Consider the following 141,119-nt stretch of genomic DNA (forward strand, 5'->3'; position numbering starts at 1 on the left):
CTTTGACAATAAAGTAATGATGATAGTAAGTGTTGATGAATATACAAATGACCGCTAAAATATAAATTGAATAAATAAATATTCAATGTTTTGCTTTTTTTTTTCTTTCCAAAAGGAGATTTAAACTGCGATATAATCTTAATTAATTCATCAATATAACTTTTGATATGTCTCCTCGAGAATAAAATTCTAAATTTGTTGAAGAGTCAAAAGTTTCACCAATAGAACATATTTCCTTCAACATAAAATACTCTCGTTTGTATAGTTTATAAGTTGGAGACTTAGAATATATTTTGTACAAAGAAGAATATTTTTCTTGAAAAACAAATTGATTTTTTATTTATTTCCTAGTGTTTGGCAAGTAAGATTTTTAAATTTTTTTTAATCAAGAGCGTTTATATGTAATCTAGCAAAAATCATAGGATTGAGAGGGAGTGGGTGTAGGGCCTCGGGGGTAGATGGTAAAGGACAAGGATTGAGGGCGTTAGGTGAGTGGATGAAAGGATACAATAAACATAAAATGTCACTAATAAAACTTGTTTTCCAATTTTCATTAGCGAAATAATTTTCTCATTTTTGAGGAACTTGTTTTTCTAGAAAAAAAAAATTCAACAAATTTTGTCCAATCAATTCACAAATTTCTTTTCCTTTATACCAAACACACCTTTCTAATTTTTTTAGGGTCTCAACTCTTTTTTACACTAAATAATCCTCAAAATATAAACACAATATAATACTTCTCATCCATTTTAACGGAAAATATGTCATAATGATTACACGAGTTATAAAGAATAATGTCATCACTTTCTCCATTTTAAATCACTAATTATTATACACTTTAATGTTTTATTATTAAAATATACATATACATCAAATATAAGTAATATTAAAGAGTTTGTAATCCAGAAACAATAATATATGAATTATTATGCAAGAAATAATAATAATATTATGGAGTGTCTGATTGGTAATGAATGTTTTCATATTATTTCCCTGATATGATTGATGAAAAATACAGTGATATTGTCCATGATCTTTTGTTTCCTAAAAATTAAAACCCCAATAATTGCTGGTTTTTATATATTTTTGTTTCATCTGTGAAGAAAAGAAAATCCCAAATTAATAAAGTGTAAATAATTTGTAGGAGTCTAAATGCACAAGGAGACCAAAGCGAGGGACCATACCTGTATCCAATTGGGTCAATTCCAATAAACAATTTGATAAACATAGAGGGTCTAATTTGCAATTTTAACATACTTGAAGTGAAGCTAATCTTAAAACTCCTCTTTACGCGGTCTGTGACTTTCCCTTCGCTTTGTATTGGGAATTTGCAAATACAACTCGCATATTCTCTCTCCCTCGCTCTCTTTTAAAGCTTCGTCGCCGCCGTCGTGTCTGGTTGCTTCGATTCGCCGGTAAGTATTCCGATCTCAGCTACAACGTTCCGGAAAAGAGCGTAAATTTACCCTAAAGTCTTCAATTTCTAGGGGTTTCGCTTCTTCGCTTCTTCGCTGTCTCTATCTGTCGTGTCTTAGAATTTTTCAAGCTATTCGATAAAAAGGGAAAAAAAATTGGGGAAAAAAATTTCAATTGATTTTTATATATTTTGATTAGTTTTTACCAGATCTGCTATTGAGTTTTCAAATAACTCGATTTTTCATCGAGCTAGGGTTTGTTGGGTTTGCTGATTTTATTTGTGAAATTAGGGTTAGGGTTTATAGGTGAATTTAGGGTTTTCTTTGATACAGACGTTTACATGGCTGCTGGAAGACATGGTGGTTACAGGGATAATGAATTTAGGGGGCGTGAAGCTGAGTTTGAAGTTTCACGGAGGGAGCTTGGTTACTCCAAGGGGGATTACGAAAGAATTAGGTCTGAGGATCGGGATTTTGATAGGGATCGAGTTCATGACAGGAGTGGTCGAGATAGGGGTAGGTTGAGACAGAAGGATGTAAAGGAAAGGGATTTGACAAATGGGAGTTTTAGGTCCATGTCAAGCAGGAGTGATTTTGGTAGTAGTGATGGTGATGGTGGTGGAGTGAGGAGAAGTGGTGGGCTTGGTGTCAGAGCTGTTGACCGAGAGCCTATAAAAGAAAGGGATATGATAAATGGCAGTTATAGGTCCGGGTCAAGCAGGAGTGATTCTGGTAGTAGTGATGGTGATGGTGGTGGAATGAGGAGAAGTGGGCTTAGTGTCAGGGCTGTTGACCGAGAGCCTGGGGAATTGTCTAGCGAGAGTGGGTCTGATGGGGCTATTGAGTCAGACCAGAGGACCAAGAATGCCGCCAATGGGAATCAGTCTTCTGTACAGAGCAAATTAGACCCAATTTTTTTCCCAATTTTTTTCCCTTTTTTATCCAATTATTATTATTATTATTATTATTATTATTATGTTTATTATTATTATTATTATTATGTTTATTATTATTATTATTATTATGTTTATTATTATTATTATTATTATTATTATTATTATTATGTACACACACCTGATAGATACATGAAAACTTGCTACAAATATAGTGAAAAATTATTAACATGTTAAGATACATCAGACATTACCGAGGTTGAAGCTTCAGTCATAATTCCTTTATTAGGAATCAGTTTATAATCTTGAATAGTTTTGGTCATCAAATCTAATAACTCTTGTCCATATATGAACTTTGTTTGAGGTAGATATACCTCAAAATCTTGATTTGTTAAACAAATGGACTATACCAAAGATTAATATAAAAACTATTTATGATTATGGTTGGTTTGATAAGATCTCTAACAAACAGTTGATTAAAACAACTGAACAGTCCTTAGCGATAAATTCTTCTGAGCAAACTATTCATTTGTTAAACAAGCGAGATATTGAATTATACAAACATCATTATAAGTTTTTGCATATTGGCATGGTTCAAATTGCTTTTAAACCATTAACTCTTAAAGGGTTACCAGAAACCTTTCTGGCAGCTTTACGAGATGCAAGAAATTTAAATTTTCGACAATCTTTGATGGGATCAATAGAATCTACGGTAGCCTATGGCCCTGTCTATTTCAATGCTCAGCCTAATTTGCAGTTATCTTTGACTGATACTAATATATTAGATGCTTTAACTTTAAATGTTAAAACTCATGGTTATAACTATGCTCCCGGATCTGAATTGATTTGTTTGTCTTATAAAATCTATTTTAAGCTGCTAGCTACTTTAAATCCGAGATGTAAATTATATGATATATCAAATCAAACTATTTTGGTAGAAACTAATTTCACCAGATCTAAGGTCACTACTAGAAGACCTATAAAATGGGAAGAAATTAATTTTCCTACTACTTGGATTCTAGATTCTGTTATACCACCTGAGCAAATGACGGATGCTGTCACTAATTCAGATTACTCTCATATTAGTCAAAACTCCGATGGAAAAATTTGTATGCAATTTGATGAAAAAAGTGTCCCTTATAATAGACACTCTTTTGCTTCTGATAGAAGATTGGCTATTCAGCATATTTCTCCAATTGAACCTCTCTATGGCCCAGCCAGAAATCGAGCAGCCTCTTTGCATACGCTATCTACAGCAATAACTGCAGAGAAACAAAAAATTAAAATTGATCCTCGGTTAAACGTTGTTCAAACAAATGATAAATCTTTTGATATTTCTGACAAGGATATTCCTACTGCATCCGAAATGGATTATCTCAATGAAATTTGAATGATGAATATACACCAAATTGATTTTAGTCCAGGATCCCTGGCCAGAAAATACATTCAAAAGGATTTCTCAAATGAAAAATGGAACCGATTTAAAACATGGTTTTTTGACACTTATAGTGAAGAAGATCTTAATAATATTTCTCAAGAATTTTATGAAACTTATGCTTTACATAATCATATTATGTTCTTTGTACCTTGGTTTATAACTACTTATATGCCATTATTCATCAACGTTCTTGAACGATCATACAAAGATGAAATAGGTAAAATTGTTAATTCTATTTATCCTCCGCAACCGCCATTTATTTTACCTAATAATACAGGTATTACTTTAACTGCCTTCCAAAAATTCATTGATAATGAAGTTGCAGCAGTCAGTATTCATGAGATTAATCGACTTATTTCCCAAAATAATTATTTGGGTTTATATGTTAAAGTTATTGGCGAACATATCAGTTCTCTTGATAAAAAATTAGATAATCTTACAACTCTGATTACTCAAATAAATGATAAATTGTTATCTGCAAAGCATGTTTCAGATCAAGCTTCTACATCAAAACAGCCTGATGGATCTATTCAAAGGCCTCCTGAGATTCAAGATTTCATCCTTAGACCCCTTCATGATCTTGAAAGTCTTTTAGATAAAAAGTTTTCAGAATTTGGGGCAAAGCCTATTAGTCTTGCTGAAGATTTTGCAGACGAAATGGAATCCACTTTTGATTTCAAGACTCAAGTGGATATGGAGGTTAATAAACTTCATGGGTATCCAAAGAAGAATAGTACATATGCTAGAAAACCTAGTATGCAAACATATTACTATCCTAGGCCTACCCCTCAAGATGTTTTGATAGAAGAAAGAGATTGGAATCAGACCAATACTTCCTATAGTGGAAGTGAAATTTATGAATGGAATCTTGATGGGTTAACTGATAGACAGTTAACTATTATGGTTCATAGGATGCTCATGTATGCTACAATTTGCAAAAGTGTTAATAACACTGACAGGACTATTTGCAAAATGATTATAGCAGGTTTCACTGGTCAATTAAGGGGCTGGTGGGATAATTACATGTCCCTTGATGCTAAAGCAGCAGTCATTAATGCTAAAGTTGCATCTGAAGGAGTTGAAAACTTAGGTTTTGCTCTAGTTAAAAATAGAGAAGACGCAGTTTACACCCTAGTCTTAACCATCCTAGAACATTTTAGTGGGAGATTTACCAATCAATTTGAAACAATTAGATCCCTACTTAATGGACTTAGATGTAGACACTTAGGTGAATTCCGTTGGTATAAGGATACTTATTTAAGTCGGGTAATGGAACTACCTGAAAATGGTCTTGAGCACTGGAAAGCCAAATTTATAGATGGCCTCCCTTCTTTATTTGCTGAAAGAGTAAAAAAGACTCTTAGAGATTCTCAGGGAATTATTCTGTATGCAAGTTATACCTATGGAAAGCTTATAGGAGCTTGTACTCAAGAGGGCATTAATCTATGCAATGAGTTAAAACTCTCTAGACAGCTTAAAATGGATAGGCTTAGAGAGAAATCTCAGATGGGAGATTTTTGTACTCAGTTTGGATTGCCAGAAGCTAAATCCAAAGGAAACAACCATGAGACCTCTAAGCCAGAACCTCATAGATCTCATCGCAAGAAAAGATTTAGGAGAAGGACTAGAGAAGAAACAGAAGAGCGTAGGGCTCATCGTAAATCTAATAGATTTACCAAGAATAGGTCAAAAAGAGATCTCGATAAGATCAAGTGTTATAAATGTGGAAATTTTGGGCATATAGCTCCCAACTGTAAGCTTGAAAAGCTTAAAACTCTAGAACTCGAAGAAGATATTCAGGAAAAGATCTATAGTTTCTTATACACTTCTGGTTCTGAGTCAGATTATGATGAGTCTGAAGCAAGTGATGCAACCGAGAATGATCAACCGGAATCCTCTAGTAAAGATCAACAAGATAATGCATGCAAATGTCAGGGAGATACATGTCATTGTGAACATGATGAGTTCTACAAGCTTCAATCTCAATTTGAAGATATGAATATGTTTACTATCACTGCTGATAATGTGATTGAACTTCTAAAGGAAGTCACTGATAACACTCTTCGTGAAAAAATTATTCATTTAGCCGCTAGCAAGTCTAGTGCTTCACCCAACATTCCTAATGATAAAAGGGTAAAAGACGATTTTAATTATTCCGCCCCATACTCTTTGTCTGAAGTTCATAATAGACTTTCATCCAAACAAACTATGATAGTCCGTGATACCTCTTTTGATGATTTAAAAGGAGAAATTGAACAATTAAAAGAAGAGATTAAAATTTTAAAACAAAATCAGATTATTTGTGATCATCGTCTTACCCAGATTGAGTCTGTTAATAACAAGGGAAAAGGTAAAATAGACGAATCCACTAGTATAGAGGAAAATACGCCTGCTACCCCTTTAAATATTGATCCTAAACAAAATATGTTTTTAGGAATGATGCAGGTTGTTACATCTCATAAATGGTATGTTAAATGTACTATATTAATTGATAATACTTTCTCTATAACTAACATAGCCATGATTGATAGTGGCGCAGATGTAAGCTGCATTCAAGAAGGTCTTGTGCCTACTAAATATTTTGAAAAAACTACTCATATGGTGAAATCCGCCTCAGGTCATGCTTTAGATATAAAGTATAAATTATCTAATACTCGTATTTGCCAGAATAAGGTTTGCATTCCACACTTCTTTTTCTTGGTAAAAAATCAGTTGTATCCCCCTATTATTTTAGGAAATCCTTTTATTAATGCAATCTATCCTTTTACTCATATAAATGCTAAAGGATTTTCGGCTACTTATAAAAATCAAAATATTAGTTATACTTTTATCACTGAGCCAATTTCTCGAGATATTAATGCTTTAATTACAATGAAACAAAAGCATGTTGATTATTTACAACTCGAAATATTTAGTATGAATATATTCGATACTTTAAAGTCTACTAAAGTACAGGAAAAGATTAAACTCATTTCCGAACAAATGGCCATTGATGTTTGTGCTGATCATCCTAGTGCTTTTTGGAATCTAAAAAAGCATATTGTGACTCTTCCATATGAAGATGATTTCTCTGAGGAAAATATTCCTACCAAATCTCGTCCTTGTCAGATGAATACTGAATTGGTTGAATTCTGCAAAAGGGAAATTGACAATTTATTACAAAAGGGTTTGATAAAACCTTCCAAGTCACCTTGGTCTTGTATTGCATTTTACGTTAATAACGCGGCAGAGAAAGAACGAGGTGCTCCCAGGTTAGTTATAAATTATAAACCTTTAAATAAATATTTGAAATGGATTAGATATCCTATTCCAAATAAAAGGGATTTATTAACAAAATTATATGATGCTAATATCTTTTCAAAGTTTGATTTAAAATCTGGATATTGGAAAATTCAAATATTTAAAGAACATTCTTATAGAACTGCATTTAATGTTCCGTTTGGACAATACGAATGGAATGTAATGCCCTTTGGTTTAAAAAATGCTCCCTCAGAATTTCAAAAAATTATGAATGATATTTTTAATCCTTATCGGGCATATCTTCACTTGTTTCACTCCGCATGGACGAATCTGATTTTGCGTAGTGACTTATCTTCAATAGAAGATTTTTCTTAACTTCTTCTAAGTATTTGTTAATCATTTCATCTTTCTCTTCTTCATCCTGGTTAGAGATTCTTCTAGCCATGTGCATTACCGAGGTTGAAGCTTCAGTCATAATTCATTTATTAGGAATCAGTTTATAATCTTGAATAGTTTTGGTCATCAAATCTAATAACTCTTGTCCATTTATGAACTTTGTTTGAGGTAGATATACCTCAAAATCTTGATTTGTTAAACAAATGGACTATACCAAAGATTAATATAAAAACTATTTATGATTATGGTTGGTTTGATAAGATCTCTAACAAACAGTTGATTAAAACAACTGAACAGTCCTTAGCGATAAATTCTTCTGAGCAAACTATTCATTTGTTAAACAAGCGAGATATTGAATTATACAAACATCATTATAAGTTTTTGCATATTGACATGGTTCAAATTGCTTTTAAACCATTAACTCTTAAAGGGTTACCAGAAACCTTTCTGGCAGCTTTACGAGATGCAAGAAATTTAAATTTTCGACAATCTTTGATGGGATCAATAGAATCTACGGTAGCCTATGGCCCTGTCTATTTCAATGCTCAGCCTAATTTGCAGTTATCTTTGACTGATACTAATATATTAGATGCTTTAACTTTAAATGTTAAAACTCATGGTTATAACTATGCTCCCGGATCTGAATTGATCTGTTTGTCTTATAGAATCTATTTTAAGCTGCTAGCTACTTTAAATCCAAGATCATATTGTGACTCTTCCATATGAAGATGACTTCTCTGAGGAAAATATTCCTACCAAATCTCGTCCTTGCCAGATGAATACTTAATTGGTTGAATTCTGCAAAAAGGAAATTGACAATTTATTACAAAAGGGTTTGATAAAACCTTCCAAGTCACTTTGGTCTTGTACTGCATTTTATGTTAATAACGCAGCAGAAAAGGAACGAGGTGTTCCCAGGTTAGTTATAAATTATAAACCCTTAAATAAATATTTGAAATGGATTAGATATCCTATTCCAAATAAAAGGGATTTATTAACAAGATTATATGATGCTAATAACTTTTCAAAGTTTGATTTAAAATCTGGATATTGGCAAATTCAAATATTTAAAGAACATTCTTATAGAACTGCATTTAATGTTCCGTTTGGACAATACGAATGGAATGTGATGCCTTTTGGTTTAAAAAATGCTCCCTCAGAATTTCAAAAAATTATGAATGATATTTTTAATTCTTATTTGGATTTCATCATCGCTTATATTGATGATATTCTTGTTTATTCAAAAACTTTGGAAATGCATATTAAGCATTTAGACATTTTAAAGAAAATAGTTATACAAAATGGTTTGGTGATTTCTAAACCGAAAATGAGCCTTTTCCAAACAGAAGTGAGATTTTTAGGTCATTTGATTTGTCAAGGAAAGATTACTCCTATACAACGATCTATTGAATTCGCGTCAAAATTTCCTGATGTTATTACAGATAGAACGCAATTACAGCGGTTTCTGGGAAGTTTAAATTACATTTCTCCTTTTTACAAAAATTTGGCTCGCGATTTAGCTCCGTTATACGACAGGCTAAAAAAAGATCACAAAAAGCCTTGGACTGATAGTCTCACAAATCTTGTAAAAACTATTAAAGATAGAGTTAAATCATTGCCCTGCTTAACTCTGGCTAATCCTGCTTGGCCAAAAATTGTGGAGACAGATGCGTCCAATATGGGTTATGGAGGAATATTAAAACAGATTAATCCGCATGATAAAAATGAATACCTTATTCGGTTTCATTCAGGAAAATGGAATGATGCGCAAAGAAAGTATGCTACGGTAGCTCATGAAATGTTAACTATCGTTAAATGTGTCTTAAAATTTCAGGATGATCTTTACAATCAGAAATTTGTGATAAAAACAGATGCTCAATCAGTTAAGTTTATGTTTGATAAAGATTTTAAACATGATGCATCAAAATTAATGTTTGCAAGGTGGCAAGCACAACTGGCACCTTTTGATTTTGAAATTCTATATAAGAAAGGAAGTGATAACTCTCTTCCAGACTTCCTATCAAGAGAATACATTCAAAATGAGTAAATATAGTAACTTTTCAGTGAGTGAATACAGTAGCTTTTCAGAAAATGGTGATATCCCCATCTCTTTGTTCTTTACTGAAAAAAGATTGATTACTATCTTAAAGGTTCTTCCTCTTAATAGAGATGTGAAAGAACATATTTGCTAGAAAATTATATATGGAATGTTTATAGATCTATTCCAACAAACGGAAGAAGAAAATAATTATATTGATGTTGACTGGGAATAAATCTCAATGTTTTATTTGCAAGATGGAAAACCCTTGGGTAACTAAGGGAAGAGGAAAGGGAAATAACCCACGAGGAAGGGGAAGATCATCCCCAAGTTTATCTAGATCATCATATGGATCATCATCAAATACTCCAATTATACAACGAGGAGGAATGAGTTTATATAAATTAAACTCCAAAACGGAAGAAAAAATAGCTTTCTCAATACATCTGGAAGATATTCCAGAAAATAACCCGTTATACGCTCAGTTACAGGAGTATCTGACACAAAAGCGAAGTGATACTTTCGCTTCAATAGCTAAAGAAGAAGTCGATGATATCAAGACTTATGAAAAGGTAGAAAAAAGAGAAATAATATTCCTCTTGGAAAACTCAGATATACAGAGACGAGAAGAGCCCTGGAAGATATTTCAGAGGTATTTACTTAATGGGCTCTATTTCCCAGGTGAGTCTTATAAAACTCGGAAATATTATGAAACGTTGCTGATAAGCACAGGTGTTGAATTCCAACATTTCTCAGGATACAATACAAGCGAAAATGTTTATAACTTCTCTAAAATGATTATAAAACAAATCATTCATATTGAAGATTGGGGTATCTCCTCAATGACAGAAAGACAATTTAGTCTTAACAAAGTGATGGTAAACTTTACATATTGGGATTATATTCAGGCCTTCAATAAAGTCCTTTATTATAATAACGAAAGGCATAAGCATACTTGGTTTATTAAAGTATGCGCTAAAATATTCGCTAATCCTATACCAAATTGGTTTTTAGACTGGTGGTCATACCACGGGCCAACAATAAAAATTTTGCCCGAACCATTTCTCAAGTTATACAAAGAATGGGTCAAATATTCTCCAGACCTTAATAAATTATACCATCAAGAACATATCTGTTATTTTCAACAGATTGAGCAGATATGCTTTTTTATAGAATTTTCTATTCCATGGATTCACAAGTGGGTTCCAGAAGTAGATTTTACTGAGGAACAGATCCCCTGTTTATACAGAGCATATTATAATAATTTCTGGGATAAACTGATGAAAAAGGACCCTCAAACAAAGTTCATATATGGACAAGAGTTATTAGATTTGATGACCAAAACTATTCAAGATTATAAACTGATTCCTAATAAAGGAATTATGACTGAAGCTTCAACCTCGGTAATGCACATGGCTAGAAGAATCTCTAACCAGGATGAAGAAGAGAAAGATGAAATGATTAACAAATACTTAGAAGAAGTTAAGAAAAATCTTCTATTGAAGATAAGTCACTACGCAAAATCAGATTCGTCCATGCGGAGTGAAACAAGTGAAGATATGCCCGATGCACAACCATTCGAAGAAGAAAGGTCAGAAGATACACTGAAGAAAGCCGAAGATTTTTTGGCAAAAGTGAAAGCAGATAAGCATCACCAACTGTAAGAGGCACTATCAACAGTAGATATACTGTTATGTACTGTTTTAGACCCCACTAAGGGACCCACTATTACTATTCCTAGATGCCTTGTATAATCTATAAATAAGAGCTTTTTGTTTTGTAAAAGAGGCAGGTGGAGAAACCCCCTCTTGCTCTCTCTCTCTTGTAAAAAATTCTCGAGTCTTGTAAGTTTGCCGGACTTTGGCCGGAAGTTTGAATAAAGGTTGCTGTTCACAAAAGGTACTGTCCTTTGTCTTTTATTTTCTTTAATTTTTATTCTCCGATCTAAAGCCGTGACTATGTCCGGCTAAAGAAATTTATCTATGTCGGAAAACTAACTTCAGATTTATAAACCATGAAAGATCTAGACTTTATCAAAATATGAATAAATTTGTATATAAGTTTTTGGCTTGGTTCCGAGATGGTGGTACAGTCAGATTCAATACAACACGTTAGTGGCTTTGTCTTAGTGACTTCGTCTAGCTAGCCGTGGTCTTAGCCCGATAAAAGAAGAATGAAAAGGGCGTTCCATACCCGGTTAGAATTTCTAGACACATGGGCTTTACTAACAATACGTCTTTGAATCTCGACAGTCCCCTTGCTTGGGTAAAAGGATTGATCCTTCCATACAGTTATTAACTTATATAAAAATCTGTATATATTTCGATTCGAACTTGTTCGGATGACAAACAAGCTAGATCAAAGATGAACGCGCGGACTACCGCCTTTCATCAGAGATCTTGGTTGTATGTATTACCTCTGAAATATCTTCCAGGTTTCTTCTCGTCTCTGTATATCCGAGTTTTCTAAGAGGAATATTATTTCTCTTTTTTCTACCGTTTTCCGACATAGATAAATTTCTTTAGCCGGACATAGTCACGGCTTTAGATCGGAGAATAAAAATTAAAGAAAATAAAAGACAAGGGACAGTACCTTTTGTGAACAGCAACCTTTATTCAAACTTCCGGCCAAAGTCCGGCAAACTTACAAGACTCGAGAATTTTTTACAAGAGAGAGAGAGCAAGAGGGGGTTTCTCAACCTGCCTCTTTTACAAAACAAAAGCCCTTATTTATAGATTATACAAGGCATCTAGGAATAGTAATAGTGGGGTCCCTTAGTGGGGTCAAACAGTATCTTATGCCTTTCGTTATTATAATAAAGGACTTTATTGAAGGCCTGAATATAATCCCAATATGTAAAGTTTACCATCACTTTGTTAAGACTAAATTGTCTTTCTGTCATTGAGGAGATACCCCAATCTTCAATATGAATGATTTGTTTTATAATCATTTTGGAGAAGTTATAAACATTCTCGCTTGTATTGTATCCTGAGAAATGTTGGAATTCAACACCTGTGCTTATCAGCAGCGTTTCATAATATTTTCGAGTTTTATAAGACTCACCTGGGAAATAAAGCCCATTAAGTAGATACCTCTGAAATATCTTTTATTATTATTATTATTATTATTATTATTATTATTATTATTATTATTATTATTATTATTATTATTATTATTATTATTACTATTATTATTATTATAAGTGGGAAGATCTTAACTTCAAAGTTGGATTATGATTTTACCCCTTCACTAAATTTAAATATTATTAAAAAGACTAATTAATAAAATATTAAATAATACTTTTATGGTATTAATCCATTATATTTCTAGGTAGAATTAATTCACGGAATATTTAATTTGTTTTTATTCTAAAATGGAGTTCGGTAGATGAAGTATTCACGGAATATTTAATTTATTTTTATTCTAAAATGGAGTTCGGTAGATGAAGTGTTTCGTAACAACAAAAGACAGTAAATTATATCCTTTAAAAACTGAAATATCCATTAACATTAAAGAACAAAAACGTCCTTTGAATTACCATACATCTTAATATGACATACATATTTAGATTTTATTCAGAAACTTTACATTTCCCAACTTTAACCAATCTAATTCTCATAGATGTTATGTATATCATCAATTTTTAAATGACTTTTATAATTCCAAACTTGTAATTATACATGCCAAAAAATTGTTTTCAAAATCATTTTATATTAATGCATACACTTAGTTATTCCGATGTATAATTGTTGATGAATGATTATTGGTGGATGTAATTACATTGCTCATCACAACCACTTTTTGTTAATGCATACACTTTGTTATTCTAATGTATAATTGTTGATGGGTGATTGTTGATGGATGTAATTGCTCATCACATATGCAATAAAAAAGAATTAGATCTATTTATGCTTTTGTTAGTTATTGAGGAAGTTCTTCTATTCTTTTAAATTGGAACTATTTCTCTCTTTAATTTTTGTTATAATTTAAAAATTTTAGAATTCATTAGCTATTTTATTGTTTTTAGTCTACTCTATTTCATTTTATTTTCGAATATTTGTGGGATGAACATAATGTACATCTGAAGTTGTATAATTTATTGTAATGCTATAATAATGTAATGAATATTGATAAATTTTTATATATTCTCTTCAAACATTATGTGAGATCTTCGCAACTAATAACTCATGTGAAATTTACAATTTCTTAAAACTATTTGATATGATTGTCAGATTGTCCATTTGATGTTAAGCTTTAATTTGGTGTTACACTCCTTCTCTTTTGATTACTTAATTTTATGAATAACTAGCATGCAATACAAGTATATTTTCTATTCTGAAATTTAAATTTTTAAGTATATAGACACCTTGTAGTAATTACAAGGGACAAACGTGCAACACACGTTTCCAAAAACTAGTATTATTATAAGTAGGAAGCTCCAAAGTGAAAAGTTGAATTACCATTTTGCCCTTCTACTAAATTAAAATTTGATCAAATATAAATATTTTAATTACATAATGGTAGAATTTGAAGTTCTTAAGCCCTTCAATAATTAAATTATCATTTTCTTGATAAATGAGTACATTCATATTGCTTTTAATCGTAATCATAAATCTCATAATGGAAGAATCTGAAAAGTTATGATATGGAAAGTCATTCATCACTTTAATGTAGAAATCAATTTTAGAATTAAAAGTTGAATTCAAAGGGTCATTTCTTAATGTTATTTAAGAACCAACTTACAAAAATGAAAGCTCACAATAGGAAATCGAATTATGGAAATTACACAATTCAACATGAGAAGATAAGAGAGTTAGAAGTTGCAAGTGAGGATAACCAAAAAATGTTGAAAATTGGTAATCAAGAAGAAAAAATAGCAGTGGAAAAAAAGAGAGTAAATTTAATATATGTGTAGTATTAAACAGTGAACAATTTTATGTTGATATGTTGTCTCTAACAATAACAAAGTTTTCTTTTGAGAGCATGAGGACTTTCTTTGCAATATCCTCAACTTTTCGTTAATGCTTTCTTTCTCCATTATAGAATTTTTCTTCCATGAAGCATTTAGAATTGTATGGGTGTTGGACTTGAAGTATAGATATCAATTTAAGGTATATGTAGAAATTTTCTAATTGTGCATTTAAATGGGGAAAAGGCATAAGTACCCCCCCAGCCTATACCCAAAATCCCTGAGACACACCTAACCTTTACTAAGGTCCTATTACCCCCAGAACTTATTTTTTATTAATTTTCTACCCCTTTTTGGCCTATGTGGCACTATCCTTGAGAAAAAAGTCAACATGCGTTGGGCCCACAAGATAGTGCCACGTAGGCTGAAAAGGGGTAAAAAATTATATATAAAATAAGTTCGGGGGGGTAATAGGACCTTAGTAAAGGTTAGGTGTGTCTCAGGGATTTCAGGCATAGGTTGGGGGGGGGGTACTTATGCCTTTTCCCCATTTAAATGAGAAACATTAAACATTTTTGTTATTCATTTTTGCACATACTAATATATCATATGTTTGGACCTAATAACTTAAAAATGTAGCTCATTATTTTAGTTACCAAACTAAATTTTGCAGGTTCATCAAATGTCTAATCATTTGACATACAATAAAGACGTTATTTGAATACATTGATTGTTCATCTATTATAAATTATATATTATTTTTTTGAATAGCTTGCGATACTGATTAAAATGTAATTTTGACAGTAATTCATACCTTTCAGAGGACTCATGTGCAAAGCACGTTTAGTCTTACTAAAAGTGGGAAGCTTGAAAGATGAAAAGTTGGATTACCATTTTACCCATAGACTAAATTAAACATCTAATTAATTTTATAATATTATTTTTTTAATTGTAAGTTATTTATTAGAAAGAGAATGTAGAAGAACAAGAGTCAATTAGGATTTCTAGAATTTTAAATAAGTAATATTTTTACTCTATTCTATAAGACAAGAGAGATATTTTAAGGAAGTTAATCATAAGGTAGTGTGCCTCTATGTTTGTTTTTGCTACTTTATTTTGTCTTTTAAAACAAATATAAAATTTATATATCGAAATTATAATAAGGGGATGACTAAATACAAAAGAGTTTCTTCTTATGAGTTGACTATACACTATAAACATTTATCATTTTACTTTTTTTTATGCAACTCAAACACAATTTTAAAAGAAATTATGTGATTTTTAATAATTCATATTCATCGTTATGGAGTACATGTGCAACGCACGTGCCCAAAGTAGGAAGCTTTAAAATGCTACACTAAATCATAATATTATAAATCATTTAACTAATCATTAAATAAGAAAACATGTATCATATGACAAGTGGTGTAACATCGTGTAATTTGAAATAACTATGAAGAAGCTGGAAAATGGAAATAGTCATTTTTGGAAAGAATTCAAAATCTGGAAATTTGGTCAAGTATTGGAAAAAGTGAGTTTTTGGTCAACTTTGAACAGTCATAACTCCTAGCTCAGGATGATTTAGGTGTATTTCCAGTTATTTTTGCAAAGCTCGTGGAATGGTCTTTCCAACGCTGCTGAGTTTGCTTGATTCCGAGTTCGTATGAGTGAGTTATGGCCTTTGGAAGTTGGGCTGTTGGCATAGGAAAGTTCACCCGAATTTGTAAGGGTATTTTGGTCTTTTCCCTAACCATTTCTTTTGGTTATATTAAGGGTCCAAGCTGATTTTAAATCAGTTTTTCCTTTTAAAAAGTGAGAGTAAGGGTTTGTGAGTGAAGATGAGAAGAAGAGGAGAAAGAGAAGAACAAGCAAGGATTCGTCAAAGATCGTCGTGGTTTTCGTCGGGGGTGATCCCTATTAAGGTATGTGAGATCATAGTGTTGGATTGGTTCATTCACCCACACGCCAAACTCGTTTTAATTTCGAGAAAAGATTGGTTGTGGTTGTTGAAGTTGTTGGTTGTGTTGTTGAAGTTCCTTGTTGTCTTGGTACATGTTTCCGGTTGTAATTCCAAGTTGAATCTATTGTATATTAAGGGATTTGATGATTCTAAGTGTTTGGGGCTGGAACCTTTGAAGTTAAGAAGGTTTAGAGTTGGAAAAACTAAGGAGAAAAGTCGGATTTTCGGGGAAAGAGGTTGGGGCGTCGCGCTAGCCAGCGCGCCCCAAAAGGGATTCTGAACTTCCACCCTTAGGGCGGCGCGCCTAGCAGAGCGCCCAGCAGGCCCCTCTGAAGTCTAAAGGCTGGCGCCCCACGCCTCTTAGAGCGCCAAGGACGCCAATCCTTCCCATTCCCACTTTTCATGCATGTTCCTTGGTAATGTACCTATGTTTTATAGTTGTTTCCAACACTCTAAGGTACACCTAAACATTAAGAACCCATCCATAAACATGAGATCATTACCCTTGAATTCATAATCCAATTCGAGGAAAGTTTGGATCAAAGTCAAGTGAAGTTAGAGTCAAGCTTAGAAGTTAAGAAGTAAGTCAAAGCAAGTCTTTAAAGTTGTTCAAGAGTCTTTATTGAACGTTTTAACTTCGTTTTAAGGCTAGAGTTTCAAGTTAAGTAAAGAGTATAGAGTTTCAAGTTAAGTAAATAGTATAAAGTTGAGTTCATTCTCTCAAAAATTATTAGGGAACTAAGTATTCCCCAAAAAGTTTATAAATGTTTTTACATTTGAGTAAGAAAGGAACTATGTTTTCCAAGAGAGCCTTTGGGCTAAGTTTTGAGCAATTATCTCAAACTAAAGAAAGATGTGTTTAAAACACTTATGAGCCAAAGTATTTTTGGGAGTAGTATTGAGCACCGAATTGGGGACGCGAGTTCATATTAACTCAACTCTCCATAAGAACTATGTAGCCAACATGGGATCTAACGGGTCATTCTTTTTAGATGATCACGTAAGTTAAGCTAGTGGATCCACTAAGTTAAAGTAAGGTCCTATATCATGGCAAGTTATAGGATGGTCCTTGGGCAACGTGAGGTAAAACGTTATATCATCACTAGGGCTCATAGTGGTGGTTGTCGGTTAAAGAATCTCCCACTAAAGTTATATTACTTTTATATAAGTAAAATTGAGTTTGTTATTGCTTTATCCTTAACGAACTAAGTTGTTTACACTGTTTTACAAGCTTTATATATTGCATGTGTCTTATTGCTTTATATATTGAGTTCAGTTATTCATGAGTCGAACAAAGCCAAGGTAAGTGTTCCGTTGTACTCCTTTCAAGCTTAAGTTGTGGTTTAGCTTTCCAACTCGCATACTCGTACATTCAATGTATTGATGCCAGTTGGCCTGCATCTTATGATGATGCAGACGCAGGTACCCAGGATCAGCATCCAGCATGCCGTTGATCCAGCTGAGCACTCCAGAGTCAGTGGTGAGCCTCTTTGCATTCCGGAGGACTCGGTTATTTTGTTCTCTTAGTTTGTTTTATTAGGATGTCGCGGGGTCTGTCCCAACATCCATCTCAGTGTTATAGAGGCTTCATAGACAGACAGTCAGTCAGTTAGTTAGTATTGAGTCTCTCATCTAGGTATATGTATAAATATTCTATTTTGAGACTCGAGTTGCCTTTTGGCCAGTTTTTATCAGTTGGGTTGCTTTATGACCTTTCATTATATTAAGTTATTCTGTTGAGTTAGGTTTCCGCTGAGTTAAGAAAGTCAGGCCAAGGGTTCGCTTGGGCCCGAGTGCTGGTCCCGCCCAGGGTGTAGGCTCGGAGCGTGACAAGTGGAAAGACCTTAAATGAAAAGTTACATTATAATCAATCATAATATCATACTTGTACATTTTTTTCACCATTTTTATAAATATATACTGCCTTAATGACTTGATAAAATGCCCACACCATAAATATTGAAGTAAATTCCACTCAATACCACATATAATACTAATTCAATTGGTTTGCATTTAAACACAATTAGGAGTTTTTTTTTCTTTTGCATTATCTTTTTTAGGTAGAAAAACGTGTAAATTATTATAGGTAGACAAATATATCTCAAATCGAATATAAAAATTGTGTGGAATGTTCTATAAAAAAAACATTTTAAAGAAATATTGTATTCTTTTACATCATAGAGAAACATGTATGCATGTTTAATATAAAGTAACTATTTTATAAATAGTGTCAAAACTACCTTAATTTATATTTTAACTTCATAAATATTAAATCCATTTTGAATGTAAGTGTAACGAGATTAAAATATAAGATTAATATTTATGCTTAGAAATTTGTATTTTTCGATATACTTTAATATCTATTTTTATCATCTAACATATCAATTAAAATTGTATATAAGATTTTGACACCAACTAATAGAAATATACGTGCAACACACGTAACCAATACTAGTATATATATATATATATATATATATAATGCATTAAAATGGCCATTATCATTCATATAAAAAATTTAAAGCAAGAACTTACCTTTCTAACATAGAAAAGTCTATCCTTTATTACAATGAACTTGTCCTTGCATGCGTTTGTTGCATTTTCCTCCTCATGATTGAATTCAATTAGCACTTCTCCATAAGTGTTGAAAAAAACCAATACAATATCATCAAACTTGTTGCATATGTCTTCTTTCTTTGTGGAAAGGGTATCACCAATGATCTAAAATCATTCAAGAAAACAAAATTAGGGAACCAAGAATCAAAATGACAGTTTATACTAACCTAATGTATAAATATACAGATTTACAAAAAGAAAGATTCAGTTTCAAGACTCAATTTTTATCGATCATTCATTCATTTTTCATATTTAATGACTGTTTTTATTGACCTTTCATTCATTTTTCATACTAGTTTCTGATAACGTGCGCTGCACGTTTGTCCCTTACTATTATTATAAATTTTTTTATTTATTTAAAAGTGAGTTATAAGACAGAAAATGTTGAAATTAACAATATTGATTTTACTATTTATTTTTTATTCGTTAAAAAAAATCATAAAATAGAATGGTGCATTTGCTATCAAACAAGAAATATGTGAAACTAATTAAGAGAATATAGTCTCTAAGGGTATAACTATGTCGATGAATTTCTGATTGAAAATTAATAATAATAAATGTATATAATGCTTTTAATGAAATAACAAAGGCACGAGACAAATTTATCAGAAATATAAATCTCAATTACATATTCTGCATACTACAACAAAAAGATCCTAAAATATGTACCAAACAAATGACTTATTTTTCTATAAAGCACCTTAACATCGAAGTTTAACAACAATACGATAAGATTGCCTTGAGAATACAATTACTTGTGAATAAGTCCACGGGTCTACATATGAGTATATTTTATTGTATTTATAAAAATATAGCACTATTTGTGTTAGCTTTTGATGATATGATGTTTCAGTAGTCATGAAAAAATCAACACTCTATTCGAATAGTAAAAATATCTTTTAGTTTTCAAATTTTATTTTTAATAAACAGAAAATAAATTAACAAAATAAGAAAAAAAGACGATCTAATAATAACATTATAAACATGTTTGTGATGAGTCATGTATAATTTGAAGGAAAAAAATTACAAATCCAAACTAAAGAGAAAATGATAAAGATTTGGAATAAAATATCTAAAGACATAGGAAGATTAAAATATGTTCTCTAACTAAAATCTTCATCTTCAATAATTAACTGGAAAATAAAGAATCCCCCAAAAATTAAATAGGAGAAGGAAAGACTCTTATAAGAGAAATGATGAGTTATACAATCTAAAAGCCTATATGTGAAAATATGAGAACAAATATGTTGCATAAAAAAAATTATAGCTACGAAAAATACCATGTGTTATTCTCAAAGGTAAAATCTATTTTACTGTTACCTGTAAATTATATACTTTCATCATATTTATTGTTGAAATTTAGCCTTTTCAAAAATGAAAAACAAGCTAAGGAAAAATAAAGAAAAAAAGGGAAAAAGGAAACAAATAAAGATTAATAAAATAGAGAAAGGGAAAAAAATACCAGTGAATATCCTGACTGAAACTGCGTTATAAAAATCCTCGGATCAATCTATATACCTTGAATTCCAAGAACACTTCAAATTGCAACACAAATTAATCTATAAAGAGGCATATTCTACAATTAAAAAAAAAGGGGGTGGGGGGGGAGTGTTAGAAGAAAACAACAAAGAAATAGTGTTAAAAGTTTCAAAAAAGAACAAATTAATCTTCAATGTCTTGTTTTGCTCTCTTGCAGATACCAAGTAAAATCCCAAAACCTCTGGTAAAGAAAATTTAGTTTTATACTACAAACAAATTAATGACATTTTAAACATATAAAGAAATATCAGGATCAACCTATTATAGATCAACCACATTTATAATCTTTTGTCGTTTTCATGTCATTAAGAGACACAACTTACCTGGTGATATTTAACGAATTACTACATAAAATTCAACTATTGATTTCAAAATAATCGAACACAAACAAAAGAAAATTGAAGGGCAGGGGATGCAGGAGGACTATGAGATTTCTAGGAACACAAAATCAATTCCTCACGTTGTCGCTGTCGAGGAATTGTTGCAGGCACCACACTTCATATGTTCTTCATGATTGTCTTAGAGTCTTCAGTTTCTTGACTAAAATGGTGTTCCTATCTTCCATGCCTTTTGAAATTCCTATGAAGATGAAATGATTTACTTAAAGATGAAACATAGTTTCTTTATTTACCGAAAGAATCTGAATAAAGTCATTATTCACTTGGACGTTTAACAATACTATTACTTCAAAAAGATTTATTACTTTCAATTGGCTTTTCGCTTACCCTATTCATGGTGATTTAAATGTAAGTTTCAGACTGTTGTCTTTTCAATTATCCTAATTATTGTAATTGAAATGTGAATTTATTTTTCAGATAATTAAAATATTATGCTTTTTTTGTTCATATAATGTTATATATATTCAAATAATGTTCAAGTGAAGGCAAATTGATAATTCAACTTTAAGCTAAGGGGCTTCCCACTTATAATATAAATATGATTAAAGACTCACTTTTTATTCATCAATCATTCATATTCAAATTAAAGTCTCATTTTTTATTCATCATTCATACATTTACAAATTAAAGACTCACTTTTTATAACTCATAAAACAACAAAGTTAATAAAAAATCGTACTTGTTGCATATGTCATCTTTCTTTATGGAAAGGGTATCCAAGAAAATAAAATTAGGGGAACCAAGAAATCAAAACGACAAGTTTATATACTAACCTAATGTATAAATATACAGATTTACAAAAAGAAAGATTCAGTTTCAAGACTCAATTTTTATCGATCATTCATTCATTTTTCATATTAAAGACTCTGTTGTTATTGATCTTTCATTCATTTTTCATATTAAAAACTCACTTTTTATTCATCAATCATTCATATTCAAATTAAAGACTCACTTTTTATTCATCATTTATACATTTACAAATTAAAGACTCACTTTTAATAACTCATAAAACAACAAAGTTAATAAAAAATCATACCATTACAAAATTGTTATTGTAGATCTTCATTGCTGCTGATTCTTTCACTTCTTTTTTTGAAAAGATTGGGTAAACTTCTTGTTGAATATTCTCGCCTTTTTTTTTTTTGTGATTATTTTGGTGTGTTGGCATTTGAAACGGAGGGGTATATATAGTACCCGCGCCCCACTGAAAGACACGTAATCGGTAATTTTTCTTTCAATTTCTTTTTATATGATTGGAAAACTAGTGAACTTATAACAAAAGATAAGATATGAATTTTTTTATTAAAGAACAAATGGAAGATGTATTTTATAATATCATTGTTACGATCTTAACCATTTAAAATTACGAGTTTTCATCATTAAAAAACATAGTTCTTTTAAATTACAAGTTTCCACCATTCACATATTTCAGATAGCAAAGTTAGTATTCTTACGCATAGGGGTGTACAAGTCAAACCGAACCGACGAACCAAATCAAACCGAAAAAAAAACTACTTTTTGGTTTGATTTGGTTGGTTTGGCGGTTGAAAAAAAAAACCGACCACTCTTGGTTAGGTTTGATATTAAAAAAAAAAAAGTCAAACCGAATTCAAACCAAACCGACATAATATATATATATATATATATATATATATATATATTATTTATAATTTACTTTGTTAATATATTTTTAGTTAGTTTATAGTTTTCAATGCTTATATATTTCCCTAAAATTCCCCTCAAGTATTTGAATTGGTACAAAATTATCCTCCATCCTTCTATTGGCCCTAAAATACCCCCGACATCCACCTTTCAGCTCAATAATACCGTTATGTCTAACGGATCACACTCATTAGGTGGATGGAGGGTTATATTGTACCGAATCTCATAGTTTAAGGGCATTTTAGGCCCTTTTTGAATTTGAATTTTGAATTTAAAATTATAAAAATGTTAGACATCTACTCTCTAAACTACTCCCTCACTGCCCTTCACTTCCTATCTTTGACATTACCTCTACCTTTGAAAAGAGAGAGACTATTTTTGAAAAATCTTTGACTAAACAAATAGTGAAAAAAGAGACCATAGCAACAAACAAAAACAACTACCAAATAATTAGCTATCAAAGTGAAACAATATGCAAAAATATAAATCTAAAAATAAGGGAAAGAAAACCATAATATTGAACCTGGTGAATGGAATATGAGACACCCTATTACTATCTAACCTTCTACCATAATCCTCGATCTTTGCACCCTCCTATCAAGGATCATGTTCTTAGTGAGTTGAAGTTGCATCACCTAATCACGTCACCTCACCTCACCTCAACAAACCTCAAAAGTTCTCTAATCATTTCACTTTTACTTCTTTTTTCCCCACTAGATTTATTCTTTCACTTGTAACTCAAGCAACTATATACAAATGTATATGAAACAACAACATACATGTACTCTCAAGGTTCGGAGAGGATAATATGTATACAAACCTAACCCCTACCTTTGTGGGATACAAAATATAACGAGCGGCCTTATAAAAGGACACTGTTGAACTTTTTAGTCATTCAGACATCTCTATGATTGAGAAAAGAAACATAACAATGATTATGGTAATTACCAAACAGAAGCCACAAGAAATCATAGTTCTTTGAAAATAAACAACCATAGTGTAGGTTCATATCCAGGTTTCATTTCATGGATCATTCAAGAAAAGGAATGAAATGTAAACCCTTAGCACTGTAATGATTACAAACAAGAAAGCCGAATTTCAACTCTCTCTATCGATCAGGCAAAAAACAAGCAGATACTAAGGAGTCGTGTCTCGATAATATTCATACTCATCAGATACAACCACATTAGCTTTACTTGATGCCCGCTGAATTGTTGTTGCTGCTAGTATCTTGTCTCTTCTTGCATCATAGTTATCACCACTCGATGGATCAATTAGCATTCACACCAGCATCGGAGATTTGGTCAATAGAAGCTTGATAAGCTGCAATTCGAGCTTTAGGCCTTCTACTCCTTTAAGCTGAACTGTCCTAAGGTGATTCAATGTCACATCTGAGAAACTTGCGAGAACTTCATCAACTTCATTAGAGGCCTCAAGCAATATACCTAAGAAAGATAGAGAAGATTGAAGATCTAATGAGTGTGAAATTAATGAAGTCATCACTACATGTGAATAACACATACAGAAGATAAAAGAAAATATAAGCATCACTACTAACCTCCATTTCAATATCTTGTATGAATGGAGAGCTTCGTATCAAGCAAAGAGCAATGGAAAAATCAGCTAATCCACACAGAGTTATGTTAAAACGTTTAAGATAGTTAAGAGGAGAGGAAAGTCTTCTTGGGACTTCAGCTGCACCTGTAACCAAGAACTACAAAGAAAGTGAAAAATCAGGATGACTCAAATTCCAAAAGATGGTACTTCTTATGGAAACGCATTACAGTGAAGGTGTGAAGCAATATTTACCTGGTCACTTCCATTTGCCAAGTAGAGATGCTCAAGAGCAGAAAGTAACTGAAAAAATTTGTCAAAATCACATTTTTCTGATTCCTCAATAGATTTTTGACACGGAAGACAAAGTTTAGAAAGAAGAGGAACACTCCTTAAAGAAATATATTTTATGCAGCCTGTGAAGTCGAAGGATCTCAAATTGGGAGCGTTAATTTGAAGGTGGTCTGAAGTATCTGATTTTCAACACCAACTTCTCTAGCAAGGGGATATAAGAGATTAAACTTTCTAGTAATTTGGAAGAAATAGTCACATCAAAAAGGTTCAGGCTATTTAACATATCAAATCCTTTAAAGGCTGGTGGAGGGCATATTACACAATTTTGGAGAGTCAAATGCCTCAACTGAGAACACGTGAAAAATGAAGGCGGCAATCTGTATCGGTTCCACTCCGAAAATTTAAGAACAAGACCCTGAATGTCATTCCTAGAGAGGAAATATATCAAACTGTAAATCTTAAGATACTTTCTCAGTGCAGAAATGGAGAGGGTAAACTTAGTAAGTGGTCCTGAATGAAGGGTCAAAATCTGGTACATAATTTTTGTAAACTTAATTGAAGGAGATAGTAAGGCACGTGTCTCCTGCCAAAGGTCATCATCAAGTGTCAACTGTGGAAGTCTGCACCATTTCTTCGATAATATGTTTGTCATTACAGCATCTTCCAAAGGCAAACGCATCAGGATGGAATTGATAACATTCTTTGGAAGGTTGCTAAGTCGATCAATAGGTAACCTTTGACGACCACTCTTTCTTCTCTCAGGTGGCATCATACAATGCCAATGGGAATCTGCAGAAAATAAACAAGACCACAAAGGTAAGTAATCTCCAAATTATCTGCATGTAGCACACAGAAAATAATCATCCAACTACTCGTAAAATCAATGAATTGTAGTCTTTAAAGCAAGAATACCTTCCATAAATACTTCATGAATCCAGGGGATTATACAGATCTGTTATTGGAAAGGGAAAAATCAAGAGAGCACATATTAGTGTGGCAGCTGTTCTATAGGATTCAGGCACAATCTTTGTACTATATCAATAATACTTACCATTTCAATAAAATAAAAAATAAGGATATAAATAAGTGAAAAGCTCATTATTTTAAGTGGTAAAAATAAAAATAACTATCACCACCTAATACACATGCAGTTTTGTTTCAGGTTCCTGACTGCCATCACTTCTTTATGTTTATCAATCTATATGATTAACAAAAAACGTGAGCTGATGATTTATCGGAAACAACCTCTCCACCTCCCAAACTAAGGGGGTAAAGTCTGCGTACACACTACCCCTCCACAGACCCCACTTGTGGGATTACATAGGGTGTGTTTCTGCTGTATTTGATTACCAAAAGAGTGATTTGGACCCTATATAAAGAATGCTTAAATTGTTCCAAACAGCCAACCTTATTTCAATTCTTAGAGTGCCACTTCCATTGAATATTATCAAAATTTTCATTTGTACTATTGCCTTGGGTCTGTGTTCTATTCTTCCAAGTCTACTGACATGACCTGCCCGCTAATACAGAACTTCCAAGAGAAGATTGGCATATCCCGCTAATACAGAACTTCCAAGAGAAGACTGGCAAGTCCCACTAATAAAGAAGTGCCTAAACATCTACCCTTCGGGTTGGGTCAGATGGTTTGGCTTGGGACTTCCATAATGGAGGTCACAAGTTCGAAATCCTTTGCTTGCGACAGCAAGGGGGTTTTCTTTTGGGTCGAACTCGTTGGGCATGGCTTGGCTAATGTGGTTTACCTCTCTTGTGCAGTTTGCCGGCTATTGCATAGGAGTGGGGTTTACCCTGTGCACATCCAAAGGATAACAGCAGCAATTTCCCTTGTCAACAACAACAAAAATAAAGAACTGCCTAAACATCAATTCCAACAAGCATATCCTCTGTCATATGAAAGATTACCCCCACCCACCACCCACCACCCCCACCAACCATTACTAACAATAACCCAACATTAGTAGAACTATCAAGTCAGACAACACAGTAAGAACAATCTATCACTATGGATTACAAGTTTTTCACATACTTAAAGCTACCCCATCAATACCAAAAGTATTCCAGAGACAGACCCTGAGTAAAAAACACAATGAAAGCTGAACATTTCCCATCATACCTAATTTTATTGACTCAGCTGGAATCTGAACCTTCAAAGAACACTTTTTTATGTAACTTTTATTGATGTAATGAACACATACAGACACCCAAAAAGGAAACCAACAACTAAAAACAGAATCTTGAAACAGAAGAAGATAGATAGATATATACACTTAGTTTCAGAGACTGTAGGTTCATCCAAAAGGGAAAGAAAATGATAAAAACACAGAGAAATAACCAAAAAGTAACTGAATTTTTTTGTAAAAATCACATTTTTCTGATTCCTCAATAGATTTTTGACGCGGAAGAGAAAGTTTAGAAAGAGGAGGAACACTCCTTAAAGAAATATATTTTATGCAGCCTGTGAAGTCGAAGGATATCAAATTAGGAGCGTTAATTTGAAGGTGGTCTGAAGTATCTGGGATTTTCAACAGCAACTTCTCTAGCAAGGGGCTATAAGAGATTAAACTTTCTAGTAATTTGGAAGAAATAGTCACATCACAAAGGTTCAGGACACAATTTTGGAGAGTCAAATGCCCCAACTGAGAACATGTGAAAAATGAAGGCGGCAATCTGTATCGGTTCCACTACGAAAATTTAAGAACAAGATCCTGAATGTCATTCCTCGAGAGGAAATATATCAAACTGTTAATCTTAAGATACTTTCTCAGTGCAGAAATGGAGAGGGTAAACTTAGTAAGTGGTCATGAATGAAGGGTCAAAATCTGGTAAATAATTTTTGTAAACTTAATAGAAGGGGATAGTAAGGCATGCGTCTCCTCCCAAAGGTCATCATCAAGTGTCAACTGTGGAAGTCTGCACAATTTATACCTCCATTTCTTCGATAAGATGCTAGTCATTACAGCATCTTGCAAAGGCAAACGCATCAGGATGGAATTGATAACATTCTCTGGAAGGTTGCTAAGTCGATCAATAAGTAACCTTTGACAACCATTCTTTTTTCTCTCAGGTGGCATCATACAATGCCAATGGGAATCTGCAGAAAATAAACAAGAACAATGGTAAGTAATATCCAAATTATCTGCACGTAGCACACAGACAATAATCATCCAACTCCTCTTAAAATCAATGAATTGCAGTCTTTAAAGCAAGAATACCTTCCATAAATACTTCATGAATCCAGGGGATTATACAGATTCATTATTGGAAAGGGAAAAATCAAAAGAGCACATACGAGAATCACATAGTCGTTTGCCGCTAATAAGATTCTCAGTGGACATCTATAGCTACACGATAAGGAGAAAAAATTGTCCAGTATTTGGTAATTTTTGCTCTTAAAATCTGCTTAGAAGATGTGAATTGGATTTGACATCAAATACACTACTAGATTTCCAATCACCAAACTAAGAAATTCCCACAATTTGAAGAACCTTTAACTTGCCTGGCAAATATAAACACAGTGGAAACTGAACAATCATGTCATTCAACATCACTAAGAGCTGCAGAATACAGCAACCGCAATTACTAAACTTAAGCACATACCAAGGAAACCAACATCTAAAAATGGGTACAAATAGATGATAGAAACTGCCTAATAGACTTTAATTCACCCGGAAAGGAAAGAAACAATTTAAAACAAAAATAATGATACTGAAACACATTTTAAGCTTAAAAAGACTTAAGATCCTTCATGATTGAATATCTAAAAAGGTGATTTGCCTTTTCTCCTGATTGTTGCCAAATGCCATTATGCGTCCGTAACTGTTCTGCCCGTCCTTCTCAGATGGATACTATTTGTAAGTTCCAATTCTTCTACAAGGTTGTGTGTTTTATGTGGTTGGTGTCCAAAGGAGCATGTCTTATTCACAAGATAATTTGCAAAAGGAGAGGCAAACGGTTCTGCAACAAATGTTATATGTGATGGAAGCATAAAGACTATCAATCACCTATTAGTGTGGCAGCTGTTCTATAGGATTCAGGTACAATCTTTGTACTATATCAATAATAGTTACCATTTCAATAAAATAAAAATAAGGATATAAATAAGTGAAAAGCTCGTCATTTTAAGAGGTAAAAATAAAAATAACTATCACCAATTGACACACACTCTGTCTCAAATTAATAAACATGCATTTTTGTTTCAGGTTCCTGTCTGCATCACTTTTTTATGTTTATCAATCTATATGATTACCAAAAGACGTGAGCCAAGGATTTATCGGAAACAACCTCTCCACCTCCCAAGCTAAGGGGTAAAGTCTGCGTACACACTACCCCTCCACAGACCCCACTTGTGGGATTACACAGGGTGTGTTGTTGTTGTATTTGATTACCAAAAGAGTGATTTGGACCCTATATAAAGAATGTTCAAATTGTTCCGAAGAGACAATCTTATTTCAATTTTTAGAGTGCCACTTTCATTGAATATTATCGAATTTTTCATTTCTTCTATTGCCTTAGGTCTGTGTTCTATTCTTCCAAGTCTACTGACATGACCTGCCCGCTAATACAGAACTTCCAAGAAAAGATTGGCAAATCCCACTGTTATAGAATGTATATAGACTTAAATCTAGTAATATACATAGCTATATTTAGGTAGCAGATTTATAGGAATCACTGCAGATTCATAGGAATCAATCTTAATTTCTTTCCTTAGTTAGCACCTAATGTATTGTATTTATTCACTGCTAAACTACTGCAATAAGACAAGAGATTTTCCATTAATTTACATGGTATCAGAGCCTATTGGCTCGTGTCGTTTTGGCTGTGTTACGGAAGAGTTTGGATTTCTAATCCACTGATTTAGAGTGGTCAGTCTGCGTACTGCCACCACAGAAGGAGGTGGAGTATATTTTCCGGCCAAACCAGTCTTCTCTATCATCTGGGTGTGAAGCCAGTGGCAGTCACACACTGCTCATACAGTTCGCCTATTCATCACACACCAGCACGTGAAGGTGCATGTTCTGGTGTTAAAACACGATTCAAAAAGTCTGTTCTTCACTTCCAGGTTTGTTTCTGTTCTGCGACATTGAATCTGGTCTGTGATTTGTGGTTCCGTGGCTGCTAGCTCCTACTTCAGTTCAGATAATTGGTGTTGTGTGGATAAACTGCTGGTTCAAGATTTCTTTTTTCTGAACTACTTATTTGGGTATTTTATTGTTCACTGCTTGCTGAATCTACTGGTCAAGTAGTCAATTTCTTTATTCTGCGTCGACAATTGGTTTCTTGGTTGATAAAATCATTTGACTCTGTTCATCTGTGTTTGTGGGGTCACAAACTGACGTACATGCTTCTAGTTATACTTGCTGTTGATAAGTTCATATGCTACTAAAATATTTGGAGAAAATGACTGAAATTGTGACTCCTACATCTTCGGATAAAGGAATTTTGGTTTCAGCAGAAGAGTTTGCAAAATTCTCGCAATATCAAAACTTACAAAAGAAATCTGTTCCGGTTACTACCCTTGTTGAGTCAGGAAAAGCATGTCTTATATCCTCTTCGAATAAATGGGTGATCGATTCAGGTGCCACAGATCACATGACAGGTAATCCTAATATATACTCTAGCTTTCGATCACATGGAGCACTCTCTCCTGTGACGGTTGCTGATGGTTTGCTCTGTAAGATTATAGGATCTGGGATTGTAAAACCAACATCCTCTATTACCTTGTCATCTGTATTAGGTCTACCAAAGTTAGCCTTTAATTTGATGTCTGTTAGCAAGCTTACTAGGGACCTAAACTGTTATATCTCGTTCTTTCCTGATCATTGTTTGTTTCGTGATCTGAAGACAAATAAAGTTATTGGAAAAGGACATGTATCTGATAATCTCTACATTCTTGATGAATATTGGGAGCCTCGATTTGCTGCCTTCTCTAGTGTCATGTCTCCATTCGAGGCACATTGTAAATTGGGACATCCTTCTTTGCCTACGTTGAAGAAACTTTGTCCTCAATTTCAGAATATTTCTTCAGTGGATTGTGAGTCATGTCTATTTGCCAAACACCATCGTAGCTCAACAAATCCAAGGGTTAATAAGCGGGTGGAGTCGATGTTTGAGTTAGTTCATTCTGATGTTTGGGGACCATGTCCTGTTGTTTCTAAAACTGGATATAAGTATTTTGTCACATTTGTGGATGATTTCTCTCGAATGACTTGGATTTATTTTATGAAGAGTCGTTCTGAAGTGTTTACTCACTTTTGTGCCTTTTGTGCGGAGGTCAAAACTCAATTCAATACTTTGTTGCGTATTCTGAGGAGTGATAATGCTAAAGAATATATGTCAGAATTGTTCCAATCCTACATGAGACAACACGGTATTCTCCATCAAACTTCATGTGTTGATACACCCTCTCAAAATGGAGTTGCCGAGAGAAAGAATAGGCATCTGCTTGAGACAGCTCGAGCACTTTTGTTCCAAATGAAGGTCCCTAAACAATTTGGGCTGATGCAGTCTCCACAGCTTGTTTCTTGATTAATCGCATGCCATCGACTGTTCTTGTTGGTAATGTGCCTTACAGTGTTCTTTTTCCAAACAAGCCACTATTTCCAGTGGAGCCTAAGGTGTTTGGAAGCACATGTTATGTTCGAGATGTTCGGCCATCTGTTACCAAGTTGGACCCTAAAGCATTGAAGTGTGTTTTCTTGGGTTATTCTCGCCTTCAGAAGGGGTATCGATGCTATTCTACCGAGCTTGGTAAATATTTGGTGTCAAATGATGTGGTATTTTCAGAGACGACACCATTCTTCTATGCACCTCCCAGTTCGACAACTCAGGGGGAGGAAGATGAGTGGTTAGTCTATCAAGTTACTCGTGATGTGACAAAACAATTAGATGATGTCCTTCATTCTCTTAGTTCCCCTATTGAACACAATTTGACTACTGGGCCCACATCTTCTACTCCGGTAAGACCACCAATTGTTCAAGTTTATTCGAGAAGACGAGAGATCGATGATACATGTTCTGCACCAGCTCCTTTGTTATCAAATCTTTCTTCACCCGATCCTTCAGATGATCTTGATCTCCCTATTGCTCTTCGCAAAGGTAAAAGGACTTGTCAATCGACGTATTCCATTGCTAATTTTGTTTCTTATGACCGCTTATCCTCTACGTCAAGGTCCTTGGTTGCTTCTTTAGAATCTATCTCTGTACCCAAAACAATGAAGGAAGCTTTGACTCATCCTGGATGGTATGATGCGATGCTTGAGGAAATACATGCCTTAGAGGAAAATCACACATGGGATTTGGTGGATTTACCTAGTGGGAAGAAACCAGTGGGATGTAAGTGGGTGTTCACAGTTAAAGTAAATCCAGATGGTTCTGTGGCAAGACTTAAGGCCAGGCTTGTGGCTAAAGGGTATGCTCAGACCTATGGGGTGGATTATTCAGACACTTTCTCTCCAGTTGCCAAACTTACTTCCGTCCGCTTGTTCATATCTCTAGCTGCTTCTGAGAATTGGCCTTTACATCAGTTGGATATCAAAAATGCATTCCTTCATGGTGATCTTCAAGAGGAAGTATATATGGAGCAACCACCTGGTTTTGTTGCTCAGGGGGAGTATGGGAGAGTGTGTTATTTGAAAAAGTCTTTGTATGGCTTGAAACAGAGTCCGCGAGCTTGGTTTGGGAAGTTCAGCGAGGTAGTCCTGGAGTTTGGGATGAAGATGAGCAAATGTGATCACTCAGTCTTTTACCGACAATCAGCAGTTGGCACTATCTTACTGGTTGTGTATGTCGATGACATTGTCATCACAGGAAGTGATTATGCGGGGATCTCTTCCCTCAAATCTTTCCTGCATACTAGGTTTCATACGAAAGACTTGGGTCAGTTGAAATACTTTTTGGGTATAGAGGTGAATAGAAACAAGAAGGAAAGATTGGGTCAGATGGTTAGGCTTGGGACTTCCATAATGGAGGTCACAAGTTCGAAATCCTTTGCTTGCCTAATGTGGTTTACCTCTCTTGTGCGGTTTGCAGGCTATCGCATAGGAGTGGGGTTTATCCTGTGCACATCCAAAGGATAACAACAGCAATTTCCCTTGTCAACAACAACAACAAAAACAAAGAACTGCCTAAACATCAATTCCAACAAGCATATCCTCTGTCATATGAAAGATTACCCCCCACCCCCACCAACCATTACTAACAATATGCCAACGTTAGTAGAACTATCAAGTCAGACAACACAGTAAAAACAATCTATCACAATGGATTTCAAGATTTTCATATACTTAAAGCAACCCCATCAATACCAAAAGTATTCCAGAGACGGACCCTGAGTGAAAAACACAATGAAAGCTGAACATTTCCCATCATACCTAATTTTATTGACTCAGCTGGAATCTGAACCTTCAAAGAACACTTTTTTATGTAACTTTTATTGATTTAATGAACTCATAGAGACACCCAAAAAGGAAACCAACAACTAAAGACAGAATCTTGAAACAGAAGAAGATATATAGATGTATACACTTGGTCTCAGAGACTGTAAGTTCATCCAAAAGGGAAAGAAAATGATAAAAACACAGAGAAATAACCAAAAAATAACGGAAGAAAGAATTGAAGCTAACCAAGGAAGAAGATTGTTGATGATGGAATCTGCCTTTTTTCTCTTTGGACTTTTGTCAAACACCTTATGCCCCTACTTCTGAGTTCTGTGAAATGCTTCAGTTCTAGCTGGGGTAAACGAAAACCTCAAAATTAGCTCTTCTTTTTTTAACCTAGGCAATTCAGGCTCATAATTCAGTTCTAGCCACATAAGTGTTTTTAATTATTTTAAAGTGTATTCGTGCAATTCGGACTACCAAATATAAAAGTATATAGCAGGATATCTGTCACCTTCCACAAGCAAAAAGTTATTACACCAACACTAGGATAGATGGGAAAAATCACGTAGCAATTTGGATTACATTAAAGAATTAACCGACAGCAACATTTACCATTTGAAGCCTCGATGGAGGACAAAATGCAGAAAATGAGGTTGAGTTCATTCAAAAATACGAAGAGGAAATACACGGATGCTCCCAGTATGGAGATATAGGAGGTTGGTTATAGATGAAACTTAAGGGATTTATGTGTAAGTCACACACAATGGGCTAAATATACCACCGGTGTCAATTTATGTGCAAATCACATTGACAAGAGAGGTTGCTCGGATGATAAACATCCTCCAACCTCCAACCCCTAAGATTGTGAATTCGAGAGCAAAAGGTGGGAGGGGTTACAAAAATACGACAACTCAATCATACAGAAAATGTAAAAAATCCTTAAACATGTAATGCCAATGTTGTTGCAAAACAAACTAATCAAAACATCCATTTAGCAATGCTCATGTTCTGGAACAAGACGTTAGGGACAAGGCAAAACACAGCAGTCATATACTGCTATATTGATGTTTGTTTCTCTCTTTACGATTTTAACTCCAAGCCAAAGAACTTGATCTCATTCAATCCACGTAGACAACTTCTGCTTTAGGTGATGCACACGAACAATTTGATACCTCAACGAATATTTTTAATCTTGTGTATCAATTAACATTCTCTCCAACACCGGGGAATTGTCTAACAAAATCTTGATAAGATGTTCTTCCAGCAAAGGCAACTAGCTTAATTTCCCTGAGGTGATTAAATGTCACACCTGACAGACGTTTGAGTTTATCGGATTCTTCAGTACCACTATCTTCATCTTCATGGAAAACCTTGGAAAGATAGTAAGAAGACATTTCTCAGATTAATATTGAAGATTTAACAAGTACAAATTAAAAACAACCACTTAATAAGAAAGAGGCGAAGTGAAGCGAAGCGAAGGAAGAATCAGCACTACTAACATCAATTTTGAGATATTCCAAGTATGGAAAACTTCTTATCAACCAAAGAGATATAATGAGAGTTCATATGCAGGTAAAATTGTTTGACACTGTTAAGATCAAAGGGAAGCCTTGCTGGTGCTTCGTATTCTCCTTCAGGAAAAAATTAGCAAAATTCCATCTGCTAAAGTGCATAACCATCAAGTCATGAAGCAACATTTTCCCAGACACAAGAGACATTTGTTACAAATTGTACATATACATATCCACTCATAATATTCATAGCGTAAAAATCTTTAGGGATTTTTTTATTTTTTTTTCTTAGATAGATTTACTTGTACACCTACAAATAGTTTTTATTCTTGGAATAATAAAACAAGGAAATTGATTCATTGGCTACGTATTTTACATAGTATTAGAGTCCGGTTCATCCCAATTTTTTGTTCACCGATGTTGGGCCCCCATTTAGAAGTGTTCACACAAGTTTGGGCGTGCGGGGAGTGTTAAGAAGTTCCACATCGGTAGATGAATAGGAATTTGATCTCCTTTTATGGACTTTCCCGTAATTTTACTATCTTTAGAAAATCACTATTTGAAATGTTCTAACTTCTAAGTATAACACAATTTGAGAAAAAAATAATTAGAAAAAAAAGAGCCACTATTTAATTTTTTAAAGAAATTAAGAAAACTTAATTTAAAAGACTCCAAAGGGTACGAGATTCTCATTTACACTTCAAGAAAGTTTTTAAAGCATTTGAAGTGCCCGCTAACAAGCGATTTTTAAAGCATTTGAAGTTTTTTTTTTAAAAAAATTTGACTAACTCTTGAAAAAGTATTTAACATAAAAATAATAATTTACAATAATCGATTAAATTTGTTAAGAAAAAAATTAAGTAAAGACACACATATATTTTTTAATCTTGTTTTTAAGAAAAAATTTAACTTAAGAACTTGATATAAATGAAAATAACTAGGACTTTAACAAAAATAGATTAAGTAAGAATTATTTGAATCATTTTAAAGATAATATAATTTGAACCAATTTAGTTAATAAAAAAAGAAACCATTTGAAATTGATTAAAGACAAGTGAAAGTTTTGCCTAAAATATTAAGCATGTCTATAAAGAGTTGATGAAATAAATTTAGTTATTACTTCTGAAATGAAGTTTGGTAGTTAAAGTGTTTCGTAACAATACAAAAGACAATAAATTATATCCTTTAAAAACTGAAATATCCTTAAACATTAAACAACAAAATGTCATTTGAATTACCAGGCATCTTAATATAGCACACATATTTAGATTTTAGTCAGAAACGTTACGTATCCCAACTTTAACCAATCTAATTCTCATAAATATTATGTATATCATCAATTTTTAAATGACTTTATAATTCCTGACTTATAATTATACACGCCAAAAAGTTGTTTTCAAAATCATTTTATATTAAAGCATACACTTTGTTATTCCGATGTATAATTGTTGATGGATGATTATTGGTGGATGTAATTATATTGTTCATCACAGTCACTTCATGTTAATGCATACACTTAGTTATTCTAATGTATAATTGTTGATGGATGTTATTGTTCATCACATATGCAACAAAAAAGAGGTAAATCTGTTTATGCTTTTGTTAGTTATTGAGGAAGTTCCTCCATTCTTTTAAACTGGAATTGTTTCTCTCTTTAATTTTTGTTATTTAAAAGTTTTAGAATTCATTAGCTATTTTATTGTTTTTAATCTACTCTATTTCATCTTATTTTCGAATATTTGTGGGATGAACATAATGTACATCTCATTTGAAGTTGTATAATTTATTGTGATGCTATAATAATGTAATGGATATTGATAATTTTTATATATTCTCTTCAAACATTATATGACATCTTCACAACTAATAACTCGTGTGAAATCTACATATCAAAATAATACAATTTCTTAAAACTATTTGATATGATTGTCAGATTGTCCATTTGATGTTAAGCTTTAATTTGGTGTTACACTCCTTCTCTTTTGATTACTTTTAACTATTTATACATATTGTAATTGTATTTAAATTATTTACAAATATTTATACTAAGTAGCGTGAAGTACACTTCTGTATTAACACCACTTCATTTATCGCAACCATTTCACTTACTTGTATGATGACTACAACAGTTAAAATGCTAGCATTGAAAATCTAGTTATGAATGTTATATATATGGCCTATATCTGTGGATCTTCCAGAAAACTTTAGCTGATTCTGATTCAAGTCATATGCTGATGAATCTTGTACTCACTCCGTTTCAATTTGTTCGTTTTACTTTCTTTTTTAGTCGTGTTTCAAAACTCCATATTGAGCGGAAAGTAACTACTGATATATGTAGGTTGCTTTGGCTTTCACACCCTTCCCAGATACTCATGATCTCCACAGCAGGAAGTAAGACAACGAACATGTCCTCTTTGCAATGTATTGCGAGACCACTGATTGGATGATCGAAGCCAAACTCTTCTTCAGCTCGAGTTAACAAGTCTTGAAATAAAGGATGGCTCAAGTATGATTCTGGCACCACAAATCGCTTCTTCTGGCTCTCTCCTACATACACTGCACAATGCCCTTTTGGAACACCTCCATATGTTGAAGACCTCCTTAAGAACCGATTAGCCTGAATAAATGGATACCCATTATCTCTAGGGATATTTGGTAACTCCAAAATGCTGAAGGAAGAACTTCATATAAACTGCTTCCATTATATTAAATATTTTGATCAATCTACACTCTAATGGTCACCTATCTACATGACAAAGAAGAGAGCGCAGAACAAGGTTTTTGCTTCTTACCAGCAATTGGTCATTTAATGGTTTCAAATATTGGCATTGGTTTGATCCTTTCGGACTAACTTCACCCACAAATATAAGGCCATGTATCAACATGGCCAGCAGGCATCAGTATATGGCTTTCTCTTCGACTCTCAGTAGCAAAACTTCAGCTCTAATTGAAAGCCTGTCTATAGCCTCTTGTATAAATAAACCTTCTTCCATCCACATTTTTCATCATCAAGTACAAGCATTATCTATTCAGCCATCAAAAGATTCTAAATAGTCTACTTTCTTGCTTCCAAAAGTCTCATAAAAAACAATGATCAGTACCAAGAAACTTATCAAAATGGCTAGGAGATGGCAGAAGTTTGCAGCCATGCAGAGGAAGAGGATTTCACCTACCAGAAATGGTAGTGATGAAGACAGTTGTAGTACGTCTTCATCCTCCATCATTGGAATAGGTCATTTTGTAGTCTATACAATTGATCAAAGGTGCTTCATGATTCCCTTGGCTTATCTTGAAAATGAGGTTATTAGGCAACTTTTAATCATATCTGAAGAAGAGTTTGATCTGTCAAGTTGTGTCCCTATTACATTACCCTGAGATTCAGCCTTCGTGGACTATATTGTTTCACTAATCAAGAAAGGTGTAGCTGCAGGAGATCTTCACAACGCGTTGCTTCTCTCAATTCCTTCATGTTTTAGGTTGGATTTGGACAGTGAGTTGAAATATGAAGGAGGGTCTGACAACTGGATAGTGAACTGTAGGGGTGGTGCTCTGGATGATGACGGTGAAAGGATGGCTTCGTGTGATATATGTGAGATATGGAAGCATACTCGCTGCTGTTTGTGCCACCATTATTTGTGTGTGGGGCTTGCTGCAGTTCACTTGCACCACCAAGAGCACAGAGCAGCTTGGAGTTTGGTCATTATGGGTCTGCAACACTATTGTGTTATTTTACCCTATGTCTGAAGTTTTGATGATTGAACAAACTCTGGACCTGATCCCAAATGAAACTGTGTTCCGTACAGGAAAACTACAGCTGTCCTAAAGCCTGCAAAACCTGTTGTGGTTGGTGCGCGACTTCCACTGCACAACAGGCCCTCACCCAATGAGATTGCTTTGTGTGTTTGTGCTCATTCTATAATATGTCTATTCTTCCTTATCACACAAAAGCTTTTTGAAAATCAAACTTTCACAACCAAACAGGTAATTCACTCGAGGAAATATTCTCTCAAGAACAGCAGGAGACCTGATAGAGTTATCATGGCTCTTAGTTGTTGTTAGGGTTTATATTTCATTGTTCAATATTGTAAGATCTATTCCTATGTTATAAAGGAGGTAGATCGTTTGTCGAAGATTTCGTGTCCTAGCTAGAGCTAGCTAGGTCGGGTTGTTAAAAGTCTATATCAGCTAGAGTTAGTTGGTGTAGTGGACAACATGATTGTTGCTTAGTGCAGTAACTTGTTCATTCTTCGATCCTTGAGATTTGAGTTGGTGGCTAGAGTTAGCCTTTGGTGCTCTTGAAGTCTAGATCGACTAGAGTTAGTTGGTTTAGTGGGCAATAGAGTTATTGCTTAGTTCTTTTACTACTGTTGGGTAGAGTTGCTACAGTAAGGGGGAGGGATTAAGAGTTTAATTCCTAGGTTACAAGAGTTTGTAATCTGAATCTTTGCTCCGTTTTGAGTGATATAGAGTTGGGTTGAAATTCTGTGAGGACATGTCGTGATTTTCTCTTCCCTTGAGCAAGGGGGTTTCCACGTAAAGCTCTTATGTGTTTTACTTCCAGCTGTGTTTTACTTTCTGCATCATAATTCTGTCAAAGGACCTGGTTCATTGACCATTAGTGAACTCATCCATTCTATCATATTGCCTTGTGCTTCTCAATTTGGCATGGACATGATATACTGAACTTTTAGGGACAGACTGAGGCAATTCACCGAGGACAAAATTTGTATAGACATCAAAGGATAATCAATCATGATATAGTAGTCATATACTTGTGCAGTTTCTCTGTAAATTTTTTTCTCTTGTTACACGTGTAACTCGATTTTTATCAAAGACAAACACAATAATCAATGTTGATGCATATAGTCTGTGCGTTCCCCTACTTCTCTACACTTTTCTTTCAGAACTTATTGACATTAAAAATGAGAAAAGAAACAACGCTTAACATGTAACTTTGACTCACAATCATTTATAGTATATAGTATTCATATGCAAATGAGTTGTACAAAGTAAGAAATATATCACTCTTAGTCTGCAACATGCTGTTTTTATGTTTTTTTTTTGTTTAACAATTTAGCTTTTCATTAGTACCAAAAGTATCTACAATAAGAACCAAGTGGACATGACTATCCACTATCTACCAAATAACGACTAAAGTCTATCCTAGTCTGCTAACTTTTTTACTCAACTATACTTATTTCTAGTTTTAACAAAATAAGTATAAATTATTCAAGTTCAGAGTTCAACATTTAAGCACTAGATGAACAATTAAGCGTCTGTAATGCCTGCTTCCATTTGTCTATTATTTTTACTTGAAGATACTATTTTTATGTTATTCAAACAGTCACAATATTGTACTTGTAAAGTTTTGTGCTTGACTGCTATTTATGGAAGGGGTTTCCTCTTTGTCACTGTTAGTTTGCGGGAGTCAGAAGCATTGGTTAAAATATATTGCACAATCCGTTGATTAGTGTTTGTTGTACTTATAATACCATCAACCAGTGGTAAACCATTTTCTTGGAATCTTTATGGACCGAAATGACAGACAATCAATCATATCATATATATATATAAAAGAGAACCTTAATCCCGCCTACGTGGCGCCACCACAGACTAGAATTTCCTTTTAATTTATTTCTTTCCAAAATTAGACTTCACCGAAAAGTTGTGACTTTTATGAAAAGTTGTGAGTTTTATGAAAAGTTGCGACTTTTACGAAGAGTTGTGACTTTTAAGAAAAGTTGCGACTTTTATGAAGAGTTGCGACTTTTATGAAAGGTTGTGACGTTTATGAATGGTTGTGACCTTTACGAAGGGTTGTGACATTTCCAAAGAGTTGTGATCTTTCCGATAAGGCACAATAAGCATATTGTTCACACTACCCTATGTTGCCAATAAATAGAGGAATTTCCTCTCATTTTATTTTTAAAAAATGAAAATTTTGAACTTCTTTTTCTACACAATGAAATATTCATGCACTTTGCTCCTGTTGAGTGGCTTCCTGACACCATTGTTTTTGTATCAATACCTTGGTGAATAAAATCATTCCATCCAAAGAGGATTTAATTATTTAAACCTCAGGTATTAGAGGGGAATAATTCTTTTAAGGGGACATTGTGTATTCAGTGAACTCGATTTTTTCCTTTCTATTTCATTCTAATTTTACCTATCCTGGTATTTTTTTTACAGTCATTAATTTATGCTTATGATGTTAATTGTTCTTTTTGAGTACATGTTTTAAACTCTGTTGTTTATGTTTCTGCAAAGTTATTGTCTCCAGTTATATTGAACATATACACATATAGTAGGTATATTGATTGTGCAGAAAATAATTATTGTACTCAATTCAAAGAATACATGTTTTGATATTCTATATAAAAGTCTATGACTTAAAAGTACTATATATAAGCTTACATATTATCTATTTTAACATAGATATGAAGTGTCCCACTTATCAATTGAAGAAATTCATTAAGCAAGTTCAAAAGTTATAATTGCTTTCATGTTCAAGCGTAATTTCTTTTTTGAATCTGTGTTCTTTTCTTACGAAATGCCTTTGCATATATATTCTTATTTTTCTTCTTTATTTTCCTTTTAATGTTGATTAAAGAACCAATGATTTATTATTTCCTGAATAATTCATTCATTAGAGGTTCTTGAGTTATGTGATAATGACAAATAATCAAATTCATGTTGGAATATTGCCAATATTTTCTTAAGAACCTATTTTTTCCATCATTTTTAATGTATGGATATTAGTAAATAATTATTTGCAAGTTCAATGCAATTATTAGTTATTAAGAAGTTTCATGCATTTTAACTTACCATCTACACACATTGATTCAAGAAATCATCTATACAGAAAATCAGAAAGAATTGTACCATTATAAACTTGTTGCTCATTTTCGAGAATATTTTATACAATTCCAATTGATATATTAGATATTAAAAATAGAAATTAAAATATATGAAAAATATAAGTTTCTAAGCATGAAGAATTGCATTAAAAATGAATGTAATATTTTCAGAGTTTTGAAATATAAATTAAAGTAGTTTTCAGAGTTTTGAAATATAAACTAAAGTAGTTTTGATACTATTTATAATAGTTACTTTATATTATATATGCATATATGTCACCTTATGATGTTAAAGAATACAATATTTTTTTAAAATTTGTGTTTTTAGAACATTCCATATAACTTTTATATTAGATTTGAGATGTATTTGTCTACGTAAATAATAATTTACACGTAAATGCTTCCTCCCCCCCTCCCCCCCCCCCCCCCCCCTGGAAAAAGATATAATCTGATGAAAAAAATTCATTTTCGCAACTAGATTGTATACTCAACTAAATTATGAGACTATAACTATAGCTTCTACATTTACTCTCAAATTTAGATTATTAGAATAACTTGATGTGTACCAAATTAAAATATCGATGACAAAATAAATTGCACATAATATAAAACAAAAGAAATAAAAGGATTACAATATCAAACTGTATGGTTAAATAGAATAATTAAATCATCCGATGCAAATATATAATCCAATTCTCATACTGCACATGCAAAATCTTCATTTTGTATCAACTGAGAATCTTAAAAATACAAATATCCAAAAATTTCATTAAAAAATTATAATATAAAAGTTAAAAAATTATAACTATAGAAATGCTTAAATTAATTATAAAATGCATAGGTCTCGATCATTACTATAAAATAAATAAAGTGAGTATCTAAACAATGTTTAAATTTGACTATAAGAATCTGATGATATACCAATTCCTGATTACAAAATATGTTCAAATTTGAAAGCAAAAACGTTTCAATAATGATCTTATAAGAAACGAAAAAAGAATGAATGTTTAGAATAATATTATACAATGATTACAAAATATGTTCAAATTTCTGTCGAAAGGAAAGAAACGGAGAATTCACCTCATCATTGCTTTCACTGAGAAGAGAATAATGATTAACAAAATACGTAAAGAATGGTATTTAGATAAATAAAAGGATAATAAAGGAAAATGGAGATTGTAAAGCACTCACGGAAAGAAAAATAAATTTAGTAAGAAAAAATTTGCCCAAAAATAAAGAGGATAAAGCAATTGTGTCATAGCATAATAATTAATATAAATTAGTATAAATTACTGTCTTTTTTTCTACTTGTACTTTAAAACGTTATTTAATTTAATACACCATTTAGGTTAATTAAATGTAAATTATGAGAGGAAAAAAATGGAATATGAAAAGGCACAAGAATTAATTAGTAGTGTAATTTTCAGAGATTAGTACACATTACACAAAAAAAAAAAAAAAGAAAGAAGTGACACAAAAATTAATAAGCAGTATAATTATTCAAAAATCAATACACATTTAAAATCATTTTAATTATAAATTATGAAGATAAAGAAAAGGTTAATAAGATAATTTGAAAGTTTGGATGAAAATCAGGACATGAAATTTTCTTCAACATTTGAGAGTTTGGATGAAAAAAAACAATGATCAGTACCAAGAAAATTTCTTCATGTTGTTGTTCAGCCTCTTCTTTGTAGCAAGAAAATTGAAACCTAAATTCTACTAGCGTCATACACGAGGGTTGAAATACTCACCCAAAAGAGGATTACTAATGTAAACTGAAGTATTTATATCATTCATATTTGTCATCACACCAATGAATCCAATACATGAACCAATTATTCTAAATAGATAGGTCTTTTAGAGCGGCGATAAGAAAAATCATAACAATTTTCAAGTTCAAGAAGCTGATTCATCAATTATTAATTGTTATTCAAAAGTAAGACTTTTTGAAAGTTTGACCAAACACAATTATAACGAGTTAGAGGTTAAGTGAGATCATAAATTTTGAAATTAGGCATAATACATACATAGATATTCTTACTTGACCTTAACTGACAAGTAAGTATTCTTAACTTTGAGAATGCACATCTAAACACATTGACTTTGGTCTCAACTAACAACTAAACACTCCAACTTGTCCTCACTGTATCTCATGGACACATGACGCTGATGTGCACATCTTTTTCGCTTCTATTAGACTCGAAATGGAGTTTACCTGCACAGAAGCATGTTCATATTCACTATACATCTGGAGATTTGAACCTTGTAACATTGGGAATTTCAACATACAACCTCACAAAGGCGGTGTCCAAGAGCTGTAAATAGTGATACCACTACTTAATTGTTGGTATCAACAACCCCAGCAGCATCATAACAACAACATACCTAGTATAGTTTCCACAAGTGGGGTTTGGGGAGGGTATTCCATACGTTACCTCTACCTTTACAGATAGAGAGTCAATTTCCGATAGACCCTTGGTTCTACAAAAGCAAGTTGTGCAAAATAAGGGTATATCCATTAAACAAGAGGTTGGTCAATTTAACTCAACTTTACAAACAATACAAAATAGTTAAGGAAAAACAAGGAATTCTTTCTATCTTTCTCATTATATTTCTTATCCTATTGCTTTACAAAATTTCATGGGCAAAAAAATGTGCGCCATGGTTCTACTCATAATTTCCTCAAGCGAGAAGTAAGATCAATGAACACGTCTTCCTTGCAAGGTATTGTGAGACCACCCATTGGATGATCAAAGCCAAACTCTTCTTCAGCTTGAGCTAAAAAGTCTCGAAATAAAGGCTGGCTGAGGTATGATATTGGCATGACGAACCTCTTCTTCTGGCTCTCTCCTACATCTACTGCACAATGCCCTTTTGGAACACCTGTTGAAGATCTCCTTAGGATTCGATTAGCTTGAATAAATGGAGTCACTTTGATACCCATTATCTCAAGAAATATGACGTATTTCTAAATGATGAAGTATAAAGAACAAGAACTTTGAGAATGACACAGAAAATGGAAGTCTTTTGAATGTCAGGATACTTGTGTTTTGCTGAAATGTTTGGGTCTGATTATATATATAAGTCTATGACAAGTTTCATATCTTAATGTTTGGTCAAGTTTCATATCTTAATGTTTGGTCGTTAAGAGAAATTGGTGTCCACTGGTGAAGACTGAGAGACAATGGCACATGAACTTTCACATGGTTATGCTTACTCTGTTACTGTCAAAGTATTCAACACCATAAATTTGTTGAAGAGCAACACTAGCTAGGCCCTACTGCTTCTCATGATTTGAAACAGAAGAAGAAACTCTTAAATTTACATCCACAAGAAAGGATGAAGTTTATGAATTGGTTCAGGACCACCTTATTTAGAGGTTAGGTGACAGAGAATGACCAGATAAGGATAGCAACAGAAATACCACAAGAGAAAGAAAGATAACAGGACGCGAAATATCACATGTCATTGCCTTCTAAATCTTCGACAAGCACTTACCATTTTATGCCATATTTGTGGAATAACAACAAGCATAAGCTGAAAACATAACAAATAAGCCTAATCAGTTGTCAACCAAAGTGAGGAAAGGAAGACACAAATTTAAGGCCCCATATATTAACATGACCAAGAGGTATCAGCACATGGCTTTGCCTTCTATTATTAGTAGCAAAACTTCAGCTCTAACTCAAAGCCTGTCTACAGCCTCTTGTATAAGTAACCCCCCTTTTATGAGACTTTTCATCATACAACAAGCATTAACAGTTCATTCATCGAAAGGTCTCTAAAGTTCTAGTTTTTACTTTCTTGTTTCCAGTTCCAGAGATAAGAAGATGGTCAGTACTAAGAAACTCATCACCATGGCCAAGAGATGGCATAAGTTTGCAGCCAAGCAGAGGAAGAGGATTTCATTTCCAAGAATGGAAGTGAAGCAGACAGCTGCAGTACATCCTCATCCTCTAGAGTTGAAAAGGGTCATTTTGTGGTATATACAGCTGATCAAGCACGGTTTGTCATTCCGTTGGATTACCTTTAAAATGTTGCCATTGCACAACTTTTAAACATGTCTGAAGAAGAGTTTGGGCTACCGAGTGGTGGACCTATTACATTACCCAGTGATTCAGGCTTCATGAACTACATCATTTCACTAATCAAGAAAGGTGTAGCTGCTGGAGATCTTCAGAGGGCGTTGCTCCTCTCAATTCCTTCGTGTTGTAGTTCAACTTTCTCTTTGCACCAAAAAAGTCGAAACCAACAGATTCTTGTTTATTGAGTCATGAAATGAGCATGTTTTGTAAATAATAGCTCAATATAGATAGTATAGCAATTGAAAAATAGGCAACGGAAATCTTGTATTATTACAGAAGGGAATAGAGTTTTATCTTGCAATTAACATTCAATATCATACTTCTGGTAAAATGTCAACATTAGTTAACAAGTGTGTCAGAGATATAGTATAGATACTGATATCGTCGGTCATGAGCTGACAGCCTAGAGCTTCTTAAGAGAGGCTCTGAGATGAGGCTGAAGATCAGTTAGACTGGTGGCCATCTCCACAACATATGATAGTTCACAATTCTCCACTTTAAAAACTCGAGTTATCTCCTTGACCTGTCCATCAGGTAAGCGAAGGATCACATTAGTCAAACTTCACCAACTTCCGCCTACAATCAAAGGGCTTTTTTCCCTAAACTTAAATACGATACTTCATTTAAGAAAAACTTAAAAGTTGAAACCATTTCCACAAACATCATCTTGCAAGACGATACTTGTACTCTTGTAGAATACGCTAGCGTTTACTTTTTCTTTGTAAACTTTCTTCATGTCAAATACGACATATATATGTTTCAAGAGTTCAGTTTCTACTTCAACTTTACATCCTAGAAAACATAAGGGAGATGAAAACTTGTAACTCTATCATAAAGGTGTACAAGCGCATCAAAGGGTCAAAGATGAAGGTAGAAAAAAACAGATAAAACGTGCTAGAGGAGATACCTTGGAAGCATTGCCAACCAGTTCACTTTTAAGCTTCACAACTCCCTCTTTCATGTCATATGTTCCTTTCTGTAGAATGAAAGTAGAAATATTATGTTTTATGGTTGACCAAAATGGATAGACAAACTTAACATGCCGACATATTCAATTGACCTCCCAGATTGTCAATGAGTCTTGTTTTTTAACATCAAAAGTCACTTCGAATTACCATCTCAATATTAGAATCGCAGACCCAAACAAGGAAAAACCAACATGTCCTTAGCACATCTAAAAAGCTGATAACATGAAATTCAGAGGCATGACTCATGAATCGTAGACATGATTTAACTCATCATTCACTGACAATGTAAAACTGTTCTACTCATAAGGAGATCACCTGGACTTCAACAAGACCAGTGCTCTGAGCAATGACGACTTCAATGGTCCCATCGGGTTTAGGTCTCCAGTATCCGCTCTCAGAATGCATAGGTTGTCCAGATTTCAAGTTCCATGTCTTTTGAGAATAAGCTATCACAGGCTGATAAAAAAAGCAAAATTTAGGCAAAAAAATCATCGCATGTATAGTGACAGCCAGTAGTTCTAATAAAGGGATTCAAAAAAGACGCAAGAATGCAACACTTGGAACTTGAACATGTGAGTTAACACAACTTGTGAACCCCATTTGTTACAAGAGTGCCTTTTTTTAGTGAGACTCAAACAATGTATATTTATATTACTCCAACCGTCCCATTTTTATAACACCATTTGACTAGGCATAGAGTTTTAAGAAACAAATTTGAAACTTATGATTTAAAACAAGCCATAAATATTTATGTGACGGTGCTAAGAGTTCATCGGGCAAAAAAGGACTCACTAAATCATTAACTAATCACTAACTAATACTAAAAGAACTGTCTTTTCTGTATACTTTTCCCCTCCTCGTCTCAAAATGAGAAATTTAAAGTTAAATTATTTCTAAATATAACAATCTGCCCTTTTCCATAAACATACCAAAAGGGAACCACACAAACTAGGACATAGGAAGTGTAAATTAAAAAAGCACTAAAATTTTAACAAAATACAGATAAAAAGATCAATAAAAAATTTCAACAGATACTCTCTCGGTTTCAATTCATTTATCTTACTTATCTTTTTATTCCGTTTAAAAAAAATACACCTTTCCTTTCTCGACAACTCTTTAAATCTAACTTTACACATACATTCTAGTACATTCTACGTATTTTTAATTTAAGACTATAAAATTCAAAAAATCTTGCACAATTTCTTAAATTCCGTATCAAAATCAAAATCAAAATCAGACAAACAAATTGAAACGGAGGGATTATTCGGAACCTAACCTTGTTTGGAGAGTGAGTAAATTGGAGTTCTTCGGAGTAATTGAAGGAAGAAATTGTAGGGAAAAAGCCTTCACCTTCACCTTTCCAAGTACCAAGCAGGTCAGATAAAGGTTTTACTGCCGGATGCACCATTTTTTCCGATAGATTTGCCGTGCCGGCGGCCATTTTTCCGATTGCTTTTTTTTTTTCTCCTTTTTCAGCTCACTTTGAAGACTATATTTTCTTTGACTAAAAAGTAAATACTATTTGGGCGGCTGCTTATAATTAATTACATGCGTTGACTAAGTAAATTTTTGCTTTACAATATACATTGATTAAAGATACAAAAAATTTAAAAAAATACTACATTTTTGTAGTATTAAATACAAATAATAGTTAAAAATATATCTAAAGTATTGGTTTTATTTTTGTGAGTTTTTGACGTGAACTACAAGTGTTTGTATTTTCTACTTGAATTATCACCAACAATGTATTAAGACACACCTTAACTAGTGCGTGATGTGCACTCTCCTTTTTTTTTTTGTTTAAAAATCGTTTAGAATGACACCCCACGAGCATAATTAAAGAAATTAATAGGAAAATTAAGAGATGACGTTCAAAAACATACCTAAAGTATCACTTTTTTTTGCGAGTTTTCTACATGAACTATCAGGTACTTGTGTTTCTTATTTGATATATCACCAACTATTCATAAAAAAAATTAAGCCTCAAATATAATAAGTCAGTTGTCACGTGGATGAAATTTTTAAAGGCTAATTAAGTTGTGGCATGCCTTTTAGCAATTGTATTCAAATATTTGGTTTAGTCAACTTAGAGGTGTGTTTCGATAAACAATTGATGATAGTTCAGGTAGAAAATACATAGTTCACATATGAAACTCACCAAAAAAATAATACTTTAGGAGTGTGTTTTATCATTGTAGTTTTGTACTTGCAACTTTAAAGTGATACTTCACGGGTGTTTTATACTTTGTAACTTGAAAATTTATACAAAGACCTAAAGAAAGAATGGAGACCAGTGTGTGTATATATACAAGTTTATGACAAGTTTCATATCCAAATATTTAGTGGTAGTCAAAGAAATTGGTGACAATGGCACATGGTTTTTGTAGCCAAGATGGAAATCTACATGACAAAGAAGAGATCAGAACATGGTTTTGCTTCTTAACATCAATTGTTGATCATTTAATAGTCTCATATTATTGGCATTGCTGAGAAGAAAGGAAAAACTTATCATCTTTTATTTTCAAACTTAGCTTCATGCGCAAATTTTAGGCCCCATACCAACTTGGCCAATAGGCATCAGCACATGACTTTGCCCAACAAACTTATCAGCTCAACTTGTATAAATAATCCCTTTTTCAGTAACCTTTTCATCATCAAGCACAAGCATTATCAGTTCAGACATCAAAAGTTTCTAAATTTGTTAGTTACTTTCTTGTTTTCAATCTTCCGGAAAAGAAAATAACGATGATTAGTACCAAGAAACTCATCAAAATGGCTAGGAAATGGCAGAAGTTTGCAGCCATGCAGAGGAAGAGGATTTCATTTGTAAGAAATGTTAGCGATGCAGATAGTTGTAGTACGTCTTCATCGACTATAGTTGAAAAAGGACATTTTGTAGTATATACAGTTGATCAAGTTCGCTTTGTCATTCCATTGGTTTACCTTAAAAATGAGATCATTAGGCAACTTTTGAACATGTCCGAAGAAGAATTTGGGCTACCGAGTGGTGGTCCTATTACATTACCCTGTGATTCAGCCTTCATGGACTACATCATTTTGCTAATCAAGAAAGGCATAACTGCTGGAGATTTTCACAAAGCGTTGCTCCTATCAGTTCCTTCTTCTTGCTGTTTGACTTCTTCTTTGCACCAAGAAAGTGGAAACCAACAGCTTCTTGTTTGTTGAGTCATAATACATGCTAGCTGAAAATAGTTTTTTAGATAGGGCATACACTGATGAACATTATTGTAAAGTGCATCATACAGATTAATGAATATTATTTTATCAGAGAAAATTTACCATATCCACGGCTTTCACTTTTACATTTGGTTATGAGAAGACTTAACAATCTAATCCTCGATTGGTACCTCTTATGTGTTAACACCACTTTGTTTATCATTAGCGTTTCACTTACTGCAGTACCTCCTTGATCAAATGAGGTATAAATGATCAATCAATCAACTATGCCTCCTTTTATGTATATGCATTAGTATGTTTTAATCAAGCTTTGCTGAAGTATCTGCATTACGGTGGCAGAGATGAGAGACAACAATATCTGAAGTATCGCAGGGCTTGTCTTCTAAGTTAGCATCCAGTCTGAACATTCTGTGGTATTTTCAGAAGCAATTAGGTAATAAAACAATATGAGCTAACAAGTCTTGCAATTTAAAGGCAGACTCAAGTATGGTATTGGAACAACTGCAGACATCCTTGAATTCGATTAGATTGAATAAGTGGAGTCATTTGATAACTCCCCTTCTTTCCAGATATGATTTTTAACTCTAACTGATGATCTAAGAATAAACAAGGAACACACTCTTGATAAATGTACAAAAAAGGAAAACTTTCTGCACTGTGTTCTGCTCAAATACTTTGTGTGTGTATATAAGTTTATGGCAAGTCTCATAACTTGGAATCAAGGACATCCAAAAAATTTTAAAGCCATAAGTATAGATAAAGCTGATGACTTGGTTCCGCTACGTAATTTCTAGTTACTTATCACAAACTTCATTCTTATTCCGCTAATTGATACTTTCTTGGATGTGCTAATTTGAACCACACAGTGCAAACTATTATTTGTTTAGCAGAAAAAATCTAAATAAATAACAGCATTGTTTTAGCAAAAATAACGAAAATAGTGATTGTAAGAAACAGCACTTCTGCCATTCATAAATTGATCATGGAAACAAGTTCTATAGATTCTTGTGTTTCTGAACTATACAGTGAAAGTTCCTCTCTAAATCTCCTCTTTCTAGTATCTAAGTCTACTACTTTACAAAATTTCTATGCAAGAGAATTTACACTTTGATACAACTCATGATCTCAAGCGGGATGTGAGATCAACAAACACGTCCTCTTTGCAAGGTATTGTGAGACCACCCATTGGATGATCGAAGCCAAACTGTTCTTCAGCTTGAGTTAACAAGTCTTGAAATAAAGACTGGCTCAAGTAAGATATTGGCACGACGAATCTCTTCTTCTGTCTCTCTCCTACATATACTGCACAATGCCCTTTTGGAACACTTCCGGAGTTTGAAAACCTCCTCAAGATTCTAGTACCTTGAATAAGGGGACTCATTTTGATACCCATAGTGAGATACTTTTGTAGCTTTAAATAAGTGACATAAAAAAAAAGAAGGATTTTGAGAAATACACAGAAATTGAGACTTGTGTTTTGCATAAAAAACTTTCTATGTATGTGTATATATACAAAGTTAGTGGTAAAATTCATATCCAAGTTTAATGGTGAAGAGGATTTGGTGGCCACTGGTGAGAGACCTTGTGTCACGCCCCGGGCCTACACCCTGGGCGGGACCGGCACTCGGAGACCATTGCTGGCCCCAAGCGAACCCTTGGCCTGGCTTTCTTAACTCGGCGGAAACCTACTCAACAGAATAACTCAAAGCAATGCAATATTGCAAAACAACTTAACTTATAAAATATAGCCCTAAGGCAACCCGAATCTCAAAAATAGAATATTTACATATAAATATATAGATAAGAGACTCGAAACCAGTTGACTGACTGTCTGTTTGTCTATGAAGCCTCTAACATACTGAGATGGATGTTGGGACAGACCCCGCAACATCCTAAAAAGACAAGACTAAGAACACAAATAATCGAGTCCTCCGGAAAGCAAGGAGGCTCACCACTGACTCTGGTGTGCTCAGCTGAATCAATGACGAGCAGGATGCTGATCCGGGGTACCTGAATCTGCATCATCAAACGATGCAGGCCAAATGGCATCAGTACATGGAATGTACGAGTATGCAAGCGGGAAAGCCAAACACAACTTAAGCTTGAAAGGAATAACAAGAGAACACTTACCTCGGCTCTGTACGACTCATGACTAACTGAACTCAATATATATATAGCAATGAGACGCATGCAATATATAAAGCTTGTAAAACAGTATAAACAACTTAGCTTGTTAATGATAAAACAATAACAACTCAACTATACTTATATAAAAGTAATATAACTTATGTGGGAGGTTCTTTAACCGACAACCACCACTATGAGCCCTAGTGATGATACAACGCTTTACCTCGCGTTGCCAAGGACCATCCTATACCTTGCCGTGATATAGGAAGCTAACTTTACTTAGTGGATCCACTAGCTTAACTTTCGTGATCATCTAAAAAGTATGATCCGAGAAATCCCATGATGGCGCATGGTTCTTATGGAGAGTTGAGTAAATCAGAACTCGTGTCCCCAATTCGGTGCTCAATACTACTCCCAAAAATACTTTGACTCATGTTTTTAAAACTTCTTTCTTTAGTTTGAGAAAATTACTCGAAGCTTAGCCCAAAGGCTCTTTTGGAATCAATGTTCCCTTTCTTTGCTCAATGTGTAAAAACATTTATAAACTCTTAGGGAATACTTAGTCCCCTTATAGCTTTTGAGACGTGAACTCAACTCTTTACTCTTTACTCTACTTGAAACTCTATACTCTTTTTCTTGAATTCTAACTTCACTTGACTTGGAAATTAACTCTCCTTGAATCGAAATTATGGATTCAAGGTGTTCGCTCACATGTTGCGGAGGGATTCTTGAACGCTTAGACATACTTTGGAGTGTCGGAAACAACTATAAACACATAGGTATAATACTTTGGAACTTGCTTGAGAAAGTGAGAAAAGAAATGGGGAAACTTGGCTGAGACTTCAGATTTCTGGTGACACAGGTGGGACTTACGGATGCCATCGACGGACCGTGGATGGACTTATGGTCCGTACTGCAGGTCCGTAGATCGCATCAGAGATTTTCCCCCGAATTCATTTTTAAGAAAAATGACTAAGTATTGACCTACGGTCCTGACTTACGGTCCGTAGGTCAGGTCACGGACCGTAGGTCGCGACCGTAGATCGACGCCCCACAAACTCAACTTCTGTCCCAATCGACGGTTGACCAGTACAGACCGTCGATTGATCTACGGTCCGTAGGTCAGGCCCGTGGATGGGGATCGACAGCCCAGAATTGCTGCGAATGATGGTGATTCAACTTTAAAAGGGTCAAAACTCTTAGGATCGTAAATCTCTCAACATGCAATAGGTTTCAACGAAAAAATATACGACCCAATCATGTCTCACAACGAACAATAATTTCTACAACACCACCAACAACATCAACAACAACTAACAACTTCAACACTTCAACAACAAACTCCCAATCTTTTCTCAAATCATTGAATAAACTTGGTATGTGTGGGGGAAAGGATCAACCCACACAAAGAACTCACATACCTTTTTAGGGATCACCCCCGACGATAATCCACGACGGAAAATTTGTTGATCTCCTTTATCCTCTTCTTCTCTTCTTCTTCTTTTCTTCTTCTTCTCAAGAACCCTAACTCTTTCTCTTGAAAATGGGATAAAAGAAATGATCCTAAAGATCATCCCAAAACAACCATATGAGCTCAAAATAAATAATTTGGGAAAGGACCAAAATGCCCTTAAATTTCCGGACGGATTTCCCTTCCAACTGTCCAACTTCTACAGGGAATAACTCCCTCATACGAGCTCGGAATCGAGCAAACTCAGTGGCGTTGGAAAGATCGTTCCACGAGCTTCGCAACCATAACTGGAACTACTCCTAACTCATCCTGAGCTAGGAGTTACGACTACTCAAAGTTGGCCAAAAACTCATTGTTTTCCATACTTAACCAAATTTCCAGATTTTTAAATTTTTCCAAAAAATGATTATTTTCCAAGTTCAAGCTCCTTCAAATTGTCGGATGTTACACCTTGGCACATGAAGCTTCACATGGTTTTGCTTACTCTATTATTATCAAGTATTCAGACAATAAATTTGTAGAAGAACGACATTAGGCCCCTCTTTTATTTGAAATAAAATCCACAAGAATCGATGAGTTGATGCCGAAATGGAAATCTAAGGGTCACCAATCTACATGACAAAGAAGAGAGCAGAACATGGTTTTGTTTCTCACCAGCAATTGTTCATTTAATGGTCTCAAATTATTGCTATTGCTGAGAAATACCAAGTAGGCCTAGTTGTTCAAAGAGAAGAAAGGAAGAACCTTATCTTCATTTATATTCAAACTTAGCTTCTTCATCCACAAATTTTAGGCCCCATACCAACTTGGCCAACAGGTATCAGCACATGGCTTTGCCTAACAAACTTATCAGCTCCTCTTGTATAAATAAGCCCTCTTTCATGAACCTTTTCATCATCAAGCACAAGCATTATTAATTCAGCCATCAAAAGTCTCTCTTATTTACTTTCTTTTTCCTAATCTTCCAAACAAAAAAAATGGCACTAATCAGTACTAAGAAACTCATCAGAATGGTTAGGAAATGGCAGAAGTTTGCAGCTATGCAGAGGAAGAGGATTTCATTTTCAAGAAATGGCAGTGATGCAGATGATTGTAGTACGTCTTCATCATCTATAGTTGAAAAAGGACATTTTGTAGTATATACAATTGATCAAAAGCGCTTCATGATTCCCTTGGTTTATCTTGAAAGTGAGATCATTAGGCAACTTTTGAACATGTCTGAAGAAGAATTTGGTCTTCTGAGTGGTGGTCCTATTACATTACCTTGTGATTCAGCCTTCATGGACTATATCATTTCGCTAATAAGGAAAGGCGTAACTGCAGGAGATTTTCATAAAGCATTGCTCCTATCAATTCCTTCATGTTGTTGTTCGACTTCTTCTTTGCACCAAGAAAGTGGAAACCAACAGCTTCTTGTTTGTTGAGTCATAATCAACATTTAGCATAAAGTTGTTTTAGATAGGACATAGAATGAAGAACACAATTGTAAAGCGCATCATACAGGTTGAATATATTATTTTATCAGAAAATTTACCACATCCATGGCTTTCACTTTTCAATTTGGTTATTAGAAGTCCTAACAATCTGTATCTATTATGTTCTAATCACGTCCGTTTATCTTTCAACTGAAAGAAGAAGTTGTCTAAAACTAGTACACTTGCTAAATCTCGCTTTTACCCCAACACAGTCATACAAATCTTTAACTAATAAAAGGGCAATTGACAAAAACCAGAAGTAATGTTAAGTGTAACAACAAATACAGCAACTAAATCTTAGTCTTATCTAATCAGTATTACATTATACGGATCCTTTGCGTTCATTCCAAGAGATTGTTGGTATTTTGAGCGCTTCATGTGATATATGGTCTAACTCGTTCTGTCTTACTACTGTCCATCATCATACTGTTGCACCTATGGATCAGTGCATCTGAAGGTCTGGGTAGGATATGATGGATTGTATCTAATGACCGTCATATTATCATCTATAGTTGCACCACAAGGTGAAGTACAACGGAGAATTTCAAATGATAAAGGGAATTCTTTAAGCAAATATTACTAAAATGGAGATTAATCAAAAGTTGAACATTTTCTATTCATAAAAAATTATAGGAAATAGTAGCACACAACTAACAGCTGAAGCAGAATTCGTCGCAGCAGCAGCTACTGTTAATCAAGCACTATGGCTTAGGAAATTTGATCAATTTTCAGCTGGAGCAAGAAGAAAGCACTGAGATCCTTGTGGTTATTCAAGCTGTCATAGCCATATCCAAAGATCATGTGTTTCATGGAAGGACCAAGCACTTCAACATCAAGTTTTATTTCTTGAGGGAAGTGTAGTAAAACGGTGAAGTGGTTTTACTCTATTGCGAATCAGAAAATCAAGTGGCCCACATTTTTACCAAGTCATTTCATGTTAGCTGATTCAAATTTCTTAGAGAAAAATTGGGAGTTCATCTTTCTATTTTAGTATTAAACAACAACAAGAAACAAATAATCTTGAAAAATGCACAGAAAAGGAAATATTTTGGCACTGTACATGTTATGGCAAGTCTCACATCCAAAACTTTAGTAGTCGAGACTCGAGAAATTTAGATGGAGCTGGTGAGAAACAACTCAAATGACATTCTTATTCCGCTAAATGATACTTTCTTCGATGTGCTAGTTTGTGCCACACAGTGTAACTGTTGCAAACTGGGGCTTAATTATTTTGTTTACGATGGAATTGTTTTAGCAAATACTACCAAAATAGTGATTATTAGAATCAGCACTTTTGCTATTCATAAATTGATCATCGAAGAAATTTTCTAGTTCCTTGTGTTTCTGAACTATACAGTGGATTTTACTCTTTCTAATATCTAAGTCCTACTACTACTTTACAAAATTTCATGTGCAAGAGAATTTGCACTTTGATATAATTCATGATCTCAAGCGGGATGTGAGATCAACAAACACATCTTCTTTGCAAGGTATTGTGAGACCGCCCATTGGATGATCGAAGCCAAACTGTTCTTCAGCTTGAGTTAACAAGTCTTGAAATAAAGGCTGGCTCAAGTAAGATATTGGCACAACGAACCTCTTCTTCAGGCTCTCTCCTACATATACTGCACAATGTCCTTTTGGAACACCTCCGGAATTTGAAAACCTCCTCAAGATTCTAGTACCTTGTATAAGGGGACTCATTTTGATACCCATGGTGAGATACTTTTGTAACTTCAAATGATGACTTTAAATGAAAAAGACTGAAGGATTTTGAGTAATACACAGCTAGTGAGACTTGTGTTTTGCATAAAAAACTTTCTACATATACAAAGTTAGTGGTAAATTTCATATCCAAGTTTAATGGTGAAGAGGATTTGGTGGCCACTGTTGAGAGACAATAGCACATGAAGCTTCACATGGCTTTGCTTACCCTGTTATTGTAAAGTATTCAGACAATAAATTTGTTGAAAAACAACATAAGGCCCCAATTTTATTTTACAGATACACCTAAAATAAAATCGACAAGGATTGATGAAGTTGATGCCAAGATGGAAATCTTAAGGTCACCTATCTACATGACAAAGGAGAGAGCAGAACATGGTTTTGTTTCTCACCAGCAATTGTTCATTTAATGTTCTCAATATTATTGCCATTGCTGAGAAATACCAAGTAGGCCTAGTTGTTCAAAGAGAAGAAAGGAAGAAACTTATCTTCATTTATATTCAAACTTAGCTTCTTCATCCACAAAAATTTAGGCCCCATACCAACTAGGCCAACAGGCATCAGCACATGGCTTTGCCTAACAAACTTATCAGCTCCTCTTGTATAAATAAGCCCTCTTTCATGAGCCTTTTCATTATCAATTCAGCCATCAAAAGTCTCTCTTATTTACTTTCTTTTTTCCAATCTTCCAAACAAAAAAATGGCAATAATCAGTACTAAGAAACTCATCAAAATGGTTAGGAAATGGCAGAAGTTTGCAGCCATGCAAAGGAAGAGGATTTCATTTCCAAGAAATGGTAGTGATGCAGACAGTTGCAGTACATCAGCATCCTCTATTGTTGAAAAAGGCCATTTTGTATTATATACAATCGATCAAGTACGCTTTGTGATTCCCTTGGCTTATCTTGAAAATGAGTCCATTCAGCAACTTTTAAACATGTCCGAAGAAGAATTTGGGCTGCCGAGTGGTGGTCCTATTACATTACCTTGTGATTCAGCCTTCATGGACTACATCATTTCTCTAGTTAGGCGTAACTGCAGGAGATCTTCACAAAGCATTGCTCCTCTCAATTCCTTCATGTTGCTATTCAACTTCATATTCACACCAAGAAAGTGGAAACCAACTACTTCTTGTTTGTTGAGTTATAATCAACATCTTTTTTAATACATGATAGCTCAAAATAGTTTTTAGATACAGCATAGACTGAAGAACACAATTGTAAAGCACATCATACAGATTGAATATTATTTTATCAGAAAATTTACCATATATATCCACAGCTTTCACTTTTAAATTTGGTTATCAGTAGACTTAACTATCTGATCCTGAATTGGTACCACTTATGTATTAACACCACTGTGTTTATCGCAAGCATTTCACTTACTGTGGTACCTCCTTGATCGAATAAGGTCTAAATGATCAGTCAATCAACTATGCCTAATTTTATGTATATGCATTAGTATGTTCTAATCAGGCTTTGCTGAAGTATCTGCATTAGGGTGGCAGAGATGAGAGACAACGACATCAGATGTACCGCAACGCTTGTCTTCTAAGTTAGCATCCAGTGTGAACATTTTGTAGTATTTTCAGAAGTAATTAGGTAATAAAACACTACGAACAAAAAAATGTCTTAAAATCTAATGGAAGACTCAAGTATGATAATGAAACAACTGCGGACATCCTTAAAATTCGATTAGATTGAATAAGTACAGTCATTTGATAATTCCTCTTCTTTCAAGATATGATTTTTAACTCTAACTGATGTTATAAGAATGAACAAGTAACACATAATCTTGAGAAATGCACAGAAAAGGAAAGTTTTTGCACTGTGTATGAACAAGTTTATGGCAAGTCTTACATCCAAAAGTTTATCCAAATATGCAGAGACTAAACTTGTTGAATAGTAGGCCTCATTGCTTCTCAATTCTCATAACTTGGAATCAAGGACATCCTAAAAAAGCCTCAAGTATAGATAAAGCTGATGACTTGGTTCCGCTACTTAATTTCTTGTTACTTATCACAGATGTCATTCTCATTCCGCTAAAACGATACTTTCTTGGATGTGCTAGTTTCCTCCACACAGTGCAATTCTAAATGAATAACAGCATTGTTTTAGAAAATATAAGCAAAATAGTGATTTTAAGAAAAAGCACTTCTGCTATTCATAAATTGATCATGGAAACAATTTCTATTGATTTTGTGTTTCTGAACTATACATTAAAACATCCTCTTTATATCTCCTATTTCTAATATCTAAGTCTACTACTCTACAAAATTTCATGTGCAAGAGAATTTGCACTTTGATACAATTCATGATCTCAAGCAGGATGTGAGATCAACAAACACGTCCTCTTTGCAAGGTATTGTGAGACCACCCATTGGATGATTGAAGTCAAACTGTTCTTCAGCTTGAGTTAACAAGTCTTGAAATAAAGGCTGGCTCAAGTAAGATATTGGCACGACGAATCTCTTCTTCTGGCTCTCTCCTACATATACTGCACAATGTCCTTTTGGAACACCTCCGGAATTTGAAAACCTCCTCAAGATTCTTGTACCTTGAATAAGGGGACTCATTTTGATACCCATTGCGAGATACTTTTGTAACTTCAAATAATGAGTTAAAAAGAAAAGGAATGAAGGATTTTGAGTAATACACAGCAAGTAAGACTTGTGTTTTGCACAAACAGACTTTCTACGTATGTGTATATATACAAAGTTAGTGGTAAGTTTGATGTCCATGGGGGCCACTGGTGAGAGACAATAGCACATGAAGTTTCACATGGCTTTGCTTACCCTGTTATTGTCAAGTATTCAGATAATGAAGAACAACATTAGGCCCCAATTTTATTTAACGGACCCTTAAAATAAAATCGACCAGGATTGATGAAGTTGATGCCAAGATGGAAATCTAAAGGTCACCTATCTACATGACAAAGAAGAGAGCAGAACATGGTTTTGCTTTTTTCAAGCAATTGTTCATTTAATGGTTTCAAATTATTGGCATCGGTGAGAAGAAACGAAGGAACTTATCATCTTTTATATTCAAACTAGCTTCATCCACAAATTTAAGGCCCCATATGAACATGGCCAACAGGCATCAGCACATGGCTTTGCCTAACAAACTTATCAGCTCCTTTTGTATAAATAAGCCCTCTTTCATGTTCCTTTTCATCATCAAGCACAACCATTATCAGTTCAGCCATCAAAAGTCTCTAAATTTATTATTTACTTTCTTGTTTTCAATCTTCCGGAAAATAAAATGGTGATGATTAGTACCAAGAAATTCATCAAAATGGCTAGGAAATGGCAGAAGTTTGCAGCCATGCAGAGGAAGAGGATTTCATTTCCAAGAAATGTTAGCGATGCAGACAGTTGCAGTACGTCTTCATCGTCTACAGTTGAAAAAGGCCATTTTGTAGTAAATACAGTTGATCAAGCACGATTTGCCATTCCATTGGTTTACCTTGAAAATGAGATCATTAGGCAACTCTTGAACATGTCCGAAGAAGAATTTGGGCTGCCGAGTGGTGGCCCTATTACATTACCTTGTGATTCAGCCTTCATGGACTACATCATTTCGTTAATAAGGAAAGGCGTAACTGCAGGAGATCTTCACACAGCATTGCTCCTCTCAATTCCTTCTTGTTGCTGTTCAACTTCTTCTTTAAACCAAGAATTGGGAAACCAACAGCTTCTTGTTTGTTGAGTCATAAATCATTATTTTTATTACATGCTAGCTCAAAATAGTATTTTAGATAGGGCATAGACTGAAGAACACAATTGTAAAGTGCATCATACAGATTGAATATTATTTTATCAAAAAATTTACCATATATATCCACAGCTTTCAATTTTACATTTCGTTATGAGTAAACTTAACAATCTGATCCTGAATTAACACCACTTTGTTTATCGCAACCATTTCACTTACTGTGGTATGCCTTTGATAGAAGAAGGTCTAAATGATTGGAAGTTTTAAGGAGATCAATCAATCAACTATACCTCCTTTTATGTATATGCATTAGTATGTTCTAATCAGTCTTTGATGAAGTATCTGCATTAGGGCGGCAGAGATGAGAGACAACGGCATCTGAAGTATCGTAGGGATTATCTTCTAAGTTAGCATTTTGTTGTATTTTCAGAAGCAATTAGGTGATAAAACAACTGCAGATGCTGAAGACGTCCTTAAGTGGAGTCATCTCGGTTCTCGTTCTTTCAAGCTATGGATTTTAACTCTCAATGATGATCTAAGAATAAACAAGAAACAAAGAATCTTGAAAAAATGCACAAAAAATGAAATATTTTGTCACTGTACATGTTATGGTAGTCTCACATCCAAAAGTTTAGTAGTCGAGATAAATAAAGTGGAGTTGGTGAGAAACAACTCAAATGGCATTCTTATTCCGCTAAATGATACTTTCTTCGATGTGCTACTTTGTGCCACACAGTGCAACTGTTGCATGCAGGGGGTTAATTAATTTGCTTAGAAGAAATATTCTAAATGAATAACAGAACTGTTTTAGTAAATACTACCAAAATAGTGATTATCAGAACCAGCACTTTTGCATTCATAAATTGATCATTGAAGAAATTTTCTAGTTTCTTGTGTATCTGAACTATACAGTGGATTTTACTCTTTCTAATATCTAAGTCCTACTACTACTTTACAAAATTTCATCTGCAAAATAATTTGCACTTTGATACAGTTCATCGTCTCAAGCGGGATGTGAGATCAACAAACACGTCTTCTTTGCAAGGTATTGTGAGACCACCCATTGGATGATCAAAGCCAAACTGTTCTTCAGCTTGAGTTAACAAGTCTTGAAATAAAGGCTGGCTCAAGTAAGATATTGGCACGACGAATCTCTTTTTCTGGCTCTCTCCTACATATATTGCACAATGACCTTTAGGAACACCTCCGGAATTTGAAAACTTCCTCAAGATTCTAGTACCTTGAATAAGGGGACTCATTTTGATACCCATAGTGAGACTCTTTTATAACTTCAAATGATGACTTGAAAGAAAGAATGAAGGATTCTGAGAATTACACAGCAAGTGAGACTTGTGTTCTGCATAAAAAAACTTTCTATGTGTTTGTATATATACAAAGTTAGTGGTAAATTTCATCTTAAGTTTAATGGTGAAGAGGATTTGGTGGCCACTGGTGAGAGACATTGGCACATGAAGCTTCACATGGTTTTGCTTACTCTATTATTATCAAGTATTCAGACAAGAAATTTGTAGAAGAACGACATAAGGCCCCTCTTTTATTTGAAATAAAATCCACAAGAATCAATGAGTTGATGCCGAGATGGAAATCTAAAGGTCACCAATCTACATGACAAAGAAGAGAGCAGAACATGGTTTTGTTTCTCACCAGCAATTGTTCATTTAATGTTCTCCATATTATTGGCATTGCTGAGAAATGCCAAGTAGGCCTAGTTGATCAAAGAGAAGAAAGGAAGAAACTTATCTTCATTTATATTCAAACGTAGCTTCATCCATAAATTTTAGGCCCCATACCAACATGGTCAGCAGGCATCAGCACATGGCTTTGCCTAACAAACTTATCAGCTCCTCTTGTATTAATAAGCCCTCTTTCATGAGCCTTTTCATCATCAAGCACAAGCATTATCAATTCAGCCATCAAAAGTCTCTCTTATTTACTTTCTTTTTTCCAATCTCCCAAACAAAAAAAATGGCAATAATCAGTACTAAGAAACTCATCAAAATGGTTAGGAAATGGCAGAAGTTTGCAGCCATGCAGAGGAAGAGGATTTCATTTCCAAGAAATGGTAGTGATGCAGACATTTGCAGTACATCCGCATCCTCTATTGTTGAAAAAGGCCATTTTGTATTATATACAATCGATCAAGTACGCTTTGTGATTCCCTTGGCTTATCTTGAAAATGAGTCCATTCAGCAACTTTTAAACATGTCCGAAGAAGAATTTGGGCTGCCGAGTGGTGGTCCTATTACATTACCTTGTGATTCAGCCTTCATGGACTACATCATTTCGCTAGTTAAGAAAGGCGTAACTGCAGGAGATCTTCACAAAGCGTTGCTCCTCTCAATTCCTTCATGTTGCTATTCAACTTCATATTCACACCTAGAAAGTGGAAACCAACTACTTCTTGTTTGTTGAGTTATAATCAACATCTTTTTCAATACATGATAGCTCAAAATAGTTTTTAGATACAGCATAGACTGAAGAACACAATTGTAAAGCACATCATACAGATTGAATATTAATTTATCAGAAAATTTACCGTATATATCCAATTTTTTCACTTTTACATTTGGTTATGAGTAGACTTAACAATCTGATCCTGAATTGGTACCACTTATGTATTAACACCACTTTGTTTATCGCAAGCATTTCACTTACTGTGGTACCTCCTTGATCGAATAAGGTCTAAATGATCAATCAATCAACTATGCCTCCTTTTATGTATGTTCTAATGTGGCTTTGCTGAAGTATCTCACGGCTTGTCTTCTAAGTTAGCATCCAGTGTTAACATTTTGTGGTATTTTCAGAAGCAATTAGGTGATAAAACAGTATGAGCTAACAAGTCTTGAAATCTAAAGGAAGACTCAAGTATGATATTAGAACAACTAAAGATATCCTTAAAATTCGATTAGATTGAATAAGTGAAGTCATTTGACAGTTCCCCTTTTTTCAAGATATAATTTTTAACTCTAACTGATGATCTACGAATAAACAAGAAACACATAATCTTGAGAAATGCACAGAAAAGGAAAGTGTTTGTACTGTGTATGAATAAGTTTATGGCAAATCTTACATCCAAAAGTTTATCCAAATATACAGACACTAAACTTGTTGAATAGTAGCCCACATTGCTTCTCAGTTCTCATAACTTGGAATCAAGGACATCCTAAATTTTAAAGCCTCAAGTATAGATAAAGCTGATGACTTGGTTCCGCTACGTAATTTCTTGTTACTTATCACAGATGTCATTCTCATTCTGCTAAAACGATACTTTCTTGGATGTGCTAGTTTCCTCCACACAGTGCAATTCTAAATGAATAACAGCATTGTATAAGAAAAGATAAGCAAAATAGTGATTATAAGAAAAAGCACTTCTGCTATTCATAAATTGATCATGGAAACAATTTCTATTGATTTTGTGTTTCTGAACTATACATTAAAACATCCTCTTTATATCTCCTATTTCTAATATCTAAGTCTACTACTCTACAAAATTTCATGTGCAAGAGAATTTGCACTTTGATACAATTCATGATCTCAAGCAGGATGTGAGATCAACAAACACGTCCTCTTTGCAAGGTATTGTGAGACCACCCATTGGATGATTGAAGTCAAACTGTTCTTCAGCTTGAGTTAACAAGTCTTGAAATAAAGGCTGGCTCAAGTAAGATATTGGCACGACGAATCTCTTCTTCTGTCTCTCTCCTACATATACTGCACAATGACCTTTTGGAACACCTCTGGAATTTGAAAACCTCCTCAAGATTCTAGTACCTTGAATAAGGGGACTCATTTTGATACCCATTGCGAGATACTTTTGTAATTTCAAATGATGACTTTAAAAAAAAGACTGAAGGATTTTGAGTACACAGCAAGTGAGACTTGTATTTTGCATAAAAAAACTTTCTATGTATGTGTATATATACAAAGTTAGATATCTAAGTTTAATAGCCACAGCCCACAGGTGAGAGACAATGGCACATGAAGTTTCACATGGCTTTGTGGAAGAGAACACTAGGCCCCAATGAAGTTGATGCCAACATGGATATCTACATGACAAAGAAGATAGCAGCAGAACATGGTTTTCTTCTCACCAGCAATTGTTCATTTAATGGTCTCAAATTATTGGCATTGCTGAGAAATACCAAGTTGATCAAAGAATATAAAGGAAGAAACTTATCTTCTTTTATTTTCAAAGTAGCTTCATCCACAAATTTTAGGCCCCATACCAACTTGGCCAACAGGCATCAGCACATGCCTTTGCCTAACAAACCTATCAACTCCTTTTGTATAAATAAGCACTCTTTCATGTTCCTTTTCATCATCAAGCACAACCATTATCAGTTCAGCCATCAAAGGTCTCTAAATTTGTTATTTACTTTCTTGTTTCCAATCTTCCAAACAAAAAAAATGGCAATGATCAGAACCAAGAAACTCATCAAAATGGCTAGGAAATGGCAGAAGTTTGCAGCCATGCAGAGGAAGAGGATTTCATTTCCAAGAAATGTTAGTGATGCAGATGATTGTAGTATGTCTTCATCGTCTATAGTTGAAAAAGGACATTTTGTAGTATACACTGCTGATCAAGCTCGCTTTGTCATTCCATTGGTTTACCTTGAAAATGAGATCATTAGGCAACTTTTGAACATTGCCGAAGAAGAATTTGGGCTGCCGAATGGTGGCCCTATTACATTACCCTGTGATTCAGCCTTCATGGACTACATCATTTTGCTAATAAAGAAAGGCATAACTGCAGGAGATCTTCACAAAGCGTTGCTCCTATCAATTCCTTCTTGCTGTTCGACTTCTTCTTTGCACCAAGAAAGTGGAAACCAACAGCTTCTTGTTTGTTGAGTCATAATCAACATTTTCTTCTTATTACACTCTAGCTTAGATAGGACATAGAATGTAGAACACAATTGTAAAGCGCATCATACAGATTCAATATTATTTTATCAGAGAAGATTTACCATATATCTACAGCTTTCACTTTTACATTTTGTTATGAGAAGACATAACAATCTAATCCTGGATTTCTACCTCTTATCTATTAACACCACTAAGATATCAATTCTTCATTCAAAGGTCCCAAACTGCTATTATTTGTGAGAAGTTCCTCAGTGTTATTAATCAATAGGTCCATTCAGTTGTCAACCAAATGAAGAAAGAAAGGAAGTCAGCAAGACTTTTTCACGAATTTAAGACCCCATATCAATATCCAACAGACATCAGGCTTTGCTGAAGTACCGCGTGGCTTTGTCTTCCAAATTAGTGTCAGCATATTATAAATAAACTAGTTGAACATTATAAGATGTCCAAATTATATTTGTGCAGAAACAATTAGGTGATAAAACAACTGCAGATGCTGAAGACGTCCTTAAGTGGAGTCATATCGATTCTCGTTCTTTCAAGCTATGGTTTTTAACTCTCAATGATGATCTAAGAATAAACAAGAAACAAAGAATCTTTAAAAATGCACATAAAATGAAATATTTTGTCACTGTACATGTTATGGTAAGTCTCACATCCAAAAGTTTAGTAGTCGAGATAAATAAGGTGGAGCTGGTGAGAAAAAACTCAAATGGCATTCTTATTCCGCTAAAGGATACTTTCTTCGATGTGCATGTTCTAAATGAATAACAGAACTGTTTTAGCAAATACTACCAAAATAGTGATTATCAGAACCAGCATTTTTGCTATTCATAAATTGATCATTGATGAAATTTTCTAGTTTCTTGTGTTTTGAACTATACAATGGATTTTACTCTTTCTAATAACTAAGTCCTACTACTACTTTACAAAATTTCATATGCAAAACAATTTGCACTTTGATACAATTCATCGTCTCAAGCGGGATGTGAGATCAACAAACACGTCCTCTTGGCATGGTATTGTGAGACCACCCATCTGATGATTGAAGCCAAACTGTTCTTCAGCTTGAGTTAACAAGTCTTGAAATAAAGGCTGGCTCAAGTATGATATTGGCACGACGAATCTCTTTTTCTGGCTCTCTCCTACATATACTGCACAATGACCTTTAGGAACACCTCCGGAATTTGAAAACCTCCTCAATATTCTAGTACCTTGAATAAGGGGACTCATTTTGATACCCATTGCGAGATACTTTTGTGACTTCAAATGATGACTTAAAAGAGGGAATGAAGGATTTTGAGTAATACACAGCAAGTGAGACTTGTGTTTTGCATAAAAAAGCCTTTCTATGTATGTGTATATATACAAAGTTAGATATCTAAATTTAATGGCCACAGCCCACAGGTCAGAGACAATGGCACATGAAGTTTCACATGTCTTTGTTGAAGAACAACACTAGGCCCCAATGAAGTTGATGCCAAGATGGATCTACATGACAAAGAACAGAACAGAACATGGTTTTGCTTCTCACCCGCAATAGTTCATTTAATAGTCTCAAATTATTGACATTACTGAGAAATACCAAGTAGGCCTAGTTGATCAAAGAATATAAAGGAAGAAACTTAGTAGCTTCATCCACAAATTTTAGGCCCCATACTAACTTGGCCAACAGGCATCAGCACATGGCTTTGCCTAACAAACTTATCAGCTCCTCTTGTATAAATAAGCCCTCTTTCATGAGCCTTTTCATCATCAAGCATAAGCATTATCAATTCAGCCATCAAAAGTCTCTAAATTTCTTGTTTACTTTCTTGTTTCCAATCTACCAAACAAAAAAAATGGCAATGATTAGTACTAAGAAACTCATCAAAATGGTTAGGAAATGGCAGAAGTTTGCAGCTATGCAGAGGAAGAGGATTTCATTTTCAAGAAATGTAAGTGATGCAGATGATTGTAGTACAACTTCATCGTCTATAGTTGAAAAAGGACATTTTGTAGTATACACTGCTGATCAAGCTCGCTTTGTCATTCCATTGGTTTACCTTGAAAATGAAGTCATTAGGCAACTCTTGAACATGTCCGAAGAAGAATTTGGGCTTCCGAGTGGTGGTCCTATTACATTACCTTGTGATTCAGCCTTCATGGACTACATTATTTCGCTAACAAGGAAAGGCGTAACTGCAGGAGATCTTCACAAAGCATTGCTCCTCTCAATTCCTTCATGTTGCTGTTCAACTTCTTTCCACCAAGAAAGTGGAAACCAACAGCTTCTTGTTTGTTGAGTCATAATCAACATTTGTTTTGTTACATTCTAGCTCAATATAGTTTTTAGATAAGGCATAGACTGAAGAACACAATTGTAAAGCGCATCATACAAATTGAATATTATTTAATCAGAAATTTTACCATATATATCCACATCTTTCACTTTTTACATTTGGTTATGAGTAGACTTAACAATCTGATCCTGAATTGTAACAACATTGAAATCAAAACTCACCTATGTTCAACAATATCTATAATTACAAAAATATCCTCCATAAGTATAAAAAGGGTCTGAGGGGATATTTTTGTCATTTTAACTATTTTATTCAAGAATAAGTTATTCCACAATTTAATACAACAAATCAAATATTTACTAAAAGATAATACTAGAGTAACTAATCTTAATATAACTAATCTCAACATAACTAATTTAATCCTAAGTTCCTAACTTGTTATAGATGGACGTAATTAAAGTTTAGTTACTTTAATTTCACAAAATAAATTTAATAATTTTAATACTATATATTGACTTCACTGTTCCAACAAAGTTAATTTCTCCTCAAGTCCAATTCGTGACTACTATAAACCCTAGTATCCAACTGCATTTTTTATTTTTTATTTTTTATTTTAAATAACTCTAACATTCAAATTGTCGAGTTCAATCAAATTTGCAAAGGTAATTAATTTCTTTTACATCTTATTTTCACTAAGGAGATTCAAATATTCATGAAGAAGCAGAATTTGACCATGTATATATATACAATATAATTTTCCAGTGAATAACATTAGAATAACCCCCAAGTGGAGCCACCATTATTTGGTTCGGCAGAATCAAGTAGCTTTGGCTCAAGCCCTGTAATTATGTTACAAATTTGTTTAATATGTAATCTATTCAAAATTCATAAACTAAAAATTCTGAATCCGTAACTCTGACCACTATATTTTTTAATTAATTTGCTGGGAAGAGAGTTGTAAAGCAGCCATAAAGCTAATAGATATTGTTGATCATCAAGTGAGTTTTGATTTCAATGTTGTTACAATTTTGTTTATTGTTGATGGACTATAGTTTCTATAGCTTTCTTCTTTAAAAAATCTCGTATTTGATGGTTCGCGTGGCGATAGACTTTGTTTCTGCTTCTATGTATATGTAGTTAATGTTGAATATTCTTGACTTTTTTTTTGTGTATACTTTTTTTATATTAGTGAAAATTCTGACTCCGCCACTGCTTCCCCGCCATTGGAATGTGTGTGTCCAAAAGATTAATGTCTTTAACTTGTGAAATACTAAAGCACTTGCTTTGTCCTATGTAGGCCATGGAAATTCAATACCAAGAAGGTATAATTATGGACATCCTCATCAGGCCACCCGTGAGGTCTCTTCTTCGATTCAAATGTGTTTCAAAATCTTGGAAGAAGTTAATCTCCGAGTCATACTTTAAGATGAAGCATCTCAGTCATGCCAAGAATGACTTAAACTCCCAAAAACTTCTTGTTTGTGAAAGTTTTGCTTCTGGTTTGTTTAACTTCTTTTGTTTTTCTCTATCGACTGATCAACTCATTCGGGATGCACAAAATTGCCCTTCAAAATGCACACCGTTTGGTGGAGCCAATATTTATTCTTGTTGCGATGGTTTGGTTCTTCTTGGACTTAATTATTCATTTGGTGACCAACTTTTGTTGTGGAACCACTCCACGAGAGAATCAACAAAACTAGCACTTCCCTATACACCATTTAAACTAGAGTATACTACTTTTGGATTTGGATATGACGCAAATAGTGATGACTATAAGATCCTTAAGGTGAACAGGGGTGGTGTAGAACAAGCCCTTGAGATTCTCACGCTAAAAAGTCGTTCGTGGAGAAGTATTTGTAACTTTCCAACTATTGTATGCCCTAAGACAGGATCTCAAATGGAGATTCATCCATATTATCAAGATTTCACTATAAGTCCCGTGGTATTTGTACGTGGAGCATTTCATTGGCTAGGTCATTCGTTTAATTATTCTGTGGTTTCATTTAGTATTTCAAATGAGGTGTACAGAGATATACCATTGCTAGAGCAAATGTGTAGATTTGACCACAAACAAAGCTCCAATTATGGCATTTCGGTATTGGGAGGAATGCTTTGCTTTTATTCTACTGATAATTATCGTCGAGATCAGCCCGTTACTTTTCAGTTGTGGGGAATGAAAGAGTATGGTGATGTGGAATCTTGGACTGAATTGTTTACATTACGTGCTTCTGATTCTTATAATATTACACCGAAATATAGGTATGCAGATGGCGATGTGCTACTAAGGTGTAGCCTTGACTTTCGTAGGCAAAGTTGCTATGGTCATGTATTTAGGACATCCAAAGGACAATTAGTTGGATTATCTGGGTCTCAATCTGCATTCCAGGAAGGAATTGCTTATACAGAAAGTTTGATCTCTCCGAAATCACTTATTTAACATTTGCTTATATATGGTCGAGACATGCTTTTTTTCTTTCTGAAATCATGTAAGGACCTATGTTTATCTATTGTTCGCAAAGTTTTATTAGTTCCGAAATATATTTATCAAAGTTGTCAGCTTACCTTCATTTATATGGTGTTGTTTGGGTCAGCTTATGCTTACCTCAACTATTCTACATAGTACTTGCTACCTTCTTCCAATACAAGTATCGAATAACTTTCCAAACAACGCGTGGAATAGAACAAGATATTAAGTAACTATGTCATCCAAAAATTAGACAGATATATAGACGGAAAGAAATCACTTTTTTTTCTAACATGTCGAAGAATAGCACAAGTTGGAGTCAAGAAAATGATGTATATAAATGTTAACATTCTCTACACTTGTTGAGTATCATATATCCAGTACAAAAATTATCAAAGTTAGATTAACAAACTAGCAATTGCGAGTTTCGTTGTTCTTGAAGGTATGAAGCTGATGAGCATCGACTTGTAGGTACAAAAACAAGCAAAGCATTCTGAAGATCTGCAGATAGACCTCTTTCAATAAGTGATATGATATAGTTCATGAACTGTGCATCACATGGTAATGTGATAGGACCATCACTTGGAAGTCCAAACTCTTCTTCAGACATGTGTAATAGTTGTCTGATTGCCTCGTGTTGAAGGTAAGCCAACGGAACCACAAATCGCTTCTGATCAGTAGTATATACCACAAAATTCCCTTTACCAACTATAGAAGATGATGTGCTGCAACTCTCTGCATCATCGTAATTGGATCTTGGAAAAGAAATTTTTTTCCTTTGTTTTGCTGCGAACTTCTGCCATTTTCTTGCCATCTTGATGAGTTTCTTGGCGCTTATCATATTGATCTCGTAGGATTATAGGACGGAAAAAAAGTTTATGATCTTTTAAAAGATTGATTTAGTGATCGGTATCTGCTTGATGATCAAATGGATCATAGAAGCAGTTTATTTATAGCTCTAGTTGTCAACTTGAGTTAGGTGTTTAAGGCAAAATCATGTGTTGTTGTTGAATATGGGACCAATTGAGTTGTAGACATGGCTCATGTTGATGCTTTTATTCAATTTTCTGTCACCATATCTTTAAATCGAGTGGTCCATGACTAAGTCATCAATTGTTAGGAGTTTCACATAACCAAATGTAAAAGTGAAAGCTGTGGATATGTTAAATTTTCTGATAAAATAATATTCAAACTGTATGATATGCTGTACAATTGTGTACTCTTCAATCTCTATCCTCTCTAAAACTATATTTGAACTAGCATGTACAAAAAGAATGTTTGTTATGACTCAATAAACAGGAATCTGTTGAGTTCCACTTTCTTGGTGCAAAGAAGAAATTGAACAGCAACATGAAGGAATTGATAGGAGCAACGCTTTGTGAAGATCTCCAGCAGTTACGCCTTTCTTGATTAGCAAAATGATGTAGTCCATGAAGGCTGAATCACAGGGTAACGTAATAGGGCCACCACTCGGAAGCCCAAACTCTTCTTCAGACATATTCAAGAGTTGTCTAATGACTTCATTTTCAAGGTAAGCCAATGGAATGACAAATCGTGCTTGATCAGCTGTATATACTACAAAATTTCCTTTTTCAATTATAGACGATGACGATGTACTACAACTGTCTTCATCACTGTCATTTCTTGGAAATGAAATCCTCTTCCTCTTCATGGCTGCAAATTGCTGCCATTTCCTAGCCATTTTGATGAGTTTCTTGGTACTAATCATTGCCATTTTTTTTCCTGAAGATTGGAAACAAGAAAGTAAATAAGAGAGACTTTCGATGGTTGAATTGATAATGCTTGTGCTTGATGATGAAAAGCCTCATGAAAGAGGGATTATTTATACAAGTTGAGCTGATGAGTTTGTTAGGCAAAGGCATGTGCTGATGCCTGTTGACCATGTTCATATGGGGTCTAAAATTTGTGGATGAAGCTAAGTTTGAAAATAAAAGAAGATAAGTTTCTTCTTTTCTAATCTTTTATCAATTAGGCCAACTTGGTATTTCTCAGTAATGCCAATAGTTTGAGACCATTAAATGACCATTTGCTGGTGAGTAGCAAAACCATGTTCTGCTCTCTTCTTTGTCATGTAGATAGGTGACCTTTAGATTTCCATCTTGGCATCAACTTCATCGATTCTTGTCGATTTTACTTCAAATAAAAGCAGGGCCTAATGTCTGAATACTTGATAATAGTAGACTAAGCAAAACCATGTGAAGCTTCATGTGCCAATGTCTCTCACCAGCAACCACCAAATTCTCCACCATTAAATTTGGATGTGAAACTTACCACTAACTTTGTATATATACACATACATAGAAAGTTTGTTTTATGCAAAACACAAGTCTCACTTGCTGTATATTACTCAAAATCCTTCATTCTTTTCCTTTTTAACTCATCATTTGAAGTTACAAAAGTATCTCACTATGGGTATCAAAATGAGTCCCCTTATTCAAGGTACTAAAATCTTGAGGAGGTTTTCTAATTCCGGAGGTGTTCCAAAAGGCCATTGTGCAGTATATGTAGGAGAGAGCCAGAAGAAGAGATTTGTCATGCCAATATCTTACTTGAGCCAACCTTTATTTCAAGACTTGTTAACTCAAGCTGAAGAACAGTTTGGGTTCGATCATCCAATGGGTGGTCTCACAATACCTTGCAAAGAGGACGTGTTTGTTGATCTCACATCCCGCTTGAGGAGATCATGAATTGTATCAAAGTGCCAATCTGTGCACATGAAATTTTGTAAAACAGTAGAACTTAGATTTTAGAAAGAGGAGATTTAGAGAGGAACTCTCACTGTATAGTTCAGAAACACAAGAATTTATAGAAGTTGTTTCCATAATCAATTTATGAATAACTGAAGTGCTGTTTCTTATAATCACTTTTTTGGTTATATTTGCTAAAACAAAACCATTATTTATTTAGAAATCTTCTGCTAAACAAATAATAGTTTGCACTGTGTGGTTCAAATTAGCACATCGAAGAAAGTATCACTTAGCAGAATAAGAATGAAGTTTGTGATAAGTAACAAGAAATTACATAGCGAAACGAAGTCATCAGCTTTATCTGTTCTTAAGGCTTTAAATTTTTTTACCAAGTTATGAGAAGCAATGGGGCCTAATATTTAACAAGTTTAGTGTCTAAATACTAGGATACTAATAGCACATCTTTACTTGTCTCGACTACTAAACTTTTGGATGTGAGACTTGCGATAAACTTATATACACACACACACGAAGTATTTGAGCAGAACACAGTGCAAAAAGCTTTCCTTTTTCTGTACATTTTTCAAGAAGAGGAATTTTAAGGATGTCTTTAGTTGTTCTAATATCATACTAATTGAGTCTGCCTTTAGATTTCAAGACTTGATAGCTCATATTGTTTTGTCACCTAATTGCTTCTGAAAATACCACAAAATGTTCACACTGGATGCTAACTTAATTAGAAGGCAAGCCCTGCAATACTTCAGCAAAGTCTGATTAGAACATACTAATGCATATACATAAAAGAAAGAATAGTTGATTGATTGATCTCCTTAGAGTCAAAACTTTCAAGCACTTAGACATTATTTGATCAAGGAGGTACTGCAGTAAGTGAAATCCTTGCAATAAACAAAGTGTTGTTAATCCAGGATTAGACTGTTAAGTCTTCTCATAACCAAATGTAAAAGTGAAAGCCGCAGATATGGTAAATTTTCTCTGATAAAATGACATTCAATGTGTATGATGTGCTTTACAACTGTGTTCTTCAGTATATGCCCTATCTAAAATCTATTTTGAGCTAGCATGTTGATTATGACTCAACAAACAAGAAGCTGTTGGTTTCCACTTTCTTGGTGCAAAGAAGAAGTCGAACAGCAAGATGAAGGAATTGAGAGGAACAATGCTTTGTGAAGATCTTCAGCAACTACGCCTTTCTTGATTAGTGAAATGATGTAGTCCATGAAGGCTGAATCACAAGGTAATGTAATAGGGCCACTACTCGGAAGCCCAAATTCTTCTTCAGACATGTTCAACAGCTGCCTAATGATCTCATTTTCAAGGTAAACCAATGGAATGACAAATCGAACTTGATCAGCTGCATATACTACAAAATGTCCCTTTTCAACTATAGACGATGAAGATGTACTACAACTATCTGCATCAGTACCATTTCTTGGAAATGAAATCCTCTTCCTTTGCATGGCTGCAAACTTCTGCCATTTCCTAGCCATTTTGATGAGTTTCTTGGTACTAATCATTGCCATTTTCTTTTCGGAAGATTGGAAACAAGAAATTTAGAGACCTTTGATGGCTGAATTGATAATGCCTGTGTTTGATGATGAAAAGGCTCTTGAAAGAGGGATTATTTATACAAGTTGAGCTGATGAGTTTGTTAGACAAAGTCATGTGCTGATGCCTGTTGGCCATGTTCATATGGGGCCTAAATTTTGTGGATGAAGGTAAGTTTGAAAATAAAAGAAGATAAGTCTCTTCCTTTCTTTTCTTTAATCAACTAGGCCTACTGGTAAGAGGCAAACCATGTTCTGCTCTCTTCTATGTCATGTAGATAGGTGACCTTCAGATTTCCATCTCAGCATCAACTTCATCGATGCTTGTGGAATTTATTTCAAATAAAAACAGGGCCTAATGTCGTTCTTCTACAAATTTATTGTCAGAATACTTGATAATAATAGAGTACGCAAAACCATGTGAAGCTTCATGTGCCATTGTCTCTCACCAGTGGCCACCAAATTCTCTTCACCATCCTTACCAGTTACCACTAACTTTGTATATATACACATACACAGAAAGCTTTTTATACAAGACACAAATCTCAACTGCTGTGTATTTCTCAAAGTCCTTTATTCTTTCTTTTAAGTCATCATTTGAAGTTACAAAAGTATCTCACCATGGGTATCAAAATGAGTCCCCTTATTCAAGGTACTAGAATCTTGAGGAGGTTTTCAAATTCCGGAGGTGTTCCCAAAGGACATTGTGCAGTATATGTAGGAGAGAGTCAGAAGAAGCGATTCATCGTGCCAATATCTTACTTGAGCCAGCCTTTATTTCAAGACTTGTTAACTCAATCTGAAGAACAGTTTGGCTTCGATCATCCAATGGGTGGTCTCACAATACCTTGCAAAGAGGACGTGTTCGTTGATCTCACTTCCCACTTGAGGAGATCATGAATTCTCCTGCACATGAAATTTTGTAAAGTAGTAGTAGGACTTAGATATTAGAAAGAGGAAAATTCACTGCATAGTTCAGAAACACAAGAATCAAGAAAACTATTCCATGATCAATTTATGAATAGCAAAAGTTCTAATTTTGATTAATCCTTTTTCATAATATTTGCTTAAATGATCAATTCCGTTGTTCTTTTTTAATCTTTATGCTGAACAAAGTAACTAAACACCTGTATGCAATACAAGAAAGTGTCATTTAGCAGAATAAGAATGACCTTTGCAATAACTCACTGGAAATTACACATCTGAGCAGAACACAATGTCCTTGATTCCAAGTCATGAGAAGCAACGAGGCCACCTACTATTGGTCTTCGAGAAATTTAACCGTTAAATCTCTGAATACTTCATTTTTTTCTTGACAGCTAAGCTATTTGATGTGAGACTTGCCATAAACTTACATATACAAAATATTTTAGCAGAACACAGTGCAAGAAGCTTTCCTTTTCTGTGTATTTCGTAAAAGTATTTGTTTCTTGTATTTTCTTAGATACAATCCTTCATATGCTACATGGACCTTCAGATGCACCGATCGATAGGAGCAACAGTATGATGATGGACAAGTTAGACCATATATCAGACAAAGTGCTCAAAATATTAACAATCTCTTGGAGCTGAGACAAATTTAACTGAGATTTTGAGAATGTACTAGTTCTAGACAACTCCTAATGTCACTTGAAAGAGAAAATTTTCAGTATTGGAATAAACGGACGATTAGAACATAATGAATAAAGATATGATTCATATAATTGAGGTTAAACAGTTTGGATTTGAGACATGGTTGTTATCATTAGTGTCAAGACTTCCATTTCAATCAAGGATTAGATTGTTAGGACTCCTAATAACCAAAGTGAAAAGTGAATGCCATGAATATGGTAAATTTTCTTGATTAAATAAGATTCAATCAGTATGATATGCTTTACAATTGTATACTCTTCAATCTCCGTCCTCTCTAATAACTATATTTTGAGCTAGTATGTACAGAAAGAATGTTGATCTTGATTCAATAAACAAGAATCTGCTGATTTCCACATTCTTGGTGCAAAGAAGAAGTTGAACAGCAAGATGAAGGAATTGATAGGAGCAATGCTTTGTGAAGATCTCCAGCCGCTACACCTTTCTTGATTAATGAAATGATATAGTCCATGAAGGCTGAATCACAAGGTAATGTAATAGGGCCACCACTCGGAAGCCCAAACTCTTCTTCAGACATTTTCAAGAGTTGCCTAATGATCTCATTTTCAAGGTAAACCAATGGAATGACAAAGCGTACTTGATCAACTGTGTATACTACAAAATGTCCTTTTTCAACTATAGATGATGAGGATGTACTGCAACTATCTGCATCACTGCCATTTCTTGGAAATGAAATCCTCTTCCTCTGCTTGGCTGCAAACTTCTGCCATTTCCTGGCCATTTTGATAAGTTTCTTGGTACTGATCATTGCCATTTTCTTTTCGGAAGATTGAAGACTTTTGATGGGTGAATTGATAATGCTTGTGCTTGATGATGAAAAGACTCATGATAGATGGATTATTTATACAAGAGGAGCTGATAAGTCTGTTAGGCAAAGCCATGTGTTGATGCCTGTTGGACATGTTGATATGGGGCCTAAAATTTGTGTATGAAGCTAAGTTTGAAAATAAAAGACGATAAGTTTAATTTCTTCCTTTCTTCTCTTTGATCAACTAGGCCTACATGGTATTTCTCACCAATGCCAATACTTTGAGACTATTAAATGAACAATTGCTGGTGAGAAGCAAAACCATGTTCTGCTCTCTTCTTTGTCATGTAGACAGGTGACCTTTAGATATCTATCTTGACATCAACTTCACTGGGGCATAGTGTTGTTCTTAACAAAGCCATGTGAAACTTCATGTGGCCATTAAATTTTGATATGAAGCTTACCACTAACTTTGTATATATACACAAATATAGAAATCATTTTATGCAAAACACAAGTCTCATTGTTGTGTGCTTCTCAAAATCCTTTGAACTCATCATTTGAGGTTAAAAAAGTATCTCACTATGGCTATCAAACTGAGTCCCCTTGTTCAAGGTACAAGACTCTTGAGGAGGTTTTCAAATTCCGGAGGTGTTCCCAAAGGTCATTGTGCAGTATATGTTGGAGAGAGTCAGAAGAAGAGATTCGTCGTGCCAATATCTTACTTGAGCCAGCCTTTATTTCAAGACTTGTTAACTCAAGCTGAAGAACAGTTTGGCTTCGATCATCCAATGGGTGGTCTCACAATACCTTGCAAAGAGGATGTGTTTGTTGATCTCACATCCCGCTTGAGGAGATGATGAATTGTATCAAAGTGCCAATCTTTGCACATGAAATTTTGTAAAACAGTAGAACTTAGATTTTAGAAAGAGGAGATTAGATAGGAACTCTCACTGTATAGTTCAGAAACACAAGAATCTATAGAAATTGTTTCCATGATCAATTTATGAATAGCAGAAGTGCTGTTTTAACAATCACTATTTTGGTTATATTTGCTAGAACAATGCCGTTATTCATTTAGATTTTTTCTGCTAAGTGGTGCAAACTAGCACATCGAAGAAAGTATCATTCAGCGGCATAAGAATGACATGACTTGTGATAAGTAAAAAGAAATTACGTAGGATGTCCTTGATTCCAAGTTATGAGAAGCAATGAGGCCTACCATTCAACAAGTTTAGTGTCTGTATACTTGGATAAACTTTTGGATGTGAGACATTCCATAAACTTATATATACACAGTGCAAAAAGTTTTCCTTTTTTCTGTGCATTTCTCAAGATTATGTGTTACTTGTTCATTCTTATATCATCAGTTAGAGTAAAGTATGTCTTTAGTTTTTCTAATATCAAACTTGAGTCTTCCTTTAGATTTCAAGACTTGTTAGCTCATATTGTTTTATCACCTAATTGCTTCTGAAGTCTGAAAATACCACAAAATGTTCACACAGGATGCTAACTTAGAAAACAAGCCCTGCGATACTTCAGATGCCGTTGTCTCTCATCTCTGCCACCCTAATGCAGATACTTCAGCAAAGCCTGATTGGAACATACTAATGCATACACATAGAAGGAGGCATAGTTGATTGATTGATCATTTAGACCTTGTTCGATCAAGGAGGTACCGCAGTTAGTGAAATGCTTGCAATACATAAGTGGTACCAATTCAGGAACCAAATGTAAAAGTGAAAACAGTGGATATAGTAAATTTTCTCTTATAAAATAATATTCAATCTGTATGATGTGCTTTACAATTGTGTTTCATTCTATGCCCTATCTAAGCTAGAATGTAATTTAAAAAAATTGTTGATTATGACTCAACAAACAAGAAGCTGTTGGTTTCCACTTTCTTGGTGCAAAGAAGAAGTTGAACAACAAGATGAAGGAATTGATAGGAGCAATGCTTTGTGAAGATCTCCTGCAGCTACGCCTTTTTTGATTAGTGAAATGATATAGTTCATGAAAGCTGAATCACAGGGTAATGTAATAGGGCCACCACTCGGTAGCCCAAATTCTTCTTCAGACAAGTTCAAGAGTTGCCTAATGACTTCATTTTCAAGGTAAGCCAATGGAATGACAAAGCGTGCTTGATCAGCTGTGTATACTACAAAATGTCCTTTTTCAACTATAGACGATGAAGACGTACTACAATCATCTGCATCACTGTCATTTCTTGGAAATGAAATCCTCTTCCTCTGCATGGCTGCAAACTTCTGCCATTTCCTAGCCATTTTGATGAGTTTCTTGGTACTAATCATTACCATTTTCTTTTCCAAAAGATTGAAAACAAGAAAGTAAATAACAAATTTAGAGACTTTTGATGGCTGAATTGATAATGCTTGTGCTTGATGATGAAAAGGCTCATGAAAGAGGGCTTATTTATACAAGAGAAGCTGATAAATATGTTAGGCAAAGCCATGTGCTGATCCCTGTTGGCTAAGTTTGAGAACAAAAGATGATAAGTTTCTTCCTTTCTTCTCTTTGATCAACAGCCGATTAGCTATGATATCAGCTCTATTTGCTACTTCCCACCAAACGCCAATAATTTGAAACCATCAAATGAGTTAGTACTGGTAAGAAGCAGAACCATGTTCTGCTCTCTTCTTTGTCATGTAGATAGGTGACCTTAACAAAACCATGATGCATTTTTTTTTCATTTTTCGCAGAATAACAACAAATAGGGCTATATAAACATACATGTAGTATTGTTTTCCACTAAACTATAAGTGTTTATCAAAGATCTTATAAGGCAATACCATGTGATACATCATATGGTATTGTCTTTTTTTTCACTTGTGCTCAACTTGAAAGAAGTTGACAAACTTCATTAATATTGTTTTGGATTCACTTGACATTGAAATCTTCTGAGATCATTTGGTATAAGGCACCAGTACATGTAGGGCATGTTGTATCAAACAATATGGTCAAAATTTATAAATACTTGACCATTCGATGACTTATCTGCTATCGAGTTCCTTAAATATCTTCTGTTCATTACTCTATAGCTACGATTATGCCATCTGAGCTCCTCGTATAACTCAATCTACTCGAGTCCTCAACAAGTTTTGGACACTAGGAGACGTTCCAAAAGGTCATTTTTTGTTGTCTATGTTGGTGAAAACCATAAGAACAGAAGTTCAATTTTGTTCCTTTTTTTCAACATTTGCTTAGTCAAGCTGAGGGAGAATTTGGTTTTGATCATCCGATAGAGGAACTCTTCATTTATCTCAATTCGCGCTTCATTAGGACACGAGAGGTGAAAAAAATCTGTGTTTTGGACAGCTCAACTTTCTAAAAAAACGTGAATTTTCAACAGAGCTGATGGAACACTGTCTGAAATCCGAATTCCTGAGGGAAAGTCTGTTGGAAACAGTTGTAACGAGTACAATTTTGACATATTTCCAATGAAAATGCAGGATGAAGAGTACAATTACGATGATTTTCAATGAAAGGACCATAAAAAATTCGTGTGTTTCTAGTAGTGCAAGTTATCACAACAACAAATGCAGAACCAAGATATAAGTTTTTGTAACATTATTTAGTCGTTACATCGTTCCATTTCATCGATAGATAGGTCAAGACAGCTCCATTTTTCATTGTCCAACGAACTATCTCTCTGCCATTGATATCAAAACTATGTTTACAATCATCAATATCCTCTCTGAGTCTTAACGCGATTAATTAAACAATTGTAAATTGAACTCACAACCTTTAAGTAGCAACATTAATGTGAAATGTTCATCATCAAGGCACAAATCGTTCACATTATATGACATGTAACGATTAAGAAATGTAAAATTGGAGGCATGATTTCATCAAAATTGACGTTTTTTCGTTGAATAATAGTGTATTATCCAATTGTGAATGGAGATCAAACATGTCCTCTTTTACTTGATTATGTACGATGCAAATTTGAATTAATCAAATCAATGTCAACAAAGGGAAATTGTCAAAAGACTTGGAATATACATAAATTCTAGAGTTCGAATTGTGAGAATGAAGAAATTTCTAGTAGGGAGCACGTCATTTGCGTTAATAAGTATTGAAAGAGACTTCTTCAATAAAAGAGACTTCTTCAATAAAGTTTGTAAGTGACTCCTTCAATAATAAGTTAAGTTATGTGAATTTGAATTAATTGTACTAGTGAGCATCAAATATCATATCTTTATATAAAAATAATAAAATTATAAAAGGGGATGCATTTTATTTTTTTCAATTCTTACTCACTATTTATGAAAATTATTCTAAATATAAAATTTGGACCACTTTGACATGATGTATGCTATTTCTTTGAAATCAATCCTAAAACCTAGCTACATGCTACAAAAAAAAATTGGACCACTTTGACCAGATTTATGCCATTTATTTGTCTATTTTAATTACAATCAAATAATTTCCTGACGTTGTTTGTAATTTCAATTTTTTTACTCTTATAAAGAAACGTTATTATAAAGAACAAATAATATAATATAATATAATATAATATAAAAGATCGATTCCATATAAATATGATTGTTACAGTGAAATATTGTTATAAAGAGGTTTGACGGTAAAAAAATAATAATGAAAAATTCCTATATATATATGTGTGTATTCTTAGCAACTTTCTCTTGACTTTCCCACTATTTAAATATGAAAAATGTTAACTCTTACCTTATATTATATTTATAATATATTAGACATGTATTCAAAACAAAGGATGCTTGAAATTATTTTTAAAATTAAATAATTTTGGGGTATCACCAGACTGAAAACGACAAATATCAAAGAGTCATAAAATTAAAAATCTGATAATAGCAATTATCAGTTTGTAAATTGCTTACTTTCTGATTACTAATTAATGATGAGATGATAGTAATTGTTTAAATGAAGAAGATAATTATAAGCAATATAATTAAACAAATTTTAGATTTATTATTATTCTTCATTTTCCTGCACATAAGCTAAATCTTAAAAGTCAATTCATAAGTGATAGTCGTACTGTTAATTCTGCTTATTAACGAAATTTAGCAATGCTAGCAAGAAAATTGAATATTTTTATTGGACATGATATCGCAAGTTAATTTAAATTAATTTTTGACACTTTTAAATGATTGACTTTATAGACATTGTTTATTCATTTTAGTTACATCAATCATGAGTATTCATAGATAAATAATGTTTCTTGGATATTATATACATTTAATTAGTACTTATTCACAATTATTAGTTAATAATACTAATAATAATTTTAGGATTACTTAATAATATCACATCCACAAAAATTAAAAAGGCTTTCCAAGACTCTACCAATGAAAGTTTAGTGGAATAATACTGTAGTATTTCTTCATTTTAATTAAACATCTCAAATTTTAATCCGGTCACGAATGAAGTTTTAAGGTTAAAACCTCACATAATAGATTTTTTATTGTACAAATTCAAATTAATCGGTCTAATAACTAATTTTAAAATATATCATACAATCAAATCTATTTATAACAGTTGACGTCTGCTAAATAAAACTTTCATATAACGACTTTAAATTTTTTTGAATCAATTATATTTTTTTTATAATAACGTCTTATTATAGCAGTTAAAAAATATCTAAACAAATGACTTAAGAAGTTAATAAACCAAATCTAACTTTTCAATAAATCACACCAATCAAAATCTAATGCCATATATTGGCATCCTAGTTGTCAAAGAATCTTGCAACTTTCTTTTCCATTTTCTATAATCCAAAATGACCCTTTCATTTTCCGTTTCTTCATCACAAAAACATCCATTAAAGCTAATTTGTTAAGGTCTATTGTCATTTCAACATTTTTTTTTTCTTCATATAATCATTAAAAAAAAATTCATCCAATTTAAAGATGGATTCTTTTTCAATAGAAAAAAGTACTTCCTATGATGAGGAAATCAAAATCAAAGATGAAGAAGAGATTATTACTTTCACTAATAATAATATTATTCAAGATCAAGAAAATACACAAAAGGGAAAACAATACATTGGAGTTCGAAAACGTCCATGGGGAAAATACGCAGCTGAAATTAGAGATTCAACGAGAAATGGAATTAGGGTTTGGCTTGGAACGTTTGATACTGCTGAAGAAGCTGCTTTAGCGTATGACCAAGCTGCACTCTCAATGCGTGGTCCTTCAACATGTCTTAATTTTCAAGTGGAGGTAGTTCAAGAATCGTTACGAGGATTTAATTATAATAGTCAAGAGGGTTCAACATCGTCTCCAGCTGAAATTATAAAGGAAAAACACAAGAAGAGAAATAGTAAAGGTAAAAAAACAATTAAATCTAATAAGGAACAAAACAATAGTAATGTATTGGTTCTTGAAGATTTAGGTCCTGATTTATTAGATGAACTTTTATCTAGTAAGTGTTCTACTTCTGAATAAATTTAAAATTTTTTTATTTATTTATTATATACTTAAAAGTTTTATTGTTTCCTATTTTTTAATTTTTTTCCCTAATACTTTTGGTGTGAATTCCTAATTATTCATCCGTTTATCGAAACCCTAATATCAATTTACCTGACTTACAGTTTAATGGTATCAATGATAGTTTTCTGATATAATAGATGTAAGTTCAATTTTCACAGTTTCTAAATTCTTTTTCCCCTTTTCTTTGATGATCCCTCATTTTGTAATAGAAGAAGATCATTTTTTTGTAAAATAAGATAAAAGAATATCAGTTAAATATTGATAAATATAAATATATACTTGTTTTAATTTGTTGCTAAATTGTTTATCATAGGTATTTTTTATTTTTTTTTGAGTTATTTGATAATTACTGTACATGTTCCAATCTTCTTCATTCAAGTGTTGTAACCAAATTTGAAGTTTTTGTGTTCCATCAGACATCTTCATATAAAATTAATTGGATCAGAGTAAATATTTTCTTGTTTTAATTATTTTCTCTTTTTTTCTTATTGGTTATTGTTGTCGGTCTTGTTCGTTCTGTTGAACTTGTGAGGGTCATTATCCTTTTTCTTGTTGTTTTTCATATTTTTCAAATTGTCTATTTTCAATGTAGGGTGAATCTACTGTATTGGTTAACCATTACATGTTCACTTGAACTCAGTAACTTCCGTTTTTATGCTTAATATGTAATTTGAGGTCCATTTTCCACATAATGTTAAAGTTAGAAGTAAAAAAGCTTCAAAAAAGGAAAGAGACATGTTTTGTTCAAACAAACTTAAAAGAAAAAGTAAAGAACAAACAAATAACTTTTAGAATCCAATTTGTGATCTTAAATTTATCATAATATATATTTGTGTGGCTATTATCAAACTATTTAAATTATGATTTTAAACATCTCATGTATATCACTTAAAAAACTTATGGTTTTATATAAAGCAAAAAACGAAAAAGAATCATTCTTTTGAAATAAATTAAAAAGAAATTGATTTGTTCGATTATTTGAAAAATAATCTTTCTCACAAAATAACTTTTTTTAAAATGTAAAAACTTCTCTAATGAAAATAGGGAAAACAAATCTCACAAGCGACGTTTCATATTTGATTTTGTTCTCCCCGCTCTTTAGTGCACCTCATTTTCACCTTCACCCTCGTAGTCCCGTCCTCCTGATCACCACCCTCATTACCTCTCATAATATTTCTCTAAATTATATATAAATATTTTTAAAATAATACATTTTTTTTATTTACATAACATACCAAACATACAAAAAATCACTTTTTTTTGGAAAATATTTTTCTGCTATGAAAACCATCTACCCTAATTTTAACCAGCTATAAAAAGGAAATAAAAGCATAATATTAGTTGTCGTATTTAATGGACGTTTATTTAAATTAGGGGAAAAAAGTACTTGTGGGGTATCTATCAGCCGACGGAAAAAGACAAAATCTCAAGTGTGAGGCTAATATTTAATTATTAAAGGACCAGATTAATTTTTTTCGTATTATTCTTTTTACTGAGTTAGAATTGAATTTATAAATTTAAAATTATTAAAAAAAATTATTGAGATTTTTATTAAGTGAACTTTTAATATTTATAATACGAAATTTATATCAAAATTACTGAATTCAGCGAAACTCGTATTTTTATTTGCAATCTTGAATTCATGGTTCATAAGATTCCTATTATTTTAATTTGTTAATTGTGACCTCATTGACCGCATCATCTTGGACCTTATGATGATCTCATCATGCTTTGGTAATAGTTTCAATGAACATTGCTTTTTTCTAAAAAAATAAAATAAATTAGAATAATTATTAGTTATATATGAATTGTTTTTTTTTTTGAATAAATAAATAAATTTAAAATGAGGTCCAAGTATATATGAAAAATGTTTTTGACTTGTTTTCTCACAAAGTTTTTATCTTCTTTTTTAAATGTTAAATACATGTTTAATTACAATTACAATTTCAATTTTCAAATATTATTTTTAAATTTGTTTAAGATATTACATTTTTTTAATGTCCAAACGTCTACTAAACACAACTTAATTCTTTATGCCAAAAAAACAATATAAATTGATTAGAAAAGTTAAAAGATACGTACCAACTATTTGTACGTTTTTAAATTTAATAACTTTAATAAATATCATAAGAATTACCTGTAATATGTTATTTTTATATATTAATAAATAAAAATATTGTACATTTCTATTGTTTAGTTGGACGTATTCGACGCTTATTGTATGGACCTGAATTATTTTATAGAGAAGCTAATGAAGTAGCTGATAGAGCCAACGGACCAGCTGGCGAAATAAAGATAAAAAATGAAGACTTTTGGGGAACACTATGCTATCACCTACTTTAATTTCTCCATTTATTTTCTAAAAAGACTTACATGGACCATTTTTTGTTCCTAGAAACGTGAAATATTCATACAAAGAACTCTTTGGATACTTTTAGAAAAGAAAAGGGAAAAACAACTTTAATTAGATAAGGATGTGGTTATTAAGAGGTTAGGTTTTTTTTTTTCCTCAAGAAGACATATTTTATAATATAAATTTATTAGCTATTATAAGATGTGACATTTCTCCGGATCAGTATTTGATTTGAAGTGTCATTAATATAATAGTCATATCCAAATAAAGGCGAAAAAGAAAGACTAGTAGTAGGATAATAAAATCAATTAATGTTATGGCCAAATGACATATGACCTCTAATTAATATTATCTCGAGTTTTGCGAATTTTTTTCGAATGAAATGACATGCCTAATTTTACGATTTTCTTGAATTAGCTAGGGCTCAAATAATGTTAAAATTGAAATAGATTTCTATCGATTCCAATTAATTATAATATATTTCAATAGTGTTTATTATTCTGTTAAAAGAAACAAAAAAAAATGGGGACATTTCTATTTAAATTTTGTTTCTATTAGGTTTAAATATTAATACACATGTTTTTAGTGGTGGAGAGTTGAGTGGTAGACAGCCAGACGATTTATATTAATAATAATTATAAAAAAAAAAATTATAATAAAACTAATAATTTATTAAGCAACCTCTTAATCATCCTAATCCAGCTTAAATCAAACAGTTATAGCAAGTAGATCATGATCAATTGCTAATTAATCCTTGTCCTAATCTTACTTATAGGCAAACAATATATATAACTTCTAAATCTAGTACAGATGCCACAGTATTAATCCAACTTGTCAAATAATTATCCCCACTTGTTCACTTATATTAAATTAATAATCCAATAATGGGGAATAACACATATGATAAAAAATATTTATATTATTTCTCACTCGACGTTCAGTACTCGTATTGCATTATGACTAATCCGAATTTAATATTTACATATTGCAAGCCTATTTTAGGGGACGATGCTTTCAACATGATTTATTCTCCATACCTAAAACTCGAATTCAAGACCTCTGAATCAACCATAAAATACGAATTCACACATGATCCCTATAACTTTCTAAAATCTTCAAATATCTATGAGCTAAGTTGTTCGAACTCTTTAAAATGTTGTCATATCTATGTAGGATTTTTCAAAAATACATTACTTTTGAAGGACTTGACAAGCCGATTACATTTTTGAAGAGTCCGAACAACCTAGTCTATAAGTATATATATGATGTTGAACTTAGGTATTATTGTATACCCCTCTGTCCCTAATTACTCCACTTTTGAATTGGCACACCTATTAAGAAAACATTTATTGACATAGTGAGTTTATCATTTTACCCCTATTAATTATGAAGTGCACGAATTAAAAACTTAAGATAATTAATTGAGGGTATAATTGATAAAAAGAAATTGTTCTTTCTTGATTTGTCAAAATGGACAAGTAATTAGAGACAACTAAAAAATGAAAAATGGACAAGTAATTAGAGACAGAGAAAATATTAATTTGAACGCCTTTGAAATTTAATTGATGGTGTGAAAAGTTCTTTCTATCGTCAGTCGGTGGTCGGTGTATATAATTTAAATATAATCTCTAAAGATATATTAATTAAGTTGATCCACTCATTTTTAGATCAATAAGGAGAGAGATCGAAGAAGAACACAAATATCTCCAACACAAAATGGATTTGAAGATAATTCAAGATGAGAAAATAACTTCTCATGAAGTTAAAGTTGAAGCTCAATCAAATGAAGAATTAGAAGTTAATCATAACTTCCATAATATACCAAAAAAGCCCCACAAGTTTATAGGTGTTCGAAAACGTCCTTGGGGAAAATATGCAGCTGAAATTAGGGATTCAACAAGGAACGGAATTAGGGTTTGGCTTGGAACATTTGATACTGCTGAAGAAGCTGCTTTGGCTTATGACCAAGCCGCGTTTTGCACAAGAGGTCCTTCAATTTACTTGAATTTTCCAGTGGAAAAAGTACGCGATTCGCTAACAAAAATGGAATGTAGCTTCTTGTTGCAAGATGGATTAATGTCACCAGCTGAAGCCCTAAAAGAAAAACACAAGAAGAGATCAAGAAAAATGAAAAATGTTAAAGAAGAAGAAAATGTGTTGATATTTGAAGATTTAGGTGCTGATTTGTTAGATGAATTATTATCTAAGTACTCTTCAAGTTCAAATTAATCTACATATTTCTACATGTGTAAGTACATCTAGTAAATGTCAAAAAATAAATAAAAATTGAATGTATGTTCCTTGTTCATGCTTTTGATCTATTTTTCTTTTTATTGTTTTTTTCAACATAATTGAAATGATACAGAGAAGATTAGAATATTCTATGCAAATATGACATGTACAAATCGATTGAGAAATGAAGTTGAACACATTATGAGAAATGTTGAAGGGGGCTGGGTTATAGATCAAATGAGATGTGAAAATTCTTATCTCAAACTTATTTGGAATTAACCCTAGAGAGTGCTACTTGTTCTCTTTCTTTTCTTGTTTTACGCTCCGGTAGATGAATTCAAAATTCTAAATATGATATTTGGATTTTCACCTATGAATTTATTACAATTTTGAAATTATGATGACACAGCTACCTTGTGTTTTTATGTATGAATTCATATTTCATGTAAAAAATGTTGAGTTTAGTTGAATCTTGTTGGTTTTTTGCCTACATCAACCATTGTTTGCTCCTAGCTAATTATTGAAGAAGTTCGCTTTTGTTCTACTTTATAGATTTTATTGATAGGAATAAGATTTGTATATATTTTATCTCCTTAAATATCATTTGTTAAATTATACTGAATATATTTGTTTTTGATTTTACTGACCTAACCATAATCACATATTATCAGCTAGAAGATTGCAATCTTCAAAAATTAGAAAGTCACTATCATTTCTTTTGACTTTAGGTTCCCAAATACTATAAAGTACTTCAATCAAACTAATTATATATTATTAATATTCATTAATTTATGAATTAGCAAAGTAGATTTTGATTAATTTGGATGTTTCTTTTGGTTATTACTTGTTCATAATATGGTCCTTGGAATAGTAAAAGTTGACAATTAGGGTTATTATAAAGATTCAAGAACAAGAATGACATCACTTGCTAGTCAATTAATTAATATTTATTCATATCTTTTCTTTTTCCCACTTCAACAACCTCATTCTTATGGCCTTTTCACTTATGATGTCCCATTAATGTCTAACTAAAAATAAATAAAGATTGGAGAAATAGAAGTTTTTGAATTTTAGATTACTTTTATGCAGAAACAAATTCAAAATTTTGATTTGAACGATAATTAGATTTTGAAAGATTAAAAAGGCACACCAGACAACAATTTTAGAGAGTCTTAGCAACGTAACACAACTTATGATCATGCAATGAATTAATTCGTCTTCTCTTTGAAGTTCACATATATTGTAGTAGGAAAGTGTAGGGAAGTTACGAATGAGTTGAGCCAAACAAGCCACAAGGCCCAAATATTATCTTTGTATCTAAAACTCACCGGCTATATTAATTTAGATTCTCATCATGAAGTTCTCTTCACTGAAAATTTCTCAATTTCTAAAGTTCGATAGGGGTTATGCAATATATAACCTTTGGATGGTTACTCAAAAAGGCAATAAAACAATTATACAAAAAATAAACAATTAAAATTTAACAAGGATTGAGCAGGGTAATTATGACCCGCATTTTAATCCTTTCATTTGAAATAATTTTTGATAATTCAACAACTTAGCTATTTATGTAACTCAATTTATTTTAACCTATTCATATTCAATTCAAACAATATCGATCTATTATTACAATTTGTCTTGTTAATTAGCAGGTGTATATATGTGGTAGCTAACGTTACATGACACCCCTTGTTATTAAAAAAATATGGCTCCATCACTACTTGAAGAAAAAAATATGGAATTAACAAATTATATTGTTGTTAGGTTGATTTAATAGTTAATTAAATTATAAAGAACAAACAAAACAAACAAATGAAAACATGATTTTGAGCACAAATTAAAAAATCAATTTTGAGTACGTTCTTGACCCAAGCAAAACGTAGATCACTTTAATTTATACTTTTTCGGTGTTAGATAATTTGTTGTGTTTCTCTTTTACACGTCTCTTAATAAAATATTAATTAAGAGTAAGATATAATCTATCTTCACTAATTTTTTACTATATTGAAGTATTTGTTGTCTTGCAAAAATAGACTAGAAAAATAATTTAAATTTTATCTTAAACTTCTTTAAAAATTACAATAGATAATTCGAAACGAAGATTATATATGGACCCAATTTTAAGGATTATTTAAAGTTACTCGAGACGACAGTAAAAGACAAACCAGGGTGAAATTCAACTTGTATGTCGGATGTTGGAATTTAAAAATAAAAATAATAAAAATTGATGATCAGATTTCATCAATTATTTATATATTTACAGTTACCAAATGTGAAAATGACAAATATATAATTTCCAAAAGAAAGGAGGTGTGTAAAAAGTTTATTAGATAGAGTTACCCGATATTTATATATATTGGCGAAAGGTGATGGATAGGTATACCATAAAATTAAAGGAAGGACATACAAGTTGGCTCGAAAGTAATAATCATAAAATATATATATATATATATATAGTTCAAGTCGAACTAAAAAATGGTTAGAATTATGCTTCCGATCTTAATCAGAAGTATTGATTATAAATTTTGAGAATGAAATTTTTTTCGATAGAGAGGCCTAATACCTCTTAATATAAATTCAAATTAATCAGACTCAATTTTGAAACGATTAAACTAAAAATGTCCATTCGTCAACATGACTTAATTCTATCTCATTTTCTTTTAGGTCAAAAAGATAGGATTATATATTTTATACAACGTAACAATATATAAAGTTATATGTATTACGAATATTATCTTGTTTTAGTCTATAATAATATTTGATAAATAATCTGACAAATACAATTCATGAGTGCCGTTAAGTTTCATAAGAGAACAAAGGAAAAACAACTACAAAATCAAAAATTTTATTCTTTTCTTTTCTTATTGTTTTTTTCTAATAAGTCCGCTGCCTTATTCTGCTCTCGAAATTCATGTTGATCAAGAACTTGACGTATCAGCTAGGCAATCGACATGAAAATTCAGTTAAAAGAAAGTTTAATTTAATTATATTTTTTAACAATCATTATGTCTGTTAATTAATATTGATTACACAGCTAATTTAGACACTTTAAAAGTGCCCTCTTTATATATTACTCTAGTTTGCATGACTTTAATTAATTACCAATAATTCTCTCTTACATAAATCGTAATCTTGCATAGATTTTGCAACAATTCGAATATTAATATTTACTAATTATGACACTTTACTTTAGTACTAATTTTATATTATTTTAGTTTAGGGAAGTGCTAAATGGCCAGAAAATTTTTAAAAAAAACTATAATATTTGTTTTATTTTAAAACAAACTGATATTTTTTCTAATTTTAGTTAAAATGTATTAAAGTTAAAAGGGTAAAAATGTTTAAAAAGATAAAATAACATAGATAAAATATCATTCTGGGCAAATTTTCTGGCCAAAAATATTTTTCCTTTAGTTTATTTATTAATTTAACATATTAACTCTTGAGTTTAAGGAATGAGTTTGTTCTTTGTGTAATAAGTATACTATATAGTGAATTCTTGATAAGAAGAGTTTCCTCCTTCCGTTTAATCAAGAATTGAGCTAAACTTGAATTAGTTTGATTATTTAAATGTATAAAATAAAAAAGACAAAAAAAATACTATTCAACTAAATAATCGAGTTAAGCAGAGATAACTAGTAGCATATTTTTGACTTTGACTTTGACTTTGACTTAATTAGTTCACTAGATTCTATCTTAGATGAGTTGAACAAATAAATTGCGAGCTTAAGAAAAGTGTATTATTCAACAAAAAAATTGAGACTAGCAAATATAGCTCAATCGAGTCAAATCTTAATTTGTCTAGCTTCGACTTTGTTAATAAATATCGACTATAGCATGTTCAAAATGGTCCTTTCCCAGACGAATCGAGTCAAGTCAAATCGAGCTAATATGCAAGAGATCTAGCTAGTTAAGATAGGTGCCTAGGTTTAAAATTAATTAAAGAGTTAATAGGACAATTCAGTGCACTAAGTATTTCATATTTGTATAGGGTGCAAGAAAGGATCGACGTGCATATAATGTAGTTAGTATACTATCTAATACAAATATATATCAATAACTGCTTTAATTTTATGATTCAAACCAATAATCTATAAATAATACAAAGATAATTTTACTATTATTCCAACGCTTTACGAAAACATTTACAAAGTTAATGAAAGAAAGTAAAAAATAAGTTAAAAAGATTTCTAGAAATATTTAGGGTTTCACTAGTGTTGTTGTCCTTTAATGTAATGTTTACTTTTAATTAAAAAATAAGTGCTTGTGGGGTATATATACAGCCGACGGAAAAAGACAAAATTTCCAAACGTAAGGTCCAAAGTTTTTGCCTCACAAATATTTTTTATTTTTTATTATGATAGTAAGAAAATTTAATTTATATATATACGTCGATGATATAATAAATTCTATATTATTACATATGTTATGTAGTATTTTTTTTGTTTTAATTTGTTGTTTGATTTTGATTTGATAAGGAGAGTCTATTAGATATTTATTTTAGTTGAAAAATTGAATTTAAAAATTACAAAAAAAGAAGAAAAGAAAAAGAGATATTTTTTTAAAAATTTGAACGAATTTAAAAAAGAAAGTGAAACAAATAATTAAAACAGAAGAATGTATAATCTAATAATTACACAAGGAGTATGTGGATAGTGCGCGATTGGTCATGAATAATTTTCATTTTTTTTGTTTTTTGGATTTTTGTTTTTTGTTTTTTTGATATTGTTGTTACAATTTTATGGAATTCCTTTTCTTTTCGAAATTCAAACTATTACAAAATGATATTTTCACCATCTTCATTTCAAATCGCTCGTAATAATTCAAAAACAATCGTAATTTATACTCATATTCAGATATAATTTTAATTTTCAAATTAAAAATAAATGTTATTTTTTCTTTTAAATTTCACATTTTTTATGCCACAACGTCCTATTAAATTCAAAATTAAATTTCCAAAAATGGGAAAGAAAAGACAGAGAAGAGGGCAATCTTGAATGGACTAGAAGAGGAGTGGCAAATTAAATTCCTTGAATGGACTATAGGACAATAATATAGTATTAAATATCGATCCTTTTCATGCATTTAATATAATTATCTGTTTCAACTATAGTACCAATAATATAGTTTTCTGTTCATAAAATTAAACCAAAATAGGACAAAATGTATACGTACATGTTTATGGTTAAAAAATTTAGTCTGTTTTATTTTTCATGCTGTATTTGATATTCAGTTGGGATTCAACTCATAAGAATTCGAGCCAGAGAGATAGAATATTTTATATTTTATAACAAAAGTGATTTATTTTCCATAATTCAAACCTAATTATAACTTAGTGGTTAGGAAAAGAAGTGAACATCCCGATAAAAGAATCTTTTCATAACCTACTTGAAGTTCAATTTCCATCGCAGATGGATAAATTCTTTATAGTCAACTTAAATACTCGATGAAATATAATAATAAAAAAATACATAGAGTGACAATCCGGTAAAATTCAGTCATGCTGAGGAATGATTAGGAGAAGTGTCACCTCTTTGTAAAGGTTCAAATTGACTAATGGAACCTAGCTACCTTTGATTTTAATAAATTACCAAGTTGATTAATATATAACTAGATTATGAAAAGACAGTTTCAAACGTAGGAAAAAATGAAACTTAGGATAATTAAATTGGATTACTACTTAAATCAGTTCAACATATAAATCATCAATTAAATGAGACGGATTAAAATCAGTCGAGTTAATAAATAAATCGATCATTAATTAAATTGTGTAAAATTTAAATGAACTGAATATTAGTCGAGTTAATAAATAAATTGATCATCAATTATCAGATCGTATAAAATTTAGACGAACTGAACGGATCATATTTGCAAGGGTAATTTTGTCATTCTTCTTTTTCTTTTGTAGTTTTTCACAACCTATCTAGATGATTTATACATATAAAATATAGTCCATCTTATCAATTCTACTAGGTTTTGATAAATTTGCATTTATGTTCCCTCTATTATTGAAAAGGCTGCTGTGAAATTTTGGCCATAATTTATTCTAGGGCCTACTAATAGGTAATTATTTAATTTAATTATATTTAACTAATGTGCAATGAAATTCTTTTCATTTTACTTTTAACTACATAATTAAGTACCTCAATTTGAATTTTATGAATTATGTATAAAGTTCTACTTGAAGGAAAATATGATCAAGGTTTGAAATTGGTTTAATATCTATGTATCGATCAAATTACTTTAAAGATAATTATTGTGATCGTATATAATAAGAGGATTAATTAACTTGAAAAACAATGTAAGTAGCGTGAACATATCAAATTAATTAAAAATTAATTATCAATAGTATTTAAAAAATTTAAAGCAGCCAAAGATGTAGGGTATATATATATACTCTTAAAAAATGTAGACTTTCATATATAGATTATTTGCGTTTTCTGTCCTTTTTTTCTCTTTTATTTTAGGGTAGGGTAGGGGAGCAAGTGGTGGTGGTGGGGGAGGCCTAGATTATATTAATCAATTAATTATCATTAACATTAATTAATTATTTTTATTAATCTCTTAATGAGCCTCATACAGCTCAATATTAGCAATTAAAGCAAGTGGATCAGTTGTAAATCTTTTTTCCTAATCTCAGTAATAGACAAAACCCTAGAAGAAATTTTTTAATAATTTTCACATATATCTATTTATTATCTATATCAATTAGTACTTATAAAAAAATTACCTTATTATGTAACTATTAATTACATTGACAGTATATAATAAAACTCGTCCAAATTTGAGTTTAAATCTCATAGTACATCATCGATCAGTACAATTAATATTTTACATTATCCAACCATTCAAAGATATAACATGCTAGTCTCCTTAAAATATAAAATTTGAAAATAAAACATATTACCTGCTATAGCAAATAAAAATAAGTTAATATTATAACTTTCCAATAATATCCTTGCAATCAGTAGAAAACATATATAGTTGTTCCACTCATTATTAGTCCATACTTTATACTAAAAATATCTACACATAAAGTTACTCCATTTATAGATGGATTTGAAGATTCAAGATCATCATGAAAAACTAATTTCAAACATCAAAGTCGAAGTTGAAGATAAGAAAAAAAATTATATAGGTGTTCGAAAAAGGCCATGGGGAAAGTATGCAGCTGAAATTAGGGATTCAACAAGGAATGGAACAAGGGTTTGGCTCGGAACGTTTGATACTGCTGAAGAAGCTGCTTTGACTTATGACCAAGCCGCGTTTTGCATGAGAGGTCCTTCAACTTGCTTGAATTTTTCAGTAGATAAAGTGCGCGAATCCCTAACAAAAATGGAATTTAACAATATTAATAAAGATGGATTGTTTATGTCTAGTCCAGCTGCAGCCCTAAAAGAGAAACACAAGAAGAGAAATAGTACATCAAGAAAAAAGAAGAATATTAGTATTAAAGAAGAAAATGTGTTGATATTTGAAGATTTAGGTCCTGATCTATTAGATGAACTATTATCTTCTGAGTACTCATCTTGTTCAAATTAATCTACAAAATTTTCACATTTGTAAGTAAATCTTGTACTTTCTTGTTCATGGTTTTAATTCTATGTTGCTCCGACACTCTAAAATGTTGTTGTATTCGTGTCAAATTCTTTAAAATTACACTGTTTTTTGGAGGATCCAATAATATTTTATGAGACCGAGCAACATAGGATTAATTTACCTTTCTTTTTTCATCATTTGGTTGTCAATATAGTACTGTTTGTGTTAATTATAACAACATATCCAGTATAATTCTATAAGTGGGATCTGTTTAGCTTTTTTTCCAATTAGTAATATAAAGGATTCAAGATCCAATAGTTCACAATATTCATCTATGTTTTAAACATCTTGGAAAAAATATATATGTCTGAATGTTTTGTAAGGTGAAAATTGTTTTTTTACCTGAAATACAACTCAAACAGTTTCTACAATATTTATCAAATAATGATGTATATGGAAAAAATAAATAATTTAGTTTATTTTGTGAATAATGATGCCATTATTTCGAATTACTGAAATTCACTATTTTATTTTCTTAATTTCGCTTCTTATATTAGTTTCCAACTATGTTGTTCGGATTCTCTAAAAATGTCATCGCATCCATGTCTTGATTCTTCAAAAAAGCACTATTCCTGAAGAATTCGCAGTGAATCTGACCACATTTTTGAAAAATCCGAGCAATCAATATAGACTTCATTCCGAATTTCAAAAGAAGAAAAAAAGAAGAAGACGCACTACCTTTTCTATAAAGTTTTGGCATAGTATTAATACTGTTTTTGTGACACAAATCTAGACATATACTGACGTATTGTTATTATTACATATATAGAAAAAAATGTGATCTCCAGGAATTTGGAAGTCACAATCATCTACTTTAACTTGAGGCTCCCACTAGTTATATATAAATTATTTATTCTTTAAAAAGAAGAATATTAATTAAATCACCGAAGATAATTACATGTAACTGTCCATAACCAGGGGTATGTGTTCAGTATTTTACGTTCGCAAACGAAATGAGTTGTTATAATCTTCTTATTTACGGGCAACTTTTAAAGTTTTGGAAATTAAGTTTGGGCACTATATAATGTTTATTTCTTATTATAGTATCAGAGTCCGTACATCCATTTCTATTTCTTGGTTATTTATTTTGTGTTGGTTCTTAATGTTATATTGTCCACACTCCAGTTGTTCAATTTTGAGGGTGTGTGAGGACGTGTTACATACATATTGATGGAGGAAATGGATCGTTTGGGCAATCATAATACTTTAAGCTAGTTTTTGAGATTGAGTTATGTCCAACGTTTATTCATCATGGTATTAGTCTATGAGACTCAGACTTGTTCCTATGTTTTGGTTATTTACTATATGTTTGACGTTAATATTATGTTTGTCCACACCCCAGATGTTCAGTCTTGGACGTACTTTCAGAAAGTGTTAATGTCACACATTTTGTCTGAGGAAATGAATCGTTATCTCTATATAATGGTTTCGTGCAATCATAACCTTTTAAGCTAGCTTTTGAGATTGAGTTAGGCCCAACGTTCATTTCTTATTAATAAGGGGATATATGCTATGTTGTGCCTAGTTATTTTATTCTTCTCTATGCTTTCATGTTTTGGGATTGAGTTAGGTCCGACCTTAATTATCATTTTCTACTTCAAAAAATGGTGCATGGTACCTACTATTATTCTTTCCAATGCTATAATAATTCTATTCATTGTCTGTATATATTAACAAAGCGGAGTTTTTGATTTGGTGATAGCTAATTTGAGTTTTCCCAAGGAGGATTAGTTGGTGACTTTTTTGTAGTACGGTGGCTAAGACTCAAATAGACTACTGACTCCTTAGACAGTGTGATGGAAATTTATCCCGAGTGAGTATCTTATAACTCAACATAAGCTTTAACAATGGATTTAGAGATTAAGAGGAAGAAAAAGAAGATGGCTTTGTATGACTTGTCGAGGATTAAATGAGGTGGCTTGACTACTAATAGAACTACGCGATGGGAGAGAAGTTGATGACGATGAGGGCTTGGGGGAGTAGTGGGGATGCAAATAGAATGTGGGATTGGACAACTAATTGCATTAGGGAATTAAGTAGCTAGAGAGGTGTTGAGGGTCTCGAGAGGTAAATAATGTAGGTGGACATCGAGGGAATTGGTAGTGGAATGGAGCGGTCCAAGGAAAAGTTGAATATGAGAAGTGGTATATTGTTGTTGTGGGATTACACAGGGTATGTTGTTCTGGCATGGAGTGGTCAGCTGTCAATGTATCTGAGCCCACATTTTCAAGAACAATATCACCAGCAACTTCTTCCAGCTTTGATAGAAGTATTGGATGATTTGATATTCCTCGAATCAAACTTATCCATTGTAAGTACATATCGTTGCCTAGTAATGTTGTCTCGTTTGTATAGACATGTGCAACTTTAGCTATACTATACGTTGTTCAGTCACAGTTGCAGTGCAGATATCTTGAAACCTTACCAGCACGAGATAGTGAGTGAATTAGTCTGTGTTTCTATACAGGTAATGCCACATTTGCCAATCTATAACATGTTTATTTGTTCATGTGTATATGAGTAAATGACATAAGCTTTTATCTGTCATATCTTGTTTCATCACAGGTACTTTACTTTCCGGAGTTCAAAATGAGCATTTTTTTTGGTTTTAAGTCTCTGGTGTTCTTGATCTAAACTTCATTTGCTTGGGACATTGCAGAGGACTCTGCATATGTATATGATTCTATAATGCATTACCTTGATTATGTTGAAAAGGTGAATAAAGTTTCTATCTCTATGTCTCCTTTAAGAAGGCATCGTATAATTATACTGTTTCCTGGAGCTGTCGATTAACTTACTAAGAACCATATAGACAATGCAAATGCTTAGGGGCAGATTTCATTCCTCATTTGAGTGTTTCCAATAATTCAAATGATGAAAGGTTCGATCTTCCCATAACACTCGTATGAAATTTCACTTAAAATGCTTGTCATATGTATTAGTAGCATTATGTCTGAATGTAGATGGTTGTGAAATAAGCAACTTATCGAACTAGATGTCTTCAGTACATTGTCATATGTAGCACGATTAATGTCACTTCTGGGACTAGAAAAATCGCGATAAAAAGTGAACTTCTGGAAGAAAAATCCTTGATCTGTCATACCTAACTTGTGGTTTATGCAGGTTGTTAGTGCTTTAGTAAGAATGACTGCTATTTCTGGTAAATTTTCTACATGTATCTTCTTCTTCTAATCATTCATTTTTCCGCGTTATAAACCAAATCTGATGTTTGCTAATTGCATTTATTCCTTTTGTAGCAATGCCATTACTGTTAAACTCAGCTCCTTGTGCTACGAAGAAAGGGCAATATCCTGTAACAGGTTGTGGCAAGTCCCTAATTCAAACGATCTCTAACACTATAATCCCAGCTTTGCTTGACGCGTTAAAATAAGGTAATTAACCTAGTATTGCAGTTAAGTTTAAGCAATATTTCTACATCTTGTATAATGTTCTACTTTCCCTTAAGGAGTCGAAGGTAAAACTTCAAGCAAGACTATTGGAGACGTTCAACGAAAGCATTCAGGTCAATAACTCTTCCGTCTTCTTCTGTATAGTCCTCGTGTTTTTGCCCTTGAGTTTCTTTGTCTGTGCACTAAAAAGTACTTAGGTACTCACAGACACTTATTGACAAGTTTTTGCCTTATGTATCACTTATGTGGGAAAGTTTTTGCTAATCCCTCCGTTTCAAACAGAATGTCTCTTTCTCTTTATAGCAACTCTTTTAGTTTCAACTTTCCATGTAGCATGTTTAAGACCACATGATTCAAAAGCCTTCTTTACTTTTTTAAACTTCGTGCTAAGTCAAAACCAGATAGTCAAATTGAAACGGAGGGACAAGTTTTTCTATGGTTTCCTTGACCTTACACATTCCCTTTTCACTTTTCTATGTATTTCTGTACAGAGTAATGATAGAACAGCAGAAGAAAAGAAGAATTATAGTACACCTTTTCCGCGATATTGCTGAGCAGTATCGAGAAGAAGTATTCAGGCAAGTCTTACGCGATTTTCAATGTCTTATCAGTCATGACCATAAGCACATTTGGCTTAACTGAGCGTCGTTGTTGATTATTAAGCTTAGCTGAACCTCGTTAAAAAACTGTAACGTAGCATTGTAATGCCAAAAACCCGGACAACATCATGGCTTACGAAGCTGCTGTTAAACCAGTTTGTCTCTGAAGGCATCTACATCTATGAGGTAGAACACATAGCAAACACTCGATACAAGACATTTATCAAATGACATAGTATAAACGTTCTTGTTCGATGATGGAGAGGTAAGTATTAATTCCTCGTAGGCTATAGCATTAAGCAATCAATAATTATCAAAACATCAACATTTCTTATACATGTTATTTGTCACCATAATTATCAAAACTCAATTTAGAGACATGGCTATTTGTCACCATATCAAGTTTGAAATTGAGTCACTAACATAACAAAGGCGGATGCAGAGTACTGGTATCAGGTTCATATGAACTCAATATGTTAAGGTTGTGTAGACCATATCGCGTGATCAAAAGTGTAGCCTTTGATCAAAAGCTACACTTTTATTAAATTACATAGTCGCGTAAACTCCAAAACTAATAAATAAATGCAAGATCTTGTTTTTCCCCAAGTTATAAGCTAGATTAAAGCTACCAATTGCCCCTTTTCCACATTAATCTCAGCGTAATTACTGTAAGCATATCTAATACCAATATTTTTAGTATCAGTATTACTAATATATTATATTTAACACTTTTCTTATATACCCTACTTTTCTAGACGCTTGTTGGTAGTATTTTCTGTATAATGCCCGTATTAGAGCTAGTGACATAGTTTTTATTTATGTATATATAGTTTAAATTACGAATGGGAGCCTTGCGGTAATAATAAAAGTATTTCTCATATGATCAAGAGGTCACGTATCTGACCCTTCCCTAATGTATATTCAACAATGCATATATTTTCTATCAGAAATTTCTCATAACCCAAACTCAAAATCTTTAAGCAAAGGTAGAGAGATCTCATCGAACAACCCTACTATTGATGGATCATAGATATTTTCTATCAAATAATGCAAAATTAAATCTATATAGATGTAAGCGTGGTGCTTTAAAAATATGAAAATTTTGCATCAGAAGAGCCTTTTTTGGTTGCCTATTCGTTGTCCAAATATGCATATTAAGACTCGACTAATTTCAATAGAGTAACTTTCACATATAGCAAACATAAAAATCATATTTGTATGTTATAACTATAGTTTGCATAATTGCGCTTCATAGCAAATTTTATGTTTGCTATGGAGCTTTTGATTTGTATAATTCGCTACAAACATCCAATTTTATACAAATTGTTCAGTTTTGTATAAATTCATTTATACATTGTAATTTGTATAATAAGATCTGTATTTGTATAATTATAAGTGTATATGACGAAAATATATGTATTTGTATTTTGTATATACACTTTTCTCTCGCTTTATACAAACACAAACACTTTTTATACATTTGTATACCGAATGGGCAAATTGTATACCAAAAATGGTTAATTGTATGCCGAACCAGATGGCAAAAAAATGGGATATTTGCTGTGAATTACAAATAAAATAAACTATGACTATAACATTTAATTTAAATTAATAATTTGTTATTTCATGCAATTTTTCCAATTTAAATTTTTCGGGAAAAATGCTCCCTACTAAAGATTTTCTTTAAAAAAATCTCATATATGTATCACATGGAAAGAGTACAAAAAAAATGCATTAAAATGTGTAGGTGTTCGTTGAACCGTAATGCATGCAATCGGTGCACTAATTGAATCCAACGACGGAGTCAAAATTTCAACTAAGAAGTGTCAAGATATAAAGAAGTTAAATCTTGTAGAAGTCGATGAGTGTCAATATGTAATATATATACATAAAAAATAGTATATTTTTAGGGTAAATTACATAAATCTCATAGTTTTAATATGAAATTACAATCCATCCCTAATAAGTTTCTAATTACATTAATCCCTTAAAAATTTAAAAAAAAACGAATACAATAATTGAAGCTCGGATACATTAAATATTATCTCGGATACATTAAAAACTAGCTTGGATACATAATATGTAGCTCGGATACATTAAATACTGGCTCAGATACATTAATATGAAGTTCGGATACATTAAAAACTAGCTCGGATACATTAAAGAAATAAGGGATTTTGGAGATTTTTAAAAGTAATAGGGGATAATGAAAATAAGTGAAACAAAAGGTGTGTATTTCTGTAATTTGTCCATATTTTTATCTAGCTATGCAGTGTAATTTTCCGACGAAAGGGTGCAGTCAACACCCCTCAATTGTTTGTGTCTCCGCCACTAATTGAATCCAACATAAAATTCGAATTCACGCTAGTAAGTCTTGTATTGAAAATAAAATGCTCTCTAATAAAAGCGATTTTATATCTGGGAGAATTCGAATCCAAGATTACTAATTAAAAATAAACGATTAATCATAACCGTTGGTAGTCAATCAAGTCCTTGGTGTTAGCAATCAGTCTCACATTTTGACCAACACAAAATGACAAAAGTAATTTAAGTCTCTATTCCCAATTACCTGTTTCTATGATTAATATTAAAAAGTATCAGACATTATATTAAAAAATTGTTGTAGGATAGATAAATTTTTTAAACTTTAATCATAGATTTTGAATGATAGTTTTAAAAATATCTTTTTAATAAACATTTTTTTAAAGTTGAACCGAGAGTCTATTGAAAATTATGTTTGTATTTCACAAGATAACAACTTTATTCTTGATCACACGTACAATATTTTGTGGCGTCACAAGAAACATGATATTATTGTATGGTTGGTTTTATACATGATGTAAATTTGAATAGTACTCACAATTTTAAAATAAATATCGAATATCAAATAAAAAACCAAAAATAATGTATCAGTTGTTGTTTAATTAATTGTTTCAAGAAAATCTAGGTTCATAAAAAACAATTGGATTGATACGTCCACTTTTTTGCACAATCAATGTGCAAGCAAATTTCTCCACGTATGTAATTTTTTAAGAATGTATTGTCCATTTGATTATCTGTATAATAACTCCTAGTCTTAATTTTTAATAAATTCATAACAAGAAACAAATTACATAGTACATTCCAACAATAGGTGGCTAAATATTATTTATCACGAAATATGATGGTATAAATTATAGAAGGTTTTTTTTTTTTTTAGTATAGAGATGTAAATATTAAGATTTACTGTAGTTTGTTCGGACTCTTCAAAAATATCAATAGGAGCATATTGGATTTTTCAAAAATAATATTTTCAATGTTTTATTTTATACGACATACTTTTATTTTTAGTCAGTTCCAAAAAGCCGAACACATTTTAATAGAGTATTTAGTAACACTTTAAATTTTAAATACTCATTCTTTCCTTAATAAGATAAGTTATAGTCACACAAATATCCGTGAGATCGTGTCTTATCTTAGACCACTAATTTCAATAAATAAATAAATAAAATTATAAGCCTAGGCAAAATAGAAAATATTTATATTTTTGAAAAAATCAACACAAATACAATACATCAAAGATCAAAAAGTGAAGATTCCACACAACTTAGTTTCTCATGTCTATCAAGAACTTAAAAATTATTGATTTTCTAAAAAAAAATTCACTATCAAACTAATATTTCAATAATTATTTTCATTAATATAATAAATTAGTAAATCATTATCTCAAATCCACACCTCTTCAAATACCTACCATCATGTAAAATAGGATAAAAACACAACTTTCTTAAATCTTAACCATCAAAATTAGGACAAAATTACCTTTAATCAAGATCCAAATACACCCTTCATATATATAATGATGACCATGTGGTTTTGTACAGTTTGAGATATTCAATCCCTTAAGCCATGGCAGACGCTACTGAAAAGTCTAATGGAGAATTTCAAGAGAAATTTGATGATGGTGAAACTATAGATTCAACAAATTTGAAGAAACCATCAAAAGGGATGAATCAAGAAGAAGAAGAAGGGGTTACTCTTGTTGATATTTTCAATCGTTCTGTGTCAGCAATTTTTTCTTCTGCTAATAATAATAATGGTCAAATTATTCAGAGGATAAAAGGGTTTGTTTCTGAAAATGTTCCTTTGCTTCATCAAGCTTCAAAGAATACTGCTCATAATGTTTACAATTGGACTCGTAAAGGAAGCCCTCTACGTGCCCTTCTTGTTGTTTCTGTAAGTTTAATTTCTGTTTGTTTTGAGATGATTTTGTGTTAAAGATTCAATTTTCAGTGTTAATTTGATGTGGGGTTGGCTTTGATTGGCTTATTTTACTGATATTTCCATTTAATTTGGTTATGGTTGTGTTAAAGATTCAGTTTTTGTGAGTAAATTTGATGTGGGGTTGGCTTTGATTGGCTTATTTGGCTAGTTTTGTTATTAGACTAGCTGAGGGAGCCCTCTGCATGCCCTTCTTGTTGCTTCTGTTTATTTTGAGATACTTATATTAAAGATTCAATTTTTGAGTGTTAATTTGATGTGGGGGTGGCTTTGATTGGCTTGTTTTACTGATATTTCCATTTAGTTTGATTATGGTCGTGTTAAATTCAGTTTTTGTGAGTAAATTTGATGTGGGGTTTGCTCTGATTGCTTATTTTGCTAGTTTTGTTATTAGCTGATTAAAGAAAAGATATACTAGCTGAGGGAGCTCTCTGCATGCCCTCCTTGTTGTTTCTTTAAGATAATTCCAGTTTGTTTTGTTATGATTTATGTCAAAGATTCAGTTTTTCAAGAGTTCATATGACATGAGGTTTGCTCTGATTGGCTTATTTTTACTAGTTTTTCAAATTGTCTTATGGATTTTAAGTTATTGTATCCAAGTTTTGTAGTTAGACTGAATGAAAAGAAACAAATAGACTAGCTAAGGGAGCCTTCTCCATGCACTCATTTTTGTTTCTGCAAGTTGATTCCAATTTTTTTTGTTATGATTTATATCAAAGATACAGTTTTTGAGAGTTAATTTGATCGGGGTTTGCTCTGATTGGCTTATTTTGCTGGTTTTCGAAGTAGTTCGTGGATTTATAGTTATTATGGCATTAGCTTTTGTGTTTTTTGCTTTACTGTAAAAGAGTATCCCATGTTTAGTATGGGCAAGAGTTTGGTGCTTGAGCAGCTTATGAGGATTTGAGTTCGGAGAGTTTATGCTAATTTAATTTGGAAGTAATTTCTGGAGGAGAAATGTAGTCGTGGCCTGTGAATTGATTTTCTAGAGTCCTCAAACTATAATTAGAGAAGGAAAACAAGAAGGTACAAATTTCATAGGAGACCGTTCGTCTGGTGATTTCTTTGACAAAAGGTATAATGTTTATAATCATATTCTTGGTAGTTTTAGAAGTAGCTGATTTGACATGCATTCCCTTTGATCCAACTCCAATTGAACTACTGGAATAACTTGGGGATTACTGACTGCACCTGGGAAAGGTATAGGCACAATGGCATTTGTAACTGGTAGAGTTGTTGCCATGTGATCAGGAGATCATGAGTTCGTGCTGTGGAAACAGCCAGCCTCATGCAGAAATGAAGGGTAAGGCTGCATATAGTAGACCCTTGTGGTATGGCCTTTCCCTGGACTCGCGCATTGTGCTTAGTGCACTGGGCTGACTCTATTGTTATATTTTCTTAGAGACCTCAATTTTACACCAAAATAAAGGATGTTAAGACATGGCTTGCTCTGTCAAGTGGTAGGCGAAAGTAATAATAATGGACCTTTATTCGACATCATTTTCATCTCTTTTTCATTCTAAGCATATTGCTCTCCTGCTGACCTTATAGAGATCGCAGACTTCATCAACACTCTCTCACCATATCCACACTTAACAATAGAAAATCCTTCTCGGGCTTCCGGCCATTCTAGATCTGTTTTATCTGCCCGTACTTCTGTTGAGATGCACTTTCTTTTTTTTCGGGAAAGGGTCCTAAATATGCAATCATGGAACATAGGATTAGCGACCTTAGCTCCTATTTCCGTTTATTTCATTTCAGAGAATATACCCAACAACCTTTTCTCTTTCCTTCTAATATTTAACTTGTCTCATCTGATTTATATGTTATCTACTTTGTATCATGCCAAGGTAGCATGTGAAAGCCATTATTTTTCTTTGAATACTAGTAGGACCAAAACACTAAAGGAACTGTTCATGAAGCAGAAGAGAAACGTTGACAGTTTTTATTGTAAGCTATATTGGGTTTCTTAGACTGTCAGTTGGGACAGCGAATGCTCTGAAAGGCTTTTCACTTTGTCTCTTTGAATATAGCATGGGCAGAATTGTGGATACTAAGGATCTTGGTTACAAATTGGTCAAATAGTGGGAATTAAAGAATTTTTACTAAACGATGACCTACTCTTATGCTGGCTCCACACTTCTCAACACATACAATGTTAACGGTGAGAACTATATTTTTAACTTTTTTAAATGTGAAGTTTCCACATTGAATTCAAATACAGAAATGAGTCATAACTATGCTCGTCGGCATAAGGATAAATCATTCAAACTACCTAGTTTGTAGGAGTTCTTTCCTTTGAGCTGAGGGTCTATCGGGAAACAGCCTTTCTACCCCAAAGGTAGGGGTAAGGTTTGCGTACATCATACCCTTTTGGGATTACACCGGGCATGTTGTCGTTGCTATTAGTTTATAGGAGTTCTTCTGCGCATGTCCTAATTATTTCTCGTGTTTTATTCTCTGGATAATTTTGTCGAATATGTTGATAATGTGCAATTCTCTGTGTTTGTTTATTATTGTTGAACCTAGTCATTTAGAAAAAGCGGAATGCACATACTTGTCAAAAAGGGGGATAGGGTGGAATACACATTCAGTGAACTGCATAGAGAAGTCGAATACTTATTAATATCTTGACTAGTTATGCCTCTTTTTTTTTGGGTTATAAAAATATAAGAAGATGTAACTAGTCAAGACATTAGTATCATATTTATACAAATCCAAGTTCATGGGACCCCAGTTATGAAACCCCTTTTCTCCCACTTCACACCTTGGATCAATTGCATTAAGTAAAATTTGAAGGGAGTCCCTCCTCTTTCGTAAATCACCCATTAAGAACCAGTTGCATCAAGTAAAATTTGAAAATTTTGTTTGTTTTGGGATATGACAAGATCTATGCAATGGCTAGATAGCATCCTTTAGTAAGAGTAGTCATTTCCATGGGAGTTGAAAAGAAGAGCTGAATCGTGATTCGTATAGTAGGCGTTCCAGAACTATGGACCTAGCTGAATTGGAGAGCCCCAAAGTCTGAAGGTAGTCGGTAAAATATCATTTGCTCAAAAACTGACTTAAGTGTATTGTACTGTATTTTCTTTTAATGCATGTGTGAGCTTTCTGTTTTCTGCTGAAGCTTTTACCTGTTAAACTTGGCATCACCTATGAGATTTATTGTCAAATGAAACAAAGTATTATAATAAAGCAAGTGATACTGCTATCTTTTCTACCCATGTTAAACATTTAAATTACATGAAGATGAAAACCAAGGAGAATGAGAAGGGAGTGTGTACCAACTACCAAGAACTCACGTATCTCTCCTTGCCTTATTTCGGTTAATACTTAATGTCATTCCAGTAGCTCCTTGTTAGGCACATATTTAGAAAATCATTCATCGGTTACGTGAAAAAACGAGTATGTTTAGGGTGTTTTGCACCCTTATGAACTGAGTACAAGTATGCAATGAATCCTTGTTCTAACAGTGTGGAGTAAGTGTATAGATTCTAACACAATTTTGAAGTCATTTCTTTTACCTTTCTTAGCTAGCAACTTTTCAATCGGTTCATCGTTAAAGCTGTGCTTTGAAGAACTTGAAGTCTGAGTTTCTTGTTATGTCTTGGATCTTTGTCTCTAAACTATGGAGCATTGACTTTCTCTGCTCAAACTCCTTTGCTAGCTGTTTTATTATGAATATTGATCCAGGTTATTTTTCTTCCGGAACTTCCAAGTTTGTGAGACTAAACTGTTTCTTCGACTGCTTAACATTTATGTAGGTGGGGACAATTGCTCTTCTTGCTTTGACAGGATTGCTAGTCTTTATGGTTTTCTTTGTTGCGGCAACTGTCAACGCCATTGTGATCTCACTTCTCATGTCGTTAGCGGCCGCAGGAGGATTCTTGGCTCTTTTCTTTGGCTGCTTAACTGCAATTTATATTGGGGCTCTATCAGTTGCTGTATTTGTCATTTCCACTACGACAATTATAGCAATTTTCGCTGTGATTGTGGCTACAGGTATACCGTATACAGAAGGGAGTTCGTTTTCTGCTTCAGTTAAAGCACCTTCTTTTTGTTTTTCACGTGTTTTAGCTTTTATATATTTTTTGTTTTACCCATATATGAGAGTTTGTCTTCAGCGAGTATGGATTTACTCATTGCTTATACATCATACTTTTGTACCCCGTCATTTACACCCATATTCCAGATTGCTACCACTCACGGTGCCCAGCTAGAAAAGGATAACGTAAGAGAAGTTAAGGAAATTCTAAGTTCCATAAGGCCATATATTCTTTAGAGTTAATGGTCAAGAACATACCTGAAGTATCACCTTTTTTGCGAGTTCCCTACCTGATAGTCACCAACTGTTAATCAAAAAATACACCTCAACTTCCAGTTGTTCACGTTTCCTACATGAAAAATCACTATCATTCAGGTAGGAAGCTCGCATAAACGTGATACTTTAGGTATGTTTTTGCCATTATCTCTATGCCTTACCTTAAACGTATAGGTTCATTTGGTGGTTCATGGACTAAATGTAAACATGAAGTTCTAGAAAACTTTGGTTTTGCAGGGGTGCTACTTAGTACAGGGTTCAGCCAAGCCAAGTCACTCGATCGAGAATAGCTCATTTTCTCCCTCTTCTCTTCAGACGTAGACTTCTTTTGTCGGAAAAACTTGTGGAAACTTGATGTTCTGTTTTCTCTGTTTACTTATGTACCTGTCCCTTCTTTTGGAGTTCACATTTCCTTATTTAACACTGAACTGTCCTTTGATTATGCCCAAATACTGAGCGTCTTGCTTCCCCTACGTCGTTACATATATGAATGTCTCAATCTGGTATTCTACGTGTGCCTCAGGTTGGATTGGATTCTTCTGGACTATATGGCTAGCAACAAAGAAAAGTGCAAGTCTTGCCAAACGCTCATTGAACGCGACAGGATCAGCACTATCCGCTTACTCTTCCACCAGACATGTGCGACACAACCATGACGCATGATGAATCATGCTTACAATCAAGAAAAGGAGAAGGCCACTTCTATGAATAAGTCTTGAATGATGAATACTACCAACTACCAATATGTATTTTGGCTTTAGTGCTTTCAACGCCTTTCGTGATGATATATAAATATATCGTTGGTATTTAAGCTTGTCGTGCATCTTCCATATGCGTGGAGACTAGTGAGCTTGGTTCCATGGGGCTTTTTGTTATGGTTGGAAACTGGCCTGTAAATTGTTCTTGAGAAATAGATGTTATCGCCAGTTAGCAAGTATTAGTATATGTTTTTGAAATCTTGAATATGTTGAATGAGAATGTAATTTTCTGTTTGTTAAATTTGTGTAATGATAGTTGAGATTATCTTTCTTTCCAATATAGAAGGACCTTTTTATTTATTTTTCGTGTATTTCTTTCTCATGACGACTAAGAACAGGCAAATCAAAATTCACTTCGAATTTTGATCCTCAACATCCTGTTGCTCGTGGTGTTTCACGATCAGTATTAGTACGAATGGTGGGTTTTTGTATTATTTTCTTGAAATATGAATGGTGGGTTTTCGTATTATTTTCTTGAAAAGAGAGGGGCACCCAAAGAGAGGAGAGGCAAGAGTCGTCAGCTGAATCGACCAACAAATGATAGACTAGAGAGATGGGCTCATTTGATCGGTCTAAATAAGAGATTGGTTGAGTGGAAAGCTCAAGCAGACCTATAGGCGGAGCTAACTCATTGATTGTCGATTCAGTCAAATTATACATTAGAAAATCATTGAATACATATACATTATAACCTTTAAAGAATTAGAAACATAAATCCATAAAACTCTTAAATCTTTTCGCCTCACGAGAACAAGACTTTCTCTTCTATAATTTTATCGTCTTTCCTTAATTGGTATGAAATGTAAAATAAATAAAAAGAAATTATACAACTAAAAGTTAATGATTTCAAATTTAAAAGTACATATTAAAATTAAGTAGGTCAAAAAGGTATATTAATTTAAAGGACAATGTTTGACATTTCATTTTGGAGTCAAAATGTGGTCCCATTTGACTATTTCAAAATAGTCAAAAAGTGAGTCAGAAAAATTTCTAAAATTATCAATTTTAGACCCCAAACTATACTAAAATTATATATCAAGCTCGTTATAAATTCAAAGAGTTTCATATTCGTACATATTTAGTCCAAAAATAGCAAATTTTCTTGAAAAAGGAATTATTTTCATTTTCAATGTGGTTCTAAAATTATCCAAAAAAGGAAAAGAAAGAAAGAATAGTTTTTTATATTATAAAATTATTTTTACCATGGTACAATTATTGAGTTGGTTTTGAAAAAAATGAGTTTTTATATTAGTTTACTTTTGATCCATTAATATCGTGGTCATTAACAAATCGTCTGGTATTTGTCATGGCATTAAGTACACTGATAATATATATATATATTAAAAAAATTACCGCGTTGAATATCTAACTCTTTTCTAAATATATAAAAAAAAAACAAAGATTAACAAAACCAACCAAAAAAGAAGTTATAAAAAAAACATACCTTTTTTTTTGGAAAATACCAACCTAACTTGATCATGTATTAACAAAAACATATGTTAACCACTTTGGATAAAATATGGATGAGAAACCTAAAGAAAAATTCAATAATCCATCTCCACTTTTTTTTTCTCTTTTTTTTTTTTTTTTTTGCTTTCTTTTATATATAACCTCTTACTATTTTCATATTCATAATGCCTTCTCTCCCATTCCAAAATTACAATTAAAAAAACGAACAACTAAATCAAGATCAAATTAATTAATTAAAGTTATATTTCCGACGATTTAGTACTGCTCCATCTTAATAGCAGATGCACATGCTTTGATTCGAACGAGTCGTATTTTTTCTTCATTCATGATCCTTTTCAATCCAATCTGGTCTTCCTAATGTGAATTCCAAGCTTGGATTTTTTTGATGATCCAAATTGGAACCTATATTATAGCTTTTTGGCCTTGATGAATTGCATTCCTGCGATATAATGCAATGATAATTAAGTGAGACATTACGAAAGATAAATATTGGTAGTATTGACTATTACTCTTACACTTAGGACAATTAGAATGTCTTTCTTAAGAGTGTACATATATAAATCTTAAAAGACAGATAGCATAAAGTAGTGGCATAGACAATCACTCTTATAGTTAGGACAATTAGAATGTCTTTCTTAGTCGAGTGTCCAAAAATCTTGAAAGACAGATAATATGTTCGACAAAACGTTTGTCAATTAATAAAAGTAAAAGAAAAGTTTTGAGGGAAAATTAAATACCTCTATTTGGTGACCTGATCTTTGTTGAGATGGAAAACTATGTGATCTCATAAGGACATTTGTATCATTGGAGTTAGCTTGCAACCATCCTTCTCTACTACTGCAAAAAAAATTCAACCAATGTGAGACACTTTAACACCTTTCGATCACCTCGTACGTCCAAGTTTGAACAACTGAAGCGTGGATAAGATGCATATAACATGATGGACGCTAGAAAGACTGATCCAAAATTTGAATATCATCATATGGTTTTAGTTTCTATAATTAATATTTATTTAGTAGATATTTTAACGTATACATAAAGTCTAAGCCAAAGCTATTAGATTCGAATCAACCTAAAATTTGTGGGAAGCAATGGAGTGCATTGTTACTAATATTTGGGGTATAGAGTAAATACAAAGTCAATACTAATCTCTACCATCTTATGTTGAAATTGAAAATCTTCCAAATTGACCATCTATACAATTATGAGAATAAAGAAATTCAAAAGACAGTTCAGTATACCAAACATTTCGTATGTATGCAAAATTTGAGAAAAGACTGCACTCAAAACATTTTGTATTTATGTAAGATTTGAGAAAAGACTACACTTCAAAAGGTATTATAAATAACTTATCCTAATACAAATTAAACACCAATGATTACTTCCACTGAGCGAATCTATGATTTATAAATCGTACAAACACAATTTACTGTTACTCCAAAACTCTCATCGGCATTTGAAATTGAAGTGCTTGTCAATTAGTTTAACTTTCTTTTTTATATATGTAAAATAATTGTAGACTGGTCAAAGTAAAACTTTTTCAACGTATAATAGGACAAATAAAAGTCCCTTCTTCCAACTACTCGATTTTTTTTTAAAAACGTACAAAATCCTCTTTTTAAAAACCTGCAGATATGGTATCCAATGTTTATTTTGTGGGGATTATATATTAACCCCAAATTATTTCCCTATTAAATATAACAGAAATTGACGATAGATAAATTTTATAGCTAAACAGAAAATCATCGCTAATTCTATATAGTGATAGATTAGCATTGCATTATCATAAAATTTTGTTAGCTACAAAGTTATTAGTAACGAAATTCATAGCTAATTTCAAATATTTTGTATATAGTAACTTGATCATAACAAGATATGGATTTTTTTTCTACTTTTAGTAAATTAAAAAAAAAAAAAAAAAGACAAACACACGTCCACAAAATTAAATAAATATTTCTTTGAGAAAAGCAAAGCACTTAAGTCAATATATTTGTCTTTATTTTCTTGGACTTATTTGCCAAAATTTTCTCCTCGTGAAGAGAATAACAATAAAGCTAAAAAGAAAAAAAGGTTAGTTTATTACTCTCTTTAATAAAAAAAATTCTAAAAATCCACAAAAGGAAAAGAATAAAGAAAAGAAAAGAAAAAAGTGCACAGTAATATAATCTTTGCTTTCTTATCAAAATCCTAATTAAATTACCATTTGGGTACTGTTTTCTCTCTTTAATATATGCTAATAGTGTAAAAAAATTATAATAATTTTTTAAGTTTAGTAAAACTCAATAACTTAAGTCGAGACGGTATCCAAGGGGATCTAGAGACTTGATTATAGATTCACATGAACCAAATAGTTTTTGTTAAGAAATCTAATAAACGTTTATAAATAATGACTATGAAACTAATTATTATTATATTATTAACTTGAAGTCAGTATGAAATGATTAAAAACTCTTAAATTTTACTATTAACTATCTTTTCTAGAATATAAAACTCATAACTCAAAATTTTAGCTCCACCTCTACTGTCAAATCATCTTTGCCTACTTATTTCTAAGATTATAAATTTCATTTTTCATATAATGTTACTTGAAATCTTTAAATGACTTAATAATATAAATATTTTTTAATGCCGTCAGCGTATATAACTTAAATCTTTCGGGTAAAATAAGGAAAATAGTGGTAGGAAATAGATAGCACTCTAATTAATATAGCAAATTATGTAACAATTTTATTTTTCATAAGCCTCGTAAAGAATGTCATTTTTTTTCTTAATTAGAAACATTTAAAATTTATCTAAGACCACGAATTACCAAACTTTTTCTTTTAAAATAATAATAATATCAAATTAAATTATATCACATAAATTGAGACGAAATGAATATAAAATATGTGATTAGAATTGGAATAAATTAAAGGAGTTGAAAGTAGAAAAAGAGGGAAAATGAAACATACAAAAGCAAAAGCTGCCACAAGAAGTCATTTTATTCTTTAGGAAAAAATGATGGACGTGGGTTTTCATATATATTTATAAGATTCATGCAAAAGAAAAAGAAACCTATATATCCATAGATATATCTCCCTTTATCAATGTAACTCATTACTCCATCATTACTTCAAAAGTCCTACCCTACATATTGTTCTTTCCTATTTTTCATTCGATATTCGATATTTGTATCGATAACTTACTAATCTAAATTCACGTCTAAGAGTTTTAGATTAAAAGATGAAGTGTTTTCTAACAAAGACGATTAGCTACGTACACAACACTAGCTTACGTAATATATATTCTTATAATTCAACCATCACAAAAAAAAATATCGACAAGAAAATGTCAGAAATATTTATGACGGACTTTTCATCACAAATCCCTTATCGATTATCCAGACATATCCATTGAAAATTCAAGTTATGCAGCTCGACTACTCTAGATTCCCATCGTGAAAGAATCACTAGGGGAAAAACTCACTAATTCGACTACTTTAAATTCATATAGTAAAAAAATACTATGGAAGGAAAAAAAACAACTATATAGAGGGGTTAAGAGGTCAGACTACATTTTCAAGGGTTCAAACCAGAAACTTCTAGATAAGGTCGAAATGTATATATGAGAGCAATTTTATTTATATGAATGTACCTTGAAGAGTTACTCCAAAGAGTATTGGTTGCAGTAGACGGGTAATCGGGTTCGGGTTGTAACGATCCATCGGATCCTCCTCTCTGATCCATAAACCGGCCTAGACCCGCCCGGTCACCGCCACCGGTACTTCCTATTGTTGTGAGATCATCTTCTCCTGATCCATCTGATTGCCCTTCAAGAAAATAACGATGTGAAAATTATATTATCAAATCATATAAAAGATAACTATAAGTAATCATCGTTCTTAAAGAATGTAATTTACTACCTTAAAAATATACCATCGATGAATTACTTGTTATAATAGGTTAAACTATATACATGTAAATCTTAAAATTAATCAAAGATAGTTTCTTGTATCTCGTTTCTTTTCTAATATGATAAAACACGAATTTCATATATGGATCGAACTCATATAATAAGCCTAGTTGTTAAATCAATCCTTATTTCGATATAACGAGAAAGAGTTTAAAAGAATATACGTTAAAAATACTATACATTCATCAAATACATTTTCTTGCCTCTTATTTCTTTTTCCAAAAATAAAAGAAGAACCAAACTAACATGTTGTATCTTATCGTTTAAATCAACTCTCTATTTCAATACAAGAAAAAATTTACCACGGGTAATAATTTACTAATCATGCCTTTATGTATATCGTCTCGTAGAAGTTGTTCCTAGTATATACTAACTTATTAAACACAGATACATATTATACAATGCATGAACATGAAATAATCAAATACATGAAAACCAAAATTTAAACATTGTTATAGACATCTTAGTGTGCAAAATGTGTTTAATAAAACTTATTATTATAATTATTATTAAGAAAAAAAAGGAAAGAAAAGTAAAAGACTTAAAGCAAGACAACTTACCAGAGGAAACTGCAGGTTTGTCAGTGGTTTTAACAGTGCGATACATCTGCATTGGGAAAGGAATAAATATTATTTTCAAATGTTAAAACAAAAAATATTTCAAGAAAATAAAAAATTCAAGTACCCTTTACATTTAACTCTCTGAAATAATATTAGAACAATTCAGTACGCAAAGCATTCACATTTACATAAGGTCAATTGAAATAGGACCACATCTTAAGAAGTAATATAGGAGTCGTATTTGACTTATAAATAGTTACACAAAAATAACTTTACTATTAGTCCAACTACAAGACTCCCTTTCTTGTGAAACAATGTTAGAACAATCTGGTACACGGAGTATTCACATTTACATAAGGTCAATCGGAGAAGGACCACACCTCAAGAAGTATGACGTAGCCGAGCGTATCCGACTTATAAGTGGTTACACGAAAATAACTTTATCATCGCTCCAAGTACAAGATTCCCCTTCTTGTGAAATAATGCTAGAACAATTCAATACACAAAATGTTCATGTTTCGCACATAACTCCATCGGAAAAGGATCACACCTCAAGAAGTATGATGTAGCCAATCGTATCTAGCTTATAATTAGTTACACGAAAATACCTTTACCACTACTTCAACTACGAAACTCCCTTTCTCATGAAATAATGTTAGAACAATCCAGTACACAAAGTATCCACATTTACACATCAGAGAAGGACTACACCTTAAGAAGGTCCTATGTATTCTAGTTAAAAATTACACGAAAATAACTTTATCAGTGCTCTCACTACAAGTTTTTTTTTTTTTTTTTCTGTTTCTTAGAGTCAAAATGCTTCTTTCTTGGAATTGTCATTAATCACGAGGCATTTTGTATTATTGAATAATGATGACTTACTTTTGTCTGGTACACATAACCCCTAGTACAACCCCACCACCCCCCCCCTTTATTTTTACCACAAAGTATATAATTTTTTAAATAATTTTTTTTTATGTCTGATAGTATCAGAAAGATCAGACTTGTTTCTTTAATTCATTCACTCAGTCATTCACTGTATTTTTATTGGCTACTGTGCCGGAGGAATTCATCCTGAGCTAGGGACCTTTGACACAGGAAACAAAAATCACTCGCCCCATTTATGTGACATCGTTTGACTTGATATAAAATTTACGTAATCTATTCGTCTAATAAATTAAGTACCTGTAAATGGCTTTTGACATGAGCTAGAGTAAGATCTTTCACATCCATTAGCTCCAACACTGATTTTGGTGTTGCCCCTAAAAAAATCAAGAATCCAAAAAAATAAATAAATCAAGATTAGACATTTTCCATCATTTCCCACACCTCAAATAAACCCCCAAATCACAAAAAAAATAAAAATGAAATGATAACATATAGATTCATCTGAACTCAGTATTTTAAATAGACGATAAACTCAAAGTACAAACAATTGAAACTCGACTATAGACGCGAATGTAGCCCTTATTTTGACACGAAAAAAATCACTAAGAATGAATATAAAAATGTTGAATCGATCAAGATTAAATTTTGGATCCGACTCTGATTAATTATAACTTACTTTCATGTCCACCAAGAAGCTCCACAGCATGAACAAATCTAGCATGAAGTGTACTAGTCCATCTCATTCTTGGTGCTCTCATACTTCTTTTAGCTGGAAGTTTAGGTAAAAATCTTGATCTCATCAAACTATGAGAATTTGCAATATTTTCATGATGAGAATTATGTCCTAATCCTCCTAAATGACCATATTGACTATGATGATATTGAAGAGGATGATGATGTGGCACGTGATGATAAGACGAGGATGATATCCCATTAAACCTATTATTAAAATAAGGCGAAGGCGAAGAAAGAGAAGAAGAAGAAGGAGATGATGATGGGTAAAAACACATCTTTGGATCTTTCTCCTTGTCTATATTTGTAGCCAAAAAAGGAAATGAACGGTTGTGATTGTACACCGGGATACCCTTGATAGGGCGTAAACCGTCCGATACATCTAAAGATGAAACCCCATGATTTATTTGGTTCATTGGTTGAACCATATGACTATAATTTTGACTCTGGTGATAATGCTGGTGATGGTGCTGGTGATGATGGTTGATGTAATAAGGGTTTCTTGGTAAGTGGTCTAGAAACCCCCTTCTTGTTGTCATGTCATCATTGATGACGGTTGTGGTAGTGGTGGTAATGTTAGTGGGATGAGCTAATGAGAGTTCAGTAAGACAATTTCCTGTCTTACCGAACTCTGACAATAATCTCTCATGATTTTCACTCACTTCAGTAACACATCGGCGACCGGAAAGATCCAAATTAGTAGGAGGGCTAATGTTGAGAGAAAGATCAGGAATTTGCTTTGTAGATGAAGAGGGGGTTTCAATGAAAACCCCTTCTAAGGGCATCTTTATGGATTTTTGTTTTTAAATCTAAAACAATAACAACAAGATTTCTAAACTTTTTCCTCTTTATTGTTGTTGTGTTGTTTGTTGCTTTAACTTTAACACCAAAAACACCAAATTTATGATGATAATAATATGCCTAGAGAATAGAGCAAAAAGTTGCACAAAAACACAAACAAAAAAGAAAGAAAAAGATGGACAAACTTCAAGTTTGATTTTGGGAGGAAAAAAAGTTCTTTTATTTTCTTTTAATAGTGGATATGTTAAAGATGATGAAGAAGAAGAAGTGATGTGAAGGAAAATAAAAATAAAAAAAGGGAATATTTCTTTTATAAAAGAAAAAGAATTCAAGAAAAGGCAATGGATGAAATTGAAAAAGAAGAGAAGAAGAAGGGGGGATTTGGGAGTAATAGTGTTAAAATTCCTAGGGAGTATATCTTGGAAAATGACACTAGAATAAGGTGAGGCTATTTTCTTAATTTTCTCTCTCTTTCTATAGTCAAAAGAAAAAAACAAAATTATTTTAGAAAATTTTAGAAAATACAAACAAAAGTAAGAAGATGTTAAATATAATGACAAAAATAATAATAAGTGTAAATAATATATAATCTAAATATTTGTTTCTTTCGTTTAATTTAACTGTCTTAGTTTGACGACATATATGACATCTAAGAAGAAAAAATAGATTTTTTAAGTTTTATTGTCTTAAGTTAAAGACATGTTTTATGTGACAAATTATCGCTAAATTTTCTTGTTTTAAATATGTCTAGCTAGTAGGATAAAAGAGTTGCCAAATATAGAAAAAATGACATTATTTTCTAAATAGATTAAAACGAAGTAAAACAAAAAAGCAGCTCAATACACTAAGCATTAGCTATGTGGGGGATCGAAGAATTAAAGGATTGTACTTCATCATAATATTGTTTTCATATTTTGAACCTGTGACTTCCGATCACATGACAAAAACCTTATCAATTATGAAAAAGTAAAACACACTTAAATTGAAACAAAAGAATATTATTTAATCTAACACAATTAAATTACAATAGGTTACTTAAGTCGAAGGAGTTTAGGTTTTATACACGAACAACATACATGTAATAACTTATAATGTAAAATAATAACCAGTTAAATTTACAGTATGAAAATATGTTATATGGAAAATATACATAACTTAAATCCATAAAAAAATTTATAGATTAATTAATATTTATATAAATAATTTTTTAATTAATTAGAATCCAAAAAAAGATAAATAATGACTTTTTTGATTGATTTTCTTTCCCAGCAGATAACTGGTTTAAAATCCCCTGGTGATTCTTTTTCCCCCACTCTCTACGCTTCTACTTCTTGTCTTTTCTGTTTTCATTTTCTCTTTCATATTACATAGTTTTCTATTTTATTATTTATCAGTAATTTAATTATATATAATACTATTTTTATACTAACATGTAAAGACAAATGTACTCAAGATAATGTAATCTGGAGCTTTCTACTTAGTTTTTATTTATTGTTTTAGTATTTTTTTACCATACCCTACCTTCATTCTTGAGATTGAGGCGGATTTACCGTATTACTTATAAATTTATGTGAATATTTGACGATGAACTCAATTATTTTCATATATTAATTTGAAGTCGTTGTAGGAATCTTTAAATTCTGATTATGTCTCTATCTTAGACCCGTCTTGACTTGAAACGAGGTGAGGGTTAGAGGGTTGAGGTCATATATGTATACTTACTTGTATGTTATGTAAGTTTCTTTTCGAGTTGAGTGTCTATTGAAAATAACATACCTCTTTACCTATGAGATAGCTAAAGGTAAGATATGCATATAATGTACCCTCCTCAGGTCTCAGTTTATGAAATTATACGGATATATATATATATATATATAGTGTAATGAAGTATTAATATGTACACGAATACATATGTAGTGAACATAAAAGTACAAAAGAGGCATTGACTTAAGAGAGGAAAAAAGGGGTGTTTGTTTGGTAGTAGGCATAAATGGGGATAAACCTAAATAAAAACACACACATTACCTTCTAATTCCCCTTTCATACTCCCAAATATTCCCTCCTAATCTTTCAACAACTTTGTCTGGCATCTTCCCATTTTATTATATCTTCCTACACATGATACACACACACACGGACCATCAAAAAATATGAATAAAATCCACTCCCCACCCCCACCCCTAAACTCCTTTTCTAACCACTAAAAATAACATAATTCAGTGACAGATAAATTGTATTTATATTAAACAACAAAATCTATCGTTGATCTTATTTAGCAATGTATTTATTTTAACTATAAGTAAATTAGCAACGAAATGTATAGCTAATTTCAATTATTATTATTTTTGGTAGTTGATATTCAATACTTACTGATCTAACAAATTGAATTTACACTCGTTAACCCATTAACAAGCAAAGTGCTCTCTATAGGGATTTTTTTTTCATTTTCTACACTTGAACCGAGATCGATGGACTAGCTAGAAGGGCGGAAGGGGGATTGGTTCATAATGTATATGTAAGGATAATCTTTTGGACACGTATGTATATAAGATGATGAATGCTTAGGTGAAAGTCTTGTCTATATTGCTATTTGAGACCCCTTATTAAGAGTCGTACAAAAATCTCATTTATTTCATTAATGGACAAAACCTCTAGGGAGGAACTAGATCATAAAATACGAGTTCAGACGAATTCAATAAATTTGATTAGATAGCTTATAATAGCGAACTCAATATCTAAGAGATCGACCTATGAGTTCTTTGCAAGTTTAGAAATCATAAAATTCAAATTTTGATGTCTACTCCAGACAACCTACCATCAAGGGTTAAGATTTTCAAAAACCAAGGCTAAATCAAAGGGGTTTGAATTAATTTTTTATAGTCTTATTTATATATTCATTTATTATTTGATTTTGAAAGCATATTGGGAAGTAACTTCTCTAGCACTTTTAATGCTTTTACTAGAGATTAACAAAACTAGGTCTAGAAATTGCAAGCATCTTTGTGTCATATTTTATAAAAAAAATTATTTATTTATTTTATAAATTTTTATTTATTTGACACCCTCTCCAATGTCTACACTAAATGACACAAGTCCATAGGTGGTGTTTGGCTGGAGCATTAAATGCTATACAGATATGGTCATTTTGCTCTCTCTATGCATTATATTGTTTTTATTTACATTTTTAGGTTTCCAATAATTTTTAAAAAAAAGACAGATTTGGGGAAAAATTACTCTATTGATAATGTTGAAAACAAATTTAAATTACCATAAAGTTTTAAAAGTTTTGGGCTTGTATAGCTACATAAACAGATAAGCAATGACGTGTACACTTAAACGAGACATATCTAAAATGAGTTCTATGAATTTAACGAAATATACTATTTTCAAATCAAATTATGTATTTATCTTTTCAAGAAATGAATGCATAAATTACTCAAATTCGTCCTGAATCTACCTCTGTTAAACATAATTAAGTACAGTACCCTCCCCCCCCCCCCCCACCCCAAACAACAACAACAACAATAATAATAATAATAATAATAATAATAATAATAATAATAATAATAATAATAATACTTTTTTTCCCCTATCCTATTACTTTTTTAGCAAAAAAAAATGATTTGTTAATATCAAGAGTGAGGATTTAGCCACGTGGATAAAATTTTAATGGGGCATAGTTTGAAAAGAATGTAACATAGAGGATATATGGAATACCTTATGATCTTTCATATAGTTTTAAATAGTATTTCATTATAAATCTATATACCATACAAAAATATGCTCATTCCCTATCAATTACAACCATTTGATAATTAATGGGTCCCCATCAAATTAAAACTTTTTTTGGGAAAAAAGGAAAACCAATTAATAAATAATAATTATCTCCTATCAACCATAATTCTCATGGGGCAAAAAGAAGTGGAGTTGAAGAAAATTATATTTAATTAATTTTTCAATTAATGTAGATTTATAATTCGAGTTAAAGATATAGTTGGTATATTTTCACCCATTGATTAACAAGTTGTAATTTCAAAAGTTCTCACACAACTTTTGATATTGCTTTGAGGTTCTGATTAATTGAATGCATATCGTGTAAGACTGATTTTAATTATTTTCAAAATTTATTTTTTATATAATTCTTTTTTATGCCCATGTCTTTTTATTATTTTCTCCCGACAAGAGCAGGGAATGGTAGGATCATTTTAACAAAAAAAAAAAAGAAATAAAAAGTTTTTTAATGACTAAGATCTTACTACAATGAAGCTGGATTTTTGTGTGCAATTAATTCAACTTTGGGGCCCATAAGAAATAAAGTTTTCTTTTCTTTTTCATTAATTGTGTATTTTTCATGTGTCTTAGATCACATAGAGAGAGAAAATAAACAAGTAATCTAATTATTGGGGTTCATAATTGACATGTGTTTTTGGAAGGATTAGGTGAAGTTTGAGGTATTGGCAGATTAACAACTTACCTAAGCTAACAAGTTACAATTTACTATAGTTTATTTAATAATAATAATCGTGGTGTTTGACCTGTTTATCAGCATCTTGAATATTTCACATGGTACATATTCATCTAGTTTTCACCAATAATAGATATCAGATAATTATTTTTTATTAAGACTAAAACATATAAAAAGATATCACCTAATATTTTTATCTGTACCAAAATTTAAATTTGAAACCTCATGATTAGGGCACTCTTGAGTGCCTATCTATATACTTTTGGCCCCAAATTGGGATTTATTAGCTGATAAGTTAAAAAGGTACTTCTATTAGTCATTAATTACAGAAAAGAATGCTTGTAATATTATTAATTGTGTTGGGTTGGATTTATACTTGAACATATATGTATAAAAAAATAATATTTGATGTATACACAAACTATAATTTTATGATATATAAAAGATATTTTAACTGATCATCCTTAATGGAGCTATGTTCCTTAGTACAATGATATTACCTTTTACCTTTTGTGTTCCACGAATTAAGACACGAGGCACATGCCTTCGAGTTAAGCACTAGTTCAAGAGAGTTTTAGAAACTCCTTACTTGTTTCTGATACATCGATTTGAGAATTTATTTTATGAATTTTATATTTTTTGTATGTGTCTAGTACGGCCATTTAATTTTGATTCGTGACATATAGCTCGTGAACTTGTTGGTTTTTATTTTTTATTTTTTTTAGAGGAAGGAGCTCAATTCTTAAAGAAATTACACATGCACAATTGCACATTGAGTAGTCATTACATTACACATTTATATGCCATCACATAAATGTTGATTTAAAAAGTCCATCCAACTTAAAATAGTTATAGGGAAAGATATCACCATATTTATATGTAACTACTTGCCTTTTAGAGCTTTACTCATGGGTGACCAAATCACTTGTTAGAACTCCTCTATGAGGAAATAAACTTTTTACAATAATATAGTAGGAGTTTAAGTTTTATACATCATCGTAAGAAAAAAAAATATCATCAAGTCATCAAAAATTATTTATAGATAAATCTTTTAAAATAAAACATATTACTTGTCCGGATAAATAAAGAAAATCAGATGGTGTAAAATTTTCTTATAATAATGATATATATAATTTAATCTCATAATGTAAAGTCTTCAAAAGAGAATTAATTAATGGACTTTTATGATCTTTCATCAACTTTATTTCAATATAATTTGCTGGCCGAGGTTTGTGATGGGATATGATAGATATAATTCTTTTATTCTTGGTTAGAGATTTCGAGTTTGAGTAATACTCCAAAGTCCAAATATAAAAGAAAAGATTTTGTAGGGAGCGTTTACTCCTTAAATGAACCTTACAACGAAAGATATCACAATATGAAAAACAAAAAAAGATGTATTTCAATTTTTCCTATCTCCCTTTGTAAGCATTATATTATAAGCTTGAAAAAGGGTTAAACTTTGAAAGGGGATTATGATAAGACGTTTCTTTTATAAAAAAAGTTGATGGTGGCACGTAATTGGAAAAGTTTAAAGAACTTAAAATTCTTTTGCTTTATATTTGGAATAAGAAAAAATAGAAAAAGAAGTCGAAATGAAAATAACATTAGCTATTTTGTTGTAAATAAATTGGTGTCGTTTGACGTAATTATTCTTAAATCGTACGCATAATATAATATACTTTGTTAAGGAAATAATTCCACGATCAAGAGATCACAATTTGAACCGTAATATAAAAGTTTATTGTTATTGACACTTTTTGTAACATCTTATAACTATTTCCCTATCAATGAAGACATAAGTTAGGTAACATTTAAAATATTTAAGAAAAACCGAATTTTCTGCCCATCTAATTTTTAAAAGTTTTCTTCAATATGATTCACTCATTACTAATTTACATTTCATTTTTCTCTATTAACTTTACGATCTATATTACTATATATAATAAGTGGGAATATCTACTACTTACCACATGACAAGTGTTCATTTGGACCCATTTATTATTTATATGTTTTTAATTTTTAATATATGTTGTCTATCTTATTCTTTTTTTCAACCTTTTATTTTAAACTTCTTGAAATTTAATTACCTATTTATTACTCTCTCTATACACTTTTAATTGTTATGATTTCCTTTTTAGAGTCAAACTATAAGAATTTTAACTAATATTTTACAATGTGTTTTTTCATCATATTCATATGCAAAAAAATTACAATTTATAGTACTTTTTGTATAGATTTTGCATATTTAAATTTTTTGTTTAAAATATCAAATTAATACAATCTAATTTAACTTTCAAAATTATTATATTACTACTATTAATAAGAGTGAATGTGAGGAGCTTTCCGTTTATGAGAATTGACAAAAAAATCCTCAGATGTTACTTTTGTAATTTCACATGAAAAATGTAATTCAATTGGTTAGTTAAAGGAGTAGTGCAGCTGCATTTCATTTTTTGTATCTATTGGACTAATTTGTCCCCTTAAAACTACAAATAATTTGCACAACTTTCTGAAAACATGGGCCCCACTTATTACTACTTAGTTGTATTGTTTTGGTGACTGATATCAACTATTCTCTCTCCAATAATATTTCTCCAGTATTTACTTTATACATTTTTAAAGAAATTATAAATAAAAGAGTAATATTGCTATATCATTCTTTAAATATAATAAATATAATGTATTAAAAAATATAATTGAAAAATGACTATAATTAATGATAAGGGGTAAATATCCATTGATTTCATAAAGTGGACAAGTATTGTAGGACATTCCCAAATAGTATAATAGACAATAATTATTGGACGGATGGAGTAGGATTAAGTCTTTCTTTCAATACTTTTCTCACATTAATTAATTTCTCTCAGCATTCAATTACTGGATCTTTAGTAGAATTAATTAGAATACTTTTTACTTAATAATACTCACAATAAGCAAGAAGAGGAAGCTTTCGTTGGTCTGTTCTTTTAAGGGTATGTTGCTAAGCCATCAACACTGAAAGGTAGCTCTATTGATAATTGTGAAGAAAGCATATTAATGGATTAAAAATCAAAAAGAGGTAATTAAACTCTAAAATATTATAAAGACATCTATAAAATTTGGTTGAAGCTCAAAATTTATTAGTGCCATATAATTAGGATAGAGGAAATAACATATATTATTTGAAATAACATGAAACGTACTACAAATCACACAATAATTAGCAACTTCAAAATTTAAAGGACATACAAAAAAATTGATCAACTCTCAAAATTCTACTAATGTCACATAGTTTGGGATAGAAAAAGTAACATATACGTAAAATGTACTATAACTCATAATAATTAAATAACTTCAAAATCTAAAAGACATATACAAAATTTGCTTGACTTTCGAAATTCTATCATGACACATAAATTGGGACAAAGAGAATATTGAAAATTACATATAAAGTATTATTAACCACAATAATCAACAACTTAAAATTTAAAGAACATACAAAAAAATTGTTTGACCGTTAAAATTTTATTAATGTCACATAAATTAAAATAAAAAATAAAAATATATGTTGGGCCCGTGCTAGCACGGGCTACTGTAACTAGTATTTATATAAAGGACAAACATAGAGAAGGTGATGTGGCACCTCTCTATGGCCTCCATTTGTATTTGTCTTTTTTCTCAATTTTTTGGCATTTTTTTCTTTTTAAATTAATTATTGTATTATAAAATCAAATTACTTAATTTATTAAAAATAAATATTTTATTAATGGAGTAACATTTATACCAAAGACTCTTCACGTTCTTTTTTTCTTTGTTAGCCTCACTTCTAATCATAAAATCATAAAATATTTTAATATTTTAAGAGTTTTTCTATTTATTATTTAATTTATTTACAAGGAGTAATTACCCATGACCTACTCCTCTTTAATTTTTATTTTTAATAATATTCCAGACTCATAATTTTCATGTCCATAACCTCCAAATATTAATTTGTAAGTTTATGATGTCTTATGGTATTCCTATATTTTGCCTATATAAACTCATTTTTAGTTTCATGGAGATTCACATTCAAGATTATCCTTTCCCTTCTTTATTATATTGGTTTGTGAATTAACTAACATATAAGGTGAGAAATATTTCATTCCCAAGTCTTCTTTTTTTTTCATTTTCTACATTTTGCCTATCTAAATTCATATTTAATTTCATGAAAATTCACATTCACATTCATGAATATATTTTCTCTTCTTTATCATATTAGTTTGTGAATTAACTAACATGTAACGAAAAAAAGTACATGAAAAGGTAAGAAATATTTCATTCTCAAGTCTCTTTTTATTTTTATGTATTTGGATGTGCTTTCTTAATATTTTATTTATGTATCTATTACTATTCTCCAAGCAAGTATGATTAAAAAAAAACTTTGTAATAATGAACAATGTGTTGTTAGTATATGATAGTTAATTCTCTTTAATAGTCAATTTGCTGAATATAATATAGTTTGATTACAATATTTGTGAGATTTCAAGAGATGATTATTATTTATTGTTAACACAATATATTGAAAAAATCATTTACAGATATATTACATATAGTTTAGATTTATTTCTTTATTTTGGTATAATCACTTTCAATTGGTATGATATTTTATTTATTCATAATTATATTTTTTTTATTCAATTGGTAGCATATAATGAAGAGGTTGACATATGGAGTACATAATATGATGACAGATCTACTTACAAAGGAAGATAGTAGAATTTGAAGCATAATTAGGGATTATTTTTTGTTAGAAATTTTTTTGCTACTTTGACTTGTATTGGTAAGGTAGCTACTTTTGCTAGATTTTTTAAACTTTAGTTTGTATAAGTAAATTAACTACGTGTATTGGCAATGCTACTCATTTGGATCTTTACTATTCTATTTTTTTTTTTGGTTATGAAGCACAGTTAATATAACTATCTCATTTAAAAAATAAATAAATTATGATGATAATGAGCTTCATTTTTATTATGCTTGCAAAAAAATAATTAAAATTAAAATATTAAATTCTATGATGTCTTTTTTTTATATAACAATCTGTTTTTGTCACTATTCTTTTTTGTTTGAAATGTATTCATATTTTTTATTCAGTCACCAATCATTTTATTTTTTTGTTCATTATTGTAGTTCTATCACTTATTTTCACATTTATTTATTATTTATTTATTTATTTATTTTTACATATAAAATTAATACATGATTATTAATGCAATTAATGACTAATAAAATTCATAACTCATGTCTCTTCATTTTACTTGTAACTTCTACTCTTAAATATTGTTATAACTTTTTCATGTTCCTTTTTCACAATTTTTATTAATATTTAAAAAATCAAAAAATTAATAATAAATACATAATGAAGAACTTCAAAAGTTTTTTTACGAAATCAGAATTCGTATAGAGGATCGTAAAAATCTGTATACAATATATTGTTATTTCAAAATATGATCTCTATTTCATTTACTTCACCATGGTAAATAATTTATTCTACTATATACATATGAACAACTTGCACTTAAAGGATATAAAAAAAAATCAATTTTATATATTTAAAAAAGATGAAAAATGTATCATATCGCATATGAAGAGAATATCAATATTGTTTATATATCTGATACTAACATGAATATAATTATTATATATTATTTTTCAATAAATATTCTTATAACCGCGCGTACCGCGGACAATTTCCCTAGTATAAATTTAAACTCAAAAAATAACGCACATCATTCTAAATATTTAATATTCCATATATAAAGGGAAAAAAACACATATTTTAGTTAATTAATGATTCAATGTTCTTAGTCATATATTATAAGGATCAAAATCAAAAGTTCACAATAATTGAGGGACCAAAAATATAATTATTTATTTTTGTATATTCTACTATATTATAAAAGGGAGTTTAGGCCCAATTATAATATATAATATTCAAGATTGGGACTTTTCCCAATCTTCAATATTATATATTATACTTTCAAGATTGAGACTTTCTTGAATATTATATATTATATTTATTATATAGTAGAACTTGGGCATAAACTCCCTTTTAAAATAATATATATATATATATATATATATATATATATATATGTCACAAATGGAAAAGTCCCAATCAAGGAAGCAACATATATCATTTACAAATGACTTAAAAAGCATTAAAAATTACAATAATTATCAATTTAAAATATTTAAAAGCTATATAATAAAATAGAAAAATTACAATAATTATCAATTTAAAATATTTAAAAGCTATATAATAAAATAGGTTGACTCTCAGAATTGTATCAGACTCACATATATTGGGACAGAAAAAATAACACATATCATTTTAAAATTACCAAAAAAATATTATAAATAATAATAATCAACAACTTAAAATATAGATATTTTAAAAGGGTTAATTTTGTAATTTTATCCATATCACATAAATTAGGACAATGTGACCAGTAATGTACGTTATTTCAAAGTTACATAAAAATATTATAAATCACAATAATTAATAACTTAAATTTTTTTAAAAAAACATATGAAAATTTGGATGACTCTCCAAATTTCATTTGTGTCACATAAATTGAGACAACAAAAATAACATATATTGGGTCCATTTTAATTTATTTGTCTTATTTTTTATATATATTTAAAAATTGCGTAAAAATACTATAAATCATGATAATTGACAACATAAAATATGTTTTGAAAAAAAATACAAAAAATTCCACTGATTCTTGAAGTGAATCTGTCGTAAAAATACTATAAGTCATGGTAATTGACAACATAAAATATTTCAAAAATGTTGTATGTGGGTAGTCTTATTATGCCTTAAATAGCGTCAAAGAAAGTACAGGTTTGTGATAAAGTAAACTTATTCCTTTATCCACGCAAACAATCGCTTCAAAAACTCGGTTATTAGCCTCAAAACATACCATTTATATTATTGGGCCCGTGCATAGCACGGACAACATTATCTAGTAAGTATATAAAGTTTAGTCAATGCAATAACATAATCGATGTAATCTCTCAAATTAGATTTAAAAATTAATAACGTATGCATAGACTTGCTATCTTGTGCAGTGCACACTTATTATTCATTGAAAATACACCAACAATAACTGCAAACTATTACTATTAGACGAGTAAAAACGTAAGACTTTATCGACCGACTAAAAATATATTAAGATCTTTATCATCTTTTCACCCACCCGTACCCCTCCAAAAAAAATTATTGTTGGTCTAAGAAGGGTTCTAATCCCCCACCTTAGGGCCCATTAATGAAGATTGTACTATTTCCTCAAGGTTACACCATGGATATTCCTATGAAATGATGGTGAAATCTCAAAATTGAAAAATGTCAAAATGCCTCAAAAAGGACAATTCTGAATTATTATGAAACATATATTGATAAAAATGTGAAACTTAAAACTTGTGATAATCAACAAATTAAAAAAAAACAAACAAAAAAGTGAAAGGGACTTGAAATCAAATAAAGTTAGAAGAAAATACCCTTTTTGCTTTTCCTTAAAGTCAATTACATTACATCAAATAATGTTGTGTGGAAATTTATTTTTTGATTTTGGGAGAATCAAGATATACATGCACTTACCTTGATTTTTTGAGTTTATTCCATTATGTCACATTTGGAAATTATAATAGACTAATTATACTATAATATCATGAATCAGTAACAACTAAATTCTATAGCTAACTAGCAAAATTCATCACTAATTCCATTTAGCAACGAATTTGTGATAGATTCACAAAAAAATGTAGATGCATGCTATTGAGCGGCGTATTCACATAAAATTTAATAAAACCTCAATTCCAAGAAATCATACTGTCTACCAAGACATTTATTGAGAAACTTAGCAAAAGCCTTTTAAAAGAAGGTATTTCAGAATAAATGTAATGAACCGCTTAATTATACTTAAGGAACTAGCATAAAAAAAAAATACTAATCACGTATATCATAATTAGTTAGGAGAAATTGGAATACACCAAGCGTGTTAGATTAAAATATTTAAAAAGTCTTTCTAACGACTTTTTTGTTATAGAAATCAATAAGAACAATGCATGAAAATAAATTGTGATATCCAAGAGTAGGTAGCGAGATGAATGACTAAAGGTTGATGATCTTTACAACTCTTACTAGGATTTGAACCTATGTGACTATAATATAATGAACGTATACGATTTTCATTTGAACTTAATATTTTTGAATATTTTTATTTCCCTACTCCTTAATTGAAAACAAAACATGAAATTTCATTACCTTAAATAAGATGAATATTGGTAAGTTTTGAAATAATTAGTCAATTATTACAATCTCGATCTATTCTAAGAAGTACAATTATGAAACTATAGAGAAGACCTTTTCACAGAAATAATCCTTGTGGAGCTAATTATGTTCTTGTTTGGCTATTTTTATATAGATACCTAGGTCACAACATCCCAAAATATTGTTTGTTTTTTTTGAAAAATTTAAATTCCATAATAGTCATGTCAAGTACCACCAAAGGTTATAGCACACGATGATAATTAATTATCCTTTATTCTTAATAAAAAAAATTAATTGATATTTTCTGTTTTGCACCAACAGAAATTGATTTACCTTCAACAGGAAATATTTTACCAGCTAAAGTAAAACTTAATTTTTGACGTCAATTTTGATTAGCCAATTTCTAAAATAGATATCAAGTTTTTCCTCTCACGTATTTACAAAATTAAAAGGTGAATGGTTTTGTCTACAATATATTGGTCTCCTCCTATGAGGCACAAAAAATATAAGTCAATGTAGCAAAAGCACATTTGACACAAGAAAAAAGTAAGCTTTTGATTTACTTTAGTTAAATTGAAACATCAAATCATGTCACCTATATAAAATAAATATAATAAAAAAAGGAGGAATTAAAATAAACATAGTCAAACTCTATCATAATTACATCATGAATCAATAGGACTATAGTAGAAAATAGTGTAAGAACTTGAAAAAAAAAAATTGGCCAAAGGCAAAAAGCCTATGTAAAAAAGGGCAAAAGTTTAGTGCTTGTATATATAAAAAAATAATATCCTCATAGACCCCCAATTGCCATATCCTTAAAAAAAATAAAATTATTTCAATTATTGATGCAATGATGGTGTCCATTGTATTAAAGAAATAAAAAAGTTAGAAACAATATTTTCCTCTTAGGTTGGACTCATATTTTCTTTTTTTGTTTTTTGGTCTTATCAGTACAAATATAAAAAATCCTACGGACATTCAATCGAAAATCCATTGAAATTAGTTCATCGTTAATATTTTGGCAATTTTTTGATAGTCTCCATCGAAAACGTTCATTATAAATTCTCATTTTTGATGTTCAAGATAGATAAAAACACATTAAAAAAATTAATTAATTATATTGAGTGTCCACATAAAGGAAAACATATGTTAGTTGGATATATATATATGTTTATATATATAAAGAATTGATCACTAGGTCCCAAATAATTTTACCTTCTTCCATTATCGGACGCTCACGCGTTCCCTTTTTCTCACTCTTTTAAAGCTTTCAATAAAGCCTTCTTAGTTGTGAAAACATTATTTAGTATGTTGGAAAGTTTCAGCATAAGTTATTGAATCCTCGAAAAAAAATAAGTTTTTGTAGAAATATACTATTTTATTTCTTTCTTAATTTTCGTGTTTTCATCAAATAACGCAACATAAAGGATAATATATCATATACTAAATAATTTTCAAAATATATTAACCAAATAAAGAATATATTGGAGAATGAAAGTCTCCGATTATTTTGCTTGTGCTCCTATGGCTCTATCCCAACATTTACGGACTCAAAACTAGTTGTTAATTACCCTCATTTATTTTATCTGATTATTTACTCGCATATCATATTTATATAAATTTAAATAATTGAATTATAATGAGTATTTTTTACTTCTCTTAAATTATATGGCATCATTTTAATTTTAATCTACTTGACAATTGGTATCACATTTTATATTTAAAACAACTTAACTTTAAAATAAGAGGATGATTCCTTAATTGTGGTATTAATCTCTTACTTTTATTATTTCAAACAAGTTGATGAACTTTCGGATTATTCAATATATATAAGCAAACTCTAGAAACATCAGACCATCTATAATGATTCATCCCTATAGTATTTAAACGAAGTGAATAATCTTTTTCAACGATATCCTCTCTAAGGTTTGAACTTACAAATAAGATGATCTATAGACTATAGCTATATATATAAATCTAAACAAAATTAGTAATTAAGAATCAAAGTGTGAAATGTTCATATCTAACTAAAAATGTATATGTGAAAGCCACAAGAAGGCTCTATCAATTTAACGTAAATATTAAAGTTCTCGATATAACATATATATTATATCTATTGATATAATATAAACATCGATTTTTTTTGGAGGGGGGGTTAGGTAGATGAAATGAGCAAATCAACTTTGGTGATTCCCAAAATCCAATAGGTACTTTTTGGAAGGTCCGTGTTCCTCTACCTTTGGTAAAGATATAATGCTTTCATTTTCATTAAAGGTGACCACAAAAAAGAATTTTTTTTTCTAAGTATAAAGCAAAGTTATAATATTTATTCACTTTCTATAAAGTAATTGAAAAATAATAATAAAATATTATTATTATTCATTTCACTTTTCTAGTTTTTCTTTCTATCTTTGCTTTGCTACCTTTCTTTCTTTTTTTTCCTTTTTGCTTTTTGCATGGAGGAATATTTTTGATATCTGTCTTTTCTTCCTAATCAAACTCATACTCGATATAGTATATAACATAAGTACACTTACCCCCCACCCCCCCACCCCCCCCCAAAAAAAAACCATCCTCAATTTTAAAAAAAAATTATATACTCTAACATTATAAAAATAATTGATTATTGACGTGTTTTAATTTGTTGTAACAGATAATCTATCGATGCTAAAATATTAATCGCACTCTATGATTTCATTGGGAAGGGTGGTGTGTACGATACTATGATGCTTACCTCTATCTTGTGCAGATAGATTGATTTTTTTTTATGAATCGCGGGTCAAGCATTATATATCATAATTAATATGAAAAGGAGATAGAGTAATGAAACAAGAAATTAAATCAATCAAACCAATTACCTAACCAAAAATTATAAATGGTTGATACACCAGATTTCACCAATTTTGTTTTTTTAAGTTTCTAATGCAATTTTTACCTGCCTCTATACTAGAAAATAAATAAACCTCAATTAATACCATTAATTTGATGTAAACATTGAACGTCACGATTAAGTTTTTTAATTATAGTTTCCTCTTTGTGGTTGACTTTATTGTAAGTAATCCTGTTTATTTTATGTAAATTAAAAATATTAATTAATTAATTAAATTAGGACTTTTATTACTACATTAAATAGATGGCTTGAAAAAATGGTGGTAGTAGGTTGTTCACCTTAATTCTTAATAATATACTATTTGTTATTAAAACATTTAACTAATAATATTAATTGATCATTGACGAAAAATATATTTATTAATTGCTGACATAAAAATCTCACAGTAAAGAATAATAATTTATGTTTTCTGTACATATATACTCTTATACTTTGGCCATTACTGTTTCACAGTCAAATCAATAATACTCTTCTTTTAAAAAAAATATATAAATCAATTAATATAGCATAGTGCACGAAATCTCTCTCGTTAATCTATCGTTAAATAGCTCATGACTAACATATATTCGTGGTTAAATTATACAATAACAATAACATATCCAATGTATGACATCATATCCATAAGTGGGGTTATGCAACATTATGATTTGCTCTTAGAAGGAAGAGAAATTGTTTCCAATTGATCCTTGACTCAAACAAAAAATATCAAACATAAATATGAAAAGAAAATCCAGCAGTGAAGAAAGTCATGCTGAAATTAAATAACGTAGAAAAGAGCTACAACAACAACAAATTAATACGATAATTGAAACAACAAGAAGTCATAACATCAAAGAATAAGACAATAGAAGAGAAATAATAACAATACTGAAAAGAAAAACTAGACAATATTCGATCCTGATTCTCGACTTCAAATAAAGAAAAAGCATTTTGTGGGGAGAATTTATGGAAAATATTAAAATTGAACATTGGAACTCTACAATTAAAATTAATAAAAAATCAAGGAAGAATTTATACAAAATAGTTTTTCTATTTATATTTTTAATTTCAATTCATTGTGGGGTTTTCATAGTGTAAGGAAAATAAAAAATACTGTTTTACAAAACTATCCACAGTATTAAGGCAGAGGATGTTTCAAATCCTCAGACAATAATTCAGATTTTCACGTGAATTTTTTCTCATTTTTTATTAATAATCACAAAAATTTAAATTATTTATTTCTTATGCTAAATTTTATTTTATATGCAGACAAATAGACCAATATATCAAGCTCCAATCACTGCAGTTAGGTATGTTTGTTGTCTCAGGAAAATAAAATAGAGACAAATCTAGACTACTAAGAGATATTTCCCCACTTTTTAAATAATATTTTTCATGATTTTCAAGTGTGGAAAATTATTTTTGAACTAATTCTATGATAAAAAATAATATTGAATGAGAAATATTAAATTATAATGATATTATGCTCAAGTTTCTCCTTTTGTTTGCTATTTTTTATTATGTGAAAAAATAATATAAAAGGGAGCTTAAGATTTCAAATATGGCCCAAAAGATTTGGAGAGAAGGCTAGAAAGCATTTGATATTTATATTTGAAATGTAAAAAAAATTCAATCTTTAATCAAAGTTTTCAAGTTCGGATGCTGATAATAGAAAAAAAAAACTTAATAGGGAGCTCTTCTCGTATAATGGGCTTTACAAGTGCAAATTCAATTAGTCGGGTTCTAAAGCGAGTGCAAAATATATATTTGAATACTGACTATTAACTACTTTTCAGTCCTGTTATTTCAAAAAATAGTTGTTGTAGAGTTTCAAATTCCACTTGTAAAACTCCACTATAATAACCTGAAATTAATTAGGTCATTTGCACTTTTGTCGCTATTTTGTGCTGGTTTATTTTTTGTCCCTCAAGGAAAATAATTTTTTCGTGGGACATAAGTTTATATTTTCGCATCATAATTATATTCCACAAATTATGCATCGCATCCATAAAGAACTTATGCCCCATTAGACACGATTTTGAGGCAAAAATTAATGATCAATCCATTCAAGTGGCAAAAATTAAAAAACCCTTCTTTTGAAGGACAAATCGTGCAATTTCTTCTAACCACTTTTCAAACATTTTCTTTTAAAAAAATAGTCACTATCTAGGAGTTTCACCTTCAAATTTTACAGACGTAACTCTATGTTATCCTAAAATTTTACTTGTGACAATTTAAAACTCTACGACAATGACTTATCATTTTTTTCAATTACAAGAGTTAAAAACTAGTTATTTGTAAATTTTTATACCACTATCAAACAATGGATGAGAAACTAGAAAAAAAGAAAGATAAGATGTGTTTTTCTATAACTTTGGTTAAACCTATTACTTTATACATTATTATTTTATTTTTTTGCAAGAAGTGAGTGTTGTTTGTTGGAAAAATCATTGAAGTAGAAAGAAAAATTCTTTTTCTAGGTCAAAGAAAAATGAATGAGACCTATACCTATATATATGTTTTAGAGTATAGTATATAGTACTATTTGTTAGGTACATACACACTTTTGTTATATGCTTCATTAAACACATCTACAAGTTAGTAGAAAAAGTTGGTTGTTTCATAAATGCACTTTTATTTACTTCCTATATTTAAAAAATAGCCTAGAGAGGGGAATTGGTAAGAGTCCACATATCCTTTATAAGATTGTGACTACACTTTCAACTTTGAAAAGTCTATTAATTTTTTTTAATGTTTTGGTTGGGGTGGGGTAGGGTAGAGTGGGGGTGGTGGGGTAATAGGGGTAGTGGGAGACATATTGAGACAATGTAGGGTTAATAGGGAAAGGAATTGAAAATATAGAGTATATTTTTCAAAATCCCTTTTGACAAGAGAATATATTGAGGTTGAAAGAATACAACATTTGATTGTTGTACAAAATATTCGTTTTATTTACTAATATCTTTCTATGATATTCATATTGAGAATTGATTATATCTAAATTCACGATAAAAATAATGTAAACCACACTATAATAAATACGATTTTAAATGTTCAAAACTTGAACACAAGATATGATTAAGTTTAAAGTATCGCGTAAAGCACCGAGTAATACTAAATTGACAGTTTGCCCCTCGCGTGCGGGTGATGTGTGCTTCTTTTAAAATCCAATGACTCTCGACGACGAATATTTTACCTCTCATATTAATGAAGAACGTAGCAAAATGCTATACTTTGTGTGAATTGCAGAATTTTGTAAACCTTCTAGCAAGGGCGGAGCCAACATACTGTTAGGGGGTTCATTCGAACCCCTTTCGATGGAGAATATTACTATTTATATATGATTAAAATTATTTTTTATGTATATATAGTAGATATCGAACCCCCTTCAATTAGTTCGTATGTTTACTTCTTCAGATTTTGATCCCCTTATTAAAATTTTTAGCTCCGCCACTATCTCTAGTGTATTTATTTTCATATTGTCATGTCAGATCAGTACACAAAATTTGAACTCATAATGAAAATACCTGTATTTGTATAATACTATATAATATAATGTTTTAAATTAAGATGATGTAACCCTTCACTGGGAAATGTTTAAAACCGGTCTAAATATGCAATTTAATGACTTTTTAATGAATCCATTGGACAAAGTTTATCAATATCAAGAAAATCATATTATTGCTAACCAAAATTAAAACACACATGGTACGTACCACTAAAAAATAATTATTATTTATATTCATCGTTTCAGTTTATATGATATTTGTTAAAATCTGTTTAAGAAATGTTATACTTTTTCATTTTATTAATTTTGATGAAGTGTTTATTATTATTATTATCAAGTAAATGCAATGACATATTTAAAGTCACATACTTTAAAATTCATTATATTTTTTTTAAAACTTCGTTTCCATTCAAACTATAGCGCAATATCATTCAAACTACACCTCGATAGCGGTGGAACTAGACTACAAGGTTGACCAAAACCAGCCACATTGATCTATATTGAATATGTATATATAAATTATTACTAACGTAGAGCGTGTTTGGCCATTAATATTTTGCACTTTTTTCTTTGGACATAGAATTGTTACAATTTTCCGTAATACAGCTTAAAGTTGAATTTCATAATTTTTTGAAATTTGAAAAACTCTAATAAGCTATTTTCATAATTTTCTTTTCACTTCAAATCACTCACATAAAAATGTAAAAATAACTCAAATTTTTAAATATCACTTTAACTCCTTTTTTCTTCCAAATACTTCCCTTTAATTTCTTTCCAAATTTCACTAATTTAGAATCCGCTACCCTAAATTCAGAATTCATAAGTTTTAAATTCTATGTATCTTTAATATTAACCTTTTTACCAATTCATTCCGATACAAACTATATCACAAAAATCTTTACACAACCAATCAATACAATTTGAAATAAACAGTATTTTGAATTCATAAACTTCAAATACTTATTATCTTTGATATTAACCTATCTACCAATTTGTACGAATTCAAACTATATCACATAAATCACAAACACACACCAACCAAACAAAATTGTACCCTAGAAGTTGACATATGATAGAACATTAGGGGGGGTAATAGTGTGTGTGTGGGGAGGGGGGGATATATCTAACCCTAGATGGCCCATTCTTCAAAAAAAAAAAAGGGAGGTGAGAGGGTGGGGGTGGGGGTAGGGGGTTGAATTGAATAAAATTCATGTAAGAAGACAAGAGAAGGGTAATAAATGCAAAGGGGTACAGAGACTTTTTTTGGACAGAGAGCAGAAAGGATGATAATATTGATGTGAGAGAAGAAGAAGTAAAATCATTTTGTAATCGATTGCTTTATGATTGAAGTGAACAAAAGTTATAGTATTATAATGTATGAAAGAGAAAAATAATTAAATCAAATATTTACTCCTACAGCACTCTACTGAAAAAAGTGATTGTGATGTAGACTATAGTACAATATATAATTACCATAACAATTTTAATCACACTCTATATTTATAATAAATATTACTCTCTTATACATAATTTAAGAAAAAAAGTAAGATTTTTGAAATTTGTGATTTAAAATAAGTGATAAATATTTAAGTGACTATAAATCATTTCATTACGAGTAAAATAAACATTTTTAAAGTTAAATCATTACTAAATATAGAAACATGTAATTCTTTTTTAGACTTACTGATAAAAGAAGCGAGTCATATAAGTTAAAACAAAGGGAGTAAGTAGTATATGTCTTTCTAATACTACAAGAGTGAAATATTGTTAAAACGAACAAATATTTTAACATAGTATGAAAAGTTGGTTTCATATAAGAAACTTTATCGTTATAATGAAATATATTTTTTTATTGAGAATAGCTATTATATATAGATTTGAGTATGTTAACTATAAATCATTTAGTGACAGATTAACGATAAATTTTATATTTAATTGTTAAGTTCTCTCCCCCTCTCATTATCATTAAAGAAAGGAAAAGAAAAAGGCTTTACTAAACTTTTCCTCCTTATCACTACTTTACTTTTTTCTATGACAAAAAAAAGTTAAGTTTTAGGAGGGGGGGGGGGGGGGGGGGGGGGTTAGGGGGTAGGGGTAGTTCTATCACAAGGCTATGATGGCATTATGATGAGAGAATAGAATTGTGGTTTCTCTGCAGTTGAATTTATTGAAAATATATATACATATATATCTTACTGTCTATGGTCCCCTAAACTTGATTGTCACTTAAGAAAATTAAATAAAAAGTATATCCGTAATATGTATTTAATGTAGTTATCCAATGTACTAAAATTCACTTTGCCTCTATATTGACAAGAATCTTTTATTTAAAAAGTGTTTTAAAGTATTATACTTTTCATGTTAACTAATATATCTCTATAGTTATAGTTACGTCGAATTCAGAGTTTAAACTTTATGTATTATGAATCGTTGAACAATAGCCTCAAGTGCTAATAAATATGTTCTTAGTTTACTCTTTTTTTGTGTGTGTACATTCACTCCTAATAATATGTGATATATACGTAATCAACTTCACCCTCATTCTCTAAACATTATAAAAATTGCTAATTTCATTAGCGATATTCTACTAGTGTGAGGCTGGTCAGAGGAAAGAATTACGAGTTAAAAATTAAAACGGGAATACATGTACCATAACCACATACACATCTTGTATTCATTCGTTACAGATAAAATATCAAATACGAATAAATTTTTACCACGATCGGAAAGAGAGAGAGTGTGTGACATTATTATATAATATATATTGTCCTAGAGTGTATTATTTGTCAGTCCCGCATTCAAAGCGAGTATTTTGCATATATTACTATTCTCTACATAATGACAATCCCATGCACTGTCACATTCTATTGTTATAATACTGTTTCCCTCTTTAATTCGGTACGAACATCGATTGCCGTGAGATAATTAAAATTTTATTTAAAGATCTTAGGTTTGAGTTCGTAAAATAAAAAGAATTTTACTGAAAATGCCGTCTTCAAAAACGAGTTTTGCAATGGGTAAATTCGGAATTAATCGATTTTCAATGCAGATATTGACCGTCGAATAAAAAATCTAAAAAAGTCTTTATACCATGTTTCATGTTTAATATATTGTTCCCTCATTTACTTCTGTACCCTCTTTTAAGTTCTTTATATCATTTCATCTTTAATATTTAATATAGTAATATATAGTACTTCTTTTTTGCCAAATTCTCCAAAGAAATCTACCCTCATTACTCAACTTTGTGAAGAGTCAATTGTCCTACAAAAATAATTAATTAAGCCACTTTTCTTTTTGTAAAATAAATTTCTAAAAATTGTTCAAGTTTACATATGCTATGTTTAGATTCCTTCCTATTCTTTATCGTTAGCAAATCATCTCGTATTTGACTATACCCTCAATGGAGCTCTGGCATGAAACGTTGGAATACTTCACGTGTCTAAATATTGGGTTTAGAGATAATCAAACTTGAACTGATGACTTTTACAACGTCAAGATAATGCTCTATTTGTATGGTTTTTTTTTAATATCTGATTTTATTTTTTATTCTTTGATTTTGCAATCCGTGAGTCTTTAAAAAGTGGACCCATTTTTTTTTTTAAAATGACCATATGTCACAGCCTATATTTATGTCACATTGTAAGGGGATGTTTGGAAAAAACAGGAAAGTGTTTTTTTAGAAGCAAAGAAAACTTGTTTAATTTGTAGCCTTTTTTTGAATTTTTACTATTGACTTTTTATGTTAGAATAGAAGGATAATTTATTAATTTTTATTTTATTTTTTTTTATGAATAATTTGAACAATTTTTTTTTTCTTCTAATTATAGGGGTTTTAGTACAGTAGGCTACAGAATGAGTTGCTAAGTTAAGAACATTTCCAACATTCCTTTTGGGTTCAAACTTTGTTCATTTTGTGTATTTGTTTGGCTTTGATTTTTGTAAAAAGCCCAAATTCTAGGAGTCCTTCTTGGACTTTGAAATTGTCAGATGGTCACTAGCCCAACAAGTTGACCATATGTCCCCCCTCCCCCCCTCCACCCCACCCCAACCCGAAATAACATTCACTAATCACTTTTCGGCTATGTAATTAAAAAATAAGCAAAGTCGTGGAGTTTTTATTTGATAATATTTAAAAAGTTCATATGTGTAATCTGAATCTTCATGACAATAACTGTTTTTTATATACAAATCGATATGACTTGTCTTTATTGGAGTTTGATTAAATTCACAATATTTTCAGTACACGACCTAATAAGTCGTCAAGACTACTGAAGTAGATTTAAAACGATGAATCGAGTTTTCTGGATTCAACACTGACCTACTGTTTTTAGGTGGTTGTACAAACTCTAAATCTTGAATTTTCCTAAGCAAAATCAACACAGGATTAGGGTTTTGAAATGATCGTTCCACTGCACCCACTGTTGTCGATACATTAAAAATTCAATCATCTTATGCTAGCTTTTCAATCAACTATGTTTCAATCTCAAATTCAACACGAAAAATAATAATTCAAACCCTCTTTTGAATTATTTCAATTTTTGTAATGTTCTAGAAAATTAATAAAAACATTAGAAATGACTAGAACCTAAGAAATTGAAAAATGTATTTCAATCACTTTCAATGCTTTGGTTTATTACTTGTCATTTCTCTTGAAATCTTGTTTGACCAAAATGGGCCTTGTCACATCATGTGTATTAATGGTCCAAACAAGTAGACAATACAGGATTTGACAATTCAGCAAGAGGGACATTTTAGTAAAACATCCAGACAAAATGGATTTTGTTTCTTTCCATACAATATGAAATATATGAAAAATGATCTTATAAAAGTTCTTATATTTTATCGATTTTTTATGTTATATTTTATCGATCTCCTATGACAGAGCCGTATAAATTAAAAGAACACTGTAATGAGTCATAAAATCGATCTTTCAGATTCTGACTCATTCAAATTCAAATTTTCATATTCTAAATTACAAACACCCGTTGTTTTAAAATTAGCCATTAGATACTCTGTCTAGTGGAATATCGATTTTTTTTTTATTTTTAAAACCATTATTTTATAGTTTTGATCATTAAAGTTGTGCCAATATATTTCCCAAGTTAGCAATGGTTTAGTATATTTGGGCTTTCTATACTCATTGGTCTCACCTAAGATGAGTTTGGGCTCTTAAATCCATCAAAGCCCTAAAAGAGAGAGCCCATTAAAAGTGGACTCCAAAGTCAGCCCACTTTAATAAACCCATTAGTTTCCAGACTAATTTACTCATACATCGAATACGACTTTTCGCAAAATTCTATATGTACCGATAAGATATGAAAATCTTTTTACTCACTTTAAGTTGAGTATCCGCTTTCCTCTTCTTTTTTTC

General features: G+C 31.7%; 21 protein-coding genes and 6 pseudogenes across 21 annotated transcripts; 15 read left to right on the top strand and 12 right to left on the bottom strand.

The window, feature by feature from the left end:
- Nucleotides 1–23,549: 23,549 nt before the first annotated feature.
- LOC125817936 (F-box/FBD/LRR-repeat protein At1g13570-like) lies at nt 23,550–25,216 on the bottom strand (annotated as a pseudogene).
- Nucleotides 25,217–26,658: 1,442 nt separating this feature from the next.
- On the bottom strand, nt 26,659–33,057 carry LOC125817845 (F-box/FBD/LRR-repeat protein At1g13570-like; annotated as a pseudogene).
- An 11,682-nt stretch (nt 33,058–44,739) lies between these two features.
- On the top strand, nt 44,740–45,389 carry LOC125817846 (auxin-responsive protein SAUR66-like). Its single transcript, XM_049497356.1, has 3 exons — nt 44,740–44,813; nt 44,934–45,124; nt 45,190–45,389. The coding sequence occupies exons 1-3, from the start codon at nt 44,740–44,742 to the stop codon at nt 45,387–45,389; spliced, it is 465 nt and encodes a 154-aa protein (XP_049353313.1).
- Nucleotides 45,390–45,589: 200 nt separating this feature from the next.
- On the bottom strand, nt 45,590–47,665 carry LOC125817803 (peroxynitrite isomerase Rv2717c). Its single transcript, XM_049497318.1, has 4 exons — nt 47,449–47,665; nt 46,488–46,628; nt 46,112–46,180; nt 45,590–45,727 (listed from the first exon to the last, which is right to left on the bottom strand). Exons 1-4 carry the CDS (start codon nt 47,611–47,613, stop codon nt 45,608–45,610), a joined length of 495 nt encoding a protein of 164 aa, XP_049353275.1. The 5' UTR covers nt 47,614–47,665; the 3' UTR covers nt 45,590–45,607.
- A 1,164-nt stretch (nt 47,666–48,829) lies between these two features.
- LOC125817817 (auxin-responsive protein SAUR68-like) lies at nt 48,830–49,474 on the top strand. Its single transcript, XM_049497328.1, has one exon. It carries the CDS (start codon nt 48,918–48,920, stop codon nt 49,356–49,358), a length of 441 nt encoding a protein of 146 aa, XP_049353285.1. The 5' UTR covers nt 48,830–48,917; the 3' UTR covers nt 49,359–49,474.
- An 872-nt stretch (nt 49,475–50,346) lies between these two features.
- LOC125817847 (auxin-responsive protein SAUR21-like) lies at nt 50,347–51,520 on the bottom strand (annotated as a pseudogene).
- A 2,425-nt stretch (nt 51,521–53,945) lies between these two features.
- Nucleotides 53,946–54,465, top strand: LOC125817813 (auxin-responsive protein SAUR68-like). Its single transcript, XM_049497325.1, has one exon. It carries the CDS (start codon nt 53,946–53,948, stop codon nt 54,390–54,392), a length of 447 nt encoding a protein of 148 aa, XP_049353282.1. The 3' UTR covers nt 54,393–54,465.
- A 1,350-nt stretch (nt 54,466–55,815) lies between these two features.
- Nucleotides 55,816–56,352, bottom strand: LOC125817804 (auxin-responsive protein SAUR21-like; annotated as a pseudogene).
- A 496-nt stretch (nt 56,353–56,848) lies between these two features.
- LOC125817816 (auxin-responsive protein SAUR68-like) lies at nt 56,849–57,388 on the top strand (annotated as a pseudogene).
- Nucleotides 57,389–58,479: 1,091 nt separating this feature from the next.
- Nucleotides 58,480–58,938, bottom strand: LOC125817806 (auxin-responsive protein SAUR21-like). Its single transcript, XM_049497319.1, has one exon. The coding sequence runs from the start codon at nt 58,936–58,938 to the stop codon at nt 58,480–58,482; it is 459 nt and encodes a 152-aa protein (XP_049353276.1).
- Nucleotides 58,939–59,364: 426 nt separating this feature from the next.
- On the top strand, nt 59,365–59,875 carry LOC125817811 (auxin-responsive protein SAUR68-like). The gene has a single exon (XM_049497323.1). It carries the CDS (start codon nt 59,429–59,431, stop codon nt 59,873–59,875), a length of 447 nt encoding a protein of 148 aa, XP_049353280.1. The 5' UTR covers nt 59,365–59,428.
- Nucleotides 59,876–61,803: 1,928 nt separating this feature from the next.
- LOC125817812 (auxin-responsive protein SAUR68-like) lies at nt 61,804–62,322 on the top strand. The gene has a single exon (XM_049497324.1). It carries the CDS (start codon nt 61,868–61,870, stop codon nt 62,312–62,314), a length of 447 nt encoding a protein of 148 aa, XP_049353281.1. The 5' UTR covers nt 61,804–61,867; the 3' UTR covers nt 62,315–62,322.
- Nucleotides 62,323–64,308: 1,986 nt separating this feature from the next.
- Nucleotides 64,309–64,854, top strand: LOC125817815 (auxin-responsive protein SAUR68-like). The gene has a single exon (XM_049497327.1). It carries the CDS (start codon nt 64,310–64,312, stop codon nt 64,751–64,753), a length of 444 nt encoding a protein of 147 aa, XP_049353284.1. The 5' UTR covers nt 64,309; the 3' UTR covers nt 64,754–64,854.
- A 1,589-nt stretch (nt 64,855–66,443) lies between these two features.
- On the top strand, nt 66,444–67,053 carry LOC125817802 (auxin-responsive protein SAUR68-like). Its single transcript, XM_049497317.1, has one exon. It carries the CDS (start codon nt 66,454–66,456, stop codon nt 67,051–67,053), a length of 600 nt encoding a protein of 199 aa, XP_049353274.1. The 5' UTR covers nt 66,444–66,453.
- Nucleotides 67,054–68,380: 1,327 nt separating this feature from the next.
- Nucleotides 68,381–69,487, top strand: LOC125817848 (F-box/kelch-repeat protein At3g23880-like). Its single transcript, XM_049497357.1, has one exon. It carries the CDS (start codon nt 68,381–68,383, stop codon nt 69,485–69,487), a length of 1,107 nt encoding a protein of 368 aa, XP_049353314.1.
- Nucleotides 69,488–69,917: 430 nt separating this feature from the next.
- LOC125817818 (auxin-responsive protein SAUR68-like) lies at nt 69,918–70,355 on the bottom strand. The gene has a single exon (XM_049497329.1). It carries the CDS (start codon nt 70,353–70,355, stop codon nt 69,918–69,920), a length of 438 nt encoding a protein of 145 aa, XP_049353286.1.
- Nucleotides 70,356–70,802: 447 nt separating this feature from the next.
- LOC125817814 (auxin-responsive protein SAUR68-like) lies at nt 70,803–71,249 on the bottom strand. The gene has a single exon (XM_049497326.1). It carries the CDS (start codon nt 71,247–71,249, stop codon nt 70,803–70,805), a length of 447 nt encoding a protein of 148 aa, XP_049353283.1.
- A 1,365-nt stretch (nt 71,250–72,614) lies between these two features.
- Nucleotides 72,615–73,855, bottom strand: LOC125817810 (auxin-responsive protein SAUR68-like). The gene has a single exon (XM_049497322.1). The coding sequence runs from the start codon at nt 73,761–73,763 to the stop codon at nt 73,317–73,319; it is 447 nt and encodes a 148-aa protein (XP_049353279.1). The 5' UTR covers nt 73,764–73,855; the 3' UTR covers nt 72,615–73,316.
- A 362-nt stretch (nt 73,856–74,217) lies between these two features.
- On the top strand, nt 74,218–74,754 carry LOC125817805 (auxin-responsive protein SAUR21-like; annotated as a pseudogene).
- A 990-nt stretch (nt 74,755–75,744) lies between these two features.
- On the bottom strand, nt 75,745–76,208 carry LOC125817809 (auxin-responsive protein SAUR68-like). Its single transcript, XM_049497321.1, has one exon. It carries the CDS (start codon nt 76,189–76,191, stop codon nt 75,745–75,747), a length of 447 nt encoding a protein of 148 aa, XP_049353278.1. The 5' UTR covers nt 76,192–76,208.
- A 561-nt stretch (nt 76,209–76,769) lies between these two features.
- On the top strand, nt 76,770–77,117 carry LOC125817820 (auxin-responsive protein SAUR21-like). Its single transcript, XM_049497330.1, has one exon. The coding sequence runs from the start codon at nt 76,770–76,772 to the stop codon at nt 77,043–77,045; it is 276 nt and encodes a 91-aa protein (XP_049353287.1). The 3' UTR covers nt 77,046–77,117.
- A 925-nt stretch (nt 77,118–78,042) lies between these two features.
- Nucleotides 78,043–78,587, bottom strand: LOC125817807 (auxin-responsive protein SAUR68-like). The gene has a single exon (XM_049497320.1). It carries the CDS (start codon nt 78,501–78,503, stop codon nt 78,057–78,059), a length of 447 nt encoding a protein of 148 aa, XP_049353277.1. The 5' UTR covers nt 78,504–78,587; the 3' UTR covers nt 78,043–78,056.
- A 3,504-nt stretch (nt 78,588–82,091) lies between these two features.
- Nucleotides 82,092–82,628, top strand: LOC125817850 (ethylene-responsive transcription factor 1B-like). The gene has a single exon (XM_049497358.1). It carries the CDS (start codon nt 82,092–82,094, stop codon nt 82,626–82,628), a length of 537 nt encoding a protein of 178 aa, XP_049353315.1.
- A 3,938-nt stretch (nt 82,629–86,566) lies between these two features.
- LOC125817869 (ethylene-response factor C3-like) lies at nt 86,567–87,272 on the top strand. Its single transcript, XM_049497375.1, has one exon. It carries the CDS (start codon nt 86,743–86,745, stop codon nt 87,253–87,255), a length of 513 nt encoding a protein of 170 aa, XP_049353332.1. The 5' UTR covers nt 86,567–86,742; the 3' UTR covers nt 87,256–87,272.
- Nucleotides 87,273–94,292: 7,020 nt separating this feature from the next.
- Nucleotides 94,293–95,057, top strand: LOC125817867 (ethylene-responsive transcription factor 1B-like). The gene has a single exon (XM_049497373.1). It carries the CDS (start codon nt 94,312–94,314, stop codon nt 94,798–94,800), a length of 489 nt encoding a protein of 162 aa, XP_049353330.1. The 5' UTR covers nt 94,293–94,311; the 3' UTR covers nt 94,801–95,057.
- Nucleotides 95,058–102,586: 7,529 nt separating this feature from the next.
- LOC125817881 (uncharacterized) lies at nt 102,587–108,499 on the top strand. Its single transcript, XM_049497388.1, has 3 exons — nt 102,587–103,081; nt 106,891–107,128; nt 107,971–108,499. The coding sequence occupies exons 1-3, from the start codon at nt 102,755–102,757 to the stop codon at nt 108,108–108,110; spliced, it is 705 nt and encodes a 234-aa protein (XP_049353345.1). The 5' UTR covers nt 102,587–102,754; the 3' UTR covers nt 108,111–108,499.
- A 1,298-nt stretch (nt 108,500–109,797) lies between these two features.
- On the bottom strand, nt 109,798–117,051 carry LOC125817831 (transcription repressor KAN1-like). The gene is made up of 6 exons (XM_049497342.1): nt 115,751–117,051; nt 115,372–115,448; nt 114,187–114,232; nt 113,309–113,483; nt 110,413–110,512; nt 109,798–110,114 (listed from the first exon to the last, which is right to left on the bottom strand). Exons 1-6 carry the CDS (start codon nt 116,589–116,591, stop codon nt 109,995–109,997), a joined length of 1,359 nt encoding a protein of 452 aa, XP_049353299.1. The 5' UTR covers nt 116,592–117,051; the 3' UTR covers nt 109,798–109,994.
- Between the last annotated feature and the right edge of the window lie 24,068 nt (nt 117,052–141,119).

The sequence above is a fragment of the Solanum verrucosum genome, unplaced genomic scaffold (assembly GCF_900185275.1).
Source record: "Solanum verrucosum unplaced genomic scaffold, falcon-dt-bn FXZP01000254.1, whole genome shotgun sequence".
Taxonomy (NCBI): Eukaryota; Viridiplantae; Streptophyta; class Magnoliopsida; order Solanales; family Solanaceae; genus Solanum; species Solanum verrucosum.

Coding starts and splice junctions, on each gene's coding strand:
- LOC125817848 (XM_049497357.1), top strand. CDS start 68,381: ATGGACATCCTCATCAGGCCACCCGTGAGGTCTCTTCTTCGATTCAAA.
- LOC125817813 (XM_049497325.1), top strand. CDS start 53,946: ATGGCACTAATCAGTACTAAGAAACTCATCAGAATGGTTAGGAAATGG.
- LOC125817831 (XM_049497342.1), bottom strand. CDS start 116,591: ATGCCCTTAGAAGGGGTTTTCATTGAAACCCCCTCTTCATCTACAAAG. Junction 114,233..115,371: donor ATGTCAAAAGCCATTTACAG/GTACTTAATTTA, acceptor TTCCCAATGCAG/ATGTATCGCACTGTTAAAAC. Junction 110,513..113,308: donor CTTTGGAGTAACTCTTCAAG/GTACATTCATAT, acceptor TTTTTTTTGCAG/TAGTAGAGAAGGATGGTTGC.
- LOC125817803 (XM_049497318.1), bottom strand. CDS start 47,613: ATGGCCGCCGGCACGGCAAATCTATCGGAAAAAATGGTGCATCCGGCA. Junction 46,629..47,448: donor TTACTCACTCTCCAAACAAG/GTTAGGTTCCGA, acceptor TTTTTTTATCAG/CCTGTGATAGCTTATTCTCA. Junction 45,728..46,111: donor TGGTTGGCAATGCTTCCAAG/GTATCTCCTCTA, acceptor CCTGATGGACAG/GTCAAGGAGATAACTCGAGT.
- LOC125817810 (XM_049497322.1), bottom strand. CDS start 73,763: ATGGCAATGATTAGTACCAAGAAACTCATCAAAATGGCTAGGAAATGG.
- LOC125817809 (XM_049497321.1), bottom strand. CDS start 76,191: ATGGCAATGATCAGTACCAAGAAACTTATCAAAATGGCCAGGAAATGG.
- LOC125817811 (XM_049497323.1), top strand. CDS start 59,429: ATGGTGATGATTAGTACCAAGAAATTCATCAAAATGGCTAGGAAATGG.
- LOC125817817 (XM_049497328.1), top strand. CDS start 48,918: ATGATTAGTACCAAGAAACTCATCAAAATGGCTAGGAAATGGCAGAAG.
- LOC125817818 (XM_049497329.1), bottom strand. CDS start 70,355: ATGATAAGCGCCAAGAAACTCATCAAGATGGCAAGAAAATGGCAGAAG.
- LOC125817814 (XM_049497326.1), bottom strand. CDS start 71,249: ATGGCAATGATTAGTACCAAGAAACTCATCAAAATGGCTAGGAAATGG.
- LOC125817815 (XM_049497327.1), top strand. CDS start 64,310: ATGGCAATGATCAGAACCAAGAAACTCATCAAAATGGCTAGGAAATGG.
- LOC125817820 (XM_049497330.1), top strand. CDS start 76,770: ATGGCTATCAAACTGAGTCCCCTTGTTCAAGGTACAAGACTCTTGAGG.
- LOC125817806 (XM_049497319.1), bottom strand. CDS start 58,938: ATGTGCTATTGTCTCTCACCAGTGGCCCCCATGGACATCAAACTTACC.
- LOC125817881 (XM_049497388.1), top strand. CDS start 102,755: ATGGCAGACGCTACTGAAAAGTCTAATGGAGAATTTCAAGAGAAATTT. Junction 103,082..106,890: donor GTGCCCTTCTTGTTGTTTCT/GTAAGTTTAATT, acceptor ACATTTATGTAG/GTGGGGACAATTGCTCTTCT. Junction 107,129..107,970: donor CGCTGTGATTGTGGCTACAG/GTATACCGTATA, acceptor CGTGTGCCTCAG/GTTGGATTGGATTCTTCTGG.
- LOC125817850 (XM_049497358.1), top strand. CDS start 82,092: ATGGATTCTTTTTCAATAGAAAAAAGTACTTCCTATGATGAGGAAATC.
- LOC125817807 (XM_049497320.1), bottom strand. CDS start 78,503: ATGGTAATGATTAGTACCAAGAAACTCATCAAAATGGCTAGGAAATGG.
- LOC125817812 (XM_049497324.1), top strand. CDS start 61,868: ATGGCAATAATCAGTACTAAGAAACTCATCAAAATGGTTAGGAAATGG.
- LOC125817846 (XM_049497356.1), top strand. CDS start 44,740: ATGACCAAGAGGTATCAGCACATGGCTTTGCCTTCTATTATTAGTAGC. Junction 44,814..44,933: donor TCAGCTCTAACTCAAAGCCT/GTCTACAGCCTC, acceptor TCTTGTTTCCAG/TTCCAGAGATAAGAAGATGG. Junction 45,125..45,189: donor TATACAGCTGATCAAGCACG/GTTTGTCATTCC, acceptor ACATGTCTGAAG/AAGAGTTTGGGCTACCGAGT.
- LOC125817867 (XM_049497373.1), top strand. CDS start 94,312: ATGGATTTGAAGATTCAAGATCATCATGAAAAACTAATTTCAAACATC.
- LOC125817802 (XM_049497317.1), top strand. CDS start 66,454: ATGGCTTTGCCTAACAAACTTATCAGCTCCTCTTGTATAAATAAGCCC.
- LOC125817869 (XM_049497375.1), top strand. CDS start 86,743: ATGGATTTGAAGATAATTCAAGATGAGAAAATAACTTCTCATGAAGTT.